The 121,896-nt window shown below is 39.8% G+C and overlaps 1 protein-coding gene and 2 long non-coding RNA genes across 5 annotated transcripts; 2 read left to right on the top strand and 1 right to left on the bottom strand.

The window, feature by feature from the left end:
- Positions 1–3,906: 3,906 nt before the first annotated feature.
- On the top strand, positions 3,907–59,024 carry LOC127493123 (uncharacterized). Of its 3 annotated transcripts, XR_011388943.1 has the most exons (7): positions 3,907–3,995; positions 11,904–12,002; positions 38,443–38,503; positions 40,195–40,273; positions 42,733–42,941; positions 50,892–50,918; positions 56,563–59,024. It is a non-coding gene; the product is annotated as an uncharacterized lncRNA (long non-coding RNA). The 3 variants fall into 3 exon arrangements; XR_011388941.1 differs by lacking the exons at positions 50,892–50,918; positions 56,563–59,024 and adding an exon at positions 43,683–47,536; XR_011388942.1 differs by lacking the exons at positions 11,904–12,002; positions 50,892–50,918; positions 56,563–59,024 and adding an exon at positions 43,683–47,536 and having other exon boundaries at positions 3,911–3,995.
- On the bottom strand, positions 49,310–67,949 carry LOC138849782 (uncharacterized). Its single transcript, XR_011388944.1, has 2 exons — positions 67,743–67,949; positions 49,310–54,995 (listed from the first exon to the last, which is right to left on the bottom strand). It is a non-coding gene; the product is annotated as an uncharacterized lncRNA (long non-coding RNA).
- RAB32 (RAB32, member RAS oncogene family) lies at positions 65,584–83,317 on the top strand. Its single transcript, XM_002714864.5, has 3 exons — positions 65,584–67,324; positions 77,059–77,336; positions 81,688–83,317. The coding sequence occupies exons 1-3, from the start codon at positions 67,060–67,062 to the stop codon at positions 81,835–81,837; spliced, it is 693 nt and encodes a 230-aa protein (XP_002714910.1). The 5' UTR covers positions 65,584–67,059; the 3' UTR covers positions 81,838–83,317.
- The last annotated feature ends 38,579 nt before the right edge of the window (positions 83,318–121,896 follow it).

Raw genomic sequence — 121,896 nt, 5'->3', positions numbered from 1 at the left:
TTTTTCTAAATCTTCAAAATTGGCAAAGTTTCACAATGATACGCTTAATCCAACTTGTGCACTCTGCCAGTTACAGATAAACTGTAAGGGCTGGTGTTGTGGCTCAGCCAGCTAAGCTGCCACTTGTGATGTCAGCGTGCCATGTAGGAGCAACAGTTCCAGTGCTACTGCTTCCCTTCCAACCTGTCTTCCTGCTAATGTGGCAGGGAAGGCAACAGATATTGGCCCAACTATTTGGGCCCCTGTCACCTATGCCAGAGACCTGAGGGAAGCTCGTGGCTCTTGGATTCAGCTTGGCCAGACCTGGCTGTTGCAGCCCTTTGGGAAGTAAACCAATAGATGGAAGACCTCTCTCTCTCTCTCTCTCTCTCTCTCCCCCTAAAAATGAAAATTAAATAAAATTGAAATTCAGGTTGGAAAGATTCTTTGAAGAGACATGAAGTTATCTATGTTATTATAAGTGGAACTGATTTCTGTTTTAAAAATCTCAAATTCATTAGGAAAAATTTTATTCATGTCATGGGTGGATTTCTTTAATTCTTGGATTTGCTTCTCTTTGCTTCTGAATAACACTATGATTAACCTTTTAAATTCAGTTTCCAACATTCCAACTCTTCATCTTTACATTCTAATATTGAAGTGTTGTTTTCCTTTGCACGGGGGGGGGGGGGGGGGTTGTTGTCTTCCTTATTCTTGTTTCTTTTTTTCTCTGATGGCTTTCATATTTGGCCTATGCCTCTGTGGCTTAGTTGGGTGTCTGCCAAGGGTCCGCTCTGCCCTGTCCTACTAGTCTATCCCATCCACAGAGATGCAGAGATGATCCCAGAACCAGCTGCCTGTGGGTGCTCCACCCAGGCAGTTTGAACCCGAGAGCCTGGGGGCTCTTCAAAATCCCATGTGGGTGCCCAGCCTCTGTCAATCCTCTCAGCCATACTCAGGCATCTCCTCTGGCTGGTTGCCAGGCACATAAATATGAGCTGATGTGGCTTCTGTGTATATCCAAAATGGCACCTGCTCTCCCTCAGCAGTTCATGGGTGCCAGGACTGAGAGACACAAACATGCCCCTTTTCCCTCTTGGTTAGAAGATGTGCTTTCCCTCATAGGGCTCCAGGTAGGACTTAAGCCAGACTGTCTCTGTAGCTATGTTGCCAGTGCCATGGGCTGCTGCAGTCTGGTCTCATCTCACTGTCCAAAGCTGGTGCTCAGATTATTGGCTGCTGGGGTCCTGTGTTGTGACTGTGTTCCTGCTGCACGTCCACACCCTCCATGCAGGTCCACAGAATCCCTCTTCCTTCCGTGGGATTTCCACTGCAGTTTTCTCCCTAACTGTATCCTAACATTATACTCTCTTCATTTTTCACTTCTCTCCTTCTCTCTTTTTTTTTTTAAAACTATCTTCCTCTACTCTAGAGCAGTGAGCTCCCTCCTTATTATACCATCTTGGAATCTCCGTTTTCCACAATTTTTATAAAGGTTTATTTATTTAAGTGATAGGCAGAGTCACACACGCACACACACAGAGAGAGAGAGAGAGAGAGAGAGAGAGAGATCTTCCATCAGCAGATTCACTCCTCAAATGCAAATACTGAATGCTTTTAACTGCAGTTAAAAAAATTACCTTTCTCTCTGTCTCTCTCTCTTACTGTCCACTCTGCCTGTCAAAAAAACAATTACATGGAGACATTTCTTCTTTCTGCCTCGACACTGAGAATGGTGCTTGGCACCAAATGTGCATTAAATGATTCTTAAAGAAGGAACAAACATCTAAGTAAATGAATTAATGATTTTTTTTGAGTCTGGCGCCTTAGACTGCTCGGCCATCCTGACACACTCTTAATGATTTTTTAAAAAACTGAATGTGCTTTCCAGAGAACCCCATTTCTTAGCAAGCTCTAAGGAGTTTGAGTGGCAAATTAAAAGAGCAACTGTACTATAAATAAATGAATAAGGATTAAGTCTTTTTATTTCTGATATTTTCTGTTTGATTACCTATACTTTAATAACTTAAAGTTGATATTTATTGATCAAGAAAATTTCAGAGTTTCAAAAACCCTCATGTCAAAACCTAGCTCATTAAGTGGTAGAACTGAATTTTCCCAAATGTTTATGTTCATTACTAAACAATTGTCTGTAAGAAAAGAAAGTATCTTGAAACACTTTGAAAACGCACACATTTGAATATGAATATAGCAGAACTAGGATCAGAGCTGGACCTCTATTATATCAATAAAGTATTTGCCTGAAATAATATGCTTTAAATATCCTTTAGTTGGGTAAACAGCTAAAATACTTGAATCTAATTAGGATTTAGCTAGTTTGCAGAGGGAAGAGGAGCAAAGTGAACAAAATCATGAGGAAGTAAATAGATATTTTCAGGCAATGAGGCAATCTCAGGAAATCAACTAATTTTCTTCAAGTTAATGGTATGAAAAATAAAGCAGTGGCAGATACTGCTATATATTAAAATATCCTATGATAAGAATGATTTAATGCTATGGCCATTAAAATTTAAAATATGTATACATCTATATATACTATATGTGTGTATATATTTAAAAATACTTATGTACTTTATATTTTTAATATATATGCATGCATTTTTTAAACTTTTTTTTTTTTATTTTTGACAGGCAGAGTGGACAGTGAGAGAGAGAGACAGAGAGAAAGGTCTTCCTTTTGCCGTTGGTTCACCCTCCAATGGCCGCCGCTGCAGCCGGCACACCGCGCTGATCTGATGGCAGGAGCCAGGATCCAGGTGCTTTTCCTGGTCTCCCATGGGGTGCAGGGCCCAAGCACCTGGGCCATCCTCCACTGCACTCCCTGGCCATAGCAGAGAGCTGGCCTGGAAGAGGGGCAACTGGGACAGAATCCGGCGCCCTGACCGGGACTAGAACCCGGTGTGCCGGCGCCGCAAGGTGGAGGATTAGCCTATTGAGCCACGGCGCCGGCCCCATTTTTTTAAACTTTTATTTAATGAATATAAATTTCCAAAGTACAGCTTATGGATTACAATGGCTTCCCCCCCATATAACTTCCCTCCCACCCACAATCCTCCCTTTTCCCACTCCCTCCCCCCTTCCATTCACATCAAGATTCATTTTCGATTCTCTTTATACACAGAAGATCAGTTTAGCATATATTAAGTAAAGATTTCAACAGTTTGCACCCACATAGAAACACAAAGTGAAAAATACTGTTTGAGTATTAGTTATAGCATTAAATCACAATGTACAGCACATTAAGGACAGAGATCCTACATGAGGAGTAAGTGCAGAGTGACTCCTGTTGTTGACTTAACAAATTGACACTCTTGTTTATGGCATCAGTAATCACCCTAGGCTCTTGTCATGAGTTGCCAAGGCTATGGAAGCCTTTTGAGTTCACCAGCTCTGATCATATTTAGACAAGGTCATAGTCATCAAAGAATGAGGTACCTTTCTCTGAAGGGAGGAGAGAACTTCCACTTTGACTACGACCTTGTCTAAATATGCATGCATATTTTAAAGGATTGTTTTTAGACTATTAAAGAAATTTGAAAATGGTCTGGATATTGCTGTTGCTGTGGATTCATTCTGAGAGAAGGAGTGTGGTCAGGGCAAGAGGCGTGGAGTCACCACACAGACCCCGGGAGTCGGGTGAGCAGGCAAGAGGCAAGCAGCCTACAGACTCGTTTATTTCAGTTGGTACAACAGCTTAAATAGCCAAGGCAGCCAATCTGTTCAAGGGGCGGTCTATGCCCTAACCAATCACAGTCTGTTGCTAAATAGTTTCCAAAGCCATCCAATCACAGCCTGTTGCCAGGCAGTTTCTGTTGCCAGCGGCCATCTTGGCATGGCCTTCTCATTCCACCACATATTGCATTCCATGATGTCAAAGAGCATTATTAAGTATTGTCTTTATGAGTTCACAGACTGGATAGCTCCATCAACAAATGTTCATTTCTCATAGTTCTGGAGGCTTGTGAGTCAAAGATGAAGGTGCTGCGAAATTCATGGTAAGGTAAAGGCCCACTTCCTGTTTTACAGACAGTTGACATCTTACTGTGTCCTTCCTTGGAAGAAAGAGATCTGGGTGATCCTCTGGTTTCTTTTTGTGAAGGCACTAATCCCATTTATAAGGCTTCCTGCCCTCATGACCTAATAACCCTCCGAAGGCCCAACCACTAAATACTAAATGCTATCACACTGAGATTGTGCTTAAACACAGGAATTTAATGAAAAGGGACAGTCAGTCCATTTCAATTATGTTAGAGGAGATATGGTATTATAATTATACAAGTAAATGTCATAAGTTTTTAGAGATGTTCATTAAAGTGCTCTGATAAATGCATATGTCTTAGAACATGCATTAAAACACTTCAAAAAGAAAAGAAAAGAAAGGGAACACAATAAAATGCAAGTGTGGAAAATTCTAATAGCTGCTGAATGTGGACAGGAGATATTAATCTCTGTGCTTTCATGTAGAGATAGTTTAACAACAACAAAAAAAGCTACACATTTAAAACTGCATTTAGAGTTGTAATTCTCCCTAAAGGTAATCCTTTTTAAAAGGGACTTGTTAAGCTTTGGGAATTTTTCTATGTATCAATAGTTATTTATTTTTTTATGAAGCTATACATTCTCTGTTTTGTATTTCACTTATTTACTTATCTTGGGACTTGTGTAATATATGCTTAGAGAACTACTTCATGCTTTTTAATGTCGGGATGTGATTCCACATCACAAAGAGTTGTTAGGAATGCTGTTTTATCTTCTCACATTTGAGATACAGAAAATTACTTCTGGGTTTGTAAATAATCATGGACTGGGTTATATGGTGGATCTATTTTCAGATTTTGGAGACATTGCCATACAGTCTTCATAATGGTTGTACTGGTTTACATTCCCACCAACAGCACATTGGGGTACTTTCCCCCACAACTCACCAGCATTTATTGTTTTTGATTTTTGGATGACAGCCATTCTAACTGCGGGGAAGTGAAACTTCCTTGCAGTTTCCTCCTGAATCTGAAAATAGATCTACCATATGACCCTGCCATCCCACTCCTGGGAATTAACCCAAGGGAAATGAAATCAGCGTATGAAAGAGTGATCTGTACCCCCATGTTTACTGCAGCTCAATTCACAATAGCTAAGATAATGGAATCAATCCAGATGTCCATCAACTGATGACTGGATAAAGAAAATGTGATAATGAATGCTAAACTGATCTTCTGTATATAAAGAGAATCGAAAATGAATCTTGATGTGAATGGAAGGGGAGAGGGAGTGGGAAAGGGGAGGGTTGCGGGTGGGAGGGACGTTATGGGGGGGAAGCCATTGTAATCCATAAGCTGTACTTTGGAAACTTATATTCATTAAATAAAAGTTAAAAAAAAAAAGAAAATGTGGTATATATATACATGGTGAAAACTACTCAGCCATAAAAAAGGATGAAAGCCTGTCTTTTGCGACAAAATGGCTACAACTGGAAACCATTATGCTTAGTGAAATGTTAGTCTCAAAAAGACAAATATCATATGTTTTCTCTGATGTACAGCAGTTAATATAGAACACAAAAATGTATAGGAATGAAATGGACATCTTGTAATTTTTAGCCCTTATTTAAACTCCTGTGGAAATGTGGACTTTCTAACTTTTAATTGTATATTATCACTAGTGGTGAATTAAGCCTAAGAATATAGAGTGGATTAAAATTATTTCCTTGGGGCCAGCGCTGTGGTGTAGGGGGTTAAAGCCCTGGCCTGAAGCACCGGCATCTCATATGGGCACCGATTCTAGTCCCGGATGCTCCTCTTCCAATCCAGCTCTCTGCTATGGTCTGGGAAAGCAGTGGAAGATGGCCCAAGTCCTTGGGCCCCTCTACCCACGTGGAGACCCGGAAGAAGCTCCTGGCTCCTGGCTTCACATCAGCACAGCTCCGGCCATTGCGGCCATCTGGGGAGTGAACCAGCGGATGGAAGACCTCTCTCTGTCTCTACCTTTCTCTGTAACTCTGTCTTTCAAATAAATAAAATAAATCTTAAAAAATAAATTTAAAAAAATATTTCCTTGAAAAAACTGATAAAAAGAGGAAAGATAAGGAAGACTGGGGAACTAGAAGGACCAGAGAGGGAGGGAAATGTGGTTGTCTTTGTGGAACTGTACTTATAGAATGTATGAAACCTGTTCTCTTTTTATTAATAAAAATAATAATAATTTGGAGCATTTTTGTAGTCACCAATGATGCATAGTTGACCAAGGCAGAAAGAAAGAAACCTTTTAGCAGTACTACCATCAATATTGAGAAAATTGCATTTCATCACTTTCTTTCAATCTTCTTCCCTGACCCATAAAGAGCACTGAGTACACAGTGTATCTAGATATCTGATAATTTTTTTTCTTTTCAAAATGAATAAAATATCACTATCTAGTAATAAAAGGGGAAATACTATCAGAAGAGAAAAATGTATTTTTCTCTAGGTTAAAAATAAGGCACAAACATAAATTAATGATGAATTTAAAGGGAAGAGTTTGTATTTTCCAGAGAACTGTAGACATAAAATGACTTTCAAAATGAAATAATTTTTCAGAAATTTGAAGCCAAAATAATAAATGTGAAGCTAGTATTCTCACTTTCTAATTTCTTCTGTATCCTTCCACTGACTATTAAGTATCATCATTGTTAAGATTATTTTCGAGAAAGAAGGCCAAAAACTTAACTGTAAATGTAATTTACACTTTTTAATTTGGATATATTTGCAATCAACCAGGTAGATGATTAAATGATACCTAGGAATTCAACCAGAAATGATGCAGTATGGAAAATGTTGTTTTATTATTGCCTAGCACATGGCTATATGGAATGATAAAAATACCCTCACTATAAAGCAAAGCAAAGAAAAATTTATTTTTTGTTCCATTAAGGGCCATGGGCACTGGCACTGCAGCTCACTAGGCTAATCCTCTGCCTGAGGTGCCGACACCCCAGGCTCTAGTCCCGGATGGGGCGCCGGATTCTGTCCCGGTTGCTCCGCTTCCAGTTCAGTTCTCTGCTGTGGCCCAGGGAGGCAGTGGAGGATGGCTCAGGTCCTTGGGTCCTGCACCCACATGGGATAGCAGGAGGAAGCACCTGGCTCCTGGCTTCGAATCAGCGCAGCGTGCCGGCCACAGCGCATCAGTCATAGTGGCCACTTCGGGGGTGAACCAACGGAAAAGGAAGACCTTTCTCTCTGTCTCTGTCTCTCACTGTCTAACTCTGCCTGTAAAAAAAAAAAAAAGAAAAGAAAAGAAAAGAAAAGAAAAGAAAAGAAAAGAAAAGAAAAGAAAAGAAAAGAAAAGAAAAGAAAAGAAAAGAAAAGGGTCATGGGCAATGTTACTTTTCATCGCATACCCATACACATAAAAATCTGAACAAACATTTCTATATGGTTTGTGTTCTCATACTATTTCTCCAACAATTTAATAGGCATTGTGTAAAGTAGAAAATAAAAAATAAAATAATCTATAGCCCTATAACTATGTTGCCTTTCCTGCCATTCCTCCTATGAATAAGATGACTTAATTTATTATGAAATAATAAACACAACTGTATTCTTAATAGTTTCACATCAGAATTGCCTTCTGTTGTAATGTCAGACACTTTCTACCTTACCCCTGGAAGCCTTTGCCATTCTAAGTGCATATTCTTAGGATGTTGACTCTGTATTAGTTTATTCTCTTACCTCTGACTAAAGGAGAATTGTGAACTGTTTTAGACAAAAAGGATCTTGAAATGAGCAAACACAACTCTGTCGCTCCCACTCTTCGTGGAGGAGCGACACTAAACCCTGCCTAGGCTTCATATCCGAGTCACAGCACCATTATGTCACTCCCCGTCTTCGTGGAGGAACGACACAAGACCCTGCGCTGTTCTTTTGTCTGCTCGGCCCTCCCCGGGTTTGCTGCTGGTTCTTCCCGGGTTGGCTACTGTCCCTTCCACCTCCGTGGAAGGGCGGTTCCCCTGGCCACTTTCCCCACTTCCGCAGGGGAGCGGCACACCGCCGGCCGGCTCTCTCGGGGGCTGCACAGGTGTTCCCCTTAGATGTTCCCCTTAGATGTTCCTGGTGCATGCCGTCTCTCTCCTCCTTTATAGTCCTCCTCCGCCAATCCTAACTCGGCTGCCCACACGCCGAGTACGCTGCTCTCCTCCAATCAGGAGCAAGTCCTACAGTTTATTGGCTGAACTGGAGGCAGCTGTGTAGAAGCTGTTTTCTTCTCTCCCAGCGCCATATTGTGGGAGAGCAGATGCATAGAATAAGTCTTAATTCCAGTAACTTAGTCTAGTCCGAGTTGCTCCCCACAGATCCCCCTTTCTTTTTATTTTTTGGCGTTGATACACGCCTGTCTTCGGTGTCCCGCGGCACACACTCTGCTCTACTTGCTAGAGTTGCCCACAGGTTCTTACAAGTCCTATCAATCAGGCAAACCGAATCCGGGTCCTCTCTTCGCCATGTTGTGAGGAGGTTTTTAGGCGCTGATGCGTGCCTGTGTTCGGTGCCCTGTAGCACATGCTCTGCTCTGCCCTGCCTGCAGGTGCTTACAAGCCCTATCAGGCAAACCGAATCCAAGCCTTCTCATTGCCATATTGTGGGGAGGCTTATTGGTGTTGATTCGTGCCTATCTTCGGTGACCTGTGGCTCATACTCTGGTCGAGCCGCCTGCTGGTGCTTACCGCCTTACTAATCAGGCAGACCGAATCCAAGCCTTCTCATTGCCATATTGTGGGGAGGCCTATTGATGTTGATTCGTGCCTATCTTCGGTGACCTGCAGCTCATACTCTGGTCGAGCTGCCTGCTGGTGCTTACCGCCTTACTAATCAGGCAGACCGAATCCAAGCCTTCTCATTGCGGTATTGTGGGGAGACTATTGATGTTAATAACGTGCCTGTCTTCGGTGACCTGCGGCACATAAGCTGCTAGCCGCCCACAGGTGCTCATCGCCTCACTAATCAGGCAGACCGAATCCAAGCTCTCTCATTGCCGTGCTGTGGGGAGGCCTTACTTCTCTATTTCTCTATCTCTGGGCATTCCTATCTCTCCTATTTTACTTCTATCTACCAGCATTCCTATTTCTCTCATTTTACTTCTAAAACTTCTGTTTCTCCTATCCCTGCGGCTTCCCGGCGCCCGCCCCGAGGCTGCTTCTCGGCACCCGCCCCGCAGCGGCTTCTGGGCTCTGAGCCGCTTCAGCCCGCGCCTCTCTCATCTGCGCAGCTTCCCGGCTTCGCGCCTGCACCACGGCCTCGCACCAGCCCAGTGTTCCCTATCTACTTGTGCCCCGCACGCTCTCTCTGCGCGCGGCAGCCTCCGCGAGTCACACAGCGTAGCTTACGTCTCCGCCACTAGCATTCAATCTAAGTTCCCCGGGCTAATCTGGTGAATTCAACCCAGCTCATGTCTCCGCCCCACGATTTGGCTTCCCGTCCTTTGCTCCCCGGGCTAATCAGACGGATCCCAACCTGGCTTACGTTTCCGCTTCTGGTTTTAACTTTTCGCCCCTTATTCCCGGGCTAACTTGAGAATCCCAAAGTGGCTTTCGTCTCCGCCTCGGCCTGCCCCCCGCGGCTTCAATTTCCCTAACATTTTTCTCTACCCGGTATGTTTCCCCAAGCTTTCTTCCAACAATATTCCTCCCTCATTTCTCCTGGCTTCTCCCCACAGTCCGTATCCAAGTCTGTTTGTTCTAGCTTTCACTTTCGCTTTCGACCTTAGAGATTTCTCCCAGCTTCCCCCCGTAGTCCGTATCCGAGTCTATGCCTAGGCTTTCAATAGCTTCTTCCGGCACCTTTTTCGTCCGGCTTTTCCCTAGGCTGTTTGCTAGTCTCTCTCTCCGATATTTTCCCATTTCTTCCCATTTCTTCCCTCCTAAGTTTCCTATCCGAGTCACGGCACCATTATGTCGCTCCCCCTCTTCGTGGAGGAGCGACACTAAACCCTGCCTAGGCTTCATATCCGAGTCACGGCACCATTATGTCGCTCCCCGTCTTCGTGGGGGAATGACACAAGACCCTGCGCTGTTCTTTTGTCTGCTCGGCCCTCCCCGGGTTTGCTGCTGGTTCTTCCCGGGTTGGCTACTGTCCCTTCCACCTCCGTGGAAGGGCGGTTCCCCTGGCCACTTTCCCCACTTCCGCAGGGGAGCGGCACACCGCCGGCCGGCTCTCTCGGGGGCTGCACAGGTGTTCCCCTTAGATGTTCCCCATAGATGTTCCTGGTGCATGCCGTCTCTCTCCTCCTTTATAGTCCTCCTCCGCCAATCCTAACTCGGCTGCCCACACGCCAAGTACGCTGCTCTCCTCCAATCAGGGGCAAGTCCTACAGTTTATTGGCTGAACTGGAGGCAGCTGTGTAGAAGCTGTTTTCTTCTCTCCCAGCGCCATATTGTGGGAGAGCAGATGCATAGAATAAGTCTTAATTCCAGTAACTTAGTCTAGTCCGAGTTGCTCCCCACAAACTCTACCAACAGTGAACCAAAAGGAGCTATCACTTCTTGGACAACTGTTCAGTGCCAATTACTGTGTTGAGAAATTTTTCAATATTGTGTTCCTTAAACATCACAAGTACACTATGAAATATGTATTAAATTTTTAGTCAACAGTAAAGATAGAGTGGTTTCTGAATGTTACTTATCTCATTCAAGCTCAGTCTATGAGTTGATTGTTCTTCTGAATTTCCATGTGCCTTTCTTATTTTAACCTCAGTTTTCCTTTAAGGAACCTATCATGTCTTCTGTATTTTCAGTCAATAGAATTAAGTTGAGGTTAACTCTGCTGTGGCTCCAGGGAAGGAAATCTGTCCCAGGCTTGCTCAACCAGAAACAGTCGTTGATTTAAGAGCAGGTGCATGTCATGAATTGGATCAGTTATAGTAAGTCCCAGGACTGATAACGGTGCTTTGTGAGACCAGGTGTCCTCATTCTGTGGAGGTTACTGAACTGATAAAGTGTGAACTAAGCGCAACCCTACCACAATAATGTAAAAGGAATGAGAAAAATTCCTATTGACTTCAGTCATTCCTGAATTCATGGATACTCTTGATCATATAAATGAGCAAATTATTATTTTTAAGGTCTAATCAGGCTTATTTTCTACTTTTTGCACTGGAATGAATAGAGAATAATCCCATCCCTAAAATGACACATTGCAGAGATAGGAATTAAACAGGTTTCCTATTCTATTCTCTTTCTATCACAGTACCTGTGGTTAATCTAATCTTTGGTTACCTCTACAGAACTCAAACAAAGTAGAATTTAGTCCCAGAATGCACTTCAGGTTATACTCCCTAGCATCAGATCCTGAGTTAAACAATTTATGTGCAAATACTTTATTGACATGCTACCAACTGTAACCAGCAGGGATGGGGGAAGTAAGGAAGGTACACAGAAAGAATGAAGTAAAGTTCCAGCTTCACTCCTGTTCTGGAAGGAGTTCTGGAACGTAAATTGATTTACAGTGCAGTTTGTCTTGTCCCCAGGCAGGGTGTTTGTTGGGCCTCTTGTTTATATTTTGCTCAGTCACTAACTGATGAGCAGCCTTGGGTAGCGAGATCATACATTTCCAGGTATTTTGCTACCTCTGAAAGTCCTGGAGAGGAGATGTAGCTCCAATAACCAGAGGGCAATGATCTGAAGAAATCCCACAAAAAGCAAAGCACTGGCCATTCCTACTGTCAAAGTAGGTCTGAATTAGAAGGAGCTCTAATTAGAATGCACTCTAGCATGCTCAGTTTTTCCGGATTGGGATCTTTGGAGTAGACGAGTCAAGACTAAAGGAAAATTCTCACTACAGTGATGGGAAATTTAAGTGAAATTGTTTCCTTTCTTTCATTATGCATGAACAGAAACTTTTCAAAACCTGTGATTTTTCTCACATTTCTCTTGCTTCCAGGGTCCATTTTGCCACTGAAAAAGGCTTGATTCCACCAACTTACCATAGACTTCAGTCACCTTAACATCATGCGGCATGAATTTTCTCAATATACAATGGGTAAAATAATAAAGCCTGTATCAATAAATTATTTTAAAAATTAAATCACAAAATGTATTATAATGCTATCTAGTACTGATATATATGCATGCTGTTATGGGCTTAATTGCATAACTTGCAAATCTCATGATGATATGTATCCTAACACTCAGCAAATAGGAATGTGATTATATTTGGAGACAGGGTCTTTAGTGTGGTGACTTCTAATCCAGCTCCTTGCTAATGTGCCTGGGATAGCAGCAGAAGATGGCCCAAGTCCTATGGACCCTGTCACTCATGTGGGACACTCTGTGGAAGCTCCTGGCTTCAATGTGGCCCAGCCCTGGCCATTGCAGCCATCTGAGGAGTGAACCAAGCTTATAGAAGACTCTCTCTCTCTCTTTCTCTCCCTGTAACTCTGAATTTCCAATAAATAATCCTTTTTATTAAGATTGGTCCTAATCTAATCTGCCCAATGTCCCAATAAGTACAAGAAATTTGAGCACTCAGAGATACCAATGATAAGCATGTACAGAGGAAAGATTACGTGAGGATACAGCCAGAAGTTGGCCATTTGCAGGAGAAAATAAAAGAGTTTTCAGAAGGAACTGTACCTCTTGACACCTAGATCTTGGGCTTTCAATTCCAGACTTGTGGTCACAAGAATAAATCTGTGTTGTAAGAGCTACTAAGCCTGTGCTATTTTATTACAGCATCCCTAGAAAACTTATTCACAGGCATTTTATCAAAACTATCTCATCCCTAGCTTGTTATTCTAGTATCAATTTCTGAGCATGCATAAATAGATATTTATATGTCAGGGTAAAAATTTGTTTTCAGTGCACTGTTTTGGACATACTGAGTTGGGTGTTTCTGTAACAAACCCTGGAAGAAAATGGAGCATTTGCTCAGAAGCGTTAAATCAACTCATTCCACATTCGCTGATACTGTGCTCCCAATGGTCAGGAAATCATGCTCAGTGCTACAACCTAGAGACAATAGTCATGTTAGCATGAGGACCAGAGAGATACAACCAGGATCCAAGTGCATTTATTTTTCAGAGCATTGGTAATCAATAGGAAAAGGGAAGATTGACTCTCCCTTTGTCTCTTGGGTCCAATTTGACTCATCAGATATATGAAAATTTCTTAGGAAAATTAGGTGCTTAACAGAACCTAACAATCTCTCCACATATCTATGATTCTGAAAAATGAATCTAGAAAATCAAAGTCATAAATCTCCTTATAACTGCCTTCCAAAAGTAGTAATTTTTAAATGATTATTTATTGAAATAGTAAGTTCAACATAAAAATCCAGGGATGCAGTAAAGATTCACAAAACAGACATAAAAAATGAGTTAAAACATTAAAGCAAACAGAACTGTTTTGTGGTCCTGTTTTTGAAATCCTAGTAGTGTCCATGAAGCAAATAAAATGCCTTACCACGTGCACAAATTATGTTTCTGGACATTATCCCATTTGAACTTCACAATAGCAAAGAAGATACAGTGAGAAAGAAACTTAAGGCTGGAGAACTCATCAAGTGTTTTGCCTGAGATAAAAACATTATGTAAATATCAGAGAATAAATCCCCAGTTTTACAGCAGTTCTTATATGTAGGCATCTGATACTAATATTCAGAAAGATAAAGGTAAATTAATTTCAAGCTAGTGAACATTCTATCTATCAAGAAGAGTTCATTTAATGCACTGTTCTAAGAGACATATTTTTGTTATTCAATAAAACTTTAAGTAGTATTCTATATAATTTATGGACAACAATCAAATACAAGAAGCCAAAGGCAAGAATAGGGGCAGATTTTTGAAACAGAAGAAACTCTTTTTAAAGTATTCAAAGGCAAAGCATCAACACTTTCAGTTAAAGTCCATAAGTAATCTAGTTTTGTAAATTTGTAGGCTAATTAGAAAGAAATTCTTCCAGCAGTTTTTCTTTCTTGTCATCCCCTCAGACAGAAAAATCCAGTAATCATTTACGGTAAGGTTATATATGAGTCATAGTAGGCAATGAAACACTTGTGAATATTTCTGTCTACGTCAACTTGGTCATGCTACAGTCTCCAGTAAATTCAGCCAATCATTCATCTAGGTGTTTCTGTGACAGTATTTTTTAGTGTGACTGAAGTCTGTAATCATATTTCTCATTTATGATCTTTGTAATGAATCCCACATTACCTAATATTAATATTTCTACCTCTGCTTTCAAAATGTATACATACATACATACTCAAGGAGATAAATAGAGAAAAACATTTAATATTGCTAATTTTGTGTGCTTATTAAATTCTTCTTTATACATTTCTGCATCATTTGAATTTTTAAAATAAACAGACAAATAGTTTATGAAAAGTGGATATTATGAAAAATCTATGCATGCATTTCCTTTTTTGTTCCCAAATAGAACTCATATTTCAATTTTACAAAATCATGAGAGATTTTTCTAGATAAACTGGGTGGACCCAATTCAATGATGTAAAAGACTTTAAGAACAGAGTTCAGGCATTCCTGATGAAGAAATCCTCTCTATGGACAGCAGCTTTAGCCCAGGCCCAGGATTCTCAGCTTGTCCCCTCTGATGGCTAGTATTATGAACTTCAGATTTACCTAGGCATGACTCCACAATTGTGCAAGTCAACTCATGTGGAGCCAGCCCTCCACACCTGCAGCTTCAGCACCCACAGATTCCAGCATCTGCAAATCAAAATATTTCCAAAACATTACAGTTATACTGACCACATATGAACTTCCTTTTCTTTTTTTTAATAAAGAGTGAAATAGAGATCTTCCATCCATGGTTCCCTCCTCAAATGCCCACAACAACGAAGATTGGGCCAGGCTGGAGCCAGGAGCCAGCAACTTTCTTGGCTTTCCAAATGGATGGCAGGAGCCTGAGTACTTGAACTATCATATGCTGCCTCCCAGGCACACAAGCAGGAAGCTGGATCACAGACACAGAATAGCCAGGACCTGAACCAGGCATTCCAATGTGGGATTCTGAGTTTTTCTTGGTCATTATTCCCTAAAAAAATACAGCATAAGTATCCATATGGTATTTACCTTGTATCACCAGCAATGATTTGAAAATATTCATGGAAAATGAAACTAAATGTTTACTTCATTTTGGTGCAAAAAAGTTTGAAATCCTTGCAAATGAAGTGTGTTCAAAAAGTCCATGAGGATATATATTATGAAAAAACTATCCATGAACTTCAAAATTATGGATCAAAATAAACTTATATTTTAATTCCATTTTTCCATGAATCTTTTTAAATACTGTCATATATTAGAGGATATACATAGATTATATACAAATATTAGTGTATTTTAAATAAAGGTCTTGAGCTTCATTGGGGGAGGGACTAGAATGAACTCCTTGAAAATACTGCAAAATTACTATATATGTTTATATGTCACATATTTTTATAGATACACATATATATGCATACACAAGAGTACCTTAAAAAGTTCATGGATGTTAGAGTTAAAAGAGTTTATTTTGGCATTAAACATTTTGAAATACATGTTTAGCTTTTTTGTAATATTCCTATATCATGAGCTTTTCAAAGACTCATATATGTATATATATAGACATATGCACATATAAATATAGCTGTAGAAGGACAGATAAATAGAACATATTGGTTCTGTGTCATTGGTTGAAATCTGACACATATGCCAATTATTTGAACAATGAAAACTTATATAAACAATTAGCTAGGTAAAAGGTTATTAAATAGGTACTAACAAGGTAAAAGAGAGCTCTGGAATATCAGAGTGAGCAAGCAGAGGAAACAGCTCCCACCCCTACTGCTCAGGGGCACAAAGGATGGAACTTGGAATTATGATCATTTAAGAACAAATGAAAGGTCCCGTGGGCCTATGGGAGCCCTCTAGGAGGCAAGGGTAGTCCATTAATGCCGGCACCTGTAAGTACATACTGTAGGACTGGCTCAGAGAAAATGGGAAAAACTGCCAACTGCTTTCAGCTTCTGCTACAGGAAGCACTGCTACTGCCGGAGTGAAGAAGCCGTCACAGGGATGCCCACAAGAACCCCAGCAAATAGACCGGAAGTAAGCAGGAAAGCTGTTGTCCATTCTTTTCCTGAAGGCTTTCATTTTCCTTCTAGTGCCATTATTGCAACTTTTTTTTTCTTTTTTTTTTTTATTTTTATTTTTATTTTTTTTTTATTTTTTTGACAGGCAGAGTGGACAGTGAGAGAGAGAGACAGAGAGAAAGGTCTTCCTTTGCCGTTGGTTCACCCTCCAATGGCCGCCGCGGCCGGCGCACTGCGGCCGGCGCACCGCGCTGATCGATGGCAGGAGCCAGGAGCCAGGTGCTTTTCCTGGTCTCCCATGGGGTGCAGGGCCCAAGCACCTGGGCCATCCTCCACTGCACTCCCTGGCCACAGCAGAGGGCTGGCCTGGAAGAGGGGCAACCGGGACAGAATCCGGCGCCCCGACCGGGACTAGAACCCGGTGTGCCGGCGCCGCTAGGCGGAGGATTAGCCTAGTGAGCCGTGGCGCCGGCCATTATTGCAACTTAACAAGGATCTAACAGGTAAAACAAAAGTAAAGCTTGCCAGTCCCTGACCCAGCCAAGCAAGATGAAGTACAGAGTATAGAGGGGTAGGTTTTCCAGTGAGAAACAAGAGCTTAGTAATTGGAAGAGTTTTGCATTGCTCAGAATATATAGTATTAAATGCTTTGGAGGCATATTCACCAAAAAAGAAGCCAAAATGATATGGGATATTATATCTATGTTATCTCACTTCTCAAGTCTTCTACTTTATTAGAAATAGCTAAATGAAAACAATTTACTGCTAAATTTCATTCTTTTAAAGAAGCATCCACTTAAATTATCATCTGCTTAAAAACTGATTTCATATCCAAGACCTTGTGAACTGATTTTTGCTTTAGTCAATTCCCTTAAATATCAAAAATAATCATCCTAATTGCCAAAACATTTACTTTTTAAATTGCTCAACTACCCATTATATCTTTTCAATATGGGTCAGAAGTGGGGACAGAATAAGACTATGTATTTTTATTTAAAAGGTTGATAACATTCCAACCACACATAAAAATTGCTAGTGAGAATAGTGAGTAAATCAGTAAGTGGTAGATACTAGAAAGTAAGAAATTATAAGAGTTGGAGACCAATTCAGTTTAAAGATGAGGATAAGAGAGAAATTCGAATTATCACAAGGTATTTCTTGTTGGAATTTTGAGATAAATTACGTAAGACAATAGTAAGAAGAGCTAAGGTCACTGTAACAGAACCCTAAAACTGAGTAGCTTAGACAACGTTTATTTCTTCACAGGTTTTTTTTTTTTTTTTTTAAGATTTATTTTATTTATTTGAAAGAGTTACAGAGAGAGGTAGGGGCAGAGAGAGAGGTCTTCCGCTGCTGGTTCACTCCCCAGATGGCTGAAATGGCCGGAGCTGCGCAGATCCAAAGCCAGCAGCCAAGAGCTCCTTCTGGGTCTCTCCCATGCGTGCAGGGGCCCAAGGACTTGGACCATCTCCTACTGCTTTCCCAGGCCATAGCAGAGAGCTGGATCAGAACTGGAGCAGTCGGGTCTCAAACCGGCACACATATGGAATGCCGGTGCTTCAGGCCAGGGTTTTAACCCACTGCGCCACAGCACCGGCCCCTCTTCATAGTTTTTGAGATTAGAAATCCAACATCAGAATGTTTTTCGGGCTGTTTCCTAAGAAGTCCTCGCTTCCTGGCTTGCATGCTTCCTCTTATTGCATGCTCACACTGCCTTTTCCAGGTACTTATGGAGAGAGACATAATTTTACGAGGATAACAGTTCTATCATATAAAGGTGCTATAGCTATGACCTCATTTAAACTGAATTATTTTCCTAAGTTCCTACCTCTAAGTACAGTCACACTGAGGGCTAAGGACTCAACATATCTGGGGGACTGCAATTCAGACAGTAGCCATATTTATTTGCATGTTATCCAAATCTTTCCTGGATTGCAAAGCTTATGTTGAAAAATCTGCTTATGCTCTTACAGAAGCTACCCGATACCTGACAAGTAGCTTCTCTCCTGCAGCTTTCAAATTTTTATCTTGTCCTTGACTTTTAAGAATTTGATTCCAATGTATCTCAGTGAAGGTCTCTTTATGATTAGTCCTGCCCCTGTGTGACCTCATGCCCCTACCTGACTCTACCTGTATGCCCACATGCCAATGAGACTATATAACCACTCCCCTTTGGAAGTGAACAAAAGGGCTGGAGCACAGTGGGCTCCTCCTCCCTTGTTGCCCATGCTTTCTGGTGTGGTCTTTTGTCCTCTGCCCTGCCTCCGCTTTCCTGCCTGCATGCTTGCTCCTAGTGTGCTCTCTGCCTAGTATGGAGCCAACTCAGCTTCTAGACTCCCCTCTTTCCAAATTAAAGCTCTCACTTTCCTGTGCATTTATCTCACTGAAAAAAATGCTTAAAACTTACCATGTCACCTGGTCTTTTTGAGCTGATATTTAGAGTTCTTATCTGAATAGATGGCAAGAACCCACAGTACTATTAATTCATAAAACTATTAATAAGGCTGGATGATATCAATATTATTGAAGTTCTTAAATTCTATGGTGCAATATTTGTTGTTAATTGAATGCCTGGAACAGATTCTTCAGAAATCAGATTGAGAGATTGAGGTGTTCTGGATGAAAGATGAAGAATTCAGCATTAGAAATATTGATTTTAAGATAATGGCTTGAGAAGTTCTAAAGAGGAAATTAGAGTAAGGTACCAAGGCCAGAAAAACAAGCAGGATTGACAATAGACTTGAGGCAGTGAAGAATCAAAAGTCAACATAGCTGTTGGCATGTAGGCACCATCAAAACAACAGATTCTACCATGTTCTTTCATTGTACCTCATATCATTGTTATAGCATTCAGTTCTTGAGATCTCTACTAAACTAATGTGCTTTCCTCTAAGCAGTAGAAAAGAAAATGAAATTGGCTTTGTGGAAATAATTTTGTATTAGTAGTTCTTTTCTTCATTAAAAATTGAAATTTAATTCCATATTGCTTTTCAAAATGACACTTTAGCAATGAGTCAACATGACTTCCCCATAAGATCCTTAGCTCTCTAATCTGGCAAAACATCTCATGATAATGCTTGTTGATTTTAGGCGATAGTAGGGTTTATTATATTTTTAACAGATTAAGAAAAGTTCATTTTATCATAGAAATAAACTAAATATAACATTACATGTTTCCTTTCCAATTAGGGGTTGATTAAATTTTAAACTATATTCAATAATCCCTAAGTAGTTTTGTACAATAACAAAAATTTCAACTGGATTGGTTGAAATGCAAATAAACCACTGGTACAGGCTGAAGTTGGAAGCGAAGTGAAAAGTATTGCAATCTGTTTAGTGACATCAAATTACAATCATTTATGTGCAACTGAATATGATTAGCAGGCAATAAGCAGATTTGCCCTACATTAGTCATGTAGGTTTTGTATTTTAAAAGTGATTAACATAAGTAAACAGAGCTTTCAGTAATAGTTGTGTACTATTAACTATTTACACAATGACATATGGCTGGAAAAGAGAAGGGAGAGCAGCAGCGTATTGAATAACTGAATTTCAAGTTATTTTCATTAGGCACCATTCAAATATTGTCCCAATAACTAAATCTCACTAGTCTAATTCTTTACATTTATTACATATATTCTTACAATGGTATGCTATGTTCTCACAGTAAGAAAGGACACTTCAAAAGCTGTCATGCATATATAGTTACCATAATTCTAAAATTCAATGTCTTCTGGGATGTCCCTCATTATGCATTTTACTTTTGTGTGAGTTCAGCTACAGACACGCAGCTCCCAGCTACCGCTGATATTCTGTATTACATTAGGTAATATTCACCTATCTTTTTACGAGAGTTTACCATCCACTTGAAATCTTTTTGATGATATGTCTTTAATGGTTCAGTACAAGTATTGTTTCTCAATTATTTCTCTGTCCTTCATTTACAGTCTTGAAAAAGTAGTAATATTTTGAACATAACTTGCAGTATATCTCATTTGTACATCAATCTTTTAACAAGAAGACTGTAGCAAACAAAGGACATCAAGAACATTAAGAAATCAAATTATGGTATTATTCATCTGAGGCTGTTGAGAAAGCTGCCAGACCACCTATGTGTGCTAGGGTCTTTAGGATATTGTATGAGGTTCTGTAGCTAGCTAACCTTCTGGGAACAGATCACATCTAATTCAATAGACTACCCTTAAGAAGGTCACATTATTTCATTTTAGTCAGGATTCATTTATTTACATTTCTGGACAGAACCATAAATATTAATGCTAGCTTAAACTACACTTCAAATGTTTTAGAACACAAACTAACCACTATTGGTCACAAGTATCATACACAAATCTCAGATAATAACAGAAGAAAAATTTTTAAAAAATTCATTTATTTCAGAGGAAGACTCACAGAGAGGCAGAGGCAGAGAGAGAGAGAGAGAGACAAAGCTTCCAAATGACCATAATGGCTAGAGCTAAACCAGGCAGAAGTCAGGAGCCTGGAACTTCTTCTGGTTCTCTTCTGGTTTGGACATGGGTCCAAAGAGCCCAAGTACTTGGATCATCTTCCACTACCTTCCCAGGTACACCAGCAGGGAACTGGGTTAGAAATGGAGCAGCCCATATGTCATACCAGCATCTCAGATGGAGTATTTCATCTGCTGCACCATAATGCCAGCCTCAATGAAGAGTTTTATATAGCACATACAAAAATACTTTTAAAATTTGTTCATAATCAAGTGTGAAAGCCACATATGTAGAGTTCCATCAGTGCACTAATTTTCACCAGAAGTTATAGATCCCTTAGAATCGTTTTATAAATGCCTAGTCACAGACCCAATGAGTTTCACAGAGCTTTGAAGTATTGGTATGCAGTAAAATAAATAAAATAATTTCAGCAAAATAAATTTATCACAAAATTTCATATCCTTAAAAGGAAATTTTTCTATTCTAAACGTATGAGTCTTTTTAAAAATTCCACAATACTAATTTTGTCTTTGTATCATCAAATACAAATTATGATGGCATGAGTATGGTTTTTTATTTGTGTTTTTAATGGTAAATATTGGCAATCCTGCATCCATCCTACTCTGTTTTCTTTGAGATTTTACTCATCTATAAAAGCTTAGAATCTGAAAGTCACTTAGCATGGGGATTCCTAACAAGCACTTTGAGATCTAATGGTCTCTTTTTTTTTTCACCCTTTGAAATCCCCCTTTCAGTGCGTGTTCTTACACACATACACACAGAGCCTTAAAATGAATAGGAGATACTCTGCACGGAACAAACTGCCTTTTTCCAGGCGTTACCTTTTCAGGTCCAGCAGAGGGGTAGAGTGTTATCTAGCATAGCGAGGCAAAGTGGGAGATGATGACCTGGGAAAGAAAGAGACAGAGAGAGAAGGAGGGAGAGAGAGAGAGAATCCATCTCTGTCCTTGGCAAGAACAGAAATATCTTAACTCTTATTACTCTCCTCAATGCTCACCTCATTTATAAATAAACATAATAGAATTTAGAAAGTTTTCTGTAGTTTGGTTATGCTCATGAAGCTAGTGGTAAGCTAGTTACACTCATGAAGCTAGTGGTAAGCTCAGAATTCACAAACCAAAACTCAACTCTGCTGAGTTTCAAGTGGTCTCAAAATTAAAGAAAAGGATCTGTCTTAGGTAAAACTCAGGGATTGTCTGCTGAAGCAGACAAATTACACAGAATTCAAGTAAAATTTATGGTGATAGTGAGCATGAGCATATGATAGTCTAAATATTGTTTGTGAAATGTAACTCTAACATATCATTTCATGACATGAACTTCGGTTTACCCATGTCTTGAAATGTTTGGCATTCGTTTGTCAATTGTTACTCTTCCAGAGATAAACGCATTCTGCTCTCACTGCTTAGTTCCACATGGTTAAGTGGATCCTTCAGTTCACAGCTTATTTTTAATTCATGTAAACGCATGTTCACCTCTGAATCTGCTTCTTAGCACTGAAAAAAGAGTCATCTAAATAAACTAGGAGAAGGGCCGGCATCGTGGCTCACTAGGCTAATCCCCCGCCGTGCGGCGCCGGCACACCGGGTTCTAGTCCCAGTCGGGGCTCCGGATTCTGTCCCGGTTGCCCCTCTTCCAGGCCAGCTCTCTGCTGTGGCCAGGGAGTGCAGTGGAGGATGGCCCAAGTGCCTGGGCCCTGCACCCCATGGGAGACCATGAGAAGCACCTGGCTCCTGCCTTCGGATCAGCGCAGTGCGCCGGTTGCAGCGCACTGGCCGCGCGGCCATTGGAGGGTGAACCAACTGCAAAGGAAGACCTTTCTCTCTGTCTCTCTCTCACTGTCCACTCTGCCTGTCAAAATAAATAAATAAATAAATAAACTAGGAGAAGATTAACCCTCAAAATTTAGAGCTTTGTTATGGCAAATTATTTTTTTAGGATATTGAGTTCAACAGTTCTGTGAATAATGGATAGGTGATGGCTTTTCTTAGACAGAGTATAGAGTTTGTCAGTTTTTTCCTGAGCATAAAAACAGTTGAGTAACACTAGTGTATAAGGCAGAATATACCGAGCACCTCTGCTTTCCCTGCCTGCTAATATTAGTGCCATGCCAAGAGTATGTTGAGCCACACCCATCAAGACTATTGGAACCACAGTCTGATTCAGAAAAAGATTTTGTCCTACTTATTTTATTTTATACTACTCTCTTCAGCCTTTGATTTTCTTTGCTATTGTCAGATATTTCAAGCATTATTAATTTTTATTTTTAGGTCTTTAAGTTACTATTATAATATTGGTCTCAAATCTAAATAGGGCTTTAGATACCTCATTTCAAATCTCAATGACACTCTTCTACCCAAATTTTATTCTAGTAACAGATATCTGAAAAATCAGTCTTCGCAATTTGCCTTTTTATACATATTTACATTTTTGCCTTCTGAACTTACATCTGCTGCACATTTATTTGCCCTTTGCTGGGTGAACTTTTTATGACCAGAAAGTACAAAACACATGTTACTGAGCCCCAGTGAGTTCACTCTTCTGGAGATTTTGTCATTTTGTTTTGAATTTGAGTTTGAAAGCTGGAAAGAAGAGAATCATGTTGATATGTGAAAAATGTGTGGGAAGCAGCTGCCATGGAAGCCAACCATACTCAACAAGATAAAAATGTTTACATACTTAGATTAGTGAGAACCTTGGGTAAAGAGGTCTAAAAGCTGTCTATTTGCGCAAACTATTCTTTTTGTGACAAGATGAAAATGAGACACTTAAGACAGAATTGCTGGGAATTGATACCCCGAATAACTAAAATAGTCTAAGACTTCATTACTGTATCCCCAGGGAGTCCCAAGGTAGGCTGGCTACAGGAGGATCAAGATGGAAATATGCTGTAAACTAGAGGTAATGTGTGGGTCCCATCTGGCCTCACTTGGGAAGTGAATATTGTAATACTATGGTTATAAGCCATTTTGTGAGTCACAAGCCTTTGCCTTCCACTGCCACCTGTGTCAGGTAAGCCCCCCAGCCTCACACCTCTCCCATCCCCAAGTCAGTCCTGTAAGGGGAGGGTCATGCAACAGGAACCTACTCCATATTTTCCCAGTGGGACATTGCCTTCAGTTAAAGTCATCAATGTTGAATTGTATCATGTTGCGAACAGTTATTGAGCCCACATCTTTCTAGGTTTGCATGACTGTCTCCAAACCAGAATGAACATCTGGGTTCTGACAGGGAGGCTCCAGTGTTCCTCAACTCACATTTGGCCCAGGTTCTGCTTGCAAGCTTTTGCCTTGAGGTCCACTCTGTGCTCTGCCAAGCTGTCCTGCCTGGTGCCATTTCTTAGGAAAAGGAGAGTCCTCTGCCTCTGTCCAGCATGTTTGACTTGTGCCTTTGTGCCAAGCACTGCTTCTCCTTGACCTGGAGAAGGGGCTAAGAACAGAGTTTGTCTCTAACTCCCAACAACTTCAAGTTGGTGATAGTCAGCATTAATATTAGGTCTTTCACAGTGGTTTGGTTCTTCACACGAGCCTTGCCTTCCAAAACTCTGTACTTACCTGGACCTACAGAAGCAGAATTCCAGAGTGGCTATAACACCAGACTGACTGGCTTCAAAACACTGCTCCATAATTTACTAGAACTGCAACATAGAAAAAGGTATTCAACCCATATTGACCTCAGTTTTTTCATCTACAAAATAAAAATAATCATATGCTTAACTCCTTAGTGTCTGATAACATATAACATTTCCAACTTCTATGATTATTTGGAGTAACATGATAGTGCTACTGCAGCAAAAATGTGCCACTATACTGTCCAGCTGCCTCTTTAGGCCCACAAGGAGATAAGAGCAAGACTGCAATTTGGGGGGAGAAATGTTTTATTATTTTCAAAATTAAATATACTTTTATTGAAAATTAGATTTCTGGGGTTTATAATCCACTCCATTGGTCTGTATGTCTATTTTTGTACCAGTACCAGGCTGTTTCGATTATAACTGCCCTGTAGTATGTCTTGAAATTTGGTATTGTGATGCCTCTGGCTTTTTGTTGTTTAAGGTTGTTTTAGATATTTGGAGTATTTTGTGTTTCTACATAACTATTAGTATCATTTTTTTTCCTAGATCTGGGAAGGTGTCTTTGGTATTTTCACTGGGATTGCAATGAACCCAATGAACCTGTAAATTGCTTTGGGTAGTACAGACATTTTGATGATATCAATTCTTAATACATAAACATAGAAGTCTCTTCCAATTTTATGTTTTCTTTTTTCCTTTCTTTAATGTTTTCTAATTTTCTTTGTAAAGATTTTTCACATCCTTTGTTAAGTTCATTCCAAGATATTTCAGTTTTTTTTCTAGCTATTGTGAATGGTACTGTTCTTGCACAGTTCTTTCTCAGCCATGGTGTTTTCTGTGTATATAAAGGCTATTGATTTTTTTAAAATTTTATTTATTTATCTGGAAGACAGATTTACAGAGAGGCAGAGAAAGAAAGAGAGCATATGCAAGAGAGAGGTCTTCTATTGCTGGTTCTCTCTCCAACCAGGATGAGCTGAGTCGGTCTGAAGCCAAGAGCCAAGAACTTCTTCCAGGCTTCCCACACAGGTGCAGGGGCCCAAGCACTTGGGATATCTTCTACTGCTTTCCGAGGCCATATCAGAAATCTGGATCAGAAGTGCAGTAGCCAAGACTCAAACCGGCACCCATATGGGATGCAAGCACTGCAGGCACTGGCTTTAACTGCCCAACCACAGCGCCAGCCCCAGGCTATTGATTTTTGTGTGTTGACTTTATATCTTGCACCTTTGCCAAACTCTCCTATGAGTCCCAATTGTCCCTCAGTGGAATCTTTTGGTTTCCCTATATATAGGATCATATTACCTGCAAACAGGGATAATTTAACTTCCTCCTTTCCAATTTGTATCTGTTTGATTACTTTTTCTTGCCTAATGGCTCTGATTACAACTTCCAGAACTATATTGATAGCAATGGAAAAAGTGGGCATTCTTGCCGGTTCTGAATCTTAGTGGAAATATTTCTAAGTCATCTTCTGTCTACCAGTTCTACTCTCCAGATGGCCACAACTGCAACTGTGGGTCACTCCAAAATCCAAGAATCAGGAGCTTCATCCAGGTCTCACACATGAGTTGCAGGGGCTCAAACACTTGAGCCATCTTCCACTGCCCTTCCCAGGCCATTAGCAGGAAGCTGGATCAGAAGCTGAGCAGCCAGGACAGGAACCAGTATCCATGTGGGATGCCAGCATCTTGGGCTTTACCCACGATACCACAATGCCAGCCTTAGTTACCCTTTTCTGGCAGGCTGTTTTACTTTATGGCCTTTCTGCCAGATGAACTCATAAGAAAAACAAAGGTAAAAAGAGGGAGGAAAATAACAAAGAAGAAAGGGGGAAAGAGGAAAGTAGATTGGTTTATTTACACCTGATTTCTACAGGCCCGAGCATTTTACTTCCATCTGTCCATGGAAGCATTCATTGTGGATAAGGAGGAGCCTGGTCTCACCAGAAGCCAGATAAGCCAAGACTTGGATTGAGTCAGTGAGTTCGAGAGTCTGCATCACTACTTCAAAACCCGGTTGTCCCCTTCACACATGACTGGACTTTTGACCTCTCACTGAAGCATTCACATCTCATCTGATACCAACAATTTTCTGATCTACTTCACTTGTTGATTTTTATATTTTGTCATATTTTACATCCCATAGTCTCAAGCTTCCTCTTTCCAAATATCACAGCTTTTGTATACTGAATTTTATATATAGAGCCTCAGGGCCCCAAATAAATTCTCAACACTCCCAAAGTATAATGAATCTCTGGTAAGAGAGATTGGAACTTCACTTGCTCTTCCACACTGAATTATAGAAATTAAAGAAAGGAAATATTCCCAAATGAATTCTGTAAATTGAACTCTCTCTCTCTCTCTCTCTTTTTCTCTCTCTCCCCACATTGTCTCTCCATCCCTTCTATGCTGAAGTGAAAATTTTACATTTTTCTTAAGTTATCACATAGAAAAGTAGAACTGAAAAATATGTACACAGGGACATTAGCTCCAAAGGTGTTTCTCATGGTACAACTGGATCATTTCCCAAGTAAAAACAAAAATTATTGATTACACTCATAGTATTGAAAGGATTATTTAATTGTATTCTATAATTTGATAGAAACAGAGAGACATGCCAACAGAACTAGTGCCCATTTGCTGATACACTCCCTCAAATACCTGGAATGGCAAGGGCTGGACTGGGCTGAATCCAAGAACGAGGATCCAGCGCAAGTCTCACACTTTAATAACAGGGAACCAACTACTTGAGACATCACCTGCTGCCTCCCAGAGCACACATTAGAGAAGAAACTGATGTTGGGAGCAAAGCTAGAACTCAAACTCAGGGATATGGGATGCAAGTGTTCTAAATGGTGGTTTAACTGCCTAGACTAAATGGACACCTCATGGATTATTTTTTTAAAATTTATTTTAATTTATTTTATTTTATTTTATTTTTTGACAGGTAGAGTGGACAGTGAGAGAGACGGAGAGAAAGGTCTTCCTTTTCTGTTGGTTCACCCCCCAGTGGCCACTACAGCTGGTGCGCTGTGGCCGGCGCACCGCACTGATCCAATGGCAGGAGCCAGGTGCTTCTCCTGCTCTCCCATGCAGGTGCAGGGCCCAAGGACTTGGGCCATCCTCCACTGCACTCCCTGGCCACAGCAGAGAGCTGGCCTGGAAGAGGGGCAACCGGGTCAGAATCCGGTGCCCCGACCGGGACTAGAACCAGGGGTGCCAGAGCCACAAGTGGAAGATTAGCCTATTGAGCCGCAGTGCTGGCCTGGATTATTTAATATTAAGCAACACTAATGCAAACTGAAACTGAGAGATGAGCACTTATCAATCAGCAAAGATAAATCGGAAAGATCAATTTTCTCTAATACTTCTCTACATTAGTAGTCATGGTTTCAGAGTTTATTTCCCAAATTCTCTGCTTGTGTAAACATATATTTATGCCGCATCATCAATTATCATTGCTGTATACAATTATTGAGTGAGAAGTGTTTTAGTAATACCTACAAGAGCAGCAAAATTTGGCTCCAGGTAGCAATCAATTTCTCACAAAATGATGTGCTATTAAAATAGTCCATTAAGTGGGAAGAGTGCTTGCTCTAACAGTTAAGGCATCCATATCTCATATTAGAGTGTGTTGGGTTTCAAATCCCTGTTCTGTTTCCAATTCTAGCTCCCTACTAATGTGCACTTTTGGGGGAAGCAAGTGTTGAGTCCAGTATTCTGCTCCTTGCCATTAAATGGGAGACCTGGATTGAGTTCTGGGATCCTGGCTCTGTCCCCAGTTCAGCCCCAATTTTCCTGGGAATTTGGGGAATGAGCAGAGGAGAGACAGAGAATTCTTTGTCTTCTCCCAGCCTTACAACGCAAGTAATAGAATTGTCCAGAATGTATCTAGATTGTCTAATAGATTCTTCTTGTGTTAGGTTTGGACAAGAGAACCTTAGTGAAGGAAGCATAGTTGAAACCAGCTTTACCACATACTTGCTCAATCCCTTTGGGGAAATTTCTTAACCTCCTTGTGTATCACTTCACTCATCAGTCATTGGGAATAATACAAGTGCACACTTACAAGTGTGTTGCAAGGATTAGAGAAAGCAATATATATATATATATATATATATATATATTAGGCACTCTTTTGGATGATATATTTTTAAAGTGGAATTAATAACTTCTTTTTATGATCTCATAATGTTAAGGCTAGCTTTATAACCATCAGTTATATTACTAAACTGGATTCTGTCATACTTTTGCTACTCTCCTACAGTAACTTCTGTTTAATAGTTTGACTATTTCTCATCAGTTCTCTCTATGAATTTGTTAAGTCAGAACCATGAAAAATGAATTTGTTAAGTCAAAACCATGAAAAAATAAAAAATTAACTTGACAATTTCTCTTACAAAGAAAATACATGCTATGCTTTGATATATGTTAGGAAGTACATATAGGGAAATCAACATTTTCTGAATCACTCAACAACTATACATTTATTCATGGTTTATATTGAAATTTTCCCTTTTGTTTGGAAAAACTTACAGCCAGTAAAGTACAATAATATTTTAAAAATATCAATGATTTCATAAACTTTTCAATTGTAAGAACCATTTAAAAGATATAACAGTACCACAGATCACCCCATTTTAATAGTCATCAATATTCAATTATTGATTGAATGTAAAAATACATAGGGATTATAATCATTATAGATTTATGGTTTGTAAGTCAACACAGGGAAAAAATAAAGTCAGAAGAAGTGGCTTCATTTTTTCTATTCAGCCTATAAATTATAAAGTATGACTTTATTATCCACATTTCCAGACTTCTTGCAATAACTCTGTGAACCTCCAAGAGTTCTTATTCAGCTATTTGAGGAATCACATACTAAAAAGTCCTTTTCTTTATTGATTATGTAACATACTTTTCAGCAGTTTTGAAACATTTTAGGTATTAAATTAGGGATTTAACTTCACTTAGGTTAATGAAATTATTAAAATATTGTATTCATACCAATGAGAAATAATACAAATGGCCACTTTCACTGCTAATAAAATAAGCAGTTTCTTTAAAAAAATATTTATTTACTTGAAATTCAAAGTTACACAGAGAGAGAAGGAGAGGCAGAGAGAGAGAGAGAGAGATCTTCCATCTGTGATTCACTCCCCAATTGGCCACAACGGCTGCAGCTGGGCCAATCCGAAGCCAGGAGCCAGGAGTTTCTCCCACGTCTCCCATGTGGGTGCAGGGGCACAAGGACTTTGGGCCATCCTCTACTGCTTTTCCAGGCCATAGCAGAAAGCTGGATCAGAAGTGGAGCAGCTGGGACTCGAACTGGTGCCTATATGGGATGCCAGCACTGCAGGCAGTGGTTTCACCCACTACGCCACAGCGCTGGCCCCAGCAGTTTCTTATTTGTTTACAGTACTATGTTTTAGGAAAAACCTTTTTTGAGCTCCAACTTTTAGGGGCTGGCATTGTGGTGCAGCAGGTTAAACCACCACCTGAGATGCCAGCATGCTGGCATGCCATATGAGTGCCAATTCACAACCCAGCTGTTCTTCCAATTCAGATCCCTGCTAATGGATTGGGAAAGCAGTGAAAGATGGTCCAAGTGTTTGGGCATCTGCCACCTACATGAGGACAAGGATGAAATTCCTGGCTCCTGGCTTCAACCTGGGCTGCCCCTAGCTGCTGTGGCCTTTTGGAGAAGAGAATCAGCATATGGAAGATCATTTTTCTTTGTCTCACTCTCTCTCCCTATAACTCTGTCCTTTAAATGAATAAGTAAACCTTTTTTAAAAAAATAACTTTTAGAAGTCAATGCATTTTAACTATGGAAGTAACATTTAAAATTTTTAAACAAAACTATATTCTCATTACTGAAATATGAGTATTAGTAGATAGTTATCATCAACACTGAAAAAAGGCAATAGATTTTCAGGCTAGATAAAAGATACAATATAATATGTAAGCCTAAAAAGAATATAACAGTAAAATGTATTTTATGCAAACAATAACCAAGTAGATAATAATTAATGTTCCCCAAATAAAGTTAAGATGGTGTTTATTAAGAAAGAACTACATCCATCATATATAAGTAAGTGCAATGAAACAGAAAAAAATGGGAACAGATTTGAACAGGCATCTCATGTTTCACATTTCCATTTGGCCAATAAATATAGGAAAAAATGCCCAGCTGTATTAGTCATCATGGAAATGTAAATTAAAGCCATAGAGAAATAGCACTGCACACCTACTCAAATAAAATTAAAGCATTTGATGACAGCAGCTACAGCAGGAAAGTGAGGAACTGAAACTCTTAGAAACTCTAAATGGTAAAAGAAAACAACTCTGAAATCATTCTCGCAGTAGCCTCTTACAGGTTCCAAATTAATACTGCCATTATAATGGAGGGTTTCTTTTCTGGACCTTAATTTTAAAGAAAAAAAAACAGGATTAGCATTGTGGCATATTTTGATAAAGCCGGCCTTATGATGCCTGCATCCCATCTGAGCACTGGTTAGAGATCCAGCGGCTCCACTTCCAATCCAGCTCCCTGCTAATGTGCCTGGGAAAGCAGGGGAAGATGGCCCAAGTGCTTGGGTCTCTACCATCCACATGGGAGATCTGGAAGAAGCTCCTGATTCCTGGCTTCAGCATGGCCCAGCCCTGGCCATTGCAGGCATTTGAGGAGTGAATCAGTGAATGGAAGATCACTCTCTCTCTCTCTCCCTCTCTCTCTGTTACTCTCACTTTCAAATAAACAAATCTTTAACAAAAAGAAAAAAAAACATATGCTATACACATATATCATATATATTTTAGTATATATTTGAATATATATTTCTAAGTTATATTTGACTATGTATACATTCAAGGTTATACACAGGTACTCGTATCTATTTTAAGGTAAACATCTGGTGATCTTTATTTAGCTTTTGTCATACTGTTGACATATTCATTATTAAATGTTTTCTTGTAACCATGAATCCCAGATTTAATAACCCTTCTGTATTGTGAAATATGTATACTGAAGATTCAGGTGTCTCAAATATATAGACAGGAAACTCACTAGTCTCTAGAACAGTGTTTCTATTTTAGATGCCACCCTCAAAAACGTTGAAACAACCTGTTATCTCTTAACTGGAGAAAAAGTTACAGTTTGCAAAGCATAATATATATTCTTTTAATTTCAATGCTGAACTTTTTAAAACTTTATAGAATCTTTTTACAATTCCAGAGTCATCTTTTCTTTTACTACTCAATGAAGTTATTTACTATTCTATCTCAACATTTGTGAAAAATCATTAAACCTATTGAAATAAGCCAGACTCCAAAAGACAAAATCATGTTTTATTTGTAGTATCTAGTAGAGTACAAAAAAGTAACGTATATGAATGAAAATGACATTTTGAGATTTGATTATTGTTTATAGCCTTTGTATATACTCCTGAGAAACTGTGGTCTTTCCACTTTCCACTTGTTGAATTCTTTACTTAGCGGAGGATTAATCCTGTGACTATAAAGTAAATTGAAAGTGTGTCATTGCAAAAATTAAAAGGACAAAAGAAGGGAAGGAAGGAAGGAAAGAAGGAAGGCAGGAGCAGGGAGGGGGGAGAGTGAGAAATATCATTATGGACTGAAAGTTGTATATATGAAATACATTAAATCTGTTCTTTTTGTATAAATAATTTTTTTTTTAAATTTTGACAGTCAGAGTAGACAGTGAGAGAGAGAGACAGAGAGAAAGGTCTTCCTTTGCCGTTGGTTCACTCTCCAATGGCTGCCGCAGCGGCCAGCGCACCACGCTGATCCAATGGCAGGAGCCAGGTGCTTCTCCTGGTCTCCCATGCAGGTGCAGGGCCCAAGCACTTGGGCCATCCTCCACTGCACTCCCTGGCCACAGCAGAGAGCTGGCCTGGAAGAGGGGCAACCGGGACAGAATCCGGCGCCCCGACCGGGACTAGAACCCGGTGTGCCGGTGCCGCAAGGCAGAGGATTAGCCTAGTGAGCCGCGGCGCAGGCTGTATAAATAATTTTTAAAAGAAGAAAGAAAAAGAAGTCAGCACGTGGCACAGCAGGTAAGGCCACTGCCTGTGATGCCAGCATCCCTTATGGGCACCAGTTCAAGTCCAGATTACTCCACTTCTGATTCAGTTCTCTGATAACAGCCTGGGAAAAGCAGTGGAAGGTGGCCAGAAAAGCAGATAAAGCTCCTGGGTTCTGGCTTCAGCCTGGCCCCATGCGGATGTTGTGGTCACCTGGGGAGTGAAACAGCAGACGAAAGATCTTTCCCTCTGTCTCCCTCTCCCTGTGTAACTCTGACTTTCAAATAAATAAATAAATTTTACATAAAAAAGAAAAAAAAAAACTGAAGACTTTCAGGAAATTTTTATGTTCTCCTGCACATGTCACACTGTTACTACTGTCCTTGCTGGACTTCCGAAAGGCCCTTCAGTATTTCAACTCATTTCCCTTCATCTTCCAGTCTTGCTATCAGCATGGGTTTACTCCTGGCCTGTCATCCAGCCTTTTTCTCCTTTCCCAAGATACCATGTTTTAATCGGTTTAGGCTGTATAACAAATGCCACAAGACCAGGTATTAGATACTAGGTTTATAAGCAATAGACATTTATTTCTCATATTTCTGGAGGCCAGACGTCTGAGATTGGGGTGCTAACGATTGGATTCCTGGGAGGGCCTCCCAACTTTTTCCTGTATCCTCATCTAGGGGAAAGCTTCTCTGGCCTTACCTTATAAAGGCATTAACTCCATTCATGAGAACTCCACTCTCAGGACTTAATCACCTCCCAAAGGGTCAGCCTCCAAATCATCACACTGAGGGTAAGAATGCACTGTATGAATTTGAAGAGTATATATTCACTCTGTAACACACCATCAATATAAGTTTCACTGACAATTTGGTAAAAATATTGTACCCAAAACGTTTTTAAAGTAAGTGTCAGATATCACTGCTCACAAAAGTTTCTTAGTCTACAGAGGTATTGTCCTTAAGGCCCGGTTTCCTGTTGGTCACCTTCTTTTTTCCAATGCCTTTCTATCACCTTAAACTCCAACTTGCTAACACCAAAAACAATTCTCAAATATTCATTACTCTACTGTACAGAAAAACGAATATCTTTTGTCTTCTTAATCATACTCCTCTAGAGCAACCCTGGAGAACAGGTGCTTCCAAAAATATCACCCTGTGCAACAGACATATACTATGCAAACACACAAATGCAGACACATACACGCTTATATGTGTTTATCCATATATCACAGTGATTTATTCAAAGGCAAACAATTCAGGATTTTCCTTTATAGAATTTCACATGCCTAGTAGATATTCATAGACTCTGAACAAATGAAATACATTTATAGTTATTTGCTTTAACATTTTTCTGCATATTCTAACTTTGTCAGTTCTTGGTAGATTTTATTCATTTAATCCACACAATAATTATATGACATAGACTACCATTATTATTTCCATTTCATAGATAAAAAAACCAACACAAAGAAAAATCAAGTGACCTGTGCAAAGTCACATAGCAATAAGTGATGGAGACAGGACATGAAGCCAGGCAGTCTGGCTCCATTGTATTAAAGGAAGTGTAGTGTAGACAAAGTATTTGTCAATTTAAATTATCTTAAATTTCTTTTCTCATAGTTCATATGGGTACCGTTTTAAGTGTTTCAAGTCCCAGCTACTCCACTTTCAATCCAGATCTCTGCTGTGGCCAAGGAAAATAATATAAAATGGCCCAAGTTCTTGAGCCCTTATTCCTGCATGGGAGACCCAGAAGAAGCTTCTGGTTCCTTGCTCCTTGCTTCAGATCAGCTCAGCTCTGGCTGTTGCTGCCATTTGAGGAGTGAACCAGTGGATGAGAGATTCTCTCTCTCTCTCTCTCTCTCTCTCTCTCTTTCTCTCTGCCTCTGTCTCTCTGTAACTCTGCCTTTCAAATAAAACAAATAAATCTTTAAAAAAATAATGAATCTAATATTTCTCTATACAGGTTAGTGATTGCAATTTTGCACAGTGTAATTCTGATTAAGGATCCATATTAAGAGAAGGGAGGAAGAAGAATGTGAGGTGCAGGGGAGTCCATATATTGATGCTAGCCACAAATTTCTTTTTTTTAAGATCTATTTATTTATTTGAAAGGCAGAGTTACAGAGAGGCAGAGTCAAAGAGAAAGAGAGGTCTTCCATCCATTGGTTCACTCCTCAGATGGCCGCAGCGACCTGAGAGGTCCTGATCCGAATCCAAGAGCCAGGAGCTTCTTTCCCATCTCCCATGCTGTTGCAGGGGCCCAAGGACTTAGACTACCTTCTACTACTTTCCTAGGCCATAGCAGAGAGCTGGATCGGCAGAGGAGCAACGGGGACTCAAACCAGCGTACATATGGGTTGTCAGCACTGCAGCAGTGGCTTTACTCACTGTGCCACAGCGCTGGTGCTGGCACTCATTTCTATTCAGAAGAAATTTTATGACATTTGAAGATGATCTACTGGTTTCAATGACAAGGTAGTATGGAAAAGAGAAGACCTGGAAATTTCTACCTAGTTCATCTGAAGAAATATTTTTATAAGACAAAGTAATGAGAATCATATCCCAACAAATGGGTAGCATGGCATTAACATCTTAAACACTTTTCACAACTAGGCTATGCATAGAAAAAAAGAATAAGAAAAAGTGCCTTTGCAGAGCAGATGGCTTGACACACATTACCAGTGATTTGTGTATACACAGTTTAAAACGAAAGTCTTTATTGTTCCCTGAACATGGCTTCTGATGACAGAAGCAAAGTCAACAGGTTTAAAAATATGCAGACATGTTAATAGAATTTTATGAATGGAGATTGCATTTCATCTATTAAAAAAGTAAACTCAACACCCTTTCCTTCCGTATGTCATAAGGCACCAGTTTTACTGATGGATGAGAAGTGCAATCTGGAAAAAGCTGCAAGACAGCAGTTACCAACTTCCAAAATAGAGACATAGAGGGAGAGACTGAGGGACACTTATCCTGAAAAATGCTTTGGCAATCACTAGAATAAATTAGCCCTAGAAAACTTTTATCAATGTACAGTGACAACACCGAAATATATTTAAAAAATAAAATGTTAAAAATTAGCAAGTAAAGACATAACAACACATGTCACAGTTTGATTCGGTATCTGAATGTCTTCCTCCTCAGATAAATTGCAGAGATGGACTTGTGAATGGGCTTTTGGGAGCCCATGAACTCCTTGAAATTATATGCCAAAAAATTTAAATCAGTAACTTCCTTTTATTTATACAATCTTATTAATCAATAATGTAATTTGTTAATAATAACAAGTTTATTCATTCTTGAATTTACCAGGTATATAATCATTTTATAGCACTGTGTTAGGGATTGTGGTTGTTTTCTATGGCTTGAATGTATTTTTCTAGAAAGAGAGAGTTCATTTGCATCAGACTTTCAAAAGGAACCAATCACAATTTAAAAAATGTTATGAAGCACTGATGTGTAAAATAAACTGAACTTTTTATATAGAGCAGGTTAAAAGACACAGTAACGGCTACATATAGAGTATTACACTAAACCTACCAGTACCTCCTGTTATCTTATACGATCCTCATAACAATCCCACATTGCTTTCCTCAATTTATACCTAGTAAAATTGAAGCATGGTAAGTATGAATGTGTGCCAAATGTCATACAGCTGACTCCCACTTTATATCTCCATTGTAATTCTTTTTTAAAATTGTTATTAATATAATACAAACAATACATTTCATGTATTTCATAGAAATAATTCTAAGAATTCTTGGTGTCCTTCAGGGCTCAGTCCTAAGGCCTATCTCATTTTCACAACTTGTTTGGGCATTTCTTTTCTCTCCTTTGATATAACTTACTATTTACATATTGGTAGCTATTGAGAATCTGCTTTTTGAGTGTACAGCTTCCTGCTAACTTCAAAGTCAGTGACTATAACTGTATTTGAGATTTCCCTGTTGTATTCCCCTTGTGTTCAAAGTATAGTTGTTCTTAGTTAAAAATGAGATCATTTTTTTCAGCTTTCCCCTTCAAGGCATATGGAATTGTTATTATCCATTTCCTGATTGCATAGACAAGAAACTTGGGGGCTACCACTGATATCTTGTTATCTCTGACCGCACACAGCCAAGCAACCACTTGAACTGTTCATTCAGCTTCCTAAATATGTCTGTTTGATCTCATGGCCTGCTAGACTTCCTGGAGATTCTCTTTTCTCCTAGGGCAGTACCCAAATGATCTACTTCCAAGGTCCTTCACAATACTGTCTTCTCCAGACTCATCTTTTGTAATTCCCAAAATCACAATTCAAATTTCAGTCTCAACAAAATATTTTTATTTCTTGATTAGTCATGTTCAATTTCATTCACTTTTTGCTTACCCTGATCCTTCCTGTAATTTCTACAAGTGCTTCAGTTCTTGTACATTAGGAATTGTGTAGTATCAGATATGCTAGATGAATAAATTCTAGAAATTGAATATACAACCTAGTACCTATAGTTAACCGTGAGATATTGTGCACTTCAAAATTTGTTTAGAGGGTAGACTCATGTCAATTTCTCTTACTACAAAAAACAAAACAAAACAAAACAGTGGGATATAAGGAAACATGGCAGGGGCAGGGGGTGTTGGTTATATCTATTTCCTTGATTGCTGTGATGATATCACATGTATTAAATATGTCCAAACTGATCAAGTTGTACACATTTCCTTGCATATTCCATTGTTATTTCCTTGTATATCAATGATACCTTTCTAGAGCTATGTTTTTTTAAAAAGCCAAAATCACATTTTATGGAAGAATTTTCTAATCCATCTAGAATGCATCAGATATCCTACTGTTTATATAACACTCAATTTCCCTCATTACAGAATTCATGAAATGATTGTTTTCATGGCATAGTAATATCATGGAGCAGGAAAGGCATGATTCACTGGTTCACTCCTGTATTCCCAAGGTTGAGCACATAGCCTACATGTATTAGAAAATTCTAGAGGCCGGTGCCGTGGCAAAGGTAAACCTCTACCTGTAGTGCCAGCATTCCATATGGATGCTTGTTCATGTCCCAGCTGCTCCTCTTCTGATTCTGCTCTCTGTCTGTGACCTGGGAAAGCAGTGGAAAATGGTCCAAGTGATTGAGCCCCTGCTCCCACGTGGGAGACCCTGAAAAGGCTCCTGGCTCCCGGTTTCAGTTTGCCCAGCTCCAGCCCATGTGGCCATTTGGAGTGTTTCATTCTCTCTCTGTAACTCTACCTCTGAAATAAATAAACTCAAAAAAAGGAGAAAATTCTATTCAATCCATAACCTTAACTTAATCCTCTGATTGGATCTCCTTTACAATCTCCTGGACAACTCCATTTCAGTTAGGTTGCCAGAGAAAAATACAACTTGCTAAGTTAACTTTGAATTTTTGAAAATTATACACACACACACACACACACACACACACCTGTTTGCCTTGGTCTATGCCTGTACTGTACTATTTCCTATCAGGAGTATCACAGCCAAATTTAGTGATGAGACCTCATAAGACATCCTGTAATGTTCCGGGGCATTTCTAATTGTTAGGAAATCCATCATTTTGTTATAACAAAATTGTCTTCCTCAATGCATTAACCTATTTCAGTTTCAATAGACAATTTGATTCTTGAGAGTAAAGCAAAATCTCATTCATGTTGATCTATAGCAGTGACAGGCACATGGACGGTTTTCCATAACTATCTGCTGAATATAAATGAATATAATTGCCTCTGGAACTACACTGTGTAAAATGAGTCTCAGTCACAGTCAGTTTCTCAAATATGTTATAGAGGTCTGCATAAATCTTGTCTTTTATATGGTGTTCCCAGTCCCTGAAGTATTTTTTTTTTTTTAATTTGAGAATCAGAATACCTGGCATAGAATAGGCAACTGATAACATTTGTCTACTAAGAATTTCTGTGTACTCAGCTTAAAATGAAAACTATTGATAGAGAAACTTAATGCCAGATATGTCCCTCCCAGGATTCATGTGCCAGAAGTTCAGTCCCCAGTGTGATGAGGTTAGGGGTGGTAGGACATTTAAGATGTAGGCTTTAGTGGAAGATGTTTAGATCATGCAACTATCACAATGGGAAGAAATCAGTGCTGACCTCATGGACTGAGTTGTCATGAGAGCCTGTTGATATAGAAAAAGCATGATGTGTCCCTTGCCACTCACTGGCATCCTGTCTCACCGTGTGATCTCTCTGCTTTGCATATGCTGCTGCCATAATTCCATCTACAACGTTGTGGTGTAACTAGGAGACTGTTGTTAGAGCCAGCAGATGCCAACACCATGCTTTCAGGCCTCCAAAACTGTGAGGTAAATAAAACTCTTTCTTTGTAAAGTCTCCAGCCTCGGGAAATTGTTGCAGTCATGGAAAATGGATTAACACAGATAGCTTTAATATATGTAGACATTACCAGCGGATATTGGTAAAAATAAAATTATTGACAATATATTCCACAAGAATGTATAACTTCTTAATCTTTCAGTGAAGAGACTTAACTATACAAATATATGTATATCTATCTATCATCTATCTAAACAAGCCCATAATTTGAGATGCTTTAATTTTGACATTCAATACTCTAATTTTTGTGCTATATTTTGCAAGAAACCAACAATTCTCAAACCTTATTAGTTGCCAATTCCCATCCCAAAACAAATTATCTAGATATTTTTGGCCTCTATATTTAACATGTATCAAGAGTTATCAATACCCCTTTTAATGAAATACAATTTTCCTTTTCCTCTTGAAATAATTAACATGAGAAATGATTGCATCATCCTGTTGTTTTTGTACAAAGAAATCTATAGACAAAGAAATAAAAGGAGTAACTAATGATTAAATCTATTGATTAAAAAGAAAACTAATGGGGGCAGGGCCCATTTAGATGTTAGATACACCATCATTAAGTTATTGAATGGTGAGGGAATTATCAATATATTTTCAAAAGTTCATACTTCCTTTCTGTTCTCTTACTAAACTTAATATAGTGATCATGTATAGTAACTAGAAAAAACTTTATTAAATTAAATTTTATAACCAGAAACATTTGATGTAAAATGGGTAACTCAATACTACCTTTTATTTATTTATAACTGTAGTTACTAAGATATTATATTGATTCTGTGTTCTATACTCAAATCTGGCATGGACTTGGATGACTGTCTGCCATTTCTGTGTTTCAAGCAATGAGAAATGGGGAGGTAAGAGAATAAATATTATTCTAGATTGAAATTTGCATGTGACCATACTACAGAACCATCAGTGCACCAATTATTGAAAATATTTCAGGCAAAATTAAAGGGGTGATAACTAAAGCACATTCCTCTAGCAATATACCTGAAGGAGTGTGTCTTAAGCACATAAACAGAACAGAAGGGGCAGACGTGTGGCACAGCAGTTAAACTGCTGCTTCAGATGGATGCCTACATCCCATGTCAGAGTACCTGGCTTGGAATCATCTTTGATGTGCTCTCAATCCCAGCTTTCTGTTAATGAGCATCCTGGGAGGTAGCTGGTGATGGCTCTAGTTTTTGGGTTCCTGCCTTCCGCATGTGAGACCCAATTTGAATTCCTGGCTCCTGGCTTCAGCCTGGCCCAGCCTTGCTGTTAGAGGCATTTGAGAAGTAAACCAGGAGACAGGAGATCTCACTGCATCTCTGCTTTTCTTTATCTGCCTGACTTTCAAACAAGTACTAAAATATTAATTGAAAAAAAAAAAAAAGAAAATTGCTGAAGAAAGCCGGTTACATCTTGCCCTTAATCAAGGAGTTACCATTAAAAATAGGTTTTATGAATAGAAATTCATGTTTTGAAGAGAATATGTATAAACATATGTTTGTGTGTGCTTACACATGTGTGTTTGTGTATGCATTTATACAGAGAAAGGGAGGGAGTGATAGAAACTGATTTTATTCACTGCCATGCTGGTACCAAGCCATATAATAGCTCTATGAGTAATACTGGGATTTCAGAGTAGATGAAATTGTCTTCCTACCAACAGATGCCACAGTAGCTGCTGGCTGTGGAACCATGGGTCATCCTCATGCCCTAGCTGCACATCCTGTATCACCCCAAAAGAAGTAAGCAGCACTCCCTTATCCCTCCCCTTGCAATGCCTCGGCTCCATTTGCTCCCCATCTTCTCAAATACAAGAGTTGAGGGGAATCCCTGGAGTAGGCTATAATTGGCTGTCAGAGAAAAATGCTTTTATTTTAAAGAGAAAAACAGTCAAAAAAAAAAAAAAAGAAGAAGAAGATTCCACTGGCTGCAGAATCATGGTGACAAGCTGCTGTTTGGAAGGCAAATCTCTGCTTCTGCCACCTCCACATGTATCTGGGAGGGAGTGTGCAAGAAAATACTCTGCCTCTGCACTGAAGATTTTTCTTTCTTTTAAGATTTATTTATTTATTTGAAAAGCTGAGTTATAGAGATGGGGTGTGAGGAAGACAGTAAGATCATCCATCTTGTGGCTTACCCCCAGATGGTACCAAAGGCTACAGCTGGGCCAGACCGAACCCAGGAGCCAGGAGTTTCATCCAGGTCTCCCATGTGAGAGGAAGGGGCCTTAACACTTGGGCCATCCTCAGCTGTTTTTCCCAGGTATATTAGCAGGGAGCTGGATCAGAAGTGCAGCAGTCAGGACAGGAACTGGCACCCATATGGATGCCAGCATCACAGGTGGTAGCTCTACCCAATCTGTAATACTGCCAGCCCCCTGGAGATTTTTCTACTCAGGAGATGCTTGGCCAAGCCCCTGTAGGGAAATAAAATAAGCAGCCTATCCCAGAACACTCAAAATGAGAGAAATTCAGGATCCAGTAAAGCAGAAGATACAACAGCCCTCCTGGGCCATATACTGTAAGTGATGGTGGGATTTGAACTGCTAGGGACCCTAAGATACGTAAGATTTTCTTTCTTTGAACTATAGCATCTGTTCAAGCTGTATCCCTAAATTCCTGACTGAGCTCCTAAAAATAGCACATCTCCTGAGACAAATGAGTAAGACTCTGAACAGTGCTACAGGATGGGGGGTAGAATGCTTGCAACTGAGATTTAAGAGAGAAGTTATCAGTAGGAAAGGGGATCAAAAAGAAATCCAAGAGCTGATATAAGAAACTCCCTTTTCTTATGCAATCATCATCTACTTTGTAAAAAAAAAAATGAGTGTCAGTGTCAGATACAAACATATTGAAGAGGTTCTCAGAGAGTGGTCCTCAGATAGTTCAAAATTAAGAAAGAGAAATGTGAGAAATAATTCCTGAAATTTAAAAAATGGCATCCAGGGAAATTGTATCAGGTTATAATTGTTTAAAACATGATTTATTCTTGTAAATAGGAAAAAGCCGATTAACTGGGAAAGATGCTGTTATGATTTAGATAATTGGATGATGTTAGTGCCAAAAGGAACCAAAAATTTTGCCTTGGACTTGACTGAACACCTCTGAGAGTAGTGATAGTCAAATACACCCCTAGCACAGAGCATTGGAATGAAACCCTCAGTTTTTACCACGCCAAGACAGATGAGAAACTGTGGTATCTGCCTTTTGTTCCTTGTGGGTAAATTAAGCGTTAAATAAACAATGCTAAGCATCACTGACCAGGTCTGATTCAAATAGCAGATGTGATTATTTGGGTAATTGGCATACGATGTTAGTCTCAAGCTAGACAGTGCCTGGTTTTTAATTCCTGAATTCTTACAAGGGAAATAATTCAGATGCTATTTATTCCCATACACTTTGTTGTTAATGGAATTTAGATATTTTTCCATGTTAAAATAGGCTTCATAAAGTTAATGTAACTGTCATGGTTTAGGAAAGTGCAGCAAAGTACAGCCTTTTCTATACAAGTGAACAACATTGACTTTCAGAAGTAAAATAACATCAACTTTGAAGGCACTTTTTAAAAAAGATTTTATTTATTTATTTGAGAGGTAGAGTTACAGACAGAGAAAGGGAGAGACAGAGAAAAAGGTCTTCCATCCACTGGTTCACTACCCAGATGGCCACAATGGCTGGGCTGAGCTGAGCTGAGCTGAGTTGAGCTGAGCTGAGCCAATCCAAAGCCACAAGCCAGGAGATTCTTCTGGGTCTGCCACATGGGTACAGGGGCCCAAACACTTGGGCCATCTTCCCCTGCTTTCCCAGGCCATAGCAGAGAGCTGGACTGGAAAAGGAGCAGCCTGGACATGAATGAAGGGCACCCAAATGTGATGCCAGCACCCCAGGCAGAGGCTTAGTCTACTATGCCACAGCACCCGCGCCTTTTGAGGGCATTTGTTTCAGGATTCTAAAATAAGTAAAATAAGCATAAGCCCCCACCTCAACTCTGTAATTTAATTGCCATCAGGGTTTGAAACTTCATAATCAAAAATAATCTCTAAATATGGCAATTGTCCCTAAACAATTCCAGGTACTTACTATTAATTTTTATATTGTGGTAAGATTGAAAGCTGATATTATAGGAAGTTCTCTACCTCTTTCACTCCAAATGACTCTCCATAAATCACCTAACATTATTGTTATTACTTTATTTTTTATAGGGAAAGAGAGAGAGACCTTGTTTCCCCAAACACTGAAGATTGATGTTTAAATCAGTGATCTGTTGGAAAGGCATGAGTGGGATGCTCTTCTCCCAAAGCATTAACTCATAGCTTCCAAGATGGTCAGAGAGCAATAAATCATTGAGCGAATGACAGCCTCAAGCAAAAGAAGTCATCTCAAGAGACTCATTTCTCTTGAACATGTACAGGTACAAACAGGTTCAGGCAGGAAGCAGCCATTATGTTAAGAGCTAGGTTCAGGAGAAGGTACCGTTTTGTACATAGCCTAAGATGACCTCCTTGTGGGTTATATAAGTTGAAAAAGACATACTCTTACCCAGTCTAAAGCATTTGTTCCAGGCAATGGCATTAAATTCTGTTTAATTTGAGGATTTAAAAATAACCTAGCTCTCCCTAGAAGTACAGCCCATGAGATGAGAGTTGTTCTATTTCATCTGATCTCTACCTCACACTAAGTTTTGGAGTTAGTCTCCAAACACAGATATATATGCTGTAGGAGAACAGGACAAAATTAAAAAGTCAAAAGCCTATTAAAATGTACCCAGCTATAATAGCAAGAGAATGTGGATCCAAGGGGAGCAAAAACATAATGATTTCTCTTCTCATAGGAACAGGAAGATGCCAGGCACTTCCATGTGTTCCTCTCCAGGGCTAAATTGCCTATGGGTGGTGAGAGAATGTTGGCATAGCTTATTTAAGGATATTTTGTTCACAAATCATGCTTACTAATATTTCATAATTCTATAAATATTAGGAAAATGAATGTCCCTTTGCATCCAAATAAAGCAAGAGGAGATTATAATTGCATATTCCCGATGACACCCAGATTCTCTCCAGGGGAATGTAGATAGAAGTATTGAAACTACCTATAAGCCTGCCTGCAAAATCTGACTAGACGACCAGGACAAAGCAACTGTGCTTTTCCCTAGGCAATTTCACCAACCCTAAGGTGCAGAAGCACATGAATATTGAAGAATCTCACCTATAGCAGAGGGCTAGAAACATCACAAGACCTGGCTACACAGTACTTAGTATTGTGGTTAATGGGGAATAAAATAAAAGTATAAATAAGCCTCTGGTTTCTTTTTGGATACTTGCAAACAATCAAGGATGGTCCTACCCACAGGCAACATTTATAAGAGTTGAAAAACCTTCAAAGAATAGGGGTTTACAAAAATTGAATGACAAGGCTGACTTAATAAACACCTAACAGTAAGGCCAGGCAGATACATAAAGGGAAAATCTAATAAAATAAATAATATCACAAAGAATAACTTGTTATTCAAAAAAGAAAAATATGATAACAGTCTATCGTGCAAAAAGAAGCTAGGGATTTCTTCTAAGACATTAGAGAAACAATTAATGAACAGTCACTGAGTTTTGTAATTAAAATTTTTCTCAATATGTGAATGTTATCAAGAGCTATGAAACTAGGAATGTAGTTCTAAAAGGAAAATAAAAGCATTATTTTCTAGCTACATCATGTGAATTACTAAGTAAGCCAGTCTAAAGTCTTTTCCTGATTTCTTTCATCTGTAAATTCAACCTGAGATGGAATACAAGATGGAAACAGCCATTTTTCCCCAACTTAACAGTCAAAGGAGAATGGAAGATGGCTACACTGATGCCAATGTGGTGTTTTGAGGTCTCCAGCACACAAAAAAAAAAAGATGAAACGACATCTTATTATCAATTATTTTGTAAACAATGTGCTTAAGGAATGCTTACATTTTGAAAATTATTACTAGTTTCTATATCTGAAAAAGGAAAACAGGTTACTTTGAAATACCCTATTTAAATGAACAAATTTGTATTACACTACTCTGCTTTTTCTTAACCAGGATACTTCAGAGTAGTGTTCCAAATAGTTCACTATCTTAGGATCAAAGAGTATATATTTATTTCCTTTCTATATAGTTTAGCCAGCTTCATAGTTTATATACATGCCTAATTGTAAGGTGGTTAATTTGACAGCTATAAACTACAGAATGCTAATTATCTGCACTGCCTCCAAGCACTTGTAGCTGTATATTTAGAGCAGACTTTCTGTTTAATAGTTTAGCAGATATCACAAACCAGTCACAACAAAAATTTGGTATATTTAATTTGTAGTGTTGAAAGTTTACCACTAATTGGAGAGGTGAATGATAATGAGGCCACAAGGAAGTAGAATTTCCTTGTTTCTGAGCTATAAATGACACACCTATCTAGAATTAGTTGGCTCACAAATGTAGAACTTTCATCTGAAAGAACTTTATGTTAACATCCTTGTAAGATATGAAATCATAGAAATCCACATTTAACAATAATGTAATACATGTGTATTTGGCCATAATATTTCTGCTCTAGGAGATGTAGATACAGTAGTGAGCAAAACTAAGTGTTAGCTCTCAAAAATGTAGGTTCTAGATCAAGAAGACTGCCAAGATGTGCATATCTGCATACAAGCTTAAAATGAGATATGGAAAATAGAGAGCAAGGGAGGTATGGGTACTATATTATTGTAAAGACCAAATGAGTCAAAGGGATCACACAAACAAGACTAGTGTCTTCGAATACTAACTGATAGAATAAAAAAGGGAGAGAACGATCCAACATGGGAAGTGGGATACACAGCAGACTCATAGAATGGCAGATGTCCTAAACAGCACTCTGGCCTCAGAATCAGCCCTGAAGGCACTCGGATCCGGCTGAAGAGCCCATGAGAGTATTTTAGGCATGGAAAGCCAAGACACTCTGGAAAAAAAAAAAAAAAAAAACCCTAAATGAAAGGTCTCTGTGAGTGAGATCCCAGTAGAAAGAATGGGCCATCAAAGAAGGAGGTACCTTTCTCTGAAGGGAGGAGAGAACTTCCACTTTGACTATGACCTTGTCTGAATAAGATCGAAGTCAGCCAACTCAAGAGGCTTCCATAGCCTTGGAAACTCATGACTAGAGCCTAGGGAGATTTCTGACGCCATAAACAAGAGTGTCAAATTGTTAGGTCAACAACAGGAGTCACTGTGTACTTACTCTTTATGTGGGGTCTCTGTCCTTAATGTGTTGTCCAATGTGAATTAATGCTATAACTAGTACTGAAACAGTATTTTACACTTTATGTTCTGTGTGGGTGCAAACTGATGAAATCTTTACTTAATATATACTGAATCGATCTTCTGTATATAAAGATAATTGAAAATGTATCTTGATGTGAATGGGTGGGAGGGTAGTTGTGGGGGGTAAAAAGCCATTGTAATCCATAAACTGTACTTTGGAAAATTGTATTTACTAAATAAAAGTTTTTTAAAAAAGATTAAAAAAAAAGACCAAATGAGGTCTCTGCAGTATTGTGATAATTTAGGGAAGACCTGAGTTATGTAATCATGGCAAAGAACAAGAGCTAAGGTCATGTGTTGTGGACTGTTTCTAACATTTGGGAAAGAGCAAAGCATTGAATGTGAGTAATGTGGAGTCAACGAAGGGGACAGGGAATGAGGCAATATCACAGACAGAGCCGGGTTTGGATCACATAAAGCCTTGCGGGCTTTGGTAGGGACTTTGGATTTTCTGTGAGTGAGGTGAGAAGCCTTAGGAGAGTTATAAGCAAGTAAAGGCACGATCTGATTGATCTTTCAAAATAATCAGTGTATTTGGTGTGGAGAAAATAGACTATAGGGAATAAAGATAGAAGTAGTAATTTATTGCAATAATTCAGGGAGAGGAAAGTGGTTTGTCTAAGGTGTTAACAGTGGTGAGTTGTAGGAGATAAAAGTTAGCTTGAGTGTGGATTTATTTTAAAGTCACCAAAATCTAAGAGTAGGACTTCGTTCTGCTTTGTTCTCTTCCATGCCTGTAGCTTCCAGAAAGTACCAGGATATAGAGTGTACTTAATAATATCTTTAAAATACAGAGTTAAGGTAAGGCTGGTAGACAAGACATAGGGAGTGAGAGAAAAAATGGCTTCCTCAAAGAATCTAAGATTTTTAGTCTGAACAATGTAAATGTGGAAATAATATTTGTTCAGATGGTTAAAATTGTGTAGGAACAAATTTTGGAGTGGGAATGGAGAGTTTGGTTTTGTAAGTAAGAAGGTGGGTATATAAAAGTCATGAGTTCAGGAAACATCACAATTCGAAGTGAACATTTTGTAGTCTGTAAAATATAGATAATGCATAAAACTGTAAGACTGGATGAATTCACATAGAAGTACTATACATGACTGAATACTACCCAGCCATAAAAAGGAAATGAAATCTTGTCTTTCAGAGCAAAATGGATGGAACTGGAGACCATTACACTTAGTGAAATAAGCCAGTCCCCAAAAACAAATATCATATATTTTCCCTGATTGGTAGTAACTAATACACAGAATACAAAAAATGTAATGTATATGAGCAAAATTGACATTTTGAGATTTGATTATTATTCATAAATGTGTCTACATCCTGAGAAACAGTGATTTTTTTCTGTTTACCACTTGCTGAATTCTTTATTTAGTGGAAGGTTAAGTTGGTGATCATAAAGTAAATTGAAAGTATGTCAAATAAAAAGAAAAATAAGAAAGGATTGAGGAGGGAAAGTGGGAATGATGGAGGGTAGAGTGGAAGTATCATTATATTCTTAAAACTGTATATACAAGGGGCCAGCATTGTGGTAGAGTGGGTAAAGCTGCCACCTGAAATGCTAGCATACCATGTGAGCTCCTGGCTTCAGTCTGGCCCAACCCCAGCCATTGTTACATATATATATGTAACTCTGACCTTCAAATAAATAAATCTTAAAAAACTATAAATATACATATATGAAATATATGACTTTTTTACTTTTATTTAAATTAAAAAATTAAAAAAATTTGTATCAGCCAATAAAAAATAAAAGAAACTGATTAGAACTATAAAATTGAATATATAAAGTTCAAGATACTATATTACTATATAGAATAATAAAGATAGGTGTTGACTTTTGGTGGGAAAACAAAAGAAAACAAATAGTAATGGGGAGGGGAGGAAAGAGGAGAGGAGGGGAGGGGAGGGGAAGGGAGAGGAGACATGGGAAGGGAAGGGCAGGGCAGGTCCAAGCTCTTTGGAAATTAACAACACATTTTGGTGTTGGGGATAATGGAAAACCACAAAGGAAGCCTGAGAAAGAGGAGAGAACAGGGAGGAAGTGAGTCACAGAATGCTGGCCCAGCAGGAAAAGAGGGGATGCATCCATCAGGAGGACTCCCAGCTGTGCAGGTGTAGTGACCCTGAGGCAAAAACTCAGCAGGTGTAGTGACCCTGAGGCAAAAACTCAGCATCCACCATGGGAAGAAGATTGTTACTTTTATAGCAGAGGAAGGGAGAAGAACAGGTGGGAAAATTGAATAGAGATGATTTTTTAAAGGATTTGTTTTGTCAATGGGAAAAAAGAAAGGAGGTGGGAACTGGGTGGGAGTTGAAGGGAATGCTGCAATAGCAAGGAAAACCTAATGATCCAAGAAAATCATCCAAAAATCAAGCTGACAATATAATAGTAAAATGTAAATATTGAAGTAATAATCCTTTGAGTTTCAAAATTTTTCTTTGTTTGAGTATTGCTGGAACAAAATTTATTCCAAATACATTTCAGGATTGGTTTCCTCTAACACCACCCAACATAATTCTAAAATACGCTTTTGCCTGTCCAACACTTAAACAATATCCCCTTGCTCTTCTATTGCTCATCCTTTTTTTCCCTCTTCCTCTTGCATTAATATGTAGATCAGTTCAGAATGATCCACCTGATCTCATTTGATGAAGATATTGGTTCCCAGTCTTTCCCCCTTTCACCCTTCTTCCTCGTGTGTCTGGCTCAGTTCCCTCCTTTTACTGGCAGTGATCCCTTCTCCACCCTGTGCTGCCATAGCCCTTCACTCAAAAAGGTAGAGGAATGCTCCTTTATTACTGCTCCTAACAGAAAGAAACCTCATCACCAACCAGAACAAAACATTTGGGAGGAAGATAGAATGCTGCACATTTGACTGAAACTAGTGTGAAAGATGAATTATTTAAAGCCAAGTAAATTGATATGAAAATTTAAAACTTCAAATTATTGTTATTTCTGAAACTCTGGCAGCAAGACATCTAAGCATACTAGTTGAGATGGCTCTATCAAATAAATCCATCATGTAAAAAGGCAAAAACCTTAGGGTATTTGGGAAGTTAGCATCTAATGAGAAAACATCTTCAACTTAATTCATTTCATGTTAGCTTACCCTGTGCAAGGGAATGCCAATTTGTGTGATATGTACAATTGAATGGGATGTAGTTCCTATCATTAAAGTAGGAATATTCAAAAATTAGAAGCAAGTATATAATTATTTACAGCAACCCCAACCCTCATGACCACAAGCACACACATATATACCGCACACATCCGAAATCATTCTCCAAATACATCAAGCAGTTTCACAGCTAGTGTTGGTGCACAACCACTCTAACTCCCTAAAGCAAACTTCCTCCAATTTTATGCCTTCAAAATGCTACTCATCTTTTGAGATTTAGTTTTCTGGGAACATGAAGATCTCTCTGCTGAGAATTAATTCTCCCTTCCCTCCTTTTGCAACTAGATCATTTTATTGCAAATTTATACATCTCTGCTCACCCAAAAGACTGGCAATACTTAGAAGATAAGTATTATATCTATATCTCTTAAAGTTCACTCATGGGTCTGGGCTGTGGCTTAGCAGGTAAAGCCACCACCCGCAGTGCCGCATCCCATATGGGTGCTGGTTCAAGTCCCAAGTGCTCCACTTCTGGTCCAGCTCTCTGCTATGGCCTGGGAAAGCAGTGGAAGATGGTCCAGGTTCTTGGGCCCCTGTCCTTGGACCCTGAGGAAGCTCCTGGCTTCTGGTTTCAGATTGGCCCAGCGCCAGCCATTGCAGCGACTGAAGAGAGAACCAGTGGATAGAAGACTTCTCGCTCTGCCTCTGCCTCTGCCTTTGTCTCTCTGTAACTCTGCCTATCAAATAAATAAATAAATCTTTAAAGAGAAAAGTTCACTCGTCTAGCTCAGTTCCTAACTCATAATAAGAACGATACATTTTTATGGAACTACATCATTTCATAAATCATGAGCCTGAGAAAGGTCGAGCAAGGACAAAGTCTATACACAAAACTCCTGAGTTCCTCATTACATTAACTAGAATTTAATGCCCTTCATCTGCGCAAGAAATATGCTGAGCTACAAATACAGTGTATCTAATCATTAATACTTATGACACCACTTTGAGATATATTTTAAGCCTATTTTAGAGAGGAGAAAGCAGACTTACAAAGGTTACCTAGCATAATCAAGATCCCAGATTTGCAAGGAGCAGATCTGACTCCATTGTAGGTCCAGATCGGATCAGATTTGACTACAGTTTTAATTGCCTTACAGCCTGTGCTTTCGTACACTATGCACCAGCCCACAGCCACGTCCTTCCTGTCATTGTAAGACTGGAAGAGCATGTCACTTCTTGAGCATTCACTCTGTGTCAACTCTTGTATAACAACTCAGAAAGCTTTTATTGGATGCTCAGGAGAGTTCCACAGCACAGGGTTGAAGAGGCTTAGAGGGAAATTATTTCTCCCAGGTATCATTGACAGTTGTGGCAAAACTGAGCTTTCTGCCCTACACTGCGCTTTAGCTAGATACTGTACTGAGCCTCTTGTCATTAAAGTCTGGTTGAGCCAGAGGCCTAAATGCTCATTGTGTCCATTTTGCTTTCCCAGATTCTCTGAGTGCCCTTGAAGCTGCTTCTCCTCTCTTCCCTCTTTGCTTCTTAAATGTTAAAAATTTTCCTCCACCTTTCATATCACTGTACTGTACTCACATTCATTTCCATATCTCAAGAAGTTCTCCAAATGCCTAGCTCATGGGACTTCCCTGGTACCCAAGGGGGGACCTCTGGGCAATTCAACTCAGAGAAACTTGTTTTTTCTCAGATAGCCACTTCTGCCTCATTCCTGCCCCACGTCACAAGAAACTGAAAGTCTCTGCCCTCATCTCTTTCCCCAGGTGCCCTACTTCTGTTGACATTACTCCTCCTGTGCATAGATTCCTTTACTTTGGAGTTTTCAAATTTTACTCTTACAATATTAATCAAATAGAGTCTGCAAGTGCTTCCCCTCTAACATTAAGTTTTTTCTTTTCAGGGGACAAGGAGGGAAAACAGATGTGAGGTGAGTCAGTCTGGAAAATTATTATTCTCAACCACAAGATATGCTACAAGTACTGACTGTGACCCATGAATGGTAAGAGAGGGAGACAGCAGGCCCTGATTTCTTTGCCTCAGATCAGGAAAAGTTGGGTAAGGGGTAAAGGTGTTATCAGGTAAACAGACAGGAGCAGGTCTTTTGACTGTGGGCAAGAGGAACATGCCATAGGGACAGGAAAATGATGAGGGCCTGGCACTGTGGTATAGCAGGTAAAGCCTCCGCCTGCAGTGCCGGCACCCCATATGGGCTCCAGTTCGAGTCCTGGCTGCTCCACATCCAACCTAGCTCTCTGCTATGGCCTGGGAAAGCAGTAAAAGATGGCCCAGTTCCTTGGGCCCCTGCACCCACATGGGAAGGCCCACAAGAAGCTCCTGGCTCCTTGCTATGGTTCGGCTCACCTCCGGCCGTTGTGGCCAATTGGAGAGTGAACCAGCAGATGGAAGACCTCTCTCTCTCTCTCTCTCTCTCTCTCTCTCTGCCTCTCCTTCTCTCTGTGTGTAATTCTGACTTTCAAATAAATTAATAAATCTTTAAAAAAATGGATGAGCCACTATTTGTATTTTGCAAAGGTTGGTGACAGAGGAAGCAGCATGATATGAGCAAAGGAGAACAGATTCCTACTGAAGGGTGAAGAGCATTAAGGCCTGAGATCTTCATGCTTGAGAAAATGACCTTTTCTACTTCTCCAGTTTCAAAGCACGGAATTTAAAACAAGTTTTTATTCTATAACACCGAGTATCATGAGTGGGAGTTGACAGAGCTAAGTATGTCTAGCATACATTGTGTAGCTTGTAGTCACTTAATTGGCAAACTTATTAAATCATACGTTGACAAAGTATCATATTTATGCTAATGAACTTCTACTCTTTAAAAAGCAACTTCCTTAAACTGAAAAATAATTGAGCTACTTAAATATTAAGACAGAGTTGATGCAAAGACAAAATTTAGATTCAGATGAGCATAGTTCAACACATGGACACATGAGCTGTGCATTGAGGCTCAAAACACATTTTAACAATAATATTGTGTATTATTTATACAAATCATGACTCTTCATATGGTTCTCACTCATCTACTTTATTCTGATTTTTCATATAGTTTGAACTTTTTAAAAAATCCTTGATCACTTTCTGTATAATGATTTCTCCTTTCAGTTTAGAGATACACTGGAATCCATATTATAAAACCCTATGAAGTAAGTAAACTCTTTAGATAGTACCTGCCTGCATGTTTAGGGCTTAGCAGCATTTTCCATAATTCTTCCCTCCCACAGCTCAGAATGCCTTTTCCTCTCTCCTTTTCCTCTTTTTTTTTTAAGATTTATTTATTATTTGAACGGCAGAGTTAGAGAGGCAGAGGCAGAGAGAGAGGTCTTCCATCTGCTGGTTCACTTCCCAATAGACCACAACAGCCGGAGCTGGGCCGATCCAAAGCCAGGAGCCTCTTTCAGGTCTCCCATGTGGGTGCAGGGGCCCAAGGACATGGGCCATCTTCCACCACTTTCCCAGGCCATAGCAGAGAGCTGGATCAGAAGTGGAACAGCAGGGACTCGAACCTGCACCCATATGGGATGTCAGCTCTGCAGGCGGCAGCTTTACCCCCTATGTCACAGTGCCAGCCCCTTCCTTTCCTCTTGATCTGCCCCATGGTCCTCTGCATTTCAGTTAGTTTTTTTCCAGGTGACTCAAATTAAATTCAGCATTCTTTGTTCCATTACTTCCTATTATTCCCTCCTTTGTGTTGTAGTGTTTTAATTGCTTTGCTGAAGTTTCTGTGGGTGAGGTATCTCCCTGTGAAACATTGTATGCCCTTCTATCATAGCACTTACTTTAATGATCTCCAATGTAATTTTATGTTAATGTCCCTCTTTACCCACTAGACTGTGAGTCTACTGAGAACAGAGGCCAGATTTTTTATCTTTGTCTCTTCTGTAACTTATAACAGTTCCTATTTCATAGGAGGTACTCAATAAACACCTGTAGAGGAAATTTATGAATCTTGAGTGAGAGGGCTTGGACTCAGCTGTCTCCCTGACATGTACTCATTCTGTAGCATTTCACCTTTTTCAACTTGTTTCCTCACACATTTAATATGAGAATGCATTTCTCTTTGAATTATTTCACTAACTGTGATGAAGTCCATATTTTGTAAAGTATATATGTCGCTCCCCCTCTTCGTGGAGGAACGACACAGGACCCTGCGCTGTTCTTTTGTCTGCTCGGCCCTCCCCGGGTTTGCTGCTGGTTCTTCCCGGGTTGGCTACTGTCCCTTCCACCTCCGTGGAAGGGCGGTTCCCCCTGCCACTTTCCCCACTTGCGCGGAGGAGCGGCACACCGCTGGCCGGCTCTCTCGGGGGCTGCACAGGTGTTCCTCTTAGATGTTCCTGGTGCATGTTGTCTCTCTCCTCCTTTATAGTCCTCTTCCACCAATCCCAACTCTGCTACCCACACGCCGAGTACGCTGCTCTCCTCCAATCAGGAGCAGGTCCTGCTGTTTATTGGTTGAACTGGAGGCAGCTGTGTAGAAGCTGTTTCCTCCTCTCCCAGCGCCATATTGTGGGAGAGCAGATGCATAGAATAAGTCTTAATTCCAGTAACTTAGTCTAGTCCGAGTTGCTCCCCACAATATACACATGTATATGTTACTGAGTCAGCAACATGATTTATTGTTGAATATGGCATGGTGGATGGTTCCAAACTGTAATTTTCAACCAAGGATGATTGTATACTCCCGTCCCACACCTCAACCCCCCTCCAAGAAGCATTTGGCAATGTCTGGAGTTGCTTTTGGTTGTCATATCTGGGGTGGGGGAAGGTGACTACTAGTATCTAGTGGGTAAAGACTAGTGATGCTACTATGCACCATACAATGTACAGAACAGCCCCATATAAGAAAGAACTATCTGAAACAAACAGTAAATAGTATCAGGGTTGAGAAACCTTTACTCAAACTTAAAATCATATAATATGTTAAACATTCTCCTAAGTATATTTTCCACTAGACAATTGTCTTAGTTTTAGCTTTTTTAAATGCATAAATAGGGTTCATAAAATTAATTTTTCTAATTATTGGAATAATTCCATATTTTCTACTATATAAATACATGTGTCTGCCCCCTGTTTAAGTCTGTTAGGAACACTAATCTACAGAGGGTTGTAACTTCTCTTTGCTCTGGTTCCATGATTCCAGAAGCAGCAGTTGACATCACAAAAAGAAAGCAGCCCGGATCCTAGAGCATCACATGGTAGACAGCTGCCTAGAGATGTGCCCAAATTCACACTTGATTTTACAGGACCAAAAAACAAAGCTTTTCCAGGTTAACCCACTGTAACTGACACCCATTTGTTAATTAGATTTACCATGGACTGATTTGATTAATACACTACATGAAAGACCAATATTGGTTATATTGAGCACTTTATGTCAAATTGAATAATTCCTGGGATAAAATAGACACTCTAAAATAATGTCATGCCCAATTATGACAGGAAGGAAAAGGAAATTATTGACCCAATTTATGGATTTTCAGAGTACCTGGCTCAATTTTGATAAGTATGGTGGATCTAGCCTCATGATCTCGTTTTCAAAGGGTTAGTCTGGAAATCCGAGGCATTTTGTGATATGCAATCCTTCAACCACTCACATTTCAAAAATGTGTAACGAGTTTTGAAACTCTTTGATCGTCTCACTAGCCCAAAATACCATAACCACATGCACTGGACCATCCAGTGTGGACACTTGATGGCCTTTTGCTACAAGTAAACTCCCAGGTCATCAAGTTAAGAGTTCTAGGACATCTCCTATCACTGTTCAAGCAGGGCTGAAAATACAAAGCTTGCTCTCTTGAGGCCACATATTTCCAGTCCAGAAATCCTTGTACCTGGACAATAAAAAGATTGCTCTATTTACCTCTTTTAAGCTACTGACTGAGAAGGGCTGGAATCTGCTGCACCGAGGAGTAAGGAAAAGCCGAGACTTTGGAACCAGTTGTTGGGCGTGGATCCAGCCTCCTTCTGGCTGTGTCATTCTCAGCTTCCTTTCCTATACCCATAAAATGCAACAAAAGTGTCCATGTTATAGGTTTTCTCAGTTAATTGTGTGACTATATGTATAAGGATTAAAATTGCATTGCCACATAGCAAGTTTTTAGATTAGGTGAACTAACTTTATGCACAGTGCTCTGAACTCTTTTCCTGATGGTGCTACATATACTATTGAGACAAGGAGTTGCTATTCTTAAAGAGATTACACATTTTATCTACTAACATTTTAAAGTATATGTGAAACAGATAAAATTTTTCAGTTTTTTTTTTTTTATACAACATGACTATACTCTAAATTGAAACATGCCTTCCAATCATGTTGTTCTAGGAAAGTGCCTACCAATCCATGAAGATAGTCCCAGGAAGATTTGGGAATCTAAGATGTGAATAATATTCACATGCTCTCAGATTGCACTCTTGACTGATTCAGACAGAAAAATGGTTTCTTTTTTTTTTTTAACTGGTACCCAATGTTATAGTGGCTTTCAAACATTTTTTAACCACAGTTGATAATGCTTAAAAAATACATCATACATAATTAACTCATGCACAATACTTGTATACTTAACATATATACCTGAAACAAAAGTTTCATGAGAAAATTACCATGCTATTTTTAGTATATGTTAATTTTTAAATTTTATTTCATGTTATAAAAATCCTGGTCATTGGACAGGCATTGTGGCGCAGCAGGTCAAGCTGCTGCATTTGGGGTGCCAACATCCCACATCAGAGTGCCAGTTGGAGTCCTGGCCAGTCTGGACTGTGATGTTTCTTAAATATTCTCTCTTGTGTTTTCTGTTTCCTTTTCAAATTTCCAGACAATTGAATAACCATTATAATCACTAGTTCAGATATAAAAATCATATTGAAAATAAAAAAGCAGATAAATTGATTCATAAATGGTTTTTGATGGATTCAAAGTGGATATTCAATGTAAGAATAATTGGTAAAATTGATTATTGTGCATTTGGTGGAAATTGTGTGAACTAACTATGGGAAGAAATACTTAATGCATTCTGTCCACACATAATTATGTGGCCTCCAGAAAGAGCATGTAATATAAATTGTAATCTCCTAAACTGAGAAGGAATTATTGTATTTGGTTCTGTGATATCATGAATATTAAATTTTCCTGCACAACACAGAAACAGAAGGCAATAAACCAAATTGTCTCTACTGGCTAGAATTTATGTTTTGCCAAGCTGTTCTGCATTAACTGTTATATATATGAAATGAGCATGGAATAAAAATTAAAGTGGTTAAATAAGACAACATGACCTATGGGAAAATATTTTAAAATTTCATTGCCTGATGCATTTAAAATATTTATTTCCTGTATCATTAATTAAAATTAATAATGGGAATATGTTTTTACTTTTGTCATTAGTCATGTTATATTACTACAGAAACTTAAGAAAAATTAAAGATTGAGATTGATAATTTAGATAGAAAATCACACAGGGGGCTGGAGCTGTGGCTCAGTAGGTTAATTCTCCACCTGTGGCACCGGCATCCCATATGGGCGCCAGGTTCTAGTCCCAGTTGTTCCTCTTCCAATCCAGTTTCTGCTGTGGCCTGGGAGCAGTAGAAGATGTCCCAAATCCTTGGGCCCCTGCACCCATGTGCGAGAACGGGAAAAGGCACCTGGCTCCTGGCTTCGGATTGATGCAGCTCCGACCATTGCGGCCATTGAGGGTGAACCAATGGACAGAAGACGTTTCTCTCTGTTGCTCCCTCTCACTGTCTGTAACTCTACCTCTCAAATAAATAAATAAAATCTTAATAAAAAAAAAAGAAAATCTCACAGAACACACTATGCACACACAGCAATGAACATGGTAGGGAATTAGGCATTAAACAGCTCCTTAAAGTAAGTTTCCAGTGGTTTAACCCACCACCACAACACATGCTACTCATTAAGCATAAGGATAGTCTCCCACATAGAGTACAGAGACATAACAAAGATACATATACTCTGAAAACAAGAAATGTTGAGAGATTAAAATGTCAAAAAAGAGAAAACAATTATTCAGTTAGATATGAGAGAATACTTTTAGTAGAAATAGCAACTAAAGAAGAGTTGTTAGAGAAGAAAAATATGATACAAAAATTAATAGGAAGTCATTAAAAAAAGAAACCAGAAAAAGTTATATGAAATAGTACAATATGGTCTCAAGTTCAAGATACAAGGTCCATATATAAAAAAGCTAGATTATTGTATATCAGCAATAAACAATAGGAATGTGCAATTTTACAAACCAGTACCATTTATAACAGCATTCAGAAATTAAAATTTAGGTATAAATTTAACAAACTATTTTTCAGGATCTATGTAGACTTCTACAAAAGACTGATGAAAGAATAGAGAAACAACTAAACAAAGGAGAGGTATCTGCATTCGTGGACTGGAAGACTCCGTATTGTTAAAACACTAGTTCTTCCCAACATAATCTACAGACTCAATGGAATTCCATTAAAAATCCCAGCAAAGTGTTTTACATATATTGACAAAATTATTCTAAAATTTATATAGAAAGGCAACAACTCTGGGTAGTCAAAACCATATTGTGGGCTGGTGCTGTGGCTCACTTGACTAATCCTCCGCCTGCGGTGCCGGCACCCCGGGTTCTAGTCCCAGTTGGGGCGCCGGATTCTGTCCCGGTTGCTCCTCTTCCAGTCCAGCTCTCTGCTGTGGACCGGGAGTGCAGTGGAGGATGGCCCAGGTCCTTGGGCCCTGCACCCACATGGGAGACCAGGAGGAAGCACCTGGCTCCTGGCTTCGGATCGGCACAGCGCGCTGGCCGTGGCGGCCATTTGGGAGGTGAACCAATGGAGGGAAGACCTTTCTCTCTGTCTGTCTCTCTCTCACTGTCTAACCCTGCCTGTAAAAAAAATTAAAATATTAAAAAAAAAATATTGAAGAACAAAGTCAGAGGATTGACACTGCAACCTCAAAATTTCTGGCAAAGCTACAGTGATCCAGGCAGCAGGATGTTAGCAAAATAATAAGCATGTAGATCAGAAAAAAAGACTAGAGATTCCATAAACACAATGACACAATATAGCTGACTGATATCTGTGAAAGGGTTAATTACAATCTATTAACGATATGGTATTGAAACAATTGGACATTCAGCAAAAAGTAAACCTACATATAGAGGATATGTTATACACAAATATTAAAAACTCAGGATAATCGTTGTCCTAAATAAAAACACAAAAACTATAACACTTACTGAAGAAAATGTTCATGATCTTGGATTTGGCAATGAGTGTTCAAATATAACAGCAGGAAAATTGATGAAAAATATACTGGATTTTATTAAAATTGAGTATAATTTTATTAAAATTGAGTATAATTTTATTAAAATTGAGTATAATTTTATTATTGAGTATAATTTTATTAAAATTGAGTATAATTTTATTAAAATTGAGTTATAGCATTAATTCACATTGAACAACACATTAAGGACAGAGATCCTACATGGGGAGTAAATGCACAGTGACTCCTGTTGTTGACTTAACAATTGACACTCTTGTTTACGGCGTCAGTAATCATCCTAGGCTCTAGTCATGAGTTGCCAAGGCTGAAGAAGCCTTTTGAGTTCACCAACTCCAATCTTATTTAGACAAGGTCATAGTCAAAGTGGAAGTTCTCTCCTCCCTTCAGAAAAAGGTACCTCCTTCTTTGATGGCCCGTTCTTTCCACTGGGATCTCACTCAGAGATCTTTCATTTAGGATTTTTTTTTTTCTTTTTTGCCAGAGTGTCTTGGGTTTCCATGCCTAAAATACTCTCATGGGCTCTTCAGCCAGATCCAAATGCCTTACAGGCTGATTCTGAGGCCAGAGTGCTGTTTAGGACATCTGCCATTCTATAAGTCATCTTCTCACTCTCTTATTCCCACTCTTATAGATAATATGTACTTTTGATGTGAATTATAAGCCTAGTACTTTACCTGTGTGATCTTCCTCCAAAACCTACATTTACTTGTTTAATTGTGATGAAAACATCAGGCAATTCAATTGAAGACAGTTTACAAAACACTTAACCTGTACACTTTATTCTTTTAAATCTTTTATTGAATGAATCTATTTTTCATAAGTACAACTTTAGGAATATAGTGGTTCTTTCCCCCATACCCACCCTCCCACCCCTACTCCTGTCCCACATCCTGCTCCCTCTTCCAGCCCCTTCTTCATTATGGTTCATTTTTAGTTTAATTTTATATACAGAGAACCAACTCTATGTTAAGTACAGATTTCAACAGTTTGTACCCACATACACACACAAGTTGTACTTTGAGAATTAACTGCGAAATCTGTACACTTTAAAACAATTAAAGTCATCAGAAACGTATAAAGGCTGAGGAATAGTCACAGCCAAAAAAGATCTAAGAAGACATGTTGACAAATGTTCTGTGGTATCCTGGGTAGAAATAGAGCATTGGGCAAAAGCTAAGGAAATCTGAATAAAGTATGGATCAGTTAATTGTATCAGTATCAGTTCATTAATTGTGACAAATGTGCAGTACTAACATGAGATGTTAATGGGAAACTACGTGTGGATATACAGGAACTCTGTCTGAAACTTTTCTGTAAATCTAATACTATTGTAAAATACAAAGTTGAGGGACAGGGATTGTGGCACAGCAGGTTAAGCCATTTCTTGGAATACCCACAACCCAAATCAGAGTGCTGGTTCATGCCCCAGCTACTCTGTTTCTGATAGTGCGTCCTGCTAATGTTCCAGGGAAGGCAGTGAATGGTGCCTCAATTACTTGGATCCCTGCCACCCACAAAGAAGACCTGGATAGAATTCCTGGGCTCCTGGCTTCATCCTGGCCCAGCACTGTTGAATCAGTGAATAGAAAACTTCTTTCTCTCTTTTCTCTCTCTATCATTCTGCTTTTCAAAAATATAAATCAATATTAAAAAATAAATAGAATAGGGGCCAGTGCTGTGGTGAAGCAGGTTGAGCTTCTGTCTGCAGTGCTGGCATCCCATTATGTCAGCTGGTTCAAGTACCGGCTGCTCCACTTCTGAGCCAGCTCCCTGCTAATGGCCTGGAAAAGCAATGGAAGATGGCCCATGTCCTTTGGTCCCTGTATCCACATGACAGACTCAGAAGAAGCTTGTGGCACAGCCCCAGCCATTGCAGCCATTTGGAAAGTGAACCAGTGGATGGAAGATACCTCTCTCTCTGTGTCTCTTCTCTCTCTGTAACTCTGACTTTCAAATAACAAATAATTCTTTAAATAAATAAATAAAAGGAGTCAGCAAACTCAAAAGGCTTCCATGGCCTTGGCAACTCATGACTAGAGCCTAGGGAGATTACTGACGCCATAAACAAGAGTGTCAACTGTTTTGTCAACAACAGGAGTCACTGTGCACTTACTCCTCATGTAGGATCTCTGTCCTTAATGTGTTGTTCAATGTGAATTAATGCTATAACTAGTACTCAAACAGTATTTTACATTTTATGTTCTGTGTGGTTGCAAACTGATGAAATCTTTACTTAATATATATTAAAATGATCTTCTGCGTATAAAGATAATTGAAAATGAATCTTGATGTGAAGGGAATGGGAGAGAGAGCGGGAGATGGGAGGGGTGTGGGTAGGAGGGAAGTTATGGGGGGGGGAAAGCCATTGTAATCCATAAACTGTACTTTGGAAATTTATATTTACTAAATAAAAGCTTAAAAATAAATAAATAAATAAAAGTTGATTAAAATAAATTGATAACATCATGGTGAAAACTTTACCTCTAGAATTAGGGTCCCCACCCTCCAATTTTGTTCAAAATTACATTGAGAGCCCAGCCAGTTAAGTAAGATAAAGGAGATTAGAAAATGCAAAGGGTTGAAAAGTAAGAACAAAATAGATGTATCAATAGAAATCACAATTATGTAAATAAATCTTTAGAATGATCATGATCTTTGAAAACCAATTCATTATACAGAAACCAATTTATTTTTTAAGGTTTTTAAAATTTATTTTAAAGGGCGAGTGATAGAGACAGAGGAAAGACAGAGGAAGAGATCTTCCACCCATAAGCTTACTCCCCCAAAGACTGGGCAGGAAAGGGCGGGCAGGCCAAGGCCAGGAGCCAAGAATTCCTTCCAGATCTCCCATGTGGGTGGCAGGGTCTCAAGTAGTTGGCCCACTTGTTGTTGCCTTTTCAGGTGCATTAACAGGGAGCTGGATCTGATGCAGAGTAGCTCAGACTGGAACCAGTACTCTGATATCAAATGTTGGAATCACAGGAAATAGCTTAACCCCCTGTACTACAACACAGCCCCCATAAATCAATTTAATTTTAATTTTATACACTACCTACAAAATTTTTAAGATCTTTTCATATTGTTGACAGATTTGTTTTAACTTTTATTTAATGAATATAAATTTCCAAAGTACAGCTTATGGATTACAATGGCTCCCCCCCATAACTTCCCTCCCACCCACAACCCTCCCCTTTCCCTCTCCCTCCCCCCTTCCATTCACATCAAGATTCATTTTTGATTCTCTTTATATACAGAAGATCAGTTTAGCATATATTAAGTAAAGATTTCAACAGTTTGTACCCACATAGAAACACAAAGTAAAAATACTGTTTGAGTACTAGTTATAGCATTAAATCTCAATGTACAGCACATTAAGGACAGAGATTCTACATGAGGAGTAAGTGCACAGTGACTCCTGTTGCTGACTTAACAAATTGACACTTTTGTTTATGGCATCAGTAATCACCCTAGGCTCTAGTCATGAGTTGCCAAGGCTATAGAAGCCTTTTGAGTTCATCAACTCTGATCATATTTAGACATGGTCGTTGACAGATATTAAGACATACATAAATCACAGATTATACAATGCTCATTGAATATTCAATATATATGATATTTTGAATATTCAATACTTTTCAGTTCTCATCAAATTCATCTATGGAGTAAATGCAATCCCAACAAAAGGTTCAGTAGGTGTGTTTGTGAAAATCAAGATGCTGATTCTAAAATGTATATGGCAATATAAAGGAACTAGAATGGTTAAGGCAAACTTACAGAATTTCAGAATGAGAGGATTTGATTTCTCAGAAGACCTACAATGAAGCTGCAGTAATTAAGAATTAGTGCAAACAAAGACACATAGAATAAAGGAAGAAAGTGCAGAAACAGAATCTTCTTGTGGAAGCACTTGAATTAAAATGATGGAGTCACTGCAGGGGTATAAGAAATAGTCATTTCAATGAATAGTTCTGGACCAACTGATTTGGGACAACAAAGGAAACTTAGCACCTAGTTTTGACATTTTTTCTATTCAGAGTTGATGCTAATTAGTATAGCTTTTATTCTTCACTCAAGTTCATTACTAAATGATATTTTCCTATATTATCTTTCATAAAATTTATAATCATCTGAAATTATCTCATTTATTGGATTGCTTTTAAACTATATATCCTTTTCCCACTACAATTCAAAGTCCTAGAGAGCAAGAACTTTTGTCTATTCTTACTCATCACTGTACTGGATTGTCTAGAATGTTTCCTGGCAGAATTGTAAGCTTTGGAATAAATAAATGAATGTGCCTATCTGCCAGAAGAATTAGGAGTGAAAGGAACGGAAGCATTTGGTCTAGCACATGAAGGATGAGGAGAGTTTACTCAGGAGAGGTGGGGATAGGGTAATGGTTTGAGATATATTCCACAAAGGGGATAGCTGATATAGCAGGCACAACCTATGTGTAGTTGAACATCATAGGATGACTGTCTAAGTGGGTCATCCTTTATGAGGACTAGCATGAAATAATTGCAAATGTTTATTTAAAATTAAAGCAATCTTATTTATTCAATCACCAGGTTCAGATTACTTGTATGTTTTCCCTGTTAATGCCTAGAGGGAAAAGGAAACAAACCTTCTTGCCCCATTAAAATATCAGCCCATGGTTTCAATACACCCATTCTTCCTCTCCACCTTTCAAACTTCTCCAATTCAGAGATGCACAAGAGACACTGTTCAATACTGACTTATTTTACGTGTTATTACATAAGTTTGTTCAACATCATGCTTTCTGAGATTTGTTTTAAAATACATATTCCTGGGCTCTCTGGCAGATTAGACTAAAGGTTTGGGCTACAATAGCTGGTTCCCCAAGAGAGGCATATACACAGTTGATATGGGAACTACTCAGTTCTAACCTGAACCCTTGCTAACTTATATGTGATTCATCAGCAGTATTTACATCATCTAGGAGCTTTTTCGAAATTTTGAATTTTAAGCCCTACCCAAATATACTGAATCAGAATCTGAACTTTTATGATTCTGGATAATTCATATTAACTTAAACATTCTTTTATTGTGGTAAGAACACTTAACACGAAATCAAGTATTGTTAACTACAGGCACACTGTTGTACAGAAGATCTCTGGAACTTACCCAGCTTGACCAATTGAAATGCATGCACACTCATTAGTAAAGTCCCATTTCCCACTGCCCCAAGACCTTGGAAACCACCACTTCCCTTTCTGATTCTAGCTGTCTGACTATTTCATATCCTTCATATTACTTGAGCCGTGCAGTACTTGTCCTGTGACTGGCCTAGTTTAGCATGTTTTCAAAGGTCATCCATGCTATTGCATGTTGTGAAATTTTATTCTTTCTTAGGGCAGCAAATATTCCATTGTATGAAGATTAAAAACAAAAGACAAGGTTTGGTGAGGATATGCAGAAATGGGAAATGGTAGAAACGCACAGTGGTCTAACCTTTGTGGAAAATAGTACAGAAGTTCCTTAACAAATAACAAAAGAACTACCAGAAAGCCCACTTCTGAGTATTTTTACAAAAGAATTGAAATAAAGATTTCACAGATGTACTAGCATTCACGTTTGTTACATACTGTTATTCACAATAGTCATGATGTGGACAATCCAATATTTATGGTAGGACAAATAGATAAGAAAAATGCGGTATACAAATAAGGACATTTTATGTTTGAGAAGAAAGCTCTGGTCCATGCTACTCTGCTCCTAGACTTTCTACTTTAGTATCACCTGGAAAGCTACCAGAAAAGCAAATGACTTGCTCTACCCCAAATCTACTGAATCAGAATCCCTCTGTTAGTTATGGATCTAGGAATCTGTTGTAACATGGTTTTGACATTCAAATTTGAGAACTATTGATGTAAACTTTAACCTTGTCTGTAATTTGAGGATCATTTGTCCAAACCCCTTATCCTACCTTCAGCTGCGACCACATAGAATTTTAAATCATTGACAGTACGTAATTCTTAACACCACAAATTCCCCCAAGGTCAGCAGAAATCCAGTAAAATTAAAGCAGGGACCAATAAGAATCCATGATATTATGTACAAATGCAGCCAAATGGTGCTCATATTGCAAGCATTGGAGGGATTCCTCTTTTCCTAAGCTGGAGGTGTTTTGGAAGAGCTCTGTAATTGTGTGAACATAAAAGTCAGGTGCTAGTCACAAACTTCCTTAAAGACATATCCATGCTTTTTCAATAGCTATTCTAGAAAAGATTTTACTCCCACCTTGACTTCTAAATTTTGAAACGCCTCCACCTCTCAAAACCACTTTTAATGATTGTCAATTAGAGCGAGCACAGCAGGGTGGCAGGGTAAGCAGCAGCCGCTTTAGCTTATTTAAGGAAGATGCCAGAGCATGTCACTCCAGGTGTTTGTGGATAGGAAGAGGATGTGGGCATTCCTCAGTTTTATAGATACAGAAAGCAAGGCAGAGATTCCCGTTTCTTCTTCAAAATGAAAGCTCACATATTTCCACTTTTAAATCCATTTCCTAGGATTTACCTTGAGCCCTTAAATCTTTTCTAAACACTGACAGCTGAAGGCTTAGAAATGCTCACTTGCTAGAGAAACAAAATAAATTAACTTTACAGGCCCTGTGTTTTCTTTATCAGACTCACTCCATTTAAATCATAAAGTTATCCATTTTTAATAGATGAGTATATTATTTACTTGTATTGTATTATACAATATGATGTTTTGATATACTTAATGAAATAATTACTGAACTCAGGAGGTTAATATAGTCATCATCATACAGGGTTGGTCTTAATAATTTTAAGAACATCAAAATCTACTTTTTCAGCAAATTTCTAGTATACAATACAAAAATAGAGCCCTCATGCTATATATTTGATTGCTAAATTTATTCACCCTATATAATTGCAACTTTTTAACCTACATCTCTCCACTTTCTCTCTGTCCATGTAAATATCATTCCTTCTTCTTAAAAAAGATTTATTTACTTGAAAGTCACAGAGTTACAGGCAGAAAGAGATCTACCACCCTCTGTTTCACTTCCCCAGATGGCCACAATAGCCAGGATTGCACCAGGCCAAAGCCAAAAGCCAGAGGCTTCATTAGGTCTCCCATGTTAAGACAGGGACCCAAACACTTGGGCCATCTTCTGCTGGTTTTCCCAGACCATTAGAAGGGAGCTGAATCAGAAGTGGAGCTGCAGGGACACAAACCTGCAATGACAGTTTGAGCTATAACACCCAGCCCCACTATTTTTCTATTCTCTGTTTTTATGTATATTAACCTTTTTTTTTTTTTTTAAAGAATCCACCTAAATGAGATCAGTAGGCTTGTTTCTGGCTTAATTCAATTAGCATATTGTCCTCCAGGTTCAATCATGTTTTTGCAAGGGCAAAATCAACTTTTACAATTTGCCTAATATTCCATTATACGTATATACAAGGGTATTTAAAGTTTACACAAAATTGGATCAAGTGTTAATTTTGGTGTGAAAATTTTGAAATCTACGTAAAATTTTTATAATACATATTCTCCATTAACTTTTTAAAGATTCCACATAATACATATATAGAGATTATTTCCACTTCTTGGCTAGCATGAATAATACTTCAATGAATTTGGGAGTATATATACCTCTACAAAGTACTTATTTCATTTCCTTTGGGCATATATCTACAAGAGTGATTGCTGGGTCATATTTTGACATTAGTTTTAACAATCTTATGTAAAATAACATCAAAGCTCTGGCAACCAAAGCAAAAAGAGACGAAAATGAGATTTAACTAAACTAAAAGGCTTATGCAAAGTAAAGAAACAACAGCCTAAAGTTTGGGGAAAAAAATACTTGTGACCACGTATCCGACAAAAGATTAATACCTAAAGTATAACAGAAATACACAACTGAACTTCAGAAACACCGAAATGCCTAATGAGAAAATGGCCAAGAACATGAAAGGGCATGTTTCCAAATAGGACTTACAAATGACCCACAGATATGAGAAAAGGAGCTCAACTTCTCCAAGCACAGGGAAATGCAAACCAAAACCAGGATGGTCACCCTTGTTAGGGCAGCTAGTATCTAAAACACGTACACCTTGCACACTCTTGATTGTACAGGCAGGAAAACTTTCCTCAGAAAACTCTTGGAACTCCCAATGACCCAACCTCCTCGGCGCTGGGATGCGGTCAGTTTTTCTGCAACCGCCACTCACTTCCTCCAGAGAGTGCTACTGGAGACCACTGAAAGTGTTCTGGGTGTTGCACTCCCTCTGGGCGGAGCAGATAAGGAGGCCCTTTCTTCCCTGGCCATCCCCCTTCCAGGCCGGGGCCGCCCCCTCTGACCAAGCACTGCCAGGCCCTTGCGCCACCCCCCACAGCCGGCTCCGGGACCTCTGGACCGTCTCAGGCCTACCGGGGGCCACTCCCAGCCCGGTCTCCGGGGGCCCGCCGCCCGCTCCCCTACGCGACCCGGCCCCCGTCCGCCCGGAGGAAGTGTCCCGAGGCCCTCCCAGCGGGCAGCAGCCCGCGCGGCCAGGCCCTCCCTCGGCCCGCCCCGCCCCGCCGCGAGCGCCGCCGTTCCGGTCCTGTGACCCATCAGGCGGCGCCGGCCGGCCGGCGCGGCGGCGCAGGGCGGGTCGGCCTCTGGGAAGTTTCCGGGGGCCCCCCGGGGGGCGGGTTCGGGAGGCCCCCAGAGCGAGGCGGGACTGCGCGCGTCTGGGCGAGGGCCGGGCGCGGAGCCCCAGTGCGCCCCAGAGCCGCGGCGCGCATGGCGGGCGGGGGCGCCGGGGACCCCAGCCGGGGGGCTGCGGCCACCCCCGCCGCCGCCGCCGGGGCGCCTGAGACCCGCGAGCACCTCTTCAAGGTGCTGGTCATCGGCGAGCTCGGCGTGGGCAAGACCAGCATCATCAAGCGCTACGTCCACCAGCTCTTCTCCCAGCACTACCGGGCCACCATCGGGGTGGACTTCGCCCTCAAAGTGCTCAACTGGGACAGTAGGACGCTGGTGCGCCTGCAGCTGTGGGACATCGCAGGTAGGCGCCAAGCGACCGGACCCTGCTCTCGGCCTGATCTGCCTTGTCCTCCAACTTTCCACTTGCCTGCCAAAGTTTGGGAGGAGGGAAGGAGGCCCAGTGAGATGGGGAGGGAGGTGCAGTGGGACTTCGCAGCTGAGGAGGAGGCGAACGCATAAAGAAGTAACCCTGGTTAGGTGGCTTTGAGAATCTGGGGGAAGCCCTTTTGCTTTTCAGAGATGGAGGGAGGCCCCTTCCTCTCTTGGACAGGAGCTGAGGAAGCCCAGGGAGGGGCCTTCTCCAGAGTTTTAACTCTGAGCAGTGACAAGCACAGAACACACCGGGAGTCCTAGCCCAGGGGAAGTGGCACGGCAGCTCTGCAGGGGACGGTTTCTGGCGTTCAGTAGTAACTCAAGTTCAGCACGATTACAGAACTCACCCAAAGCTGCACTCCCAGTCAGTGACACGACCAAGGCTAAAACCCGGGTTCTTTTTCCGAACTGTGTTTCATCATTGTTTTGGATCTGAGGCTCGCCTTTGTTTGGGAAGCTCTATCCCTCACATTCTTTGCTGTCTTGGAGAGGCCAGGTCTCCCAGTGAAGAAGTGGGGAAGCTTCTCTGGACCTTATGCATGGTCCCCCCTCTCCTAAACCACCCCAGACCACCCCCTCCAACCCCTTTCCTGTGCCCCCCCACCCCCCACCGCCGCTTCTCCCAAATGTGTTGTGTCCTTGACATTTGCTTTCAGTTGTCATCTTGGAGCTTAAGTATCGGGGTGTGTTTCCTCTTTCACTAATTTAGGAAAACTTGCACTCTGGCTGGGACGCTGGGTGGGGCGATGGAACTTTTGGAAAGTTTAAGTATGGAAATTGCTGAAAGTTGTCCTGTTCAGGCACTGCAGGTTTAAGAAATCCGGTGGCCGACTGGAATGGGAGCTCAGAGTTGGAGGACACCACACTTTCCCACATGCTGCATAGCACACACGGAGCAAGGTGTGGGGCACCTGCCCAGTGTTCCTATCTACAGCTTCTTACATACGCAGGAGAAAGTGTTCAAGGAAAACCTTTGCACTCACGTATTTAGGAGCTGATTGCTCAGTGTCAGATAAGAGAATAAGTAAATGCACACGAGTCCTTCAGAGAACGGGAGTAATCAGCCTGCGCTCAGCTTTTTTTCTTTCCCTTTTTTTGTTACCAAAAACCAAACGAACGTTTGAAAAGTCAGGGGCTTGTTGGGTAACACTTCCTGCAGTTGCACAGAATGGTAATGAACGGTAGCACTGCTTCAGGGCTTCAGGACAAAGTCTGGATTGCAAAGGTTGCCTGGTCATGTGACTCATCGCCAGGACTCTTCACTATGAAAGGGTGATGCTAAACCCATGCCTGCAAGGCAGGTTGACTTTGCCTCGTTGTGTAGGTGAAATCATAAGACACTTAGCTATTAAATCATGATTGGACTCCACGGCAGGTAATGAGTATGAGTAACCATTTCATTATGCAGCTGTGTTTTGAAGCTTCAAGGTAGAATGTTTCTGTGCAGTGACCTGAGGTGTCAAAAGCACTAGCAAGCGTTTTCTTCCTGGACATCACCCCTTCCCTTTTAATCCTTCTCGAACAGACAGAGTCAGCCAGGAAGGGGACACATTCAGTGTTTAGCAGACTGGCACACATCTGCCTACTTGGGATAGTCTTGTATTTTTGCCTAAATCCAAAGCTTGAGCTTTGCTGGGAAGAAAAGCAGCAGTTTGAAATCTCCAAGATTTTCTGCATAGTAGACACTGTTGCTTGAAAGGTACCATTTTTCGGCAAGTACATGCCAGCAGACAACAAAATTAGAGGAAAATGTAGGGGGTAACTAGGAATTATTAGGCTCACTCTGTGATTTTTAAAGATGGAATCTTAATAAGGGAATTATGAAACAAAAATAACTTAGTCTTTAGTGTAATGTTTGGAGAACCACATCATTAATTATGCTTCATTTGAATATTTGAGCTACTTGTGATTCACAACTCATGCCACTTGAATTAAATAGAAAGGGTATAACGAAGACAAATTGAAGGCCACTCCAGAAATTTCCCCAATGACTAAACATATTTGCTTTACATGGTAATGAAGTTAGATCATGTCAAATTCTCACAGAACAGAAATAATCCCTGATTGCGAAACAGGAGGTGGGGCCAGCTTGTTGATATGACTAACCCAGTGGTGGAGTTATTAGTAGTTTCTTGTTGATGGTGGTAGTGGTAACTAGCAGTGGACAAGGTTGTAAGGAAGTTGGCATTCTGCCACTCTTGAGGATTTTTCCCAGTGTGATAGGTAAGGGTTGTTGAAGTTTACCGTAAATGTAGCCAAGTAGATTCAGCTAAACTCTTCAGATTAAGAAACCATAAGGAACAGACCTTACGTATTTTCTCAGGGCATTGAAGGAATTTAGATTTAAAATACAGATGCAGGTCAGTGCTTTTTGGGAGTAAAACAGTGGCTGTCTTAACTCATACCTGCTTTGAGACTGGTACTCAACACATAACTTAAATATACTTGTATAAGATTTTAAAGAGAGCTTAAATCATGTACATTCACAAATGTATTAGGAGGTGTCTCTGATCCTCCTGTAATGTTTAATGCAGATAAAGTAGTATTTAGTTTGCTACTTTTTGGAAATTTATTTTTCATTAGCAGCAATAAGATTTTCCAAGCAGGTTGAATTGCTTGTCTATCTTAAATCTTGTGAATTTGCCTACTTAGACCTCATATACTTGTCTAAGCTAAATCTCATACTAAATTTGATCAGATATGATATGCACTAGTCCTCATGAATTGATTGATTTTCCTGTTTAGGATCATTGGGTCTTTAATATCTGAATGAGTTACACTCCTCTGAGCCAAAGGGCACAGTGGAAATAATCTTCTCTGAAGTTCATATACGTATAAAATGCATGCTTGGAAGAGATTACAAATTGTACAAGCTGCACTGAAATTCATTTTTCACCATCTTTGGCCCTATTATAAAATGCCATGTTGATCTTGATTTCCTTGCTCCTTCTTGTATTTTGCTAATTATGATAGCAAGTCTCCCCTCTTGTCATCTCGCCTCACTCTCCTACAAGCCTTTGTGAGAAACAACCTGGGGGCCGGCGCCGCGGCTCACTAGGCTAATCCTCCGCCTAGCGGCGCCGGCACACCGGGTTCTAGTCCCGGTTGGGGCGCCGGATTCTGTCCCGGTTGCCCCTCTTCCAGGCCAGCTCTCTGCTGTGGCCCGGGAGTGCAGTGGAGGATGGCCCAGGTGCTTGGGCCCTGCACCCCATGGGAGACCAGGAAAAGCACCTGGCTCCTGGCTCCTGCCATCGGATCAGCGCGGTGCGCCGGCCGCAGCGCGCCGGCCGCGGCGGCCATTGGAGGGTGAACCAAGGGCAAAGGAAGACCTTTCTCTCTGTCTCTCTCTCTCACTGTCCACTCTGCCTGTCAAAAAAAAAAAAAAAAAAAAAAGAGAAACAATCTGGAATATTTCCCTCTGATGCTTTCCTAACCTGATCAGTCTGCAGTTATTCATAAAGAAGCAGTACTTGTCTGTTGTCCTTGTGGTTAATTATAGTCTTTGTCTTAAGCAGGGAATAGTCCAATAAGATTCCTTATCCTTATTAGTAGCCTATAACATGCATTGATTTAAAAGATATTTTACAATCTCTGTTGTGTAGGGGTGATGTGGCTCATTGAGCCTTGCCCTCCTCAGCCTTTTTAAGCGCAGTTGATGAGCTGAATTTCAAGTAAAGGTTACTTCCGATTTTATTATTTTAGGTTTTATTTATTTCAAAGACATACTGGCAGAAAGAATGTGAGACACAGAGAGAAAGAGGGAGAGAGATGTTACATCCACTGATTCATTCCCAAATGTCTGACACAACCAGGTCTAAGCTAAGTGAAGCCAGAGACCAGGAACTCCATCAGGGTACCCCACATGTGTGGCTGGGACCCAACTGCCTCCCAGGTGAATTCGCAGAAAGCTGGATTGGAAGCAGAGGCAGGACTTGATCCCAGGTACACTGATAATGGGATACAGGCATCCCAAGCACTGGCTTAGCCCACTGCACCACAATGCCTGCTTCTTACTGTCCTGTTTTAGATTTTAGTTCTTGAGTATGAGACACCTTTGGGAGCCATAGTATGACCTATGAATTTACTATTGTCCAGTCAAGGCAGCCAGTCATCAAGGCAGCATGTTTGTATTAACTGCTCACAGAAATTCTTCTGATATTGATATGGCTATTGCCTTTCTCTTTTGAATATATTATCATTGTTCGTTGCTTGTTAGCCCATGTGAGCTAAAACACGCTCTTGTCAGCAGGAGAGAGTCCAGTGCTGATAGGCAGATCTAAAACTTGTCTTTGTGCTCAGCCATTTGCCTAACCATTTTACCTTCTGAATTCAATTAGAGGCTTTTAGAGATTCTATAGTCTAAAAATAGAGAGCTGTAGGACCTTGACCAAACAAACATGTGATCAATGGCACTGTATGGAAACGGGTTTCATGATTCTAAGATATGAAAACTGTAAGTTTTTAATGAAAATTCAGGTTTTTAGTTCACTGGCATCAAAGTAACAGCGCAGATTAGATTCTTTTCTAAATTTCAAATGTTCTGGTTATTCCTAAATTAGAACATGTAACTCATATTTTATGCTCACTGTAGCAATTACTGTCTTTTACAATTATCAGTCTAGAGATTCCAGTTTTTATAGTTTGCATACTTGTGAAGCATAGGCTTTCCAAGGCAGACATTGTTGATTGACTCCATTATTTCTTGTGCATTTGAGAAGAATGTTTCTCCACTGTGTTTTTTTTTTCTGTATGAAAGCAAACCTGTTTTATCTGTATAAGGTTGCAGAGCATAGCATGCTATGGGCAAGCAATAATTACAGATAGATTGTGAGACCTCACTGAGTAAACCTAAATGCCACGCATTATTCCAGGGAGGTAGTTTTTTTTTTCAAATATATTTTAGAAATTTTATACATCAAATATATATATATATATATAATATATATTATCATTTCCTTTCAATGTTCATAAATTTTCAACATGAAAAATGAGGACAGTAGGGACTCAGAACTGGTTGGATTGCATATCAAGGAGTGCTCCTAGGACAGATGTTATCTCTACAAATTTGCTACCCCTTGTAGGGCAACCCCTTCCCAGGCCCATGAGACCCCTAGTTGTCAATATAGAAAATAAAATACATGATTAATACGTATTGCTAGATACTGAAATAGACTGAAATTGGAGCCAGCACTGTGGCATAGCAGGTAAAGCTGCCACTTGCGATGTTGGCATCATATATGGGCTCCAGTTCGAGACCTGGCTGCTCCACTTCCTATCCAACTCCCTGCTAACAGCCTGGGAAAGCAGCAGAAGATGGCCCAAGTGCTTGGGCTGCTGCACCCATGTGAGAGATCCAGAAGAAACTTCTGACTCCTGACTTTGGCCTGGCCCAGCCCCAGCTGTTGTGGCCATTTGGCGAGTGAACCAGTGGATGGAAGATTGGTCTCTCTCTCTGTCTCTCCCTCTCTCTATAACTCTGCCTTTCAAGTAAATAAATAAATCTTAAATAAAAAAAGGAAATAGATTGAGGTCAAGACAAAGTACTTGTGGGGAGCAACCCGGACTAGACTAAGTTACTGGAATTAAGACTTATTCTATGCATCTGCTCTCCCACAATATGGCGCTGAGAAGGGAGAAACAACTTCTACGAAGCTGCCTCTCGCCAATTTGATTGACTGAGCTGCAGGAGCTGATCTTGCTCCTAATTGGAGGAGAGCAGTGTACTCGGCGTGTGGGCAGCCGAGTTGGGATTGGCGGAAGAGGACTATAAAGGAGGAGAGAGACAACATGCAGGAGGAACATCTAAGGGGAACATCTATCTGAAGGAACACCTGTGCAGCCCCCGAGAGAGCCGGCTGGCGGTGTGCCGCTCCCCCGCGGAAGTGGGGAAAGTGGCCAGGGGGAACTGCCCTTCCACGGAGGTGGAAGGGTTGGTAGCCAACCCGGGAAGAACCAGCAGCAAACCCGGGAAGGGCCGAGAAGATGAAAGAACAACGCAGGGTCCTGTGTCGTTCCTCCACGAAGACGGGGAGCGACATAATGGTGCCGTGACTCGGATATGAAGCCTAGGCAGGGTTTAGTGTCGTTCCTCCATGAAGAGGGGGAGCGACAGTACTCTTTCATAGGAAGAAAATTTAAAGGCCTTAGAGTTGTAGCCTAGGAATAACATAGTGTTAAAACAGTGAGGGTTTTACACCTTGTTAACACAAGTTATAGAGAGTATGTTCACACCTAGTTAACCGAGTTATAGAGAGAATGCTGTCAATGAAATTAAGTTGTGTAACAGGTTTAGAAGACTTCTCTTGGATGGTGACTAAAACTGGTGGACACCAAGAAACCCAAATGGACTAAGGCTGATCACCTACCATTCAGCTATCCCTAGGCCATGTTCTTTGACATTGTGGTCCAATCAAATGCACATGCCTTGCCCCAAGGACAGCTAGGAAATCTAAGGCTTTGGTTTTAAGCTGAGCACTTTGCCTCCCCAAATAAAATTCTCTTGAAAGATATTGGGATAGGCAACTAGCAATCTTCCATACCTAGCAAATCAGAATACCCAGGAGTAGGGGCTGGCATTTGATTGAGTAGTTAAGATAGTAATTGGGATGCCCACATCCTATATTGGAGCAGCTGGGTTAGAGTACCATCTGTACTCCTGATAGTAGCTTCATGCTTATGCACACCCTGGGAAACAGCAGATGAGGGCTCAATCAGGGGACCCCTGCCACCCTTGTAGGAGGCCTGGATTGAGTTCCTGGTTCCGTGCCTTGGCCTGGCCCAGCCCAGCCATTGTGTCTCATTATGCAGTGAACCCGCACATGTCCCCCCCCCCCTCCACTCCAAATAAATGCAAATAAAAATAATTAATTTAAAATAACTTCCAGAGGTTGGGGCTGTAAAGTTGCAATCTGTCAAGTACCATGGGTGATTCAGGTTTTCACTAGATGAAGATGAGAAGTTTTGTTCTGCCCTTGGCTTTGCTGCACCCTGGCCCACACCTGTCTTCTCACTGTGCTCAGTTCTCCATTCCACTAGATGTCTGAAGGACTCTTCAGAGAGCTCAAAGAAATTGCCTATTATGAAAAAACTATGCATGAGCTTAAAATATGAGTCAACTCATCTCCTTGGACTTTATTTTCTCTTGTATAAAATAAGAGAGTTTGAGTGAAATGAGTGGTGTACCTCCCAGTGTAGTAAGTAGCAACTATAAGAATACCACTGTTGCCTAGAGTTCTCTCTGAGCTAGTCTGAACTAGTTCAACAGACCCATTGAGAGGAGGATTCCCCTGAGTTATGATGAATTCCAGATTGTGGCAAGCTTTAACTCTTCACACGCATACCACATGAAGCAAAACAAATTTTGTCTTTGTATTTAAATTGACAGGATTCTGATGTGCCACATACTATGGTTGCTAAATAAAGTACAGGCTGATGTGAGGATTTTCAGAGAGTTTTTAATCCCAGATTTGTTAGTATCTAAAGAAAAATTAATATTTCAACGCCTAAGGATCCTCCACTAAATTTTCTTATCATTTTTGAGTGCCATATGTTTTACCAGAAAGTTTATATGAGAAATATTTGAATATGACTTAATGTTGCTAGTAGAAAGAAATTACTTGAGATTTACTTTAAAATAGTCACTAAAACTTACTGCGTATTTGGAACTTCTTGATTTCTGCACTTCCCTTTTTTAAGAAACAAAAAGTATTTATTTGAAGCATACAGTTAAAGAGAGAGAGGAGAAGAAGAGAGATCTTCCGTCCAGTTGTTCACTCATCAAATGATCACAACAGCCAGGGCTGGGCCAGGCCAAAATCAGGATCAAGGAGCGTCTTCCAGTTCTCTCACATGGGTGGCAGACACCCGAGTAATTGGACCATCTTCTACTGCTTTCCCAGGTGCATTAGCAGGGAACTGGATTGAAAGTGGAGCAGCCAGGATTTGAAGGCAGCTGCCTTCCCCGAAACACCAGAATACTAGCCCCTGTACTTTTCTTCTACTAGTTCTTCTCTAAGTTAAGACAGTGGTACAAAAATCCTTTCTTATAACTATGTAATTATACTGAAATTCTGATCTTTCAATATCTCTTAATCTATGACTTTGTTAATTGAGAGTATTTTCTCTGTGACCATCATCTTTTCATATTTAATGAAGAACCAAAATTCATAAAAATAGATGCAGTTGTTAATGGGTGTTCTGTAGTTGAAGTTAGAATTCAAATACATTAAAGTATCTGATCTGCCTGATGGTAATATTGGCTTTGAAGAGTTGAAATATCTGTATGTTTATGGAAAATGATAAATGAACTACACAATTGACTGATAAGATTCATAGTACCAAGAAAAAGATAAGATGAATATGACAGTGTGATTTCATATGTGAATATTTGTTACAATAAAATTTAGACCTTTAAACTATCATAATATTGTTTTAGATATATCCATACTAGGAGTTATCATTAAAACAAATGAACTTTTAAGTTTATCCCTGTAAGCTGACTATTGTATTCTTTCTTTAGTCCACACAGTATAGAGTTTGCAAAAGGAAAAATATATTTTGGGGTAGTTTTGCATTGGAGCAAATAAAATTTGAATTACAATATGTCAATAAAATAGAGATGAAACTTGTTCTTATCATGTGTTTTGATAGGAAAGTGTCTTATCACATTGTTTTATCTTAGATCAAAGAGCTATAAATCTAGATTTGCATTGACCATCAGTCATTTTTCCTTATCTCTATAAGTAGACTGCCTGAAGAGGTTTAGGTGGCAGAGCTGCTACAAAACAGTTCAGAATAGCTGACATCATATTTCCATAGGCCTGTGGAACTCAGAAGACCTGTATTCCACCCTATCTTCTTTAGTCAGTACCACTGTCACGCTGGCCACACATTATCTGCACATAATGTTGTTATGTGAAGATAAAACTATTTCCTATGTTAAAGATTAATATGATAGCAGATAGTAAGAGAATGCTTTGCAAATCCCATATGATAGATAGAGTAAATTGTTCCCAAAATGTTGTAATTTAAATAATTTTAAAAACAATTATATTTGAAGATCTGTAATTGATCCTTCATGTGATAGTGCAACCAATTGCCCCACATTTTTGTTCTCAAACAGTAGGCTTCCATGTGTCTGCTTCTCAAAGGAAAGCAGTCTTGTTGTATATTGAGTCATAGAGGATATAGGCTAGAGATGTAAAGGAAAGATCAGTTGAGGACAGGAACTGGTTTACCGCCTCTCCAGCCCTAATCTGACTAGAATTTTACACATTGCATTTATCTCCTTCCTGCAGCTCCATATTCTTTTTTTTTTTTTTTTTTCTGGTCTCTTCCTCCACAACCAGCCTTCTTTTTCCCTTGTTGCCCCTCAGGAGGAATAAATGATAGGCTTTTGTAGCCATCAGTCTGTCATAGTGATGTTGATGGAGAATGGGTCGGGCATGAACAGAACCGATTCATTGTGGACTCAGATGAAATTATCCGTCATTTTGGCTTTATGGGTGATGAGTCTGCAGAGATGACATTAACTCCAACAGTTAATGTTGCCATGGAATTGGAAACAATTCTCTACAGAATTATCCTTGGGGTCCATGGGGCTGTAACTAAATAAGACTGTGTCAGAACTAGACGTTTTTAATCTCTCATGATATTTATTTCTAGGGCAGGAGCGGTTTGGCAACATGACCCGAGTGTATTACAAGGAAGCTGTGGGTGCATTTGTAGTCTTTGATATATCAAGAAGTTCCACATTTGAGGCGGTCTTAAAATGGAAAAGTGACCTGGACAGTAAAGTTCACCTTCCCAATGGCAGCGCTATCCCCGCTGTGCTCCTGGCTAACAAATGTGACCAGAAAAGGGAGGGTGGCCAGAATCCTCCCCAGATGGACCAGTTCTGCAAAGAGCATGGCTTCACTGGATGGTTTGAAACCTCAGCAAAGGTGAGATCTGCTTTCCTTGTGAATCTGCTGTTGTGTGTTTACCTTGTAATCCAGAGCTAGGGCTATGAAGAATTTATAGGTAGCTTTAGGAAGTCTAGGAAAAGCAAAGACTAGCATTGATTTGGCATAGCTTCTTTCAACCTGTGGCAGAATTGCTTTGTACATTGGCTAATGGGGAGGTGCACAGAAGGGTAGATTTGACATTAGAATAAAACTGAATTATTTTTCAAAGCAAAGTACAAATTCCATATTCTTTGAGTTTATTTAGCTGAGGGACTGCTCATGTTTCTGGAGTATATGGGTTTCAGGTGTATTGTCAAGCACAAGGATTTTAAATTTGCACATAAGACTTGATGAAATACATGAAGATGCCACTGGCAAAGAAGTCTGTCACACACTGGCCTAACAAAGGCATTGCAATGATCAGAGAGATGTATTCAGATGTTGCTTAGATTAACAATATAGGAAAGGTTTGAATGAGGAAAATGCCAACATTTGTGGCATGCTTCTTTATGAATAGTTGAAAAGTTTTTATCCATTTTGTGAAGCTGGTCAAAATATTTTTCCAGAGGAAGAAACCTAGGAAGGTAGCATCAAAATGTTAATTTTGCTATTTATGAAAGAAAAGGTTAAAATGAGTACAAAATACGAGGTGTGGGGGGCAGTGTATGATAGTGTTTATATTCTGCATATTTCATATAAAAGGGTAAAAAAGAATCAGGTGTAGGTAAGATTGAGGGAATGACTGAGAAATTCTGTGATTTCAAATAAACACTAAGCTATAAATGTGGTGTAAGCATAATGCAGTTCCAGCTTTTGCTATGCAATTTGTGGATTTCTTTTGTATACATACATATATGTATTACTGTTCTTACTTCGCGATTACTTTTACTTTTACTAGAAACCCCAGAAGTGAAAGTTGCTTTTTTTAATGACAGTGGTGATAAGAATGCTATAAGCAGAGACTGCGTAGGAGTAGTGTAAAGATATTGGGCAGTGATGGAATCATTAGAAGCAACGACTGTCTCCTTTAGCAAGAATTATGTACTCCTAAGCTAGTGACTGCTTGTTTCTATACAGGTAGCATCTTAAAATTTACTGCCATAAACAAAAATTGGTGGTGGATGACAGAGGAAGCTCTGAGATGCAATGTGAACTCTTAGCAAGGCTAGAAGGAGAAAATCCCCAAATGAGAAGCTTCCCACAGAGACAGACCATACTGCAGACACCAGGGCTCTGTCTGCTTTGTGTGTATGGACTGTATTCCAAGACAGCCATGCTCTGTCCACCTTGTGTGTCTGTTGGATATCTTGCTTTACTTCTCAGCTTTTGGGGGAACAATTTATGTAAATGCTTGTGTCATCATGCAGTTTGATGAAAAAGTTTTCTATATTGCAGATAAAATTCCTCTTTCAGTTTGAATTGATCTCTCAGGTAATTAATAAATCAATTTTCCCCAAGAGCCTATATATAAAATTCATAACTGCTGACGTCACTTTAGCTGTAGCCTGAACCTGTGTGAATTGTAAGCTTCATTATCTTTATAGCCAAGATCACCTGTAGAAATGAGAGGGAAACACTGAACAAGAGTCAAAGTTTTAGGTCTGTTTGTGCTTCCCTACAAATATATAAGAAATGGCTCCTGTAGAGTTTTCTTAATAATATATAAAGAATGTTCCAACATATTCTAATAATAATAAAATTTCATGAAAGTTTTTATTTTTTATTTTATTTTTTTTTTTTTTTACTTTATTTTTTTTTTTTTTTTTGACAGGCAGAGTGGACAGTGAGAGAGAGAGACAGAGAGAAAGGTCTTCCTTTGCCGTTGGTTCACCCTCCAATGGCCGCCGCGGCCAGCGCGCTGCGGCCGGCGCACTGCGCTGATCCGATGGCAGGAGCCAGGAGCCAGGTGCTTTTCCTGGTCTCCCATGGGGTGCAGGGCCCAAGCACCTGGGCCATCCTCCACTGCACTCCCTGGCCACAGCAGAGAGCTGGCCTGGAAGAGGGGCAACCGGGACAGAATCCGGCGCCCTAACCGGGACTAGAACCCGGTGTGCCGGCACCGCTAGGCAGAGGATTATCCTAGTGAGCCGCGGCGCCGGCCTCATGAAAGTTTTTAAGCTAAATTTTAAAGTACTGCCTAAGGTCACTGATAATTCTATTTTCTGAGCTTTCAGTGCTAACGTAATCAGATTTTTAGTTGTATTCCAAGGTTCTGAGTTCCTGTAGGAACTTAGCCAAATTTGTTGGAAGATGAAATAAACTGATAGATTTATTTTGATGCAAAAGAACACTTGAAACCCATGCATAATTTTATTATATATGCAATTTTCCTTAAACTTTTTGATGGTCTTTTGACTGGATGTCCGATATGAAATTTGCGGTTAATTTCATTACAATGTGAGAATTTTTGTTCATAATCCTTTGACACTATATGTAGTTAAAATATTTTATGATTATTTCACACAATGGTGATGGTAGGGACAGAATTAACTTAGAAATTCAAAGATCAATATTGAATTAATATTGATGCTAATCTTGAAAATGGAGGTAAAAAATTTTTGTTGATGCTTTGACAGATACGTGAATAAATGGTATAGCTCTTCGAAGTTTCTCACTGTCTGAAAAGTGTATTATAAATAAGGGAGAATTCGGTGAAACCATAGTGTAAGATTGGAGATATCACTATGAGCTCAAAGTTTCATATATCTACATCTATAATTATATATACATAGTTTAATATATATATGCATAATTTGCATATACATGTATACAAAGACACACATAGATATACATACACACATATATACACATGTATGTATACATAGACAGCTAAAGGAGATACAAATGTGTAGATGCATAAATGCAAATATTGGCCAGGTGGTATCTGCTGAAACAGCTTAGAAGCCACAAAACTACCAAACAAATGAACTTGTGTAGTTTGCAGAAATATATTTTTGAATACCATTCTTTACTAAAAAGAACCCTGAAGCCCTGGAGAAACACCTGATCCATGACTGATGGCACAGATAGTGAAGATGTGCCTTGGAATTTTGTGCAGCCAGAAACTAAGGAAACACTTGCAAACTGACAAAGACATGTCACAAACACTGGGAGCCTACTCACAGGAGCTCCAAAAATCTATGACAGCTTAAGCAACAAAGCAAATTAGCTTATAATTGGCTTCATAATAACCCATGTTATACACAAACAAATGAGTAGGTATGCAGAAAAGAGAATCTCCTCCTAACAATAGAATTCCAACAGGTAAGACTTTCAGTAACTAACTTCCTACACTGAGAAGGACATGACACACCTGTCTTTTTTGACATGACATACCTGTCTTTTTGACATGACACACCTGTCTTTTTTGGTAACAAATCCATAACTTGAATTTAATGATAAGAAAATATCCAGCAGATCTATACTGAAAGATGTTCTCTGGCCATTGCCCTCCAAAAAAATAAAAGCCAGGAGGCTAAGTAACAGTTGGAGATCAGGAGACCTCACAACAAAATACAGACCATGATCCCGGGTGAGAAATGGGGCATTAAGGTGACTGGTGAAATTTGCATAAGATTGAAAGTTAACAGTTATCCAATACTACAATATTTTCTAATTTTTCTGATTTTGATAGTTGTACTCTGGTTACCTGTGATGTAAGAATTCATTTACTAATTTTGCAATGTTTTTGTTAATCTGAAACTAGTTAAAAGTGAAACATTGAAATGACTTTAAAAATAAACAGTTTTTGCTTTGTATTACTTGTGCATATTCAATCATGACTTAATAATCAGTCTCAAATGTGCTATGATACCTTATAATTTCTTAGGGGATCATTAGTGCACATCAGAGGGACGTCATAGTTTTAAGCTAATTTATGAGAGATGACTAAATGTTAGTAAGACTTTGTACTCAAAGACAGAGTAGCAATATGGCACATTTATCATATTTTAACGTGTTGTTAGCCTTTTCACATTTTCCATGGCAATGCTTCCTAAATACTTGGATGAGCATGAATTTTTCAGTCTGAGTGATTTCCTTTAGTGGCAACCCAGAACAGAGTGAAAATTTCGTTTTTATTCATCAAGATAGCTAATTGAAGTTCAGAGGTAAAAACTGAAAACAGGAACACCAGAAAGGGTGTTTCTGGAAAACAGAGAGGGTTCTGTCCATAGCTACCTTAGCCAGTAGCTTTGAACTCTCAGTAAGCAAACACTTTAGTGTTATTGAAGAGATTGGTAAATTATATTGGACCCTCTGACAAATTAGTCCACTTGCCTGTAATACGCTTATTGCTTTCCTCTAAGAACTCATCTAGAATTGATCCATTCTTCCCTCTGCATTACAGGATAACATAAACATAGATGAAGCCGCACGGTTCCTAGTGGAGAATATCCTTGCAAACCACCAAAGCCTTCCTAATGAAGAAAACGATGTGGGCAAAATTAAACTGGATCAGGAGACCTTGAGAGCAGAGAGCAAATCTCAGTGTTGTTGATGTGGTCCCTGCTGCTTTTCTGCCTGCCTGGATTCTGAGTGAGCTCCAAAGGATGGGGTGTGGAGGATACCCTGGAAGGTGAATCTTCCCAGGGGTGCCCTTTGTTAGAGCAGCACCATCTCACCACTTGAAAATGGAAGGCATGGGAAAGTGCCCTCGTGGCTCTGCAACCTAGGAGACGTCACTTAGGCTTGTGGTGTTGTTGCCATCATATTGAGGACGACATTTATGTCCTTTCACAGGGCCTTCTTTGATGGCGGTTCCTCAGGCTATGGTGGAATTCCAAGTAGTAGTTTTTGGGGTGAGTGTTGAGGAGGTAATAAATCTGTACTTGCAGTGTTACGGTCATGTTGAGCCTGTATCTTTGTCTCCCTGTTCCATGCTTACTTTGCAGTGAGGTTTTTAGACTATGTCTGCCACGAAGGCTGGCAGTTCCTTTTTTATTCAAAGGGTTGGTACTTCATATAAAATTGTTATCCTTACTATAATCCCAACAGTTGTGGCTGGTTTGACATGTGGTCACTCCTCTTAAACATACTGAAGTACTCTCCCTAATTACTCAGTTACTCTCCCCTGAGTTATGGGAGCTCCTCTGGATCCAGTTGCTAACACTTGGAAACAGTAAACAGGAATGTTTGGTCTTCTCTCTGCCCTTCTTCCTGTGCTCATGTTTATAGCTGTGGGGCTAATTGACGTTACTGCTCCAATTCTGTCTCACTAGAACTAGTATTTTCAAATATATAATCATATTTGTCAAGAAATAAATTGTTTCAAAGCACACACACATAAACCCAGTTTATATTTTATGTGTTGTGAAAGAAACCAGGTCATGTATGTCTCTGTGAACGTTCAAGTGTAATCCCTGGGCAATTGAAGGCAGATGTGTAATATGTGTGTTATCACTTACCCCATTGAAGGAAGAGGATAAATGTTGTGACTGAAGCCTTCATTTTGAATATATGTAGTTCTAGAAAGACAGTGTGTTGGAGCCAGCGCTGTAGCACAGCAGGTAAAGCCACCGCCTGCAGTGCCATCACCCCATATGGGCACCAGTTCCAGTTCCACTGCTCTACTTCTGATCCAGCTCTCTGCTATGGCCTGGAAAAGCAATAGAAGATGGCCCAAGTCCTTGGGCCCCTGCACCCACATGGGAGACCCAGAAGAAGCTCCTGGATCCTGATTTCAGATAGGCTCAGCTCTGACGGCTGCAGCCATTTGTGGAGTGAACCAGCAGATGGTTTCTGTCTCTCTCTCTGCCTCTGTGTCTCTGCAACTCTGACTTTCAAGTATAAATAAATCTTTAAAAAAAGAAAGAAAGAAAGACAATGTGTTATATACCTTTGTGTCCCAGAAAACTTTTGTCTTTTATGAGGCTTGTATTCTCTGCAAGGTCCAATTTATTTCCCTCAATGGAATTTTAAGGGTTTTTTTTTATGACATAATCCAAAGCTAATGAAATAAAAGCTGTTTACAAAACTTATCCATGAATTCATCTTGATTTTAAATACCCATGAAGTTAATGAGAAAAGAAAAAATGCTAGGATAGAACTGAGTTTCTCTGACAGATGTGTTCTAGTAATAAATAGTAATTGTCATGAGCTAGAAAATATACCAGTCTCTTCTCACGATACCTGAGTCTTGCCTAGAAATCATAGATATGATCTATCTGTATCTAAATAAACTCTTTGACCTCTTTGGACATGTATGAGGGGATTTTTTTTTTGTAGGTAAGCATGTCTTAAAGCTTATTAATGACCAGTTTACATCAGAAAAACCAAAGATACTTTTATAATTGTTTTATTTATTTATTTTTAAATTTTGTATACAAATCTCATATATTTCACAAGTACAGATCTAGGAACATAGTGATATTTCCTACCCTACGCTTCCCTCCTTCCTCTCTTATTCCCTCTTTTAGCTTTTATAATGATCTACTTTCAGTTTACTTATACTCATAAGATGAACTCTACACTAAGTAAAGAGTTCAACAAATAGAAGAAAAAACCACCATTGTATATTTCTAAAAGTCTGCAGAAAATGGAATTAAAAGACAAGTTTTATTTTGGTATAAAATTTTCAAATTCATGCAGATGATAGGATCTTAAAAAAAACATGAAAATGCCTATTATGAAGAACTATGAATTTTAAATTTCTGAACCAAAATAAACTTATCTTTTAGCTCCATTTCTCATGGAATTTTTAAGTCATTTTGTACTGTACAAGAGCTACATTTTCTGAAGTAAAAGAATAGGAGCCCCTGGCTCAAGTAATGATCATCATCAGATTAAAATAACCTCTTAATTTTTTGTAAAAATTAGGCATGACTTTCTAAGCAATTTGTGTTATACTCTAAATTTTTTTTACTGTAAGTACAAAGTACAACCTTTTTTTCTTTTATTATATTTCAAAGTCTGCTAGTGTAAGTATTAGGAAAAGTTGATGCCAAACTCCAAATATTAGAAGTACAAAGTTTATCCTAAGTAGTTACTGGAAGAGACTGAATTTTTGGAATTTTCTTTTATCTATATATTCATTACTTTTTTAAGAAAATTAAGGAATCCATTATATTTGAATTGATTTAGCCAAGTATTCCAAGTCAAAAAACTTGTACTTTTCTTTAGCTATATTTATGTACTATGTTTTCTTAGTATAATTTTAGGGATGACAATAACTTAAGTAGTTGTTTTTCTGTAAACATTCAGAATTCTCTTGTTGCTGTGAGGTTTTTCATTATATTTATCATTATCTACAATTTAGAAATAAAACTGAGATTTTACATTATTCCTAAACTCTTGCCACAGTTTGTTATTGTAACTTGAACATAAAGTTTGAACTTATAGTAAGCTACATAAATGATTAGGGAAAAAAGAGAATGCTATACACTTTGAAGAAACCAATTACATGTACACACACACACACACCACTAGCTGTGATAAAAAAAAAAGTAGAGACTACATCATCAATCAAAAGAGTATGTATTTAAAAAAAGGATATTATCACATCTTTGTGTGAATATCAGGCATCATGAAATTGCCAGTTCCATTCTCAGCTATGCCTGTTTGTGTCAGTAACTCAGTAATGTTTCTGAAACTGATTTATATCATGGAATGTAAGTTTTCAAGGTGTGGTTCATTTCTGAAAAGCTATGTGTGAAGCACCTGAGCTGCTTGACAAAATTCCCGAGTCTCATTTCAGACTTATTTTGTTTTTAGGGATGAAGTTCAAAAGTCTTCTGTTTACAAAAAAAAAAAAAAAAAAAAAAAAAAAAAAAAAAAAATTTGAAAACCTCCTACAGTAACTTTCAATAATTAAAGTGTTAATCAGTTTGGACTCTATGGTATTACTCAAAACACAAACACTTAAATATGGTACTTTCATTTCTTTATAAAGTGTTGATAGGAAAAAGTCTGAACACTAAACAGTGAACAAGCAGTAAAACTTTTCTGTTATACATTGAAGAAAACAGGTTTAAGGTTCTAACAGGGCGGACTAGCCTACAACTAATATTGCTAGAACTGTTTAGCTGTTTTGAAAAACCAGAAGTAGCATTTCTAACTCACAGCTTTCCAAAGTGAAGCAATATAGACATTACATCAACCTAAATGTAAAAATGAAAAAAATAAAACTACACAGACTTCACATAAATGGAAAAATATTGATTTTAGCTGAGAAAATCCTTTTAAGCTCTCAAATGATGAAAACCAATGAGAAAAGAATACATCAAAATATCTCATATGTTAAGAGAGTACGATCCCCAGCTTAGTATGATTTGACTTAGGATTTTTCAGTTTTACCATGATGCAAATATCAATACATATTCAGAAAAAAAATACCTCTAACTTTAAATTTTGATCAATTCCTGGGCTCCTGGCAACCATAGCAACCAGTCAACCATGCACTCACAAAGGTAAACATTTGATTTCTCACAGTGAAACACATGGGATGTGGCTACATGTGGTAGTGATGGTAGGTTAAGTGTATTAAACGCACTTCCAACTTACAGTATTCTCAACTTTTGAAGGATTTGTTGGACTGTAACACAATTATAAGTGGAAAAGCCCTTGTATAAGCAAAATTATAACGTGCAACAGACTAAAAAAGTATTTGTAACCATTTAATAAGCAAAATAGGAAAGGTTTCTGAAGGAGAGAAACCTTAATTTCCTAAAAGTAGAACAATTGACAATGCTTATCGCAAAATAGTAAGATGAGAAAATGCAGAAAGACCACAACAAAATAAAAAAAAAGAAAGTTCATATGGGCATATATCTCATGCAAGAAAATCAAACCCAAACTTACAGAGTACCTGAAAAGTAAATATAATGAAAATAGCACATATGTAAGCCTCTGAGCTGCATGTAATACAATGCCCAAATAAAATGCTCTAGACTAAATAATTAAAAATGAAACAAATGGATGACCATCCCTTCATAATAAATGTGCTTACCAAATTTGTATAAAGGTAATATATTCTACATAATAAAGGGAAATATGACAAAAATCGCCGACATCTTGATGAAAAACAAAACTGTTACTCTGCAAACAGAAAAAAGAAAAGAATGCTGACTCTATAAATTTATTTTAAACATAGTACTGGAAATTTCACCCTGAGCAATGAAGGCAAGAAAAGGAAATAAAAAGTCATTTAAATTGGAAAGAAAGAAATGCAAGTGTCTGTTTACAGATGACATGATCTTATGTATAGGAAACTGTAAAGACTACACATATATTTTAACACAAACAAAACATAAATAAAAAATTAATGCAGCACACTGAACAGATGCAACATCAACACACAAAATTCAGCTTTATTTTTATGCACTAACAATGAACTCTGAAAAGAAAATAATCCCATTCACAATAGCATCAAAAATAATAGATATAGAATACTTAGAAATGAAAAAAATAATCATGGAGGTGAAAGACTGGTACAATGAAAAATTATAATGATGATAAATTAAAGCAGATGCAAATAAATGCAAAAGTATCTCGTGTTCATGGATTGAAAGAATTGATACTGTTAAAATGCTATAGCACCCAAAGCAATGTACAGATTCAATGACATCCCTATCAAAATTATAATGTGATTTTGCACAGAAATAGAAATTACAATAGAAAATAAAGGATCCCAGATAGCCAAAGAAATTGAAAAGGATCAAAGCTGAAGACATCACTTGTCCTGACTTCAAAATTAAAACAGCAGGATATTGGCATGAGAAACAAGCACAGATCAATGGGGGGAAAAATCCAGAGAATACTCCATGCATATGAGGACAACTGATGTTTGAGAAGAATGCCAAGAATTCACAATGGAGAATAAATAATCTCTTCAATAACTGAAGAGAAAATCATATATCCACTTACCAAAAGAAATAAATAAAAAGAGGACCTTTATCTTACATCATCCACAAAAGTCAAAATGGATTACATCTGAAGCTTAAAACTCAGAAATCACAGAGGAAAATCTTTTTGACATGGTCTTAGCAATGATTTCTTGGATTTGACACAAAAGCACAGGCAACAAAACTAAAAATAGACAAGTAGCCCTACATTCAACTAAAAGGCTTCTGCATAGCACAGGAAACAGTGAAAGGGCAACCTACTGACCTGAAGAAAATATTTGCCAACCATCTGATAAAGGGTTAATATCCAAAATATACAAAGGGCTCACACACACAATTTAGGAGCCATAAACAAACCACAAAATCCACACATCCCTTACTAGCAAAAGTACAAAGGATCCAAATGGACATTTTTCCTAAGAAGACATCCAAATGGGTCTTCAATATTCCTAATGATCAATGAATTGCAAATCAAAACCACACCTATTAGGGTGGCTATGATCAAAAAGACACGAGATAGGAGGGACAGGGTGTGCAGAAAAGGGTATCTTTGTGTAATGTTGGTGGGAATGTAAATCAATACAGTCATTTATGAAAAACCATGAAGGATCCTCAAAAAAAAATGCATATGGAACAATAAAATGGCCCAGCACATCAGTCCTTTGTTCAGAGAGGTTGGGTGCTCCATTTCACCACGTCTCAGCGACGTGGTGACATCGGTTCCAAGTGCTAACCTCCCCGGGGGCAGTCAGGTCATTTATCCCCAGGCCAGAGCCTTCCAGGATGGGAGTGCGCACCAGTGCTACCACCTCTGCCCTTCCGAGCTTGGCAGGAGCTGGCTCAGTAGCTTCAGCACTGTAAGGACCCATGAACTTGAGAGTGAGTGGGTGGTAAGTGCCCGCCAACGCCCGCAATTTTGGCATCCAGAGACCTTTCAGAAAGGCGGTCCCCAGGGTGAGGTGGGGGCAGCGCCCGACTGCGCCAGAAACCCGCGAGCACCTCTCCAAGGTGCTGGTCATCGGCGAACTCGACGTGGGCAAGATTGGCATCATCAAGCGCTCCCAGCTCTTCTTCCAGCACTAACCGGGCCACCATCGTGGGGAACATCGCCTGGAAAGTCCTCAACTGGGACAGTAGGATGCCGGTGCACCTGCAGCTGTAACGCGTCGCAGGTAAGCGCCGCCGCCCCTGAGCCATCCGACCCCAGCCCGGGGAACCTGGGCTCCTCTCAGCCTCTGTCTGCCTTTTTCTCCTCCTTTCAACTTGCCAGGAAAAGTTTAGGATGAGAAAAAGGCCCAGATAGGGAGGTACAATGGGACTTGGTTGCTTGGACTCCAGTGAGGTTGGAGCATTGGAATGGGCAGAAGCAGTTGAGGAGGGACTAATTTTTTTAAAGATTTTTTTTTAATTTATTTGAAAAGCAGAGTTGCACAAAGAGAGGAAGAGACAGAGATCTTCTATCCACTGCTTCAAATGGCGCCAGCAACCATGGCTGGGCTAGGCTCATGTCAGGAGCCAGGAGCTTCTTCCAGGTCTCCTACATGGGTACAGAGGACCAAGAATTTGGGCATCCTCTGATGCTTTCCCATGGGCATTAGCAGGGAGCTGGATCGGAAGTGAAGCAGCCAGGACTCAAACTGGCTCCTGTATGGGATGTATGCAGGCAGTGCAGGCTGGGGCTTTCCACTGTGACACAGTGCCAGCCCCAGTTGAGGACTTTCAAAGCAGGAGGAGGTGAACACACAAAGAAATAGCCCTGGTTAGGTGGCTTTCAGATTCTGGGAGAAGCCCTCTTATTTTTCAGAGATGGAAGGAGCTCCCTCCCTTCCAGTGCGCCCCTTCATGCAACAGTGAGTGAGGAAGCCACAGGGTCTGTTCCGCAAGTGCCAACTCTTGAACAGTGGCAAGTGTGTAATAAACCTGGAAGACTATGAGTAAGAAAGGCTTGGAAAGTCCCCTCCTTTGCGAGGGAGGCTCCATCCCAGTTTTCTTGTCCTCTTGGGAAGACTAGGTCTCCCAGAAAGCTTTTCTGAATCCTGATGCTCCTTGCCCCCTCCCCAAAACAATACCCACCCTTACACCTTTGGTGGTTTGCCTGTGTCCCCCAACTATATTATGTCCTTGGTATTCACTGTCAGTTGTCATGTTGGAACATAAATACATTCTCTTCCAGGGGGCAGCGTTCCCCTGGGTATAATGTAGGAACACTTGCACCCTGGAAGTGAGGTGTAAGGTGTGGGCATTGAAAGAGAGGTGACATTATGGAAAGTTTAAGTTTTGAATTGATACCAAAAGTTATCCTATTCAATCATTGAAGTGTTTAGAAGTCCATTGGGTGGTAGAGCTTTAGAATAGAGTTCATTTGGAGCTGGAGGACTCCTGCCAGTCCCACAGCCTACAGAACACACATCCTGAACCTTAGAAGCTATGGTTGCTCACTGGCAGCAAGATATGGGAAAAACATGACTACTGTGTTCCCTATTTGTAGTCCCTTATGTGTGAGTTTGCATGTATTGAGGAATTATAAACTCTATGCTCACTTACTTAAGAGCAGAATTTTTTTAATTTCAGATACAAAGATAAGTCTATGCACATCAATTCTTCAGAAAAGGGGTAATCAGCCTTGGGTTTGGCTTTCAGTTGTGTGTGTGTGTGTGTGTGTGTGGTGGGGGGTATCCAAAACAGAAAGTACATTTGAAAAGGTGTATTTGGTATATTGGAAGCTAGAGGCTTCTTTTGAAGCACTTCCTGGAGGTGCACAGAACAATAATGAACATGAGTACTGCTTCAGGCTTTAGGACAAAATTGTGGATCGCAAAGGTTGCTTTCTCATGTGACTCATCTCCAGAACTCTTCAGTATAGCTGTGGATTTCCACAAGGGTGATGTAAAAATAATGCCTGGAAGGCAGGTTGAGTTTGCCTCATTCTGTAAGTAAAATAATAGAGCACTTAGCTATCAAATCATGATCTGGGGGCCGGCGCTGTGGTGCAGTAGGTTAATCCTCCGCCTGCGGCTCCTGCATCCCATATGGGCACCGGTTCTAGTCCCGGTTGCTCCTCTTCCAGTCCAGCTTTCGGCTGTGGCCTGGGAAAGCAGTGGAGGATGGCCCAAGTGCTTGGGCCCCTGCACCCGCATGGGAGACCAGGAGGAAGCTCCTGGCTCCTGGCTTCGGATTGGCACAGCTCCAGCCGTTGCAGCTATTTGGGGAGTGAACCAACTGAAGGAAGACCTTTCTCTCTGTCTCTTCCTCTCACTATCTATAACTCTACCTCTCAAATAAATAAATAAAATCTTTAAAAAAAATCATGATCAGAGCCCACTGCAGGTAATGAGTATTAATAACTAAATTTTGTTGCACCATTGTGTTTTGAAGCTTCAAAGTAAAATATTTTTACATGGAGAGGTGACAAAAGCAGTAGTAACAGTTTTCTTCCTGACATCGCCCTTCCCTTTAATCCTTCTGAAATATATTCAGCCAGCAAGGAGACTCATTCAGTGTTCAGCAGACTGTGGCAGACACCTGCCTACTTGGGATAGCCTTGTACTTTTGCCTAAATCCACAGCTTGAGATTTGCTAAGAATAAGAGCAGCAGTTTGAGATCTCAGAAAAAGGATTTCTGAGTGTTAGAAGCTGTTGTTTCAAAGTTATTGTCATGTCATTCAGCCAGTACATGATAGCAATTAATAGAATTTAAGGTTAAATTTAAAAAGTAACTAGAAATCATCAGGTTCACTTTATATGTAATGATCTGAGGTGAAGTCTTAAATAAAAGGAAATTGAGAGACAAAAATAACAGTTTTAAACTAAGATTTGGGGGCCTGTGTTATTAACTATGTTTGATTTGAATATCTGAGCTACCAGTGAATGCCATCTCATACCAGTTGAATTACGTAGAAATGATGTAATGCAGACAAGCTGAAGGCCACTCCAAAAAATTTTCCCAAGATTACACACGTTTGTGTTATGTGATAACAAAATTGAATCATATTGAATTCTCACAGAATAGAAACATCCCTTGATTACAGAACAGTAGGTGAAGCACCCCCTAGACATGACTAACTCATGTGTGGTGTTATCACTAGTTGCTTGGTCTGGTGGTAGCTGTATATCTGGGAAAAGTGGGAAACAAAATGTCAACAATGTCTATTCTTAAAGGCTTTTCCATGTGTGATAGGCAAGGATTTGTGAATGTTTACTGTAAATGTAGCCAAGCAGATTTAGCTAAACTCGTCAAATGAAGAATCATAGTGTCCCATTATGACCAAAGCTTAACAAATCTTTTCTGAAGTCATTGAATGAATCTAGCTTTAAAGTTCAGCTGCAGATTAATTCTATTTTGGAGGTAAAGCAGTTGCTGTGTCTCATTCATACTTCCTTTGACACTGGTACTCAATACATAACTGATAGATACTAAAATATTTGTCTTCAGCAAGATTTTAAAGAAAGTCTAATTAAAGCACACTCATTAATGTTTCAAGAGATGTCTCTGATCTTCCTAAAATGTTTTGTACAAATAAAGTAGTATTTGTTTACCATTTATGGTAGGCTTATGGCTTATTAGCAACTGATGAATTTTCTAGACAGGTTGAATGACTGCTAGATGTTAAAACAAATGTGTCAATTTAGATATAACATACCTTACTCTTTTATATTGGCTGCAGTGATTCACTTCCTACAGTTGAAATTTTATTTTTTTATAAAATTTGCATGAGAAGCACTCCTTCAGGCCAAAGTACAAAGTACAAAGTACACTTGGCTCTGAAGTTCCTGTAAATATAAAATGCATACTTGAAAGGCATTATAAACTATATAAGCTATATGTAAATTTATTTCCTCCATCTTCAATCCTTCCCTCGGTAGAATATGGAAATTTACTTCTTCATTCCATCTTGTATTTTACCAAATATTATACCAAGTATCTCCTTTTGTCATGTCACCTAACTCTCCTATAACCTTTCATAGGAAAGTGTCAGGAATATTACCTCTGATGCTTTCCTGACCTTATCAGTTGGGATTACATCTTCTAAATATGATGAAGCTATACTTTAGGTGTGTGGTCTCTGTCTTAAGGAAAAGTGCAGTAAGTTTTCTTGTACTTATTGGTAGCCAATAACACACTGATTTAAAAAAAAGTATTTTACAGTCTATGTTACATATGTGTGATCTGATGTTTGTGCATTCTTGCACCCCTCAACCTTATTTAAGCTAGATTGTTCTGATGAATTTCCAGTAAATACAATTTTCCCATTTTACATCTTTAATCTTTCTCAGTTCCAGAGTGTGAGACAACTTTGTGTGCAACAGTCTGAGCAATGAAGCCAAAATTTCCCATACAGACAACTGGTTGTCATAACAGCATCTTTTTGTTAACTGCATGCAGAAATCCTTCTGATATTGACTATGTTATCATAATTTTTTAAATTTATTTGACAGGTAGAGTTATAGACAGTGAGAGAAAGAGACAGAGAGAAAGGTCTTCCTTCCGTTGGTTCACTCTCCAAATTCCTGTTACGGCCAGCACTGCGCCAATCCGAAGCCAGGAGCCAGGTGCTTCTTCCTGGTCTCCCATGCAGGTGCAAGGGCCCAAGCACTTGGACCATCCTCCACTGCCCTCCTGGGCCACAGCAGAGAGCTGGACTGGAAGAGGGGCAGCTGGGATTAGAACCTGGCGCCCATATGGGATGCCAGCGCCGCAGGCAGAGGATTAACCAAGTAAGCCACGGCGCCGGCCTGGCCTATGTTATCATTCTTATCTGCCTCAATTAACCAATGTGATCTGAAAGTTGCTCTGTACAGTGTTAGAGACAGTCAGGTACTGAGTGCAGTTCTAAAAATTGTCTTTGCTCCATGCTATTTGTCTCACCATTCTACCTTGTAAATTCATTACAGGCTTTTAGAGGCTCCATAATATGTATACAGAATGGAGTCGTAACTTTATCAAAAAAACACTCATCAGGAACCCATCATCATGGCAATGATGGCGACAGGGTTCATGACCTGGAGTATGAAGACAGTAAGATTTTAATAATAATGCAGATTTTCACTTCACTGGCTCAAAAGAACAGAACTTTCTTTCTAAATTTAAGTATCCAATTATTTCTAAGCTATATATTTTATACTGTCTCTTTCTATTGTCTATCCTGTTTCTATTCTTATAATTGTGAAGAACAGTGATCCCAAGGTGGACTATTTTGATTGGCTCTGTGATTTCTTGTGCATTTTGAAAGACTGTTTCTCAGCTGCAGATCTTTTACAGTTAATAAGCTGTTTTATTGGTGTATCGTTGCAGAGCAAAGCACTCCCTAGAAACACAATTACAGCTCTCAGCCTGGTGTACTCTTAAGACCTCACTGATCAATCCTGTAATCCATTCATTATTCCAGAGATGCCATGCTATTTTCAAATATATTTTAGGAGGAATTTTAGCCATCATTTATATGTCGTCCTTCCTTTCAAATAGTCTTGGCTTTTAAGAATTTATTTATTTTTATTTATTTGAAACAGCAACATGAGAGAGAGAGGGAGAGGGAGATCCTGCTGGTTCACTACCCAACTGTGAGTGACAGCTAAGGCTGGGCCAGGCCAAGCCAGGAGCCAGGAGCCAGGAGCCAGGAGCCAGGAGCCAGGAGCCAGGAACTCCATCAGGGTCTCCCATGATGGTGACATGAACCCAAGTATGTGGACTGTCATTTATTGTCTCTCAAGGTGCACATAGCATGAAGTTGAATCATTGAAACTTCAGGTCTGACTCCACCCCAAGCACTTAGATATGGGATGTGGGTGTCCCAAACAGTGGTTTAACGTGCTGTGCCACAAGACCTATCCCTATTCTTGGCTTTTGATAAGGAATTTTTGGTGGTGACCTTTGGATTTTTTAAATGTACCTAAGATTTTATTTTTATTTAGGGATTATAAATTCAACACATCTGGAGAAAACATCCATTGAAAAGATAGTCTGTCACTCACAGTTTCCTAGAGAAGGGGACACATACGAGGATACTCAGTACCGCAGGGAGAAGTACCTGGGGACAATTCCTGGATAGAACAAGGGAAATTCATGGGCTAGAACTTTTATTGTGATTTTTGCAGAAAGGAATACATGAGATATGGCAGACAAATTTACCAAGTTTTGGAGTGGAGACTTGAATAATTCAGGTTGCCTCTATGCTACAGAAGTAGTCTCAAGCTGTCTAGTGTGTTTGGCCCTTGGGTGATTTGGAGAGCCTAATACCAGAAGGCATTGAGTGATTTGCATTTCAAAGATGTTTCTGCAGAATTATCTAATATTGTATAGGCAGTTTCTCACTAGGCCTGCAAGGTCTCTAACATGATGAAGGGGCAGGCATTTGGCACAGCATTTGAGGCTCTGCTTGAGGTGCCTGCATCTCATATTGGAGTGTCTGGTTAGAGTTCCTAGTTCCGCTTCTGAATCTGACTTCCTGCTAATGCCTCCCTAGGAGGCAGCTGTGATGGCTCAAGTACTTGGATCCCAGTCACTCACGTGGGAGACCTGGATTGAGTTCCTGGCTTTCTGTTTCAACCTGGCCCAGCCCTGGTTGTTATGGCCATTTGGATACTGAACCAGTGAGTAGAAGATCTTTCCTTCTGTGTCTCTCCCCGTCTGTCTGTCTGTCTAATCTCTCTTTGCCTATCAGATACATATCTTTTTAAAAATAAACATTCTGGGGGCTGGTGCTGTGGTATAGTGGGCCAGGCCTCTGGCTGTGGCTCTGGCATCTCCTATGGGAGCCAGATCAAGCCCCAGCTGCTCTTTTCTGATCCAGGTCTCTGCTTATGACATGGGAAAACCGTGGAAGATGGCCCAAGTGCTTGGGCCCCTGTGCCCATGTGGGAGACCCAGAGGAAGCTCCTGGCTCCTGGCTCCTGGCTTTGGATTAACTTAGCTCCAAAGGTTGTGGCCAATTGGGGAGTGAACAAGCAGATGGAAGACCTTTGTCTCTGTCTTTCCCTTTCTCTATATATAGCTCTACCTCTCAAATAAGTAAATAAAATATTTTTAAAAAAGCTATTATGACTTTGGACACAAATAAGATATTTTTTATTCTATTTTCTACTTTAAATTAATTAAAGTCAGCTGCTCCTTTAAGGTAGAGCTTAGATATTGACTTAATTACCATAAAAGCCCAGGTATCTCAAGTAAGCAAAAGGAGAAAGATCTAGAGCTTGAATTGGCATGAATCGGTGAATAGATAATTTTGATACCATTGTGGCCATGTGAATGTAGCTTTCTTATTTTAGGTATTTTTCTATTTTCTCTTTATTCTTTTTTGTTCCTCTTTCACGTGACAAACAGATTTCTTTACTCTCAGTCTCAATGTCAAAAGGTGGTGATATGAGCAACAATCATGCTTTAAACATCAACTTTGCACATCTTTTTCTATCATGCTTATTTTTCCAATTTGGAATACATTTCCAGATACAAGCATAGAACCCTAGAGATGGAAACTTTTAGTCACTGACTCTCTCATACTAATAGTTAACATTTCTTACAAGATGTTCTGTAGTCACCATCATTCACTTAACTTTGATTCTTATTTATATTTAACAATAATCTGGAGAAGAAAAATTAGTCACAGTTTACATGTGAGTAAACAGATCCAGAAAGGCTGAGGGCTTGCCTAAGCTCTATATGAATAAATCTTTTAGAGTTGGAAACTGGAACCAGATGTTTCTAACACCAAAGGAATAACTGCTTATATTCTTGCATCTCCATCTCATTTTGCATATGACAAATGGGAAATCCAGACAAGTGATTTGAATGGTGTCAAGTGACATGACTCCTTTTGCCATCTTAGTAATATGGTGCTACATGATGAAATTCAGTGCACAACAAATTCCCCTCCTCAGATGGTGCTAAATACAGTCACTTGGTTTTTGGAAAACTGTGCAAACTAATGAGTGGGGGAAGATGATGCCAGCAGTACAGTCTGATGGTGGTTAAATTGCTCTATTGGTTAGTGTTATGGTAGTTCTTTAGTTTAAGAAATTGTTGTACTCCTAACAATACTTTTAATTTCAACCTGTTAAACTGTTGTGAAATAAGTAGTACAAAGCATAATTCTGAGGGCGATGACTCAGAGCACTGTTGGGAAACTGGCATCCAGAAGCTGTACATGAAGTCGCTGAATCCATTGTTAGTGAGCATGGCCTTTGAGCATGCTGTCTGCACCCATCCGACAGGCATTGCTGCATCCCACCTGGAAGTCACAGCATATGAATAAAGCAATAAAGACAATTAATGAAGATGATATAGTTTCACAATGAATGTGCATGTGAATAGTATTTCTTTATAATGTATCTGAAGCGGAAAAAAAGAGTATGAAAACTTACTCACATATTACAAGCACTGTTTAAAACCAAAACATGTGTGTTAGCCTCTTGCTTGGTGCTATAATATGCACTACATACCTATCATTACGCCTAACACATCATAGCATAAATATAATTACTTATTTTCTCAAATAGAATGTTGGTTCCTTAGGAAGAAACATCAGATTGACTATTATTTCCACCAGGATCTAACACAATGTCTTGTATGCTACATAGAAGGAATATAGCACAATTTTTGTAGAAACAAGATTTGGAGTTCCGAAAGGAAACATGAACTAAAAAGAAATAGGTAGTTGTATCAGTCAGGATCAGCTAGCTTGTGTATGTTATTTTTATGCAAAAAAATGAAAACATTTGTGGTTTGAAATAATTATTTCTCCCTTTGGCACATATTTAAAGCAGAGTGTGGGAGTTGGGGTAGGGACAGTGGATGTGAGAGTAGCTTCTCACTGGAGTCTGAAGACCTTGACTAGCAGAGACATTCCATGATACAATCATCTTGAAGTCAGGCATCACCCTTGCTGCAGCAGGGCTAGGGCACCAGTAACTAAGTGGTTCTGCTTGAAAGCAATGCTTCTGCTCATGTTTCATTGTCCAAGACTATGTCAGGGCTACTCCTAATGAAGAAGGGGCAGAAAAGTGTGACTCTTCATGCATTCAGAGCTGAAGAAGAACAGGATGGTCATAGTGATACCCAGTACTGTCTTCCTTTTGAGTCCTAGCTTTGGACACTAGTGAGGGAAAGCTAAAATTGCAGAGGGAGAAACCAAAACAAATATGAGGGGACTTCCAGAAATTTGTTGAAAAAAATGGAATTAACAGATGATTATTTTGGTGTAAAAGTTTTATAAATCCATAGATTTTCCATAATTTGTATTTTTCATGTACATTTTGAACAATCCTCATATCTGAGACATACGCTTACTAACAATGGTTCTTTAAAAACTGTAAGAACCTAGCATCTCTGTGCATGTAAACCATTGAAATGACATTGTTAGATATAGCTTAGATACAGATTTTGGAGAACAATCCTTAATTTCATCATAAAACAATTACTGTAGATTAGTTCATTTTACATGTTCCTACTTCCTAATTAAATTCATCCATATGGTATGCTGGTTCTACAGGTGGTGGCTTAACCTGCCGCATCACAGTGCCATCCCCAGAAATTTTTGTTTTTTAATTGCTTTTACCAGTTTAGGATTGCCTCTCAAGTACTAATGGATTCATTAGGAATTTCATGAGAGATTAATAAAAACCATTAAAAGAGGAAATATAATTTACTAAACTTTTAGAAAATAAACTATTTCTCCAAATGCATGATTGTGTCTTTGTGATGCTAGAAATCAGTGAAACATTAAAGTTATGCCATGGGGATCTAAAATACCAGTTAGGAGGGAGTTAGGTGACCCCTAAAGACCCACAGGCAAGTGGGCATGATAAATTAAAGAAAATATCTTACCTGGACCTGCTTGACTGTTAGTTGCTTGCTGTTTTGTTTCATAGTTGTACTTTCAACAATTTTGCCCTTCTCTGCAAACCATTTTTACTACTATATGGTACAGCACATAACTAGCTAATATTTTGTGGTTTGTCCTTTTCAACTGATGACACTTTAAAAAGATTTATGTTTTCATCTATCTAGCACAGAATAATGGTACTAGCTGACAGTTGTGCAGTGGTTGTACAGCATTTCACACTTCAAAAGAAAACAATTTTTGAGGAACAAGAGAGAAGTGGGATCTCATCCATTGATTAATTCCCCATATGCCCAAAACAACCAAGACTGGCCTGAGCCGAACTTGAGACCCAAGAACTCCATCCAAGTCTCCATCATGGTAACACACTTTTCTTGAACTTGACGTATAAAATACATGCAGAGACCTAAAGTATACCCTCAGGAATTTTTACATGGAACTTCCAGTTCAAGGTATAGGATATTTCTAGACTTTTAGAACAGGAATCAGCAATTTTTTTCATTAAAGCATCTCAGAGCAAATATTTTAGGTTTTTTAAGCAATTTAGTTTCTCTTGTAACTACTCAACCCTGCCATTGTAGTACAGAAACCAACATAGATAATATATAAACAAATGATGGTAACTGAATTTCAGTAAACATTTATTCTGAAATTTACCGTGGGCTATAGTCAGCAAAAACTCTTTCTTAACTGTGGCACAGCAGGTCCTGGCCTGCAGTGCTGGCATCCCATATGTGCACCGGTTCAAGTACCGGCTGCTCCACTTCCCATTCAGCTCTCTGCTATGGCCTGGGAAAGCAGTAGAAGATGGCCCAGGTCCTTGGGCTCCTACACCCACATGGGAGACCCAGAGGAAGCTCCTGGCTCCTGGCTTCAGATTGGCACAGCTCCAGCCATTGCGGCCATCTGGGGAGTGAGCCAGTGGATGAAAAGACTTCTCTCCCTCTCTCTCTGCCTCTCCTCTCTCTGTGTAACTCTGACTTTCAAATAAAATAAACAAATAAATAAATCTTTAAAAAAAAGAAGTCTCCAAGGTAGGCATTTTTAATTTAAACTTCTTCATAACACTGAGGTAGGCATTATTTTTATATCTTTATTTACATGTAATTGACATATAATTAAATGTGCAATTTGAAAATTATGAATATCACTGTGAACAATATTGTAATATTTCTATCATCCCCATCTGCTGGTTCAATTCCCCGATGGCCACATGTACCAGGGCTGGGCCAGATCACAGCTAGGAGCCAGGAGCTTAACCTGGGTCTCCCACATGGGTGGAAGGGGATCAAACACTTAGGCCAACTTCCACTTTCCAAGCCCATTAGCAGGTAGACAAACAAGTGCCCATATGGGATGCTGATGTCTCAGGTGGCGGCTTTACTTGCTCTGCCACACAACACTGGCACCAAAAATCAATTTTATTAAGTGAAGATTTTCAGGGAGATTTGAGTGCTAGGCCTTGACTCTGAAAAATTTAATTGACATTTATAAAACATGAAGTTTTCCTCTAAAATTCCCTAACATTGATAATACCGATTTTTGTATGCTTTACCAGAAATTGTATATGAGTAAGCACTTGAATATGATTTAGTGTGACTGTTAAAAAGAAACAACTGGGACTTCTAGATGATTCACTAAAAATGAATGTCTTTTAAGGTTAGTTCTCTACATGTTTTCTAGTTTAGTATTCTACTCTCATTTTTACATAAAAAGAGTATTTTCTTAGAATTATGTATTATCTTGAAATCTTAATCCATTAGTTTTTCTTAATCAGTTATTTGACAGCCTAAAGCAATGAGATATAGATGTCAAGGCAGCGGGGCTGAGGTTTTGGCACAGTTGTTAAGCTACCTCTTGTGACACCGACATATGGACTGCTGGTTTCAGTCCTGGCTGCTATGCTTCAGGTCCTGCTAATGTGCTTGGGAGGGCAGTAGATGATGGCCAAGGAGACCCAAGTGGAGTTCCTGGATTCTGACTTTGGGCGTTGCAATCATTTACAGAGTGAACCAGAGGACGGAAAAATGTCTTTCTGCCTGTTTCTCCCTCTCCCTCTGTCGATCTGCCTTTCAAATAAATAAATCATTATTTTAAAAAGGAAGGAAGTATATGCAACTAAAATGTGGTTCAAAATGATGGACATCATATTTCTGACAGCCTTTGGAATTCCAAAACCTGGATTCAAACCTATCTTATTTAGTTAGTGCCACTGTCACACTAGGCAAGCATCCCAACCTACTTTTCCGCAGTCAGAAGAAGATAAGAGTTTTTCTTATGTCAACGATGAGTCTTACGATGAGTATTCCTAATAAAAGAATACTTTGCAAATCCCATATAATATATGGCAGAAAATTTTTCTCAAAGTGTTTAAAATAACAAGTAATTTTAAAATATAATAATATTTGAAAAATCTGTAATTCATCTGTAATCCATCCCTCATGTGAGAGCACAAAAAGTTGTCCTATTTTGGTTTTCTGAAACAGTAGATTTCCATGCATCAAAGGAAAGTGATCTTGAGTTTAGAATCATGGTGGGTATAGGCTAGGGGTGAAGGAAAGATGATTTGAGGACACAACTGTTTTATCTCCTTTCTAGCTCTCATCTGTTTGACAAGAATTTTACACACTGTGCTTATCTCCTGTGGCTGCATTCTCTTCATTTCCATTCTTTTCTTCATCCACCCTGAGCTTTCTATTTTTCCCTTGTTTCCTCTCTTCTCTTAAACCAAGAAGGGAGGAAGAGGAAGGGATGAGTTTTGTAGCTTTCAATGCTGTCCCAATAATGTTCAAGGAGAATGGGTTGCCCATAAGAAAAACATGAAGATGGTTCATTGTGGACTCAGACAAAATCCTCAGCCACCTCGATTTATGGGTGATAGTTCTGTAGATGACCTTAATTCCAACAGTTAGTGTTGCCATGGAATTGGAAACAATTCTCTACAGAATTATCCATAGGATCTGTGGGGCTGTAACTAAATAAGACTGTGTCAGAACTAGACGTTTTTAATCTCTCATGATATTTATTTCTAGGGCAGGAGCGGTTTGGCAACATGACCCGAGTGTACTACAAGGAAGCTGTGGGTGCATTTGCAGTCTTTGATATATCAAGAAGTTCCACATTTGAGGCAGTCTTAAAATGGAAAAGTGACCTGGACAGTAAAGTTCACCTTCCCAATGGCAGCGCTATCCCCGCTGTGCTCCTGGCTAACAAATGTGACCGGAAAAGGGAGGGTGGCCAGAATCCTCCCCAGATGGACCAATTCTGCAAAGAGCATGGCTTCACTAGATGATTTGAAGGTGAGATCTGCTTTCCTTGCGAATCTGCTGTTGTGTTTACCTTGTAAATCTGAGCTGCAACCATAAACAGCTTGGATGTGAGTGGTTTTTGAAAGCTTACAAAAAGCAAGGTATAGCTTGGATACAGCATAGCTTCTTTCAGCCTGCAACAAAATTGCTTTGCACATTGGCTAATGGGGAGGTGCACAGAAGTCGAGACTTGACATTAAAATAAAACTGAGTTATTATTTAGAGTAAAGAGCAAATGGCGTGTTCTGGAGCCTGTGTTAACTGAGGTACATCTGCTGGTAGAGTGGATGAGTATGAGCTGTGTTGTCAAGTATAGCATTTCAGGTTTTTACAAAAGACTTGAAGAAATACAGGGAGATGTAGTTCACTTTCAAATCTCAGAGAGGTCTTGAAAAGGTCAGCAAGTGGATGTATTCAGATGACATTTGAAGAATTTTAAATTAATTGTGTGCAAAAATTTTAAAAAGAAGGAATATGAAAATTTGCAGCATGCTCCTTTGTGAATTGCAGAGTGAGAAATTTTTTTCTTAATCCATATGTAAATTTGAATAAAACATTTTTTTAAGGGAAAGAGTTTATTGGGGGAAACCCGACAGACTGGAGGGAAAGGGTAAAGAAGGAAAAGGAGGGAGAAGGAGAGTGTAAGAGAGAGAGAGAGAGACAGAGACATAGACAGAGGTCAGGAGATGGAGAGGAAGAGAGAGACACATGTTCAGGAGCAGGTCCTTGTAAAACTTTTCTGGGGGTCTGGCAGGGAAGTAGGAGCAGTGAATCCCATTAGGATGGGTATGGGGCTGACACTGGTGGTTAGGCCATGTAGCCACCTGACTTCCATCAATGGCGGTGGGGCCTAGAGCCTAGGATGGTGTCAGGGTGTAGATCTCGCCATAGATAAGACTGCTCCATTTTACTAACATTCCACACTTTTGTTTTTTATAAAACAGGAGTTGTATGGGATTATATTAGTCCCAAAAGTCCAGGAGGGGTAGAGGGTCAATGATCTGTATTTAAAGCTACGTCCTGCTGACATGGGACAACGAGGTACTCTTCGCTGGCATGGGGTGATGTCTGGAGCCACTGTCTCATGGGCGTGGAGCCAAGTATATCCCTGTAGCAGCAGCAGCAGCAGCAGCATTTGGTTGACCACCTGGTTGCTGAAGGCCTTGGTTTGTTCCATTATCACCTCCTGTAAACTTAAACACAGACACGGTGGTATAAAAGACAGGGGGAGAATAGAGAGGCTATGATTACAAAGGAATGAGGCCCCAGATGGGCTAGATAGGGTCTAGAACAAAAGACCGAGTCATTATTGGAGAACCTAAGAGAGCTACTATCTAAACTATGACTAGGTTCTCCAATTGAGAGGCAAGTAGAAACTGACAGAAGGGCTTAATAATAATCTGGTGGGCTTTAAGGCCTTGTCAGTTAGGAGGCCCAGACTTACCTATCTCTTCACATGGGGGACATCCTAAGAGAGGTGTGAACCTCTTGGGAAAGGCACCCTGTTGACTTCATACCCTAGCTGGCCTGGGAGGAGAGCTGGCCAGATAAAGGCAGGTGGCATCTTCTGCCTGCAATGTTACTGACCTACTTGGCCACACCCTCAGAAGCAGTGGTCACTTTGGAAGCTGGGCCCACTGAAGGACTCTTCAACTTGGAGCCAGCAAGATCTGTTGCTCTGACCTAGGCGTCCTTAGACTCCAGGGCAGTTCCATTTCCAGTGGTCCAACTCTTGGCTGGCAGAGCTGCCAGGGCTCATCTGAAGCCCAGGCTTACCACATTGATAGCCACTGCAGTGGGCTGGCCTATTGGTAAAGCATTTATTATAGAGGAACAAAACCCTCACTAACATATATCTAAGGTAAGAAGAGAGTCTTTTGACTTAAAAAAAAAAAACGATTTATTTATTTGAAAGGCAGAGTTACAAAGAGGCAGAGGCAGGAAGGGAGAGAGAGAGGGAGAGAGAATGGGAGAAAGAGAGAGAGGCTGGAGCTGGGTGGATCGAAGATAGGAGTCAGGATTTTCTTCTGGCTCTTCCATGTGGGTTCAGGGGCCCAAGCACTTGGGCCATCTTCTGCTTTCCCAGGCACGTTAGCAGAGATCTGGATTGGAAGTGGAGCAGCTGGGTCTTGAATCCGCACCCATATGAGATGCCAGTTCTGCAGGCAGCGGCTTTATCCGCTTTGCCACAGTGTTGGTCCCTATTTTGGCTTCTTTATTCACTGTGAGAAATCAGTCCCATGTATATGTACACATGTGTACTAGCTGAAGTCCTGGCCAAAAATATATGGTACCTCATCAGTTAAAAGGATGTGTTGGCAAGTGTTTGTTCTAATACTAGGCTACTGGTTGGGATGCCCTCATATGTAATTAAAGTGCTTGTGTTTGATACTTACCTTTGGCTCTCAGTTCCAGCTTGCGCTAGTGCAGACACTAGGAACAGTGATGATGGTTCAAATGGTTGGAGTATTGCCAATTATATGGGAGACTAGATTGGGTTCCTAGCTCCCAATCAGCCCTTCTACCTACTGCAGGCATTTGGACAGTAAACCAGTAGATAGGAACTCTCCTTCTCCGTCTCACTCTATTTGCCTTTTAATGCATACATTTTAAAATTTAAAAAAGTATGTGTTTCATCTTTTCATATAAGTCTTAGGCATCAAGAAATTCTCAATGCTCTAATCAGCGATATGAAGAATCTTTAAAACACGCTTGGGAAAATGGAATTAAAAATTAAAATATAGGGGCTGGCGCTGTGGTGCCGTGGGTTAATGCCCTAGCCTGAAGCGCCGGTGTCCCATATGGGCGCCAGTTCAAGACCCAGCTGCTCCACTTCCGATCCAGTTCTCTACTGTGGCCTGGGAAAGCAGTACAAGATGGCCCAGGTCCTTGGGCTCCTGCACTCACGTGGGAGACCCATGATTGGTGCAGCTCCGGCCTTTGAGGCCAACTGAGGAGTGAACAATCTGATGGAAAGACTTCTCTCCCTCTCTCTCTGCCTCTCCTCTCTCTGTGTAACTCTGACTTTCAAAGAAATAAATAAATCTTTGAAATAATTAAAATATAAGATTATTTTAGTAAAAAAATTTTCAAATCCATGCACAGTATTTCATACACATTTTCCATATGAGAAGTCTTCAAAAGTTCATGAACATTTATGTATTACATATTTATATATTATGAAAAAAACTATACAAGGATTCTGATTTTTTTTTTTTTTTTTTTACAGGCAGAGTGGACAGTAAGAGAGAGAGAGACAGAGAGAAAGGTCTTCCTTTGCCGTTGGTTCACCCTCCAATGGCCGCCGCGGCCAGCGCGCTGTGGCCGACACACTGCACTGATCCAAAAGCAGGAGCCAGATGCTTCTCCTGGTCTCCCATGGGGTGCAGGGCCCAAGCACTTGGGCCATCCTCCACTGCACTCCCGGGCCACAGCAGAGAGCTGGCCTGGAAGAGGGGCAACCAGGACAGAATCCGGCGCACCGACCGGGACTAGAACCCGGTGTGCCGGCGCCGCTAGGCGGAGGATTAGCCTAGTGAGCCGCGGCGCCGGCGGATTCTGATTTTTTTTTTCTTTTTTTTTTTTTTTTTTGACAGGCAGAGTGGACAGTAAGAGAGAGAGAGACAGAGAGAAAGGTCTTCCCTTTGCCGCTGGTTCACCCTCCAATGGCCGCGGCGGCCAGCGCGCTGTGGCCGGTGCACCGCGCTGATCCGATGGCAGGAGCCAGGAGCCAGGTGCTTTTCCTGGTCTCCCATGGGGTGCAGGGCCCAAGCACCTGGGCCATCCTCCACTGCACTCCCTGGCCACAGCAGAGGGCTGGCCTGGAAGAGGGGCAACCAGGACAGAATCCGGCGCCCCGACCGGGACTAGAACCCGGTGTGCCGGCGCCGCTAGGCGGAGGATTAGCCTAGTGAGCTGCGGCGCCGGCCGGATTCTGATTTTTAACAACAAAATCAACTCATACTTGTTATAATATATCTGAAAAGGATCAGGTTTGAGATGTATAGAAGGATAAGACATCAGTTTGAAAAGAGACTATCTGATCCACATAATATCACAGTTTACACAAAAGTATCTTGAACTTGAAGGAGCTAGAAATAAAGTTTATATTTTTGTCTTTTAATTCCTTTCCTCTGGACTTTTTGAAGATCCCTAACATCGGTGACCAAATAATGTTTCTCACAGTATTTGATAACCCATGCTGAAACTCTAGATGTTGTGATCTGCTTCCATAAATCACATATTTGAAATCCTTGGGCCTTATTTCAGACTTACTGAGTTTTCAAAGGATGAAATTCAGATTTACTTTTAAAGAAAATTTGGTAATGTTCATTTGAAAAGTTCCTATATTCAGCAGCAGTATTCAACATTTTAAAATCTGTGCTTCTACTCAAAACATAAACTCTGAAAACATAGCACTTTCCTTTCTTTTTGCAAGTCATTTCCTTTGATAAGTCATTAGAAACAGACTAACAAAAATATACTTTCATTCTCCAAGAAAAACAGAGTTTAAGGTTCTTTCAGGCTGGACTAATCTACAAGTATTTTGAAAAACAATGGTTATATTTCTATTTCACTGCTTCCCAAAGTGTTGTGATATGGCCATGGTAAAAATAAGAAGTAAGACTACAAAAATTTCAGCATAAATGAGAAATAATTTAATGTTGGACTTAGAAGATATGTTTACTTTCTAATGTTGAAAGGAAAGTAGAGATACATGTGGTTCATCAAAATGCATAGTATAGCCAGACTATCTAAGCAAAATTATAACAAGGAACAGATTTAAAAATATTTTCAACTCATGCCTTTCAGTAGGTAAGGATTAATAAGCAGGGCAATAGAAACTTCTAATATAATGAGTAAAAATGGAAAAAGACTAAAAAACATCATTTTATGAAACAGACTATTCATTGGGCAATTATTAGCAAACAAAAACTTTTTAAAGAATAAACACATTTTTTTTTTTTAATTTTTGACAGGCAGAGTGGACAGTGAGAGAGAGAGACAGAGAGAAAATCTTCCTTTTCAGTTGGTTCACCCCCCAGTGGCCACTGCGGCCGGCATGCTGTGGCCAGCATGCTGCGGCCGGCGCACCAGGCTAATCTGAAGCCAGGAGTCAGGTGCTTCCTCCTGGTCTCCCATGTGGGTGCAGGGCCCAAGGACTTGGGCCATCCTTCACTGCACTCCTGGGCCACAGCAGAGAGGAGGACAGGAAGAGGAGCAACCGGGACAGAATCCGGCGCCCCAACCGGGACTAGAACCTGGTGTGCCGGCACCGCAGGCGGAGGATTAGCCTATTGAGTCGCAGCACCGGCCAAGTCTAAAACATGTATTTATTCACATATATATATACACATATATGTGATAAACACACACCACATATATATCATAGATATATATGCACTGGCAATAGTTTTAGCAGATAAAACATAGGAAAGTGTGCATAACCCTATTCATTTAGTGAGCAAGCATTAGTAGGCAAAAGTTCCAGAGGCAGAGACATTCTGACAGGTGATGTGTATTAAATTGGAGTTTTTGATTAACAATATGTTTGGAAAATTGTGACAGCAGAGGGTGCTGAAATTAGTGGACTAAAACAAATGGTTTTACTTTAGGAAGCATTATTTGATCTTCCCAGAACTAGCCAGGTGGTATCAACGTAAGTCCAGGCTATTTTGTCATCCTCATAAATGAGGGAGTAATTATCAATTCCGTTGCTATCTCAGTAGGAGTTGGCCATCAGAGCTAGGTGCCTACGTGACGGGGGCTCTAAGCACAGTTGAGCCACTGTATCTTGAATACACTTGTCAGAGATGAAAGAAGAGAGAGGATCAAGAGGGGCTTGGGGGAAAATGTCCAATTATTAGTATGTATAGTGATTGTGAAGTTACAGGAAGAGTCGTTTAGGGATCCCATCAGATGTCTTTGAGAAAACTCAGGCAAATTGAGGCAGAGCAGTGCTGTAGCCTCTATGGAGACCTTTGTATAAATAGCTCCTTCATTGGGAGTGAGAGTGTGTCCTTTTGGACTAATGCATATACCCTCTGATACCCAGTAGGAACTGAATAATATCTGAGCCCCTCTGCCTCCTTTATAGAGGTCAGCCATGCTGTCCAGGTGAACCATGTACCTCTAAAGAAATCTAACAAGAACAGCTGTAGGAAGTCTTGGCTAGTAATCAACTATGGCCTCATGTGACCTGATAAAGAGTAAAATATTAACTAGGATGAAGTGTGGGTAAGATGCAGATTAGCAGGAGAGAAAAGAACAGTTATTGGAGGGCATCTTTACTTATCTGCGTTTATTTTAAAGAGTAGGCATAAACCATCCAGGGGGCCTGTTGACCAAGTCCCCTTTGGTCCAGAATTATCATGGTATTCAGAACAATGTGGCTTTGTATAGTGGATCCTGCTGGGGATGCCATGCAACTTTGCTGCTGTAGGTGTCAAACGTCAGAATGTAGTCCTTTCCACACATTAGTGACGTGGGAACTGGGGGAGCCATCCTTCCAGGTTTTTAAGTAGCATCTTGTTTACAGATCCATATAGGTGGGATGGGCTGACATCTTGGTCTGTATGAAGCTCAAGATCTTGAATTGCCTGTTGAAATTGAGCTAAAGGAAGTGCTTGACAGTGTTATGTTTCTGTTTCTACTAGGATGTTTGAATGGAGGAAGGCCTTCTATTAAGCCTCTAAGGGTTTTAGGGAGAGCTGGAAAGTGGGCCTTATCCTAATTTTGAGCAGGGTAAAGGGGAAAACTAAAAGCCAGTTTTGGTTTCTTTCCTGAAAAAGTTTGAATATATTTCTCTTTAGGATCTGATTAGCCCTTTTTACCTTAGCTGCAGACTGAGGTCTCCAAGCACAGTTAAAATACCAGGTTTTCCTTAAGGCTTTGGAAATCTCTTGTGTAATGTGGAAAATGAAAGAGGGCCTGTTGTAACCTTGTAATAAAATTGTGATGCCAAAGTTGAGGATAACTTCTTTTTGGAGTATTTTGACATACTGAGCTCTTTCAGGCCCTGGTTGGAAAGGCCTCTACCCATCCAGTAAAAGCATCTATAAAGATAAGTAGGTATTTATAGCTTTGAGAGGGTAATAGCTGCATAAAATCTGTTTGCCAATCACCCGCAGCCTAAATTCCCTTCCTCTGCATGCGTTTAATTAAAGGTAGCAGTGAGGATCTCTAAGGATTATTTGTGGTTCACAGGGTGCAATTTTGGCAGATTCTTTGGATAGTTTTTGTCAGAACCTTTCCAGCAGACATTAAGTCTGTCTCTACTAAAATAGCTGGGATTGTGCAATCCTTTTATAATTTTCCATTGTAGTGCCTGTGGGAAGTATACTGTCTCCTCTCACTGATACCATCCTGCTTGTTGTGATATTTCCCTGAATTTGGCCCAAATATCTTCTTCCATGGTATATTGAGGAGTGAAGGCTTCCTTTGTAGCTGTCAGGATTAGAGGTCCTAAAGGGGAAGGCTGAATATTGGCAGCCTTTTGAGCCACTGAGTCTGCAAAAGAGTAACCCAAAGAAATACTATTAGACACCTTTTGATGACTTCTGCATTGTATGACTGAAATTACTCTGGGAAGACTTACTGCTTGACTTTTTAAAAAAGATTTAATTATTTATTTGAAAGTCAGAGCTATAGAGAGCAGAGGCAGAGAGAGAGAGAAAGAGAGAGAGGTCTTCCATCCTCTGGTTCATTCCCCAGATGGCCACAACTGCTGGAGCTGTGCCCATCTGAAGCCAGGAGCCAGGAGACTCCTCTGAGGTTTCCATGTGGATGCAGGAACCCAAGGACTTGGGCCACCCTCTACTGCTTTCCCAGGCTATAGCAAAGAGCTGGATCAGAAGTGGAGCAGCTGGGATTCGAACTGGCACCCATATGCGTTGCAGGAACTGCAGGTAGTGGCTTTACCTACTATGCCACAGCACTGGTCCCACCAACCACTGACTTTTAGCAACACTTAGGTTGCCAAGTGTTATGTGCATGCTTAGATTTTAAAAGATTCTTACTAGCTTCTGTTTTATTTTGTTTAAACATCTCAAAATCAATTATTTTGAAAATAATTTTTGAATGAATATATAAGATGTCCTCTAGTTAAATACAGAAATATTTTTATAATGTCAGTGTTAGAAGAGTGCATTTAGATAAAAGTGCTGTGTCCTTTTTAAATAAAGAGGGTTTATAAAAATGTAATATAAGGCAGAATAATTATTAACATAAAGTTTATAAAGTTTAACAGCATTGAGTAGATTACTGGAAGGAAAGTACTAAGAATTAACTTAGGAGTCTTTTTTTTAAACATTTGTGACAGTTGATGATTTTTTCCTTGGTCAAATACTATTTGAAGCAATAACAGAAAAATTTTAGGAGTGTGCTCTACAATACCAGATAAGTCAGAATCACACTGGTCCTAGTGGATAAGATGCTGGCTAAGGTACCCACATCTCACACTGAAGTCCTTGGACTCAATTCCTGTCTCTGTCTCCTGATTTAGGTTTTGTGCTACTGAGGACTCTGGGAGGTTATAATGATGGCTCAAATAAGTGGGTCCCTGCCCCCTTAAGTAAGTGGGACTGAGATTCCAGCTCCCAAATTCAGCCCACTGGCCACTGTGAGCATCTGGGGTGTGAACCATTGCATAGGTGCTGTCTCTCTCTCTCTCTCTCTCTCTCTCTCTTTCTTTCTCTTTCTCTTTCTCTTTCTCTTTCTCTTTCTCTTTCTCTTTCTCTTTCTCTTTCTCTTTCTCTTTCTCTTTCTCTTTCTCTTTCTCTTCTCTCCCTCACTCTCTGGGTCTCTCTGCCTTTATGTATCATAGATGAAAGACAGATATAGATAACAGATATATAGATAGATATTGGCTAAATGTATTTTCAAATTATATCATATTTACTTTAAAGACTTGAAAAATGTATATACCTATATATTTGCTACAACTAAGATTATGACCACACAAGGTCTCATAATGCTGAAATGAGTGAAAACTTAAAATTTAAAATCACAAAAGCCATTTTACATTAAAATCCCACATAGTCATTTGTCCTCCAGAGCTGCTTAACCAACTGTAAATTGAATTCATGTTGCAGGGATATTCACTGCAGGCATGCACATAACAGGACTTGTGAAAATCATGGTTTAGAAACAGAATGGTGCAGTAGTGTTACATTCATAACCAGATAAATATATTGTTAAAGAAAAGATAAAATCCTTTATATAGGAACATGGCTTCATAGGTTCTTCAAAAGTACTTTGAAAATTAAGTACTAAAGTGATTACAGTCTATTTTGAATAACAGAGATAAAACCTTATGAAAAAATGTCTTGGACTTAGTGTGTGATTATTATCTTGCTGTGCACAACTCTACAGACTAATGAGTTATTTCACCTCTTTTTGATAATAAATGCTTCTCAGATGACTTTTCTAATGCCAGTGAACGCTGATTTCATTTAAAGAAATGATTTAAGGCATGTAGACTCTAATAACTGCCTTCTAGATTTTATCATTTCTGAACTGCAGTCCTAATTTACCTTCTCATCTGTACTACAGAAATTGCTTCTGCCTTAGTGCATTCAGGCTGTGATAAAAAACCACCACAAACTGGTGGCTGATTAACAGCAGAAATTTAATTCTTACAGTTTTGGATACTGAGAAGTCCAAGATGAAGACACGAGCATTCATGTCTAGTGAGGACTTGCTTCCTGGCTTGTAGAGATGAACCTTCTTACTACTCCTTAGGTGTCAGCAAAGCCTCTTTATAAGGTACAACCCTACCCATGAGGACCCTGCCCCCATGTCCTACTCACCTCCCAAATGTATTCCTCCTCCCCCCAGTACCATAACCTTGGTGGGTACAATTTCAATAAAGGAATTTTCAGCGGGCACAAACATGAGGGCCGTTGAAGCATAGTCTGCTCCAAAAATGACAGTTGTTCATTTTGCTTTCAGTTTTTCAGGTGGTTGGAACAAGCACCCTGACCCCAATTCTAATTGTGAGAAAGGAACTAATTCATAATAATACTCAAGTGGTTGCTGTCTCCCAATCCTGACTCTACCCAGCCATACAAGAAAGTTGAAACAAATAATCAAAAAACTTAGAGTATAGGCAATTCCAAGTGACTGAAAAATAATTGAACATGCTCCTTTTTATCTGTGCAAAAAAGCTCTTATCAGGATGGATGCTGTTGAAAAGCGGGTTAAGCTGCCACTTTGGACACCCCATTCCGTACTGGAGTATCTGATTTCAGCCCTTGCCACCCACATTGGAGTCAGAGATGGAGTTCGTGGATTCTTGCTTCAACCTGCTCCAACCCTTGCTATTACGGCTATTGGGGAGGAAACCAACTGATGGAAGATTTGTGTATGTGTATGTGTATGTGTATGTGTGCATGTGTAATTATACCTTCCAAATATATAAAGATGAATGCTAAACATTTCTTTAAAATCTCTAAGTTCTTTAAAATCATATTAATTTTTAAATCCTCTCTGATGTCAGCTAAATCTGAATTCACTGTCATTGAATACATGGGCCCAAAACTCAATAATTAAGTGTGTGTATATTTAATTCTTACAGGTTGATAAGAGACATAACACCAACATCCTTACAGGTGAAAAGGCAGAGATTGAAACAGATGAAGACTTTTGTCAAAGGCAATTCTGTGCAGCAGAGCCAGTGCTGGTGATCTTGATCACTTCCTAATCCAATAAACAACAACAAGGTAACTGTGGTAGTGTTACCCTCTTCCATAAAATCTGAGATATTGGGGCTGGCGTTGTGGCTCACTTGGCTAATCCTCTGCCTGAAGCGCCGGCATCCCATATGGGCACCGGTTTCTAGTCCTGGCTGCTCCTCTTCCAGTCCAGCTCTCTGCTGTGGCCCGGGAGGGCAGTGGAGGATGGCCCAAGTGCTTGGGCGCCTGTACCCGCGTTGGAGACCAGGAGGAAGTATCTGGCTCCTGGCTTCAGATTGGCATAGCTCCGGCCGTAGCAGCCATTTTGGGGGGTGAACCAACAGAAGGAAGACCTTTCTCTCTGTCTCTCTCTCTCTCTCACTAACTCTATTTTTAAAAAAAAAAAAATCTGAGATATTAAAATAATATCACTATTTTATATACATCTGAAAAATATAAACTTTCAAGTTACCCTGTAGCATACACATTACATATTCTCTTCTATCAAACTGCGTGTGAATACAAGTTTAGGACAGTAGAATGTTTCTGACAAAATGATGTTTGATGCCTTAATGATAATCCTTCAAAGACTGATCACACCAGCTTCTCATTGTCTCAAAATTTGTTCTATTGTGAGAAACTCAGTCATATAAACAATCCATTAAGCATATTATTTTCTGAAGCATGATAAAACACTTGGTGTTGGGTTATTTAGCAACACAATGAAATTAAATTGTGGTTATTCCTTAAAGATAAATACTTCCTTCATTAATACAAATTTTATGCCCCATTGGTGTTTTCAATACACACAGGGTAACTTTTCATTCCAGAGAAATTATGCTGTACCATTTTTGAAACAGTTAAACAGTAGTAAAACTCAGCACACTTAGTTGCAGCAACCCATAAAAGTTAGTTATAAGTTGGTAAATCATGGATGATTATAGTCAAGTTTTCTTATGTCCAGGCAATGACAACTATGTTGATTCCTGTCAGACTGAAAGAATTGTAAGGTTTCATCAATTGTAATATGCACCCTGCTTTCATGGATTTTAAAATGTAAATGAAGGGCTGGTGTCATGACATAGTGAATTAAGCTGCTGCATCCCACATTCAAGCACCAGTTTGAGTCCCATCTGCTCTGCTTCCAATCCAACTTCCTGGTAATGGACCTGGGAAGGTAGCTATGATGACCCAATGCTTGGGGCCCTATCACCCATGTGGGAAACCAGGTTGGAGTTCTAGGCTCTTGGCTTTGGCCTGACCTAGTCCTGGTGGCTACAGTCATTTGGGGAATGAACCAGTGAATAGAAGTGCACTCTCTCTCTCTCTCCCCCTCTCTTTCTTTTGCTCTCTCACACTCTCTCTCTCCCTCTCTTTCTCTATCTCTCTCTTTAATGCTCCTTCAAATAAATAAATATTAAAAGAAATTGTAGTACATTGAATACATATATTGAATTATCATACTGTTCTCCATAAATAGGTACAGTTAAAATTTAAAATTAAAAAATAATTTTAAAAATTCTTACAACAGATGTAGGAGATATGTGTCCAATATGGTGCTAGGTGCTATGAATCTAAAGATGTAATAGAGTCTCTTTCCACATGCCACTCACTGTGTGGTATGGGCAGATATCCCAGTCCAACAATTAGCACTCATCGTGACGCTGAGTATAATAAACAGTTATGTAGTTCTGTGGATCCATACTTTGTATATATAAACCGAATCCTTACACAATTCCATCAACAAAGTACACAACTGAGATAGAACTGGACACCCAGAAAGGCTATGTAAACCTGTAAGTGTGTATGGGAAGCTTTTTGTAGGAGGTATTGCAGAGGTGTGGATAGTGGAAGAAAAAGAAAGAAATCGAATTGCAGGCATTTATACTTCATAAGCAAAATCAGAGAGGCTGATAGAATGGAAAAACTGGGAAGACCCAGTTGTAGTTGTGGCTCACGGTGGATTGAGTCAGGAGCCCGGCCTGTGGACCCTAAAGAGATTTACACTCTATCCTAAAGAATGGAGAGTGTTGTTGCTGGATCAAAATGAATTCTAATTAGGACCAGGGAAGCCAGTCATGAAAACTCTTTCAGAAAATGCTAGTTAAAAATAAAAAGAATGAGACTGGGCAGTGGAAATTTGTGAAATACTAAATGTCAGCAACAAATGGAAGAAGGAATTCCAAAATTCTTCACCTCACAAAAGCAAAGAAAAATATGAAAATTTGCTTTTTTGGGGGATCTGGAAATTATCTGAAGTCTTGCAGCACTCCAGGGAGTGCTCACTCAAGAACAATGGTTAAATTTTAATAGAAACAGAAAGTTTTATGACATTTTAATTAATCCCAGTAACACCTCTTGTTCCCAGCTGAGATGAAGCATGAAAAACAACTGTTGTACTTCCTGGTACTACAGGATGTGGATCAGAATTTCTTTTATGCCTGTCTGATGGCTTCCTGTAAGACCAGCTCAAAAGACTAAACTTTATGTCACCTGACTCCAAGCTATTTTAATGCTGATTTTGGATTGTGATAGCAGGGGTTGGGGGACATTTATCTAAAATATTAACAGGTAAATATTTTATTCTATGCAACCTGAAGTTATGGGTGATAGTAGAGCAAAATATACAGACTATCTAAAAAGCTGTGGAGCAGATTGAAGAGTGAGATGTTTATAAGGGCTTTCCAAAGATCTGGCATATTATTTCTGGAGTCTGTAAGGCGAAGTATATTCTCAGAACTATGTGCATGCTCAAAAGTGGTCTGTAAAGAGAGGCCTATAAATCCCCTAGGGTCTCCACTCTGACTTATAAGGCTCTGAGAAGGCTAAGGTAGAGTCATAAACTACAGGGTTCAGAATTGAAGGCATATTTCTTGGGAACAAAAGTGGGAGATTTTGTGACTCTAGGCATGCAGGAATCTCTATCCAATCATTATCTGACCACTAAGCTAACCAGACATTTCAGTGGTTATCCATGACAAACAATAAATGTTTTCCAAAACTAGTCTGGAAAAGTCATTGTACTGACAAACAACAACCACAATAGTCAGTGGCAGCAACAGCCTCATAGGAATGAGAAATAGATTTAGAGTTGCTTCATTATAATATTTGAACTGTTTAGTTTTTTTAATTATTTTTTTTCTTTTTCTTTTTTATTTAGTAAATATAAATTTCCAAAGTACAGTTTATGGATTACAATGGCTTCCCCCCACCATAATTTCCCTCTCACTCACACCCTTAGTTTTACAGTTTTTTTTTTTTTTTGACAGGCAGAGTGGACAGTGAGAGAGAGAAAGGTTTTCCTTTTGCCGCTGGTTCACCCTCCAATGGCCACTGAGGCAGGCGTGCTGTGGCCAGCGCACCACGCCAATGCGAAGCCAGGAACCAGGTGCTTCTCCTGGTTTCCCATGTGGGTACAGGGCCCAAGGACTTGGGCCATCCTCCACTGCACTCCCAGGCCATAGCAGAGAGCTGGACTGGAAGAGGGGCAACCGGGACAGAATCCGGCACCCCAACCAGGACTAGAACCTGGTGTGCCGGCGCCACAAGGCGGAGGATTAGCCTATTGAGCCATGGTGCCAGCACACCCTTAGTTTTAAAGAATAATAACCAAATCTCAATGTATGCAAATAAATTAAAAAATATCCCTGAGGAAACCCAGAGATTAGACTTTGTAGAGTTAAGGGAAATCATGTATAAAGAACCTAAGGAGAGACAAATGACTCACTAAATATAGACTAGAAATAAAAAAAGAAACATATTATAAAAATGAATCAAATTGAAATTCTGGAATCAAAACAAATAAACCATTCCTTAGAAGGGCTCAAAAGTAGATTTGGGCAGGCACAAGATTGAAACGGTGAACTAGACAATTGAAATTACTGGTTTTAAAAATCAGAAAGAAGAAAACTGAAGAAAAATAGGTCTTTGTAAAATGTGCCAGGGCAGGCATATGTTAGGAGTTCTAGTAGAGAAGAGAGGGAAAGAGGTCAAAAAGAATATGTGAAGAAACAGTAGTTCAGCCGGCGCCGCGGCTCACTAGGCTAATCCTCCGCCTTGCGGCGCCGGCACACCAGGTTCTAGTCCCGGTCGGGGCGCCGGATTCTGTCCTGGTTGCCCCTCTTCCAGGCCAGCTCTCTGCTGTGGCCAGGGAGTGCAGTGGAGGATGGCCCAAGTACTTGGGCCCTGCACCCCATGGGAGACCAGGATAAGCACCTGGCTCCTGCCATCGGATCAGCGCCGCAGTGCGCCGGCCGCAGCGCGCCGGCCTTGGCGGCCATTGGAGGGTGAACCAACGGCAAAAGGAAGACCTTTCTCTCTGTCTCTCTCTCTCTCACTGTCCACTCTGCCTGTCAAAAAATAAAAAAGAAAAAAAAAAAGAAAAAAGAAGCAGTAGTTCAAACTTCCCAAATTTGATGAAAACTGTTGATCTACACACCCATGAAGCCTAGTGATTTCCAAGTAAATTACAAAGAGACAAGTTCCTAAACATATCATAACTAAACTGTCCAAAGGAAAACAGAATTTTGAAAGTAGCCCATGGGAAGTAACACCTGACACAGGAGACCTACTGTAATGTTAACAGTGATTGCTTGTTAGAATATATGAAAATTGAAAAGCAATGGGGACAAAAAGAAGAAAAGCAATGGGATGACATACTCAAAACACTTAAAGAGAAAAATGATTCAATTAAGAATTCTATACCTAGCAAAAGTATCCTTTAAAAAATGAAAGATTTTTTTAAAACATTCCTAGATACATAAAATCTTGAGTGCTTGTCATTTGCAGGCCTGCACTATAACAAATGCTAAAGGATCTCCTTGAGATGAAATGAGAAGACAGCATAAGTAAATATTAAAGGCATCAATACAAATATTCACTTTTCCAGTGAGTTTTATTTTTTAGAGCAGTTTTATATTCACAGAAAAAGATTTACCTGACCCTAAAAACACAGTCTCCTCTTTTAGCAGTGTCCACACTTAGAGGTTTTGTAGATGATCTGACATTGGCCAATCATTATCACCCAAAGATTATAGTTTATGTTAGGGTTCACTCCCAGTGTTATGTATATTATTGACTAAGATGAATACACAACGACACAAACCCTTCATTACAACATCATGTAAAGTGTTTTCACTGACCTAAAAATCCTCTCTGGTGTGACCTCTCCCCTCCCCTCCCCTTCACTCGTGACAACCACTGACTTTCTACTATCTCCACAGTTTCGCTTTTCCAGAATGTCAGATAGTTGCATACATGTAGTGTGTAACATTTTCAGAATGGTCATTTTACTCAATAATATTCATGTAAGTTTTCCCTCAGTCTTTTCATGGCTTGATAGCACACTTACTTATGGTTGATCAACATTCTATTGTCAGGATGTACCAGTTCATCTATTTTTCACTAACTAAAGGATATCTTGGTATCTTTGCCATTTTGCATTCCCTTCAGTGATGAATGAGAGTTTCTTACTTCATATCCTCACTTATAGCTCCTTTGTTTTATATCTGATATAAAAGACAACTACACAGATCAATTTATCTGTGTTAATGAACATACAGTGGGGTTTTTATTATGGTGCAGTAGGTTAAGGTGCTGCTGTGGCAGCTTGTATCCTGTATCAGAGCACTGCGTCCAGTCCCAGCTGTTCTGTTTCTGGCCCAGCTCCCTGCAAAGGCATGTGTGACGGCAGTAAATGATGGCCCAAGTATCTGGGCTCCTGCCACACATGTGGGAAACTCAGATGAAGTCATAAGTTCTGGTGTTGGTGTGCCCCAGTCCCAGCTATTGCACTCACTTGGGGAGTGAACCAGCAGGGCTGGATCTCTCTCGCGCTCTTGCACACATTCTCTCTTTCTCGCCCTCTCTCATGCACACATGCCTGCTCTCTGTTGCTCTTTCATATAAATAAAAAAAAAATCTCTTTTAAAATTGAATATTCAGGGGCCAGAGTTGTGGCACAGCAGTTTAAGCAGCTGCCTGCATGCCATAGGAATGCCAGTTCATTTCCCAGCTGCTCCACTTCCAATCCAGCTCCCTACTAATAGACCTGGGAAAACAGCAGAAGGTGATCCCAGTTCTTGGGCTCCTCCACCCACGTGGGAGACCTGGATGAAGCTCCTGGCATCAGCTGGTTCAGCCCATCATTGTGGCAATTTTGGGAGTGAACCAGCAGATGGAAGACCTCTCTATCTACACCTCTTTCTCTGTGGCTCTGCCTTTCAAATAAATAAATAAATCTTTTTTAAAAAATAATGAACATACAATGTAATTTCTGATAATAGCACCATGAAGGTAGGGGAAAGAGATATATAGGAGCAAAGTTTTAACATACTATTGAACAAAGTTGGCATTAATCTAGAAAATCTGAGTAGACCTATAAAAAGTAAAAACATTAATTTCGTATTTTTAAAATATATATTTATTGGAAAGGTGGAATGACAGAGAGGGGAGGAAAGAGAGAGAGAGATCTTCCACCTGCTGGTTTATTCACCCAATGACTGCAACAGCCAGGTGTTGGCCAGGCTGAAGCCAGGAGACAGGAACTTGATCCAGGTCTCCTACATGGATGGTAGGGGCCCATGTACTTGGGCCATTTTACACTCCCTTCTCAGGCACTTGGATATAGAATGCCAGCTTTAAAGCAGTGGCTTAACATGTTTTTCCACAATGTCAGCTCCTAAATTTTTAATTTTAGACAAAACAAAAAACCTGAAAGGCCTTCAAAACAGAAAAGAACAGGACTCCATGGCTTCACTGGTGAATTCTATCAAACATTTGAGGAAGGATTAAAGCCAGTCCTTCACTAACTGTTCCAAAATACAGAGGAAGAAAGAGCACTTCATAATTCACTTTATGAGGTTGTTATCCCCCAAATGTCAAAAGCAGATAAAGGCATTGCAAAGGATGAAAACTGTAGGCCAATATCCCTTATGAATATAGATGTAAAATCCTCAGGAAAACACTAGCAAACGAAATCACACAGATGTCAAAGTGATTATACACTATGACTAGAGGAAATTTTCCCAGGAATTTTGGTAAAAGGGAACTTCCTCAAAAGGCCATCTGTTGAAACCAACAACAAATATCATGTTTTATGGTGAAAGACTAAAAACTTTCAGAAACAAGACAAGAATAGCTGTTCTTGCTGCTTCTGCTCAGTTCTGTGCTGGAAGTTCCAGCCAGGGCATTTAATCAATATAAAAATGAAAATACATGAGGATTGAAGAGGAAGAAGTAAAATTAACTCTATATTCAGAAATCATGGTTTCATAAAGAATCAGCTAAAAAGTATTCGTTTTGAGGCCAGCATTGTGGCACAAGTTAAACCACCTCCTGCGACACTGGCATCCCATATTGGAACAAGAGTTTGAGTCCCAGCTGTTCCTCTTACAACTAAGATCTCTGCAGTTTCACCTGGGAAGGCAGAGGAAAGCAAGCCAAGTCTTTGGGCCCCTGCCACCCATGTCAGAGACCCAAATGGATTTACTGTGTCCTGGTTTCAGCTTGGCCCAGTATGCTTGTTGTGGCCACTGATGAGTGAGCAGGCAGATGGAAAATCTCACCCTCTCTCTCTCTCTCTGACTCCCTTTCTCTTTTTTTTTTTTTTTAAGATTTATTTTATTTATTTGGAAGACGGAGTTACAGAGAGAGGTAGAGACAGAGAGAGAGGTCTTCCATCCGCTGGTTCACTTCCCAATTGGCCAAAATGGCCGGAGCTGCACCAATCCGAAGCTAGGAGCCAGGAGCTTCCTCCGGGTCTCCCACGTGGGTACAGAGGCCCAAGGACTTGGGCCATCTTCTACTACCTTCCCAGGCCACAGCACAGCCACAGCTAGATTTGAAGAGGAGCAGCTGGGACTAGAACTAGCGCCCATATGGGATGCCGGCACTTCAGACGAGGGTGTTAACCCGCTGTGCCACAGCGCTGACCCCTCTTTTTTAAATTAAGATTTATTTATTTATTTATTTATTTGAAAGTCAGAGTTACACAGAGAGAGAAGGAGAGGCAGAGAGAGAGAGAGAGAGAGAGGCAGAGAGAGAGAGGGAGAGAGAGAGAGAGAGAGAGGTCTTCCATCTGTTGGTTCACTCCCTAATTGGCTTCAATGGCCAGAAGTACACCTATCTGAAGCAAGGAGCCAGGGGCTTCCTCTGGGTCTTCCTACATGGCTGCAGGGGCCCAAGGACTTGGGCCATCTTCTACTGCTTTCGCAGGCCGTAGCAGAGAGCTGGATCAGAAGTGCAACAGCTGATCTTAAAGCAGCGCCCATACGGGATGCCAGCACTGCAAGTGGTAGCTTTATCTGCTATGCCACAGCACCGGCCCCAGACTCCCTTTCAATTAAACCAATAAATATTTTAAAAAGCTCTTAGTTTTTAATAAACTAACTTAGCAAAGTTTCAGGATAAACGACCAATATACAATATAAAAAACAGATGTATTTCTATATAGAGTAACAGCTAATCTATAAATTAAATTAACAAAACAAAATCATTTATAATACCATCAGAAAGGATAAATTACCTATAAATAAATTTAACCAAAGAAGTGCAAGACTCATGCATTAACAACTACAAAATATTATTTTAAAAAAGCTGAGGCCGGCGCCGTGGCTCAATAGGCTAATCCTCTGCCTTGCGGCGCCGGCACACGGGGTTCTAGTCTTGGTCGGGGCGCCGGATTCTGTCCCGGTTGCCCCTCTTCCAGGTCAGCTCTCTGCTGTGGCCAGGGAGTGCAGTGGAGGATGGCCCAAGTACCTGGGCCCTGCACCCCATGGGAGACCAGGATAAGTACCTGGCTCCTGCCATCGGATCAGCGCGGTGCGCCAGCTGCAGCGCGCCAGCCGCGGCAGCCATTGGAGGGTGAACCAATGGCAAAGGAAGACCTTTCTCTCTGTCTCTCTCTCTCTCACTGTCCACTCTGCCTGTCAAAAAATAAAAAAAAAAAAGCTAAAGAAGATATAAATAAATGGAAAAGAAATCTCATGTTCACAACTGAAGGACATGATATTGTGTTTTTTTTTTTTTTTAAAGATTTATTTATTTATTTGCGAGGTAGAGTTACAGACAGTGAGAGGGGGAGACAGAGAGAAAGGTTTTATGTCCATTGGTTAACTCCCCAAATAGCCACAATGACCAGAACTGCGCCAATCTGAAGCCAGGAGCCAGGAGCTTCTTCCAGTATCCCATGCGGTTCAGGGCCCAAGGACTTGGGCCAACTTCTACTACTTTCTCAGGCCATAGCAAAGAGCAGGATTGGAAGAGGAGTAGCTAGGATAGAACCGGTGCCCATATGGGATGCCGGCCCCATAGCTGGAGGATTAACCTACTGCACCACAGCGCTGGCCCCAGGACATGATATTGTTAAGATGGAGATACTCCCAAAATGATTTACAGATCCAATGTGATCTCTATCAAAATCTCAACTACGTTTTTGCAGAATGGTATACAGTGATGCTAATATTCACATGAAAATGCAAGAGATCTCAAATAGCTAAAACAATCTTGAAAAAAAAATACAAAGCAGAAGGGCTTATATCTCCTAATTTCAAAACTTAAGACAGTTATAGATCCTGTTAGACAGTCACGAAGCAGGTGCTGTGTAACATAAGAAGCAAGTTCCTCCACAACAGACATAAAATGTGTTAGATGGAGATATCTTTAAAACAAGTTTCTTAGGAAGAGGTAAATGCTAGTGAAAGGGAAAACATTAAATCTCTAGAATTGTAATGCATGACTTCATATATTGCATTTGCTTACATAGGGATATACCTGCTCTGAAGTTTGAACCACACATTTTTATGAAAAGCAAAAGGAAGTTTTTTCTGTAGAATGTTCACAGCTCAATATTAAACTGCAAGTATTACATGTGCCTTCTTTCTGTTGCTATGGGCGAGTTACTTGAA

The sequence above is a fragment of the Oryctolagus cuniculus genome, chromosome 5, assembly GCF_964237555.1.
Source record: "Oryctolagus cuniculus chromosome 5, mOryCun1.1, whole genome shotgun sequence".
Classification (NCBI taxonomy): Eukaryota; Metazoa; Chordata; class Mammalia; order Lagomorpha; family Leporidae; genus Oryctolagus; species Oryctolagus cuniculus.
The sequence above is the reverse complement of the archived record's forward strand: the minus strand, read 5'-3'. Positions and strand labels throughout refer to the sequence as shown.

Excerpts from the sequence above, each read along its gene's own strand:
- RAB32 (XM_002714864.5), top strand. The coding sequence starts at position 67,060 with ATGGCGGGCGGGGGCGCCGGGGACCCCAGCCGGGGGGCTGCGGCCACC. Across the intron at positions 67,325-77,058 it reads GCAGCTGTGGGACATCGCAG|GGCAGGAGCGGTTTGGCAAC; the intron begins GTAGGCGCCAAG and ends ATTTATTTCTAG. Across the intron at positions 77,337-81,687 it reads GGTTTGAAACCTCAGCAAAG|GATAACATAAACATAGATGA; the intron begins GTGAGATCTGCT and ends TCTGCATTACAG.